At 40.6% G+C, this 144179-nt stretch overlaps 2 pseudogenes across 2 annotated transcripts; both read right to left on the minus strand.

The window, feature by feature from the left end:
- Nucleotides 1–19012: 19012 nt before the first annotated feature.
- Nucleotides 19013–20723, minus strand: LOC309861374 (elongation factor 1-alpha 1 pseudogene; annotated as a pseudogene). The gene has a single exon. The product of its transcript is annotated as an elongation factor 1-alpha 1 pseudogene (transcript).
- A 15918-nt stretch (nt 20724–36641) lies between these two features.
- LOC309860965 (small ribosomal subunit protein eS6 pseudogene) lies at nt 36642–87090 on the minus strand (annotated as a pseudogene). The gene is made up of 2 exons: nt 87000–87090; nt 36642–37457 (listed from the first exon to the last, which is right to left on the minus strand). The product of its transcript is annotated as a small ribosomal subunit protein eS6 pseudogene (transcript).
- Nucleotides 87091–144179: the final 57089 nt, after the last annotated feature.

The raw sequence follows: 144179 nt of genomic DNA on the forward strand, positions 1-144179 counted from the left end.
CAAAGAATTACTTGGAAAATCAACTTAAGTGTCAGCCATGGGGAAGAATTTCCCTAATTTCTGATTGTATTTTATCCAAAATCAGTTGGAAATATTTAATCAAAGTATTCAATAAGGGAACAATCAAGATCTTTTTTTTTTTTTAAGATTTTATTTATTTATTTGACAGAGAGAGATCACAAGTAGGCAGAGAGGCAGGCAGAGAGAGAGGAGGAAGCAGGCTCCCGGTTAAGCAGAGAGCCCGATGCGGGACTCGATCCCAGGACCCTGAGATCATGACCTGAGCCGAAGGCAGAGGCTTAACCCACTGAGCCACCCAGGCGCCCCAAGATCTTTAGCTTTTTAAGTATATAGCAAACTGCAATAATTAAAATCAAAGCTTGCAAACAGAGGGACATTGATACTTACCCACTCGAAAGCAAGGAAAAAAGCAAACACCTTAACGAGAACTCCAATAGTGGAATAGCTCAACATGTGAATAGCAAATATTTGATTTTTATTGGGTAAGTGTATGTTCTATTCTGGAATGGATTGAAATTGAGAAGACCTGTGATTTTTACATAATCTCAGATTGATGAGCTATTTAGAAAAACCATTAAAAAAACACATTTTTTTTCTTTTAATTTTTATTTTTTATAAACATATAATATATTTTTATCCCCAGGGTACAGGTCTGTGAATCGCCAGGTTTACACACATCACAGCACTCACCATAGCACATACCCTCCCCAATGTCCATAACCCCACCCCCCTTCTCCCAACCCCCTTCCCCCAGCAAACAAACAAACAAACAAAAAAAACCCTTCAGTTTGTTTTGTGAGATTAAGAGTCACTTATGGTTTGTCTCCCTCCCAATCCCATCTTGTTTCATTTATTCTTCTCTTACCCCCTTAACCCACCATGTTGCATCTCTACTTCCTCATATCAGGGAGATCATATGATAGTTGTCTTTCTCTGATTGACTTATTTTGCTAAGTATGGTACCCTCTAGTTCCATCCACATTGGTGCAAATGGCAAGATCTCATTTCTTTTGATGGCTGCATAGTATTCCATTGTGTATATATACCACATCATCTTGATCCATTCATCTGTTGATGGACATCTAGGTTCTTTCCATAGTTTGGCTATTGTAGACATTGCTGCTATAAACATTCGGGTGCATGTGCCCCTTTGGATTACTACGTTTTTATCTTTAGGGTAAATACCCAGTAGTGCAACCCAGTAGTGCTGGGTTGTAGGGTAGTTCTATTTTCAACATTTTGAGGAACCTCCATGCTGTTTTCCAGAGTGGCTGCATCAGCTTGCATTCCCACCAACAGTGTAGGAGGTTTCCCCTTTCTCCGCATCCTCGCCAGCATCTGTCATTTCCTGACTTGTTAATTTTAGCCATTCTGACTGGTGTGAGGTGATATCTCATTGTGGTTTTGATTTGTATTTCCCTGATGCTGAGTGATATGAAGCACTTTTTCATGTGCCTGTTGGCCATCTGGATGTCTTCTTTGCAGAAATGTCTGTTCATGTCTTCTGTCCATTTCTTGATTGGATTATTTGTTCTTTGGGTGTTGAGTTTGCTAAGTTCTTTATAAATTTTGGACACTAGCCCTTTATCTGATATGTCGTTTGCAAATATCTTTTCCCATTCTGTCAGATGTCTTTTGGTTTTGTTAACTGTTTCTTTTGCTGTGCAAAAGCTTTTGATCTTGATGAAATTCCAATAGTTCATTTTTGCCCTTGCTTCCCTTGCCTTTGGCGATTTTCCTAGGAAGATGTTGCTGCAGCTGAGGTCGAAGAGGTTGCTGCCTGTGTTCTCCTCATGGATTTTGATGGATTCCCTTCTCACATTGACGTCCTTCATCCATTTTGAGTCTATTTTTGTGTGTGGTGTAAGGAAATGGTCCAATTTCATTTTTCTGCATGTGGCTGTCCAATTTTCCCAATACCATTTATTGAAGAGGCTGTCCTTTTTCCATTGGACATTCTTTCCTGCTTTGTCAAAGATTAGTTGACCATAGAGTTGAGGGTCTAGTTCTGGGCTCTCTATTCTGTTCCATTGATCTATGTGTCTGTTTTTGTGCCAGTACCATGCTGTCTTGATGATGACAGCTTTGTAATAGAGCTTGAAGTCCGGAATTGTGATGCCACCAACTTTGGCTTTCTTTTTCAATATTCCTTTGGCTATTCGAGGTCTTTTCTGGTTCCATTTAAATTTTAGGATTATTTGTTCCTTTTCTTTGAAAAAAAATGGGTGGTACTTTGATAGGAATTGCATTTAATGTGTAGATTGCTTTAGGTAGCATAGACATTTTCACAATATTTATTCTTCTAATCCAGGAGCATGGAAAATTTTTCCATTTCTTTGTGTCTTCCTCAATTTCTTTCATGAGTACTTTATAGTTTTCTGAGTATAGATTCTTAGCCTCTTTGGTTACGTTTATTCCTAGGTATCTTATAGTTTTGGGTGAATTGTAAATGGGGTTGACTCCTTGATTTCTCTTTCTTCTGTATTGTTGTTGGGAAAAAAAAACACCTTTTAAAATGAAATTTATCTTATAAAAAATGTTTGCTGAGGGAGGTTCTCTAGGGTAAAAAAGACAATAGTGCCTCTAAAAATATGTGGGTTGACTATGAACAGATCTTAATTTAAAAATTAAAATCTGAGAATAGGCTCTGTTTAGCAGACTTTTCTCAGAGCTGCCTATAGAGTGTGCAGCACCGTTCGAAGAATGTTTTCGATAAAAACATGGTCAGGAGAAAAGGGTCAGTGGAAGCTGTCACAAAATTCAAATCTATTAATCATAAAATTCAACTATGAATATCACTGAAGGCAAATCTATGAGAAAAATAAAAATAATTATTGCATATTTGAAGAAACTCTTCATAAAAATACCAGTGACAGAGTCTTATAGGCAGATAAAGCTAAAAATTGATTAAAAACATGTATGTGTACCAAGGGTAATTATTTCACTTTTATTATTTTTAATGTCCAGATAATTGACCTAAAGACTTAGCTTGTCCTAATATACTCAAACGCATTAATTTTAACTTTTTTAGAAAAAAATTTATTTATTTTTTTAAAAATGTATTCATTTTTCTGAGAGTGTGTGTGTGCTCGTGCAAGCAAGAGGGGAGGGGTAGAAGGAAAGGGAAAGGGAGGGAAAATCCTCCAGCAGACTCCCTTCTGAGTGTGGAGCCTACCTGGGATTCGATCCCAGGACCCTGAGATCATGACCTGAGCTGAAAGCAAGGGCCAGCCACTCAATCGACTGAGCTACCCTGGAGTCCTGAAAGAATTTTATTTTTGAAAATAATTTTTAATAAAACAATTTACAAGTTCTCCAATAAAAGAACACCAGTTTGTTGGTCACTTAGTATTTAAAAATAGTTACATGATCTTAATAATTTGTCTTAGGTTTTTATTTGAATGCAATTTCAAACTTAGAGAAAAGTTACAAGAATATTATAAGAAGCTCTAATATTCCTTCAGATTTCCATTTTGCTCTACTGACTTTAACATTTTCCCTTTTCTTTCTCTCCCCTATCAATATATTTATGTACATAAAATCTTTATTTTTTTTTCCTGAAACATTTGAATGTATGTTTAAGACACCATGCCTGTTTTCTACAAAATCATTTCTTGTGGTTTTTCTGAAAGTAAGGCTTTTGAATTCAGGAAACCTAATATAAATACAATACTATAAGCTGTAATTGATATTTGAAGTTCATCTCTTATCTCAATAATGTCCTTTGTTGCTATTTTCTTCCCATCCAGGATTCAATCCAGTTATCACATTTAGTAGTAGTTGTCAAGACTCTTTGGTATCCTTCAGTCTGAAATAGTTCCTCAGTTTTTCTTTGTCTTACTTAACCTTGACATTTTTTTCAGAGAAGAAGCTAGCTGTTTTGTAGGATGTCCCTCAGTTCAGGTATGCTTAATTTCAGGCCATGCATTTTTGGGCAGGGATAACATGATAAGTCCTTCTCAGTGCATCACACCCTAAGGCACATGTTGTCAGTTTGTCCCAATATCAGTGAAACTGACTTAGATCATTTGGATAAGTTGGTGTCCACAAGATCTCTCCCCTGAAGGCATAGATACATTTTGTAAGAATTGGAGGTCATACAAATAAAATTTTTATCCATTGTAAAAGAGTATTTCTATTATTCCAGTGAGTTTCTTCTTGCTCCTTCACGGCATGTAAGTCCCTTTTACTAAACATGTACTCAAAGGTACCTTTTTTTTTTTTTCCAATTAAAAAAAAAGATCTTAATTAAGTTTACCTGCTTTAGAACCTCTCTTAGATCTTCCTAGAAGCTTTATAGTTTTAGTTTTTATTGTTGGGTCTATGATCTATATCAAATTAACTTTTGTGAATGATAATAGGGGTTAAGGGTCATTTCTCATTCATAGATACACCTAGCTGTTTTAGTACATGTATTGAAAAGGCTTTCCTTTTGTTTTCATTGCATTACTTTATTGTCCATGTTGAAAGTCAATTAATTGTAAGTATAGTTCTGGACTCATTGATATTTATTTACCTTTATACTATTATCATATTGTCTTGATTATTGTAGCTTTATAGTAGGTCTTAAAATGAAGCAGTGAAAGTCCTTCAACTTCGTGGGTTTTTTTTTTTTTAAGATTATTTTGGTTATACTAGTTTTTTTCTCATTTCTGTGTACATTTAGAATTATCCTGTCAATGTCTATAAAAATACCTGCAGGGATTATAACTGGGATTGCTGTGAATCAATAGATCAATTTGTAGAGAATTGATATTTTAACAATACTGAGTTTTCCAATCTATGAACATATTTCTCCATTTATTAGGTCTTTAATTTTTATCTCAGTGTATATAGAGGTTTTGCACATTTTTGCTAAAGGTATTCCTAAATATTTTATAGTTTTTGATGCTATTGTAAATTGAATTTTCTTAAATTTTATTTTTCAATTGTTTGCTGCTAGTAATAGAAATCCTGTAAAATAGATTTTTAATGTTGACTTTTTATCCTGTGATTTGGATTAAATCATTTATTAGTTTTATAGTTTGTAGCTTCCTAACAACTTCCAATTTAACATTTCTGACATCTGTGATTGGATATAGTTTCATTTCTTCTTTTTTAATCTTTTTTGATCCCCGCCCCCTTTACTGGCCTTATTGCAGTGGCCAGATGATTACATAGCTTTTTTTTATTGAATTTGTGGAAGATTGATATTATTACCTCCATTGTTTCTGGTGTGTAGTCTACCGTCATCCATACCATTGTTCTCCTTTTAGTAATATGTTTCTTTTCTCTTAATGTTTTCAAGATTTTCTTCTTATCTTTGATTTTTGTTTGTTTGGTTAGAATATGCCTAAGTATTTATCCTTGGGAGTTTGCTGTACTTTTTGGATCTGTATGCTGTTTTTCACAAAAATTTGGGAATCTTTTTTTCTTCAGATAGTTTTTCTTCCTTATTTATTTTTTCTTCTGGGAGCCCTATTTACAATTATATTGGTCTTGTTAACATTGTCTTCTAGGTCTCTGAAGTTTTGTCTTCCTTCAATCTTCTTTTGCTCTTTTTATATTGGATAATTTCTATTGATCTTTTATTCAATTCATTAACCCTTTCCTCAAAATCCATACTCTGATCCCTCCAACCAGTAAGACCGTGGCTTTTTGCTTACACAGTGGTTGCTTTAAGCTTGTGTGGACTGGGGAGTACTCGCAGGCAAAACCTATATAAACACAAATTTTATTAAATTCAGTTCTCTTTCAAAGATTGACTACCATCCACTTTCTCCTGCTTTTGACTGCTCTCCAGAGCTTTCAAATGGTTGTTTTTAACTAATTTTTTTTCTGAATTATCTGCAGAAAACACAAGCAACCTTTCCAATATCAGATATGGAAGCAGAAACACAAATATTATTCCCTAATTTACCTAATAAAAGAAAGAATATAAGTATATATAATTAACTATTGAAATAGAACAATAAATTATAAAAATAAAAAATTTTAAAGATTTTAAAAGACTTGTATGATGAGTTGGGTTACATTTGGCAAACTTAACCTTAAAATATCTCATGTGTCAACCTGAGCCTATTTCACCACTAGAATGCAGCTCATGCCGCACACAGTTCACCCAAATTAACAGCTCCTGAACTGCTCCATTTGCTGTTTAATGAGCTGAGTCTAAAATTAGGTACTTGAGTGTTATTGCTGCATCAAATTGCTTTCGAAGTTTCTAAATGCATACTCCAGTGTGTACTTGTCTCGTGGTAGTTCAGCCACAAACATTTCCCAGATTGGCACAAATCTGCAAAATGCATGATGAGGAGTGCTGATAGACATGACATTCTCCTTGGTCTTTGAATAAACCTCTGAAAAAAAAAAGCTATGTATGATCATTTAGTATAAGCCAGGTAACTAATAAGTGTACCCTTACTATGTAGTGAGTACTGCTGGTCTTTTTTTTTTCTTTCTTTCTTCCTTTTTTTTTTTTTTTTTTTTTGGTTTTAAGATTTTATTTATTTATTTGAGAGAGAGAGAGTATGAGAGGGGGAAGGTCAGAGGGAGAAGCAGACCCCCTGCTGAGCAAGGAGCCTGATGCGGGACTCCATCCTGGGACTCCAGGATTATGACCTGAGCTGAAGGCAGTCGCTCAACCAACTGAGCCACCCAGGCTCCCCAGTACTGCTGATCTTAATCCATCTTTCTACTCTTCTATAGTCCACCTTGACAGAACTCTTGCCAGACTCAGGGCATAGCTATTCATTGGTATCAAGGTCTCTTTCTTTGGAGGATTGGTGGCCAACATAGCTATCATAAGTCACCACAGTCGCAGCAATAACGGAGTATTGTATCTCACAATCAAACCACCTGCTTTCTGCAGACCCTCCGTTAGCAACAACTGCTGCAGATTCTGGCACCCATCGATGAATGGACTATTCATGGTTTCCAGTTTTCTTCCATCATGAAGACAGTAATGACTCCTTCGGGTTTTTTTCCATGGCACAGGAGGTGAGACACCATGAAGAGGTAGGCATCCTTTTTCACAGTACAGGAGTGGGACACACCAATACTCCACATTGGTAAAGAGGGATGTATCAGTCACAAAAATAGATATATATCTAAACTACAAGCAGGAGAGTCAACAGTTCGCTAGAACTATAGTTTGTGTTATGACCTTTATGAATATTAGTGCTTTTAGGGCAGAAAGTTTGATTGAGAATGCATTGTCTAAGGGGGTAAAATCCTCATTTTATTTGTATAAGTCTCTTTCCTAAAGAAGTAGAATTTTAGAATGTCCTATTTTTTATGATATAAACTTGGGCTTGGTTAGATGTTGAGACCAATGATGAGGATGTTTGTGTGGAGAGAGGAACATAGAGACCTAAATTTAACTGGTTTGATTTACTAAGCATTATTGTTTTTGTGATCTGTTCTTACTCTGTTTGGGCCAGTGTGTTGATTTTGAAATGTTTATCTGCCCTTGGAGATTTCAGTGATGAGAACATTTTAAGAACTCTTAAAAAAATCCTGTAGTTCTTTAAATGCAATCACCTGTTGGCATGCGGTCAAGACATAATTAACAGTAAAACATTTGTGTTGTGGGATTAGTCCATCTCCATCAGGCAAAAGCTTGTCTGGTCAGTTGCCTTTCACAGAGGTCCTGATGGGGAGGCTTGTTGTCTGTTTTGTTTTAAGATGACTCATACGAAGGGTTAAATTCCTTGATCCTTGCTGGGGTCATGTGGTCAAGTTTATGCTGGGTATGGTATTTTACTTTCTTCATCCAGCAACAGAGGCTACAAGGCTCTCTTCTTTCTCCCTCCAAAGTCAGGTCTAACCTCTTCTTCCTTCCTCCATTCCCATTCCTGTTCTCTTCTACTTCTTAACCCTCCATTCATGGGCTCCCCGCCTGAAGGTGAAGGCAAGTAGATTTCCACTTAATATCTTCATGTAAAAATTTTAGGTGACAAGCAGAGTATACAGTCTGACAGGAAAGATACCTAATGAGAGATGATATGTAATGAGTAAGACAGATGCTCTAAAGTGAGCACATGCTGTTATGGCTACATATAGGACAAAGCTCACCTTGAGAAGGTCCAAGAAGTTTTTTTCTCTATTAGAAGATATGTAAAGGAGCACAGAAGTATAGCTTGAAAGAGAAATAGGGGCTAAATCACTAAAAAAAATTTGAATGGTATCTTAGGGAATTCAATCTTTAATGTGAATTTGAGAAGCCCTAGAATATTTTCAAGTGGCAGGTAAGATTAATATCTTTGCAAACTCTCTCTAGTAGCATTATGGAGGCTAAATTGTAGACAGAAGATCTAATGGGCCACAATTGAAGCAGAGCAGGTGACAAATTGTAAGGACCCGAAAGCAAGGGCAATGAATTTGTATAAGAGGAGAGAAAGAACACAAACTGTTTTGGGACAGACTGCATAGGACTTGGATTGACTTAGATGAAGGGTGGGCAGACAAAATAGGGCTGGGGAGGAGTTAGGATGAGGTGTGGGAGGCTGATGGAGAGTAGTGATACTGGCCAAGAGGAGGAATATAAAAATAGAAAACAGTTAGTTTGAGGGTGTTTGGCAAAGAGATTCTGAGTTCACTTTTGAACACCATAGATTTGAGGTATCTATAGGGAGATAATAATAGGAGTCTAAGCATGGAATAAAGGAGAAAAGTTTTTGTTTTTTCTTCTGACAACTGGTAACATTCAGTAACTTTTCAGTCCAGTGATTTTTTTCCATCATACTTGGATTGTCACAATTCTCTTGATCTATTTGGTCACTCATAGATATATTCTTTGAATTCATATTCTGTGAATTATTTTTGTATCATGACTATTTTTTTATTAGAAATATATTTTATTATAAAATATGCACTTAGAGTTTCTTTTGTTTGCATTATTGTTTGATGGTACAGTTCCAAACACTTTTTACATTACATTTTCTTTTCCTCCATGCAGCAGTGCTATAAGTAGGTTTATCAGATAAAGAAACTGAGACTCAGAGGTGGCAGGCAAGCCCTTGGCTTGTGCAGAGGGAGTTCACAGAAATAATGCCGGAGAAGTGGGCCTACTGTAGGTCTGCAGAGGAAGCATAACCAAGAGTGAGTGTTAGAGTTGTGATAAGAAGAAATAGTTTGCTGATATCGCAGAACTGGAGGGGTCACTAGCCAGCATCAGAAGTAGCAGAATATGGCCCTGGGCTGGGCTTCTCGCCATGGGGGACAGTGTAGTACCTGAGTCCATTTCAAGAGCCTCTGGGCACTCCCATTTAATCCCACATATTAATGGAACATTGACTATGTGATTGGCAGAAGATTAGGAACTGGGGATATAACAAATAAGATAGTTCTTCCCCTCCAGGGGCTGGGATTGATATCTGTATAAATAGTTGAAAACATACAACTGTTAAGTTCTAAAATAAAGACTCGTATACCTTGGGAATAAGGGAAGACAGTGTGATTTGTATGGCCCAAAAGTTCCATAAAGGGAAAGTGAAGAAAGGAGTTACATTTGAGCCCAAACTTGAGAAGGCTGGGAAGATGTCTGCCAGATTGGAAAGATGGGCAAGGGTGTTCTAAGTACCAGGGGAACAAGGGCAAAAGCTGGGAAGTAGAAAGGTGTATGGGGGTGGATATATGTTGGGTCAAAGATACTACCAATGGTAGAACCTCTCATGGAAAAGACCCACAAGGAAAGGAGGACATATTGTCACCTTTCTGTGGAAACTTTTCAAAGGCAGGGCCAGGGAGGATAGGCAAGGGAGGAACTCACAGACCACCTCTTTTGGTGGGAGAATCAGCAATCTGTTAGATTGCTAACACCTGTGATTCTAGATTACTTAATGCTCTCTTAGGACCATAGGTCCTAGGAGGGATGAGAAGATGGGCCATGAGTAAAAAGTTTGGTAGAGAATACCCTTCCCTTCTCTTTACCTTACAGCAAGAGGAGGGTTTCAGGCAAGTAGTTTTCTATAGGCTGTTAGGTCAGACACCATGACCTTGGTGTCATTTGGGACACTCTATAGTAAAGAGATCTATAAAAATTGGGGTAGAAATCAAATGTTTATCCACTGTGGGAGAGCAGGCTGCATGAAAAAGACAGGGCTCGAGTTCACCTTAAGGTGTAAGTAGGATGAGCAGGTCCACCCTGCAGAGGTGATGGTCTATGGAGGTCAGCAAGATACGTGTTGAAGGAGCGTGTGAAGCTGGCCTCCAGTGAACAGAGCATTATGTCCAGACAAGGCTCATGTCAGCAAGGCTATTTGTAAAATATTTATATCTGATATGTGGGTCTGGGAGGTTTCTGAGCACTTGGTAGTGAATGAGACCTTTTAGGGAGATTATTCTCATGGACAGAGAGCTGGGAGTCTTCTCTGATTATAGGTACTTTTTCAACACCTGGGTTCTTTTTTTTCTTTTTTAATATTTTATTTATTCATTTGTTTGTCAGTGAGAGAGAGAGTACACATAAGCAGGCCGAGTGGCAGGCAGAGGCAAGGAGAGAAGCAGGCTCCTCACCAAGCAAGGAGCCCGATACGGGACTTGATCCCAGGACCCTGGGATCATGTCCTGAGCCAAAGGCAGTGGCTTAACCAACTGAGCCACCCAGGCATCTCTCAACACCTGGGTTCTTATGAAGTGGAAGGAGCCTTCATATGATTTTCGTGATAAGCAAACCCATTTGATACCCATTGGACTCTTCTTCACCATGAAAGGTTCTGGTAGGCACAAGAATGAGTTGAGGAGAACTGGCATGAAGCCGCTGGCAGTGGCTGAAACCAGCAGGCATTTTACATCCCTGTACTATGTGCAATAGCTTTCCCAAGTGATTTTTTATCTGTGTTTGCTTCACCCTCAGAGGACAATCTGCTCAGTCACCAAAAGGGATACCTTCAAAGACTTTTCTTGGATAAAATCCACTCATGCAGTCAGCTGTGACCTCCTCTTACTGCTCCAGGTGCCCTGGTTTGGGACTTGATATCTCGAGTCCCTGCTCGAATGGGAAGCAGAGAGGCCTTTCTTTTTAAGGCCTCTCATTTTGGAACACATCAGAAACCACCAGTTAGCTTGTTAAATGTTTTTCCAGATTTTCTTTTTCATTCTCAAATAATTTAGCCATCGCCCTGCTTATTGTCAAGAGTCATTAAAGACAGCCAACTGCTTATGTTCCTTTCACAAGCAAATACAAACTGGGAGGTTTGGGGAGGTGCAGCGTGGGGGAGAGGAGGGCTTTTCACTTCGCTGGCAGAAAATTTGGAACTGTCGAGAAAGAAGAGTAGAAAATACTGGTTCAGATTTTCCTAAACTAAATTGCGAACTTGAAGTTTCTACCAGCGACCATAGGGCTCATCTCCTGGAAATGGTCACATTTCTCTTTCTTAGCTGTCGCTTCAAATTTGAAACTGCTCTCAGAGGGCTCCATACCCCCCTCCCCATTTAATTTATTCTCGAAAGCAAGGTTCCCAGGCTGACTCCCACGACTCCCTGGAGGAGAAACCATGGCCAGAGCATCTTTCTCCTGCCAGCCGTGGATACCAATCCAAACCCCTCAACGACTCACATCCTTCCCCAGCAACTCAATGGCTTGTGCAGCTTGTTTGAATAGCAGCTGAGGGGATAGACGGGAAGGGTGTGAAGGGGTTGGGGGCGGGTCTCTTGTTAGGGCCCCAGAGAATGAGGCTGAGCATGGGACCAGACCTGCTTCCAGAACACGCTGCTGCTGCCATGCTGCCAGAAACAACTCATTCCCTGAAGAGACTCTGACTCATGCCTCTAATAGGACTATTATGGTTTCCTGGCTGCAAACTGGTCCTTTCGAAATGCTGGGTTGTTTTTTTTTTCTCTTTTTGAAATTTGAATTCTGAGTTGTGCGTGTAGATTAATTCCCCTCTTTCATGTTCTCATAGTGCCTTTTGAAGGCTCTCTTCACAATATCCCTTTGCTTGACTAGATTTTAAACTCTACATATGCAAGAATTGGTGTCTGCTCCATAGGCTACTGTATGTCCAGTAGCTGGAATAGGAAATAGGGCACAGAGGCACATGGTAATGGTTTGTTGAGTGAGTGAATGAAAAAATGCTATATTTTGCCTCTGCAGCTCTACCAAGGAAGAAGAGATTTTAAGAGACCTCAGACCCGCCCAAAGCAATAGCAGGGGGACAACTAAGAAACATATGCCAGAATTTCACTAGGGTTTTATGTGGGTCACAAGTCAACAATATGGTCATTTGATTTCTATGCTATAGTAGAATAGAAGTAAATTGGAGTAGGGAGGTTAGAGTACTGCTAGAGAGGTGACTCTAACAGGACTATAAAAGGCAGACCAAATTTTAGCAAAGTGGAGGAGTGTGAGGCTACTGATTGAAGGGGCCTCTCACCCTACAAACGTCACAAACACTGAAATCATCTCTACATTACACAAAACGTAATAATCATACTGTTAGGGGCAACGTTCAGTCATCAGGGAAGTTTACTTAGATGAGCTAGTTTATTTCCAAATGGTGCCAGGCCCCTGAAGTATTAGCATGTTTTGGCACACTGATTTTATTTCTTCAAATCCTTTAGAAAATCTACCACTTTTCTTTGACAAGTATCGCCCTCGACCAGCAAGGATGACAAGAAGCCCCAGTTAAGATGTATCTTCTCTCTCTTTATTTCCGCAAGTCTACACACTTATATACGTTTACATGACCAATCAGCAAGCAGGGTACAGGAGGGAGCGAATCAGGCTGTGCACCTAAACGAACAACTTCGCCAGCAACCAATGCTGTTTACTTCCTCTTTGGGCGTTCCGCTTAGTCTCACGAGACAATCCTAACCTGGCACTAGCCAGGCGCCATCTTTTAATGGCAGAGGCTGCCCTGGCCAGGGGCCTGCCTCCGACATCTCCCCCTTTTTTCTTTTATGGCAGGGATCGTGCCTGTCTTAGGTTGTCAGTGGCGGGGAATATCCTTACCCATCATCAGACGGTAGATATCAATGATCTGCGTCCTGTCTTAGGTTGGTATATTTCCCCCACCAATCTTACCCGTCCTTGACTACCGATCCAGCATACTTAGCCACACTTGGGGGGATGTTCCAGCCTCGATGGCTAACAAGGCCTGCACCATGGCTTGCTGTTGCCTAGGTTGCTGTTGCCTCCAAATTTGCAGTTTCCTTACTAGTAGAATCAAGCCCACTATGAGGATTGTCATCAGACCAATTAGGCTAGCCCATTGTTTCGTAAAGGTTAACACGTCTTGCAATGTTTTGATTATCTCTGGGAGGGTTGCAAGCTCAACTCTGGTGTTATTTATCCTTGTTATGCCTAGTAGCAGGTGCTGAGTGTAGTTTTGGAATTCTGCAGACTAATTCCCCCACAAGTATTGGGAGAGCTGTCAGGAGACATTCTGTAAGTCACTCATATTAGTATAGGCTATGGGAGTTACACAAATTGCCGGGAAGTGTGCTATACATCCCAGTCCCAATAGGGCCCCCAATATGTCCACTTGTTCTTGAACCAAATCCACTCTCTGGTTGACTATCAGGATTCCTGCTTGCAGATGTGCATTGATCTGAGTCTGTGTTTGAAGGGCAGCCGCCGTTCCTTCTGCAAGGGTGTTCACAGCTTCTGCAGTGGGTATAGTTGCAGCAAGCAAGACTGCTGCTGCCGTGGCAGCTGCTGTAGATATAGCCAATGCTGTCACAACAGCGGCTTTGTTACCAAAATCTCTCTTCTTTCTGGATAGCACCACCAGTAACTTGTCCTCTGGAATGAAAACTGGGATAGGAACATGGGTAGGGATATGCATAATCACAGCCAGCTTAAAGGCCATGACATTCCAGCACTGGGAAAGATAGCAATTCTTAGTGCAATTCAACGTATCATTCAGCTCACTAGCATTTGTTACGAGGAAAAGGAACGGTGGTGAGACGCATATGGGAGTGGACTGATAAGTAATATTATTGGGACAAGACACATTAACTATTGTCTCAAAGGTACTAGAGTCATTTTGTTTATAAGAATAGTTGAGGAATTTGCCACCATTTAACATGGACACTGCTGAGATATCAATACATGCTCCTAGCAAGTTACAGACCTGTATAAAATTTGGGGTTATCAGGGAGTTGGTATATGAAATGCATCAAAGGGAGAGGAGGGATTGCCTTGCTTAGGATTTTGAAAGGAATAATTTTACCCTGTAAAGGTATTATTTTTATAAGTAGGAAAGCGTGGAGTGAATGTAAAGCTATGCATTTCATTGATTTAAACTGAGCACAAGGTACTCTGACATCCAGACCACTCCGGTGGCCATACCTTGTTATTGGTGCACCTGGGCAACTTAAAAGGTTGATATGGCCCCGAGGCATTAATAGGTTTCACAGGGGCCAAACCCTGGATCACAGGTGGTCCCATTGAGGTATGTTTAGCAAGCCTTCATCTAGGAACCATGGAGCCGCCCTTTCCACTGTATTCAAAAAGGCCCGAGCAGTTTTTGCTTTTAGTGGAGTTCCATTGGCTTTCAGCAGGTCTTTTAAAGACCTTCCAACCACACTTTAGATACTTCAGATCCCATTATGAACACACAGACAACAGACGTGGACGTTAAAGACACTAACTAACACATTAACTTTTTACACACATATACTTCAGTCAACCTTTACTCCCCGCTTTACCACGGACTTCCCACTTTTGAACGTGGCCTTTCCTCCCCGCTTTACCGCGGAATTCCCACTTTTGAACATGGCTAATGTCCCCGCTTTCCTGCGGATTACATTGCAAGATTCCTTTATTTAGTTCCTGGGTTTCGGCACCATTTATCACCCTTGACCAGCAAGGACGACAAGAAGCCCCAGTTCAGATGTATCTTCTCTCTCTTTATTTCCGCAAGTCTACACACTTATGTACGTTTACATGACCAATCAGCAAGCAGGGTACAGGAGGGAGCGAATCAGGCTGTGCACCTAAATGAACAACTTCGCTAGCAACCAATGCTGTTTACTTCCTCTTTGGGCATTCCGCTTAGTCTCATGAGGCAATCCTAACCTGGCAACTAGCCAGGCGCCATCTTTTAATGGCGGAGGTCACCCTGGCCAGGGGCCTGCCTCTGACAGACAAGGGTAATAATAATTGTATCCTATTCTGTTTCTACTTCACAAAATATAAAACAAGATTTTCCTTCATGGCCATAGGTTGGCCAGCCTTGTGAGGAGGAGAATCCTCTAACTCCTAGAGTCTTTATGCATAGCTGTGCTGGAAATTTCCTTCAACCAGAAACACAAAAGAAAGAGTCGACAGAGGAAAAATACAAAAAACAAAAAAACAATGATGAGAAGCTATACTCAGGGTGCAGAGATGCTAGGAGTACCATTCTTGTTTTGACCAGACTGACAAAGGAATAGAAATTTCTGGTGATTTCACAGGAGAGAAAAACAAGACTTGGGCAACCTGTAGGAAGCAGAGGAGCTTTTAATCAGATAATGGAGTGTCAGGTATTTGCCAACAGAAGCTGTGATTCTTCCAAAGACCTTTTTATGCTCATGCCACATTGAACAATACTTGCTTCAGATTTCTAGGTAAGGAGAAAACATGGCATGGCTCAAGCCATAAAAAAATGTGTCTTTATTCCAGAATTTAATTTTTGAGGGCACACGTAGGTTTCCCCTGGTCTGTTGTCTAGCTTGCAAGATACCACCCATTTAACACCTGAGGACAACCGATGCCAAGCACTCACAGTGTCATGTGAAATATCTAGAAGTAGTTCCGGCCAAATTATTATTGGAGGAGGACTTAAAGGGAAAGGTGAAAACAATGAAGAAAGGAAAGATGAACTCTTTAACACTCCGTTTGTTTATTTAATTCCAGTATAACGAACATACTGCGTTATGTTAGTGTCAGGTGTACAATATGATGTTTCAGCAGCAACTTACTGCTCATCGGAAGTGTACTCTTAATCCCCTTCACCTGTTTCACGCATCCCCCCACTTGCCTTCCCTCGGGAGCCATCAGTTTTTTCTCTAGTTAAGAGTCTGTTTCTTGGGGTGCCTGGGTGGCTCAGTGGGTTGAGGCCTCTGTCTTCAGCTCAGGTCATGATCTCAGGGACCTGGGATCCAGCCCTGCATTGGGTTCTCTGCTCAGCGGGGAGCCTGCCTCCACCTCTCTCTGTGCCTCTCTGCTTACTTGTGATTTCTGTCTGTCAAATTAAAAAAAATAAAAGTCTATTTCTTGGTTTACCTCTTTCTTCCCACCATGATCATTTGTTATGTTTCTTAAATTACACATATGAGTGAAATTTTATGGCGTTTGTCTTTCTCTGACCTATTTCAGTTAGCATTTTACCCTCTAGCTCCATCCATATTGTTGCAGATGGCAAGATGTCATTCTTTTTTATGGGTGAATAATATTCCATTGTGTATAATAACATCTTTTACAGTTAGGCTGTTGATTTGAGAACTCTCTTGTTTTTTAATGTAAGTGGTCATAGCTATAAGTTTTTCCCCTTAGCAATGTTTTCACTATGTCTCATAAATTTGGGGATTTTGGGTATTTGTTTTCATTCATCTCTAAGCATTACTGAATTTCCTTTGTGACATCTTCTTTGATCCACTGGTTGTTTAAGAGAGTGTTTTTTAATTTCCAGAAATTTGTGAATTTGTCAGTTTTCCTTCTGTTACTTATTTATTTCTAAATTCATCCTGTTGTGGTCAGAGGATATACCTTCCATGATATCTATCTTTATATTTATTTATTGAGTATTGAGATATATTTGAGTTTATTATTAGTTTCAAGTGTAAATGATGATTTGATATTTGTGTGCATTGAAAAATGACCACTACAATAAGTCTAGTTATGAATTTTTTCTTGTGATGAGAACTTTTAAGACTGATTCTTCCAAATAAATAATACAAGATTATAAATTTCAAATATACAATACAGTACTATTAACTATAGAGAGTATGTTGTACCTTACATCCTCAGGACTTATTTATTTTGCAACTGGAAATTTGTAGCTTTTGACCACCTTCACCCATTTTGTCTGCCCCTCTACCCTCTACCTCTGGCAACTACCTATCAGGTCTCTGTGTCTATGAGTAGTGTTGTTTTGTTTTGTTTCTGCATATGAAAGTTATACAGCGTTTGTTTTTCTCTTCTGACTTATTTCACTTAGCAAACTTCCCTTGGGGTACATCCATGTGGTCACAAATGAGAAGATTTTTTTCTTTTTTATGGCTGAATAATAATCCATAGTATATATACATTTTCTTTATTCATCCATTGTTGGACACTTAGGTGGCTTCCATGTCTTGGCTGTTATAAATGATGCTGCAATAAACAAGAGGATGAGAATATCTTTTCCAGTTGGTGTTTTTAAAGATTTTATTTATTTGACAGACAGAGATTACAAGTAGGTGGAGAGACAGGCAGAGAAAGAAAGGAAGAAGCTCACGCTGAGCAGAGAACGGGGCTCGATCCCAGGACCCCAAGATCGTGACCTCAGCCAAAGGCAGAGGCTTCTGCCTTCTGCCACTGATCCACCCAGGTACCCCCAGTTGGTGTTTTTATTTCCTTTAGGTAAATACCCAGATGTAGAATTGGTAGACCATATGGTAGTTCTATTTTTAATTTTTTGAAGAACCTCCATACTATTTGCCAAAGTGGCTTCACTGATTGATATTCTTCTACTTTGTCCTAAGTTTAAGTAATTTGTATATTTCAATGAATTTTTCATTTTATATGTTTTGTCAATTTTATGGGATCCAAATTATTTGTAATATTTTTTTATTAGCTTTTTAATTGCTGTAACGTCTCTACTGAGAGAGTATCCATTTTACTCTTTCAAAGAATCAGTCTTTGGGGCCACCTTGGTTGCTGAGTCAGTGAAATGTTTGACTCTTGATTTCAGCTCGGGTCACAGTCTCAAGGTATATTAAGATTGAATCCTGTGTTGGGCTCTGCCATGAGTGTGGAACCTGCCTAGGATTCTTTCTCTGCCCTCCCATATTCTTCTCTCTCTCAAACAAACAAGCATACAAACAAAAACCAAAGAAACAGACTGTTTTTATTGATTTCTCCCTGTTATTTTTCTAATGGCAGTACCACTAATTTCTGCTCTTAACTTTAATATTTCTTTCCTTCTACTTTGGATTGAATTTGTTCTTCTTTTTCTTGGCTTAAAATTAAAGCTTTGCTCATTGACTTTAGAGGCTTCTTAAAAGAATAATTATTTAAAAAATTAATATTGTTTAAGTTATCTTGTAAGACTGTTTCATCTTCATCCAATAAATTCTTGTATTATTTTTTCATTTCCACTCAGTTAAAAATATTTTCTAGTTTCTATTGTGATTTATTCCAAACATTTGGGTATTTCCATATATTTTTTCTTTATTGGCTTCTAATTATTTCCATTATGGTCACAAATATTACTCTGTATGATCTTAGTACTTTTCATTCTATTGAGATTTATTGTATAGCATAGTATATGGTATTTCTTTATAAACATTCCACATGATCTGAAAAGAGTGAATATTCTGAAATTGTTGGGTATAGTGTTCTATAAATATTAGGTCAATTTGGTTTGTATTATTTTTGGCTATGTTATATCATTAATGACTTCTGTTTAATTGTTGAATCAATATTTATGTTTTTATCTGAAATAAAAAAACATTTATCCGGTTGCTTAGAGCTACTTTAAATAGATTGGGAGCACATCACTAATCCTTTTTACATTGATTTTTACCATTTCAGATTCTTGAACTCTGGACTATTTTGATCTCTGGCTTCCAGGGCTAGATTTCATCATTAAGTAGGTTTTTTGGAAGATACGGTTTTTAAAAAAATTCTTTATGTAAATTCAATTTAGTTAACATATATTGTAGTATTAGTTCCAGGGGTAGAATTTAGAGATTCATCAGTTGCGTATAACACCCAGTGCTCATTACGTCAAGTGCCCCCCTTAGTGCCTGTCACCTAGTCACCATTTTCCCCTAACGTACCTCCCCTCCAGCAATGCTCAGTTTGTTTCCTAGAGTTCAGTTTTTTTTTTTTTCTCATTAAACTTTTGTTTTAATGGGTCTCAAAATTCTGTGACAGATTTTTGGTCAATTTGTTTCCATTAAAAAGTACTGATTTCAAAAACTAATAACTTAAAACTGCCACACACACAAAAAAAACCAAATGGTCCACAAAACATTCTCCTTTCCTTCTGAAGGTTTTATGATGCATTGTTATCATTAACCAGTCTTTTACTATTAAACTGAAATGGCCAATTGACACAAACATTTCTGAGACCGTTCTTCCACCACTGATTAAGACTGGGGTGGCAGGTATTGGGGATAATATTCATTTAGCCTTCTGAGCTTTCTGGCCAGACTTGGTGACCTTGCCAGCTCCAGCTGCCTTCTTGTCCACTGTTTTGATGACACCCACAGCAACCGTCTGTCTCATGTCACGAACAGCAAAACGGCCCAGAGGAGGAGAGTCAGAGAAGCTCTCAACACACATAGGCTTGCCAGGAACCGTATCAACAATGGCAGCGTCACCAGATTTCAAGAACTTGGGACCATCTTCCAGCTTTTTTCCAGAATGACGATCTATCTTCTCCTTCAGCTCAGCAAACTTGCAAGCAATGTGAGCTGTGTGACAATCCAGCCAGCACAGGTGCATATCCAGCACTAATTTGGCCTGGATGGTTCAGGATAATCACCTGAGCTGTAAAGCCAGCTGCTTCCATTGGTGGGTCATTTTTGCTGTCACCAGCCACATTGCCACGATGAACATCTTTGACAGATATGTTCTTGACATTGAAGCCCACATTGTCCCCAGGGAGAGCCTCACTCAAAGCTTCATGGTGCATTTCAACAGACTTGACTTCAGTTGTAACATTGACTGGAGCAAAGGTGACCACCATGCCAGGCTTAAGAACACCAGTCTCCACTCGGCCCACAGGGACAGTACCAATACCACCAATTTTGTAGACGTCCTGGAGAGGCAGACGCAAGGGCTTGTCAGTTGGACGAGTTGGTGGCAGAATGCAATCCAGAGCTTCAAGCAGTGTGGTTCCACTGGCATTCCCATCTTTATGGGTGACTTTCCATCCCTTGAACCAAGGCATGTTAGCACTTGGCTCCAGCATGTTGTCACCATTCCAACCAGAAATTGGCACAAATGCTACTGTGTCGGGGTTGTAGCCAATTTTCTTAATGTAGATGCTGACTTCCATAACGATTTCCTTGTATCTCTTCTGGCTGTAGGGTGGCTCAGTGGAATCCATTTTGTTAACACCGACAATTAGTTGTTTTACACCCAGTGTGTAAGCCAGAAGGGCATGCTCACAGGTCTGCCCGTTCTTAGACATACCTGCTTCAAATTCACCAACACCAGCAGCAACAACCAGGACAGCACAGTCAGCCTGGGATGTGCCTGTAATCACGTTTTTGATAAAGTCTCTGTGTCCTGGAGCATCAATGATGGTCACGTAATACTTGCTGGTCTCGAATTTCCACAGGGAGATATCAATGGTGATACCACGTTCACGTTCAGCTTTCAGTTTATCCAAGACCCAGGCATACTTGAAGGAGCCTTTTCCCATCTCGGCAGCCTCCTTCTTGAATTTTTCAATAGTTCTTTTGTCGATCCCACCACATTTGTAGATCAGATGAACAGTAGTGGTAGACTTGCCCGAATCTACGTGTCTGATGACAATGTTGATATGAGTCTTTTCCTTCCCCATTCTGGTTTAGGTTGAGTAGTGGTTTTCACGACACCTGTGTTCTGGCGGCAAACCTGTTGCAAAAAAGCTAGAATTCAGTATTTTAAAGAAGCCTAATATTTCACATAGTTGGAAGACGCAAGGGCTTTCTATCTGTGTTTTTTGGGCTTGTTTGAGTATATCTATGGACTTACTCTTCAGAACTTGATACACATTATTCCAATGACTTCTGTAATTAAAATTTCTAGGTATAAGCCTCGGGTCATCCTGAAATTTTGCCCTTATTTATGACTTTTTTACCTGCCCAGAAGTCTCCCTTTATTTATTTTTTGATTTACATATTTTATTATGAAATATTGTACGCACACAGATACCTTTATTCCTGAAGTTTAGTAGTTGAACTAAACTATGTCATGACATCATGTTGTATCAGTTTTACCTGGTATGTCATGTACTCTTCCAAGTTTACAGATTCTGTTCTTTCTTCCTTCAAGGAGAATTTATATGATCTTACATCTGTGAATACATTGCCCCCCTACTATTGTCTCTTTTTTCTTCAAGGACACATATATATTTAGGACGAATTGTCTTTGTTCTCTCTGTCTAGCATATTATCTTCATTCATTTCATTTCTTTTGTTTTTCTTATATATTCACTCTTTTTCTCTTAACATGTTCCTTCATACCCTTAATGTAAAATTCAGGCATATCTATTTCATCTTTTGCTGGATGCTGGTTACTTATCTGATATAAGTGGGGAGGGTTTTGGGATATTTTCAATATGCTCTTAGCATTCTGCATCTCCTTTTCCATGCCATGTTGTTATATGATCTTTGTACTCTTACTTTACTGAAGTGGTATTCTTATTAAATTCTTCTATAGAGAGCACCTGGGTGGCTCAGTGGGTTAAGCCTCTGCCTTCAGCTCAGGTCAGGATCTCAGTCAGGATCCCGCATCAGGCTCTCTGCTCATCAGGGAGCCTGCTTCCCCCTCTCTCTCTGCCTGCCTCTCTGCCTACTTGTGAGCTCTGTGTGTGTGTCAAATAAATAAATAAAATATTAAAAAAAATTCTTCTATAGGACATACTCTAAGAAAATCTGCTTATTTCTTGAGTTTCCACTTTTGGTAATTCACTTGTCTTTTGCATGTATATTCCTTTATCCTCTTTTTGTTGTATCTCTATACAGCTTCTATTTAATTTCTTTTAATCTTGCTTATGCTTGGGAAGCTTTTGTTCAAACCTCTAGCTTCTGTAAGATAGCATGAGACTTGACACATATTCTCTTTATAGCAGATGCTTTTGATACTCCCCCCCCCCCCCGTATCACCTTCTCTCACCTGAGTATACCAGCAGCTGCAGACAGTTCTTGGCAAGCTGACAGCTTCCCTTCTCAAGCACCTGCATTTCTCCTCTTTACTGCCAAAGGCCTTCTTCGATAATATGGGAGTTTGCTTTATTGTGTATAAGCACACTTTAGAAGTGTGGGTGGAATTTTTCTTCTGGGGGAAACTTTTAACTGATAGAGGATGGGAATCAGCAGATAAATGGTCATCAAAGAGTATCCACCACAGGGAATACACTGAACGAGTGGACATGATAACTCAGCCCTTCAAGATCAGCCAGCGTGTCCTCAGCCACCATACTGCATACACATGGGCCCATGAAGAGTGTGGCAATAATGTCAAGCATAGATGTCCTGTATGGGTCCAACTATTGTTGTGTTCTCTCTCACTTAGGCCGATCTAGTAATTGCCATTGCTCAACGTCCAACGTGTTAGCCCACGTAATAGTGTTGAGCCCTTGATCTGATAGATACTACCATTCAAGGATACTAACCATCTCGTTGGTGGCAAGTTGATTCCATCGGATCTCTTCTACCATAAGGGAAAGTAATTCTTTCTACTTGATATTGATAAGTATAAGTATTCCAGGTGCAGGTTTGCCATCTCTGCCCACGATGTCTTGGCTAACACCTAACTGAAAGTAGAATTTCTGAATTACTGATGTAAGATCCTGCCTAATGTTGCCTTGGATCAAGCAACCCAGATAGCTACTTTACTTTACCATAAGGAGGTGTGACAGTGGGCTATGACCATGGAATCCATTTGTCCTACTATATATTATATCTCCTAGAAGCTGCCAGCATGATAAAAAGTTGGAATGTCCTCTTAAAGACACAGACAAGGCTCCAGCTTGGAGAATAACACTTTTAAGGATCTAAGTGTATTACATGGTGCTTTGTCCTTGGTAGATTATTGGGTAGATTACTTTGTCTTTGGTAGCTAAAATACAAGATGGAACTGAGGGATGGAAGTTGAACTGACTACCCTCACTCTCATCACCACTGTCCCAATTAGGGAGTTTTAATTTCCTATTCCTACAACTTTAGGGTCTACAGAATTAAGGTCCTGGTCTCCAAGGAGATAACACTTCTACTAGGGGACACAACTGGGATTCCACTGGATGTAATGTTATGACTGATACTCTTGTGTCAATAGACTATGCAAGGCTAAAAAAAAAAAGTTAGTATACTGGTGGTGGTAATCAATACTGACAATCATGAGACTGATTTTTTTGTTGTAAGGCTGTATAGGGTCTGAACTCAGTAGATCCATAAAGGAGCCTCTGATAATTCTGTGCCTGAAGGAAGGGCAGTTTCGGCAACAAAGGATTAAGGAGATCAAGGTCAGACATCTCAAAGATTTGCATGGTCTCAAGGAAAAGCAACCTAGGAATGCAAAAGTTCTGACTGAGTGTGAGATCCAACTAGAATGGATGCAAAGGGAAGGAGAAAATAAAATCAGTTGCTTTGGGTCTAGCAGAGGCCAAAGGGACTTCAGGTTTCCCATTAACTGTCTTAGCTGCAGCAGTGGGGACTCCGGCTTTTACCCTTAAGCATCATTTAGAGAGTGAAATGAGGGTAGGGCGTGAGCAGATCTGGGAACTACTAAGGGTGACTAAGGCAGATGCTGCTAATAGCATTTCTTATATCTCTTTAACCCACCAGAGTTCACCTGCTACTGTGTGAAACGGTCGTTACCCTCAATGCCCTAATGTTCTTGTCCTTCAGTGGTATAATTCTGAGGTGCATTCAACAGGCTTTCTCAGGAGGTTCCAAAATATTACATCTCAGTTGCCTATAGCAGTAACCTCATCAATACCATTGCTCCTCCAGACTGTCTACCTGAAGATGGGGAGGCTGGAGCATTTACCTACTCTACTGTACCTTGTGCTGAATTGCCCTTGGGGACATGAAATTCCTGCTCCCACAGTCTGCACTAACCTATCCTACAAAGGCCCGGCAGAATGCAGAAGGACTGAAATGCAGGAAAACTATGCAGCACGTGAGGTGGGGCACTGCCGGTGCAAGCCGAGTCTGAGCCCTTCAGAAGTTGCCTCTGCAGCTACAGGTGACTCTCACATCAGAGCCATCTGCTACACATGCTTGCTTCCTCCCCACTGCCTGTCACTACTTCCAAACTCTCTCCTTGCTTCACATCACAGTGTAATCTATCCACAGGGATAGCCCTCATCACCAAGCATATATGTGGATGGGAATGTAAATTGGTATAGCTACTATGGAAAATGGTATGGAGGTTCCTTAAAAAAAAAAAAAAAGAACTACCCCGTGATCCAGCAATCCTACTTCTGGGTATATATTTGAAGGAAACAAGATCACTATTCTGAAAAGATACCTGCATCCCCTGTTCATTGCAGCTATTATTTACAGTAGCTAAGACATGGAAACAACAAATGGATTCCATGGTCATAGCCCACTGTCACACCTCCTTATGGTAAAGTAAAGTAGCTATCTGGGTTGCTTGATCCAAGGCAACATTAGGCAGGATCTTACATTAGTAATTCAGAAATTCTACTTTCAGTTAGGTGTTAGCCAAGACATCGTGGGCAGAGATGGCAAACCTGCACCTGGAATACTTATACTTATCAATATCAAGTAGAAAGAATTACTTTCCCTTATGGTAGAAGAGATCCGATGGAATCAACTTGCCACCAACGAGATGGTTAGTATCCTTGAATGGTAGTATCTATCAGATCAAGGGCTCAACACTATTACGTGGGCTAACACGTTAGACGTTGAGCAATGGCAATTACTAGATCGGCCTAAGTGAGAGAGAACACAACAATAGTTGGACCCATACAGGACATCTATGCTTGACATTATTGCCACACTCTTCATGGGCCCATGTGTATGCAGTATGGTGGCTGAGGACACGCTGGCTGATCTCGAAGGGCTGAGTTATCATGTCCACTCGTTCAGTGTATTCCCTGTGGTGGATACTCTTTGATGACCATTTATCTGCTGATTCCCATCCTCTATCAGTTAAAAGTTTCCCCCAGAAGAAAAATTCCACCCACACTTCTAAAGTGTGCTTATACACAATAAAGCAAACTCCCATATTATCGAAGAAGGCCTTTGGCAGTAAAGAGGAGAAATGCAGGTGCTTGAGAAGGGAAGCTGTCATAAACTTACATACTTAAAGTATACAATTTGATAAGTCTAGACATATGTATATACCCCTGAGTCTATTGATAGATGACTGGATAAAGAAAATGTGGTAAATGTATACAGTGAAATATTATTCAGCCATTAAAAAAAAAAAAAAACAACGAACCCAGGAAATTCTACCATTTGTGAGAACATGGATGCCCCCTGATCCCCTGATGGTGTTATGCTGAGTGAAATAAGCCAGCCAGACAAAGACAAATACATATTCACTTACATGTGGAATCTGCAAAAAAAACCAAACTCAGAGACACAGAGAACAGATCGATGGTTGTCAGAGATGGGGAGCTGGGGGTAGGAGAACGAGTGCAGGTGGTCGAAAAGGACAAACTTCCAGTTTTAAGAGTAATTAATTGTGGGGAGGTAAGGTGTATCATGCTGACTAGAGTTAATAATGCTATATTGTTTATTTGAACATGGCTAGGATACATCTTAAACATCCTCACAAGAGAAAAAAAATTGGAACATGTGAGGTGATGGATTTTAACTAAATTTGTCATGATAATCATTTTACTTTATATACATGCATCGAATTATTATGCTACACACCTTAAACTTAGATGATGTTATATGTCAATTATATCTCAGTAAAACTGGGAAGACACAGAGAAGAAGGGAAAGGTCAGCTGATGCTCCACTGACTTAGTTTACCCAGGTAGCAACAGCAGGTAGTTGTAATTTGGATTGGGTCCCTGATTACAAGGTCACAGGTGAAAAACCCCTCCCACACTGATATCCTGAAAGAAAAGAACTTTATCTCCAGCTCAGACTAGCTAGAGTGGGTTCTGTGGTGTGGAATAAAAAACTCTGATGCATAGAACTCCATGATGTTGGACAAAGGGCGTTCTGCGTAGGAAATTTGGTGAAAAAGGGGCGCCTGGGTGGCTCAGTGGGTTGAGCCGCTGCCTTCGGCTCAGGTCATGATCTCAGGGTCCTGGGATCGAGTCCCGCATCGGGCTCTCTACTCAGCGGGGAGCCTGCTTCCCTCTCTCTCTCTCTGCCTGCCTCTCCGACTACTTGTGATTTCTCTCTGTCAAATAAATAAATAAAAATCTTTAAAAAATAAAAAAAAAAATTAAAAAAAGACTTTAAAAAAAAAAAAGAGGGAAATTTGGTGAAATGTTATTAAAAGGAATGAAGACCAGATAAACTGAAGCAGTAACTATGAACTTTAAGATAATCTGTGTAGATTAATTTAGGTTCGGAGTTCTACATGAAATATTCAAAATAGGAATTTTGTGCCTTTCTACTAAGAGTCTAAAATCTCAAAGGTGGCCTGATCTTTGTATGCAGAAAGGAGGTTTTCAGGCGCAGAGAGCCAGGGAAACGTTTTTCTTATGAAATCATTTCTGCCCTTGCAATTTTGGCTTTTTGTAGCTCCGATCAATTGTTTTATTTATCAGTAAGCGCCACAAATGCTACCCAAAAAGTAAAATGCAGCAAAACAAAGTAGAACAGCTCTCTTTTGTGGACAAATTTTACTTTCTGGGCCATTATGACTGATGTCCTATGAGCTCAGGGTTCCAGAGGCAACCCAAAGCGGATTTTCTTAATTCTGCTCATGAATCTGTTAAAAAAGAAAAAAATTCAATCAAATAAATCTGACGATGGAATTGGTTTTATTAAGCGATTCACATATCAGGGCAATATCCCATCTAGCCTACAGAGGAGAGCTAAATGAAAAAAAGGTTTTTAAAGGCAGAGAGGGGCATAACAAAAAGAAGAAAGAAATTTCTCAGCAAAGAATGCAATGTTTAGGCAAGGTTGCCCTCCTGCCGGGAACTGAAGGGGTCTATCAGAATTTTCTGGTATTGACCAGGAAATTCCATGATGATTGGTTAAAGGTTACATTCCTAGGGGATTGAAATTGGAGATGAGTTAGGTATTAAGTCTTGGTTTACTGACTTGCGGGCCTTCAGCTAAGTGACGTCATTTTGGGTGTGTGTGCTTTTTTTTTTTTTTTTTTTTTTTTAAACTTCCCTCTTTTTTTGGGAACGATTCCTTTCTTTTGATCCGATTCTTAGCTTAACTCAGAGATCTGATCAAAATGTAAGACATTAGCACCACTCTCAGCTACCACTCTGTGGTTCTGGAAGCCTTCATTGATCCTCTGCATGGCATTCCCAAGGCATGAGGTTTTTGCTTCACCCCTGTAATATTCATAGGTTCCAACTTCAGGTTCACATTCGTTAAACTGGTCACCCTCTGTGTTCCTTTTCTGACGTTCCAGCTGTAGGGTGATCATTTGGTTGGTGATTAGCAGCTGGGAACATGCATTTAGAGCTTTTGCCAGGGAGATTATTATGATTACTATAAGCAAGATAACTCCGAGTGTTTGGAGTATACTTTGAAACCATGGTTCCCAATACCCAAACCAAACAAGATCCTTAAGTCAAAGGAAGGTCCTGAGGAAAGAATCACCTTTTTAAGCCAACTGACTTGTTTTTGCTTTTATGGATTTGAGTTTTAATTTCTTAACAAGTGTTAGTCTAGGTACAGCACAGGGTGTTGGCTACAGCACAGACACCTCCTTGCTCAGCTCAAAGATAATGAAGAGCTGTTCATTATCAAGAACAACTTGGGCCAGAGAGCTGTCTTTGTTGGGCAACTATTGCTTTAGCAGCAGATTCTGTACTATACTTTAAGAATTAAGGAGAGGCTCTTGATCAGAGCCTTATTTACATTTACCCCTAGCCAGGGAAGCTAGGGACCTGCCAAAAGGAGTAAATCCTGAATCATGAAAGCTTCCTGGAATATTCTTTTTTTTCTTAAGATTTTATTTATTTGAGAGAGAGAATGAGCAGGGAAGAGGGGCAGGGGAAAGTAGAGAAGGAAAAGGAAAAGCAGGATCCTACTGAGGCCAATGCGGAACTTGATCTCAGGACCCCAGGATCATGACCTGAGCCAGAGGCAGACACTTAACCACCTGAACCACGCAGGTGCCCCTGGAACATTCTTTTATACTCAACGATGTGAATTCAGAGGAGTCAACCAAAGAGATGTATTATTTTGCTTATGAAAAGTTAGGGGCACAGTTCTATTTTTTCCCCCTAGCCTGAAATAAAATGTCCTAAATTCCAGAGCTTACCCCCATCCTTAGCAATGGCTGGGGAGAGGAAGATGAGGTATTATCTTTCCAGGCCCATGCCAGAGTAAAGGAAAGGAGAAAATGGAGAAAGTGTTTCGTGTTCACTTAGACTATGAAGTCTTGATCTGCCGTCTTGGGCAGAAATAGTCTGCCTGAAAGTCAATTGCTTCTCTTCCTCGTCAGTTTGATTTGGAGGTCTCTGTACAGAACCACATGCCACATGGAGGCTTCTTTAGCTTTGCAATGTGAAGCCAGGGCTTGCTACCTTCTAGCTCTATTGCAGTGTCAGTGGTCAGCAGCACTTGCTAAGCTCCTTTTCAGTGGGGCTCAAGAGCTGGATTTCTCTGATGATGTTCTAGAATACCTAATCCCCAGGTTCTAAACTGTTGATCGACAGAATCCTTTGAACTGGGACCCAGGAAGACTTATTTCGCCTGCTGATCACAAGCTTGAGCAGAAGGCATTAGAGACTGGTTGTAGGTGGCTGCACCAGCACAAGACAGCAAGGGATCATGAAGTTCACAAGGTTTAGATAAGCCTCATGTGATTTGCTCAATGAAGTGGGAGCCTTGGTCACTGGTATTACAGAAGGTCTATTGCAAGTGGGAAACACATTTTTTCCAAAAGATTGATTGATTGATGGATTGATTATTTGAGAGGGAAAGAGAAAGAGAGTGTGAGTAGGGAAAGGGGACAGAGGGAGAAAGAATCCTCAAGCAGATTCCCTCCCAGCGTGGCACCTGACTCCGAGCTCGATCCTGGGACCCCTAAATCATGACCTGAGCCAAAATCAAGAGTCAGATGCTCATCCGACTGAGCCACCCATGTGTTCCTGGAAAACTCATTTTTTTAAACAGTTTTTTTCCCCACAATGAGAGCATCAGGAAAGGCTTCAGGCCATCCAGAAAATATACACACAGTAACAAGCACATACCGCTAACACGTCTGCAGTGGCAGCTGTATGAATAAGGTCAGCTCTAGGTGTCCAAAGGGCCTGGAGGGAGGAGGTCTGAGGCCTCTGGAGACCAGAACAGTTTTTCCAGGATGATGGACCTGACAAATCAGACATTGCTGGCAGATGGTATTTGCAGTTTTAGGGAAGTTTCCCCACTAACATCTATTTATAATCTGAGTCGTCTGAAACACACTAGGCTGGGTGAAGGAATGCAAAAACCAAAAAATGGGGTTTGTCAGGCAACTGGGAAGAACAAAGCAAAGCGGCTCTCTTGGTTTTCTCATAACCCTGAATTCATTTAACTTACAGCCGGTTTAACACCTTAATTTTCCCGATGTAGGAGCAGGCTGTTGCCATGTTATAAGGATATGAGGACAACAGTAGTCTGGCAACATGCGGCCATGTTTTGCAGAAGCAGAATGGACTTCATCTGTGTTGAGTCACAGTCTTTCTAGAACCCGTTGTCACTGCCTTGTGTTGGAGTCAGGTGGATCACACATTAAAAGTTCTTTCCAAGGATTTCTTTTCCACACATCTATAACTTTCTTTTTAAATTTAGATTTTTGTCCTCAGTTTTCCCTTTTAATTTTATTTATTTATTTATATTTTAGAAATATTTTATTTTTAAGTAATTTCTACACCCAACTTGGGCCTCAAACTTACAACCCTGAGATCACACATCCCATGCTCCACCAACTGAGGCAGCCAAGCGCCCCTTAAATTTTCTCCTTTTACACGAGTTTTACTTTAGGACAAAGTTACTTTCTTTTTTCTCAACAAAAATGTTTTCTCTTTTCATGTTTTTTCTTATCAAAACATACATCTCACTTTCCTGGTGTATAGAATTATTTCCTTTATTATTTCCAATAGTCTTAATTATATTAATTAGAAGTTGTAACTCACAACCCTTAATTTCCAGTGAACGCCTACCAGTAAGCCATTGTGAACTTTACACCAGGATTCTTTAGATTTGCAAATTTATGAATATATTTCATAACTTTTTGAAGCATCTGCTTTTTTCAATTTTCCAGTGTAGCACTAACACATCCAAATATCTTTTAGTTTCTTTGTAATAGGAAGCCCAAAGTAGATAAACCTCTGTTTACTAGTTAATGTTTTAGTGTTTTATCTTATTTGGAAATCATCTAGATATTTAAAGAATTTAACATATTGTTTAAACCTCCTTCAGCAAAACTTTAAGGTTTTAGGTTACCCAAAAAGATGTGGGAAAGGGCAGATAAACTTATCTTGCTTACTTTTATTTAATTCACTTGTTTTCAGTAATTATGTTTAGATTACCTACAAAGCTTCTCTGAACATTGGATAACTTCAGCCATTATTGCAAGCTATTATTTTTTTAAGTGGTAAATCTTTTAAGAGATTATATAAACTTAACTGGCTAGGAAATCAGGTAGAAAAAAAGTTATATATTTAATGCTGAAAACTCTAAAGACATATCTGTTTTAATAAAACCATTAGCCTTAAACTTGCTTTTGTATTGACCATTTTCCCAGATCACATGAACTTGAAAAAATTTGGTTTAGTTTCCATCTTTTTGAGTATTTTGCACATGCATCACCCTCCTGCAAGTGTGGGGTAAGGGCAGAGGGAGAAGCAGACTCCCCACTGAGCATGGAGCCCAACTCAGGCTCTATCCCAGGACCCTGAGATCATGATCTGAACTGTAGGCAGCCACTTAACCAACTGGGCCACCCAGGCACTCCATTTCAAGTACTTTAAATTGCCCAGTCCTTCTAAGTACTTGTCTTCAAACCCACTAAATAGAGCTCTTTTACAAATTAATTTTAGCAATACCATTTGGAGGTTGAACAATAACTCACAATTATAACATATACACAAACACACTGATGCAAAGATCTTATGTTAATAATATTTGTGGAGAAGATTTTTAAGACTTGTATTTGTCCTTGAAATTAATCTTTTTTTTTTTTTTTTTTAAGATTTTATTTATTTATTTGACAGAGAGAGAGACAGCAAGAGAGGGAGCACAAGCAAGGGGAGTGGGAGAGGGAGAAGCAGGCTACCCCCCACCCCCCAGCAGGGAGCCTTATGTTAGGCTCCCTGGGATCAGGACCTGAGCCAAAGGCAGATGCTTAAGGACTGAGTCACCTAGGCGCCCCTGTCCTTGAAATTAATCTTAAGGGAACTGCTAGAGTTTGGGAACAAGTAACCTTTTAGCAGTTTGTATTTTAAAAAGGCCTCTTCCCCTTTTTTCTTTTGGTCACAGGTGATTGTGGGCTGTGTTTACATTTCAAAGACATGATAAGATGTTTAGCTTCAAGGAACAATGAAAGAATGTGGGTTTCTGTAAGGCGGTTTCCTAAGGCCTGTAATTTACTAACCTTTTCTGATGAACAGGGGAAGTTTGGGGATTGGTAAGAAAATAGAAGAATTTCAAATTGCCTCTAGAACTGACTTTTCTTTTACAAAAGATTTATAAGATAAGGACAGTTGCTCTCATTTCCTCTGAGAATTGGGTTGTTAACTTAAATGACATCAGAGATTGATCTACCTATCCTACTGCATCATCCTCAACTTGGTTCTTTCCCTCTGGGAACATACTTTTAATTTTAAATATTTTTGGCAGTATTGAATCACCTCCCCCCTTCCTCTAGGGTGTAAGACAGGTCCCCCAAGGGTGCAGAGGATATTACGTTCCCCAAATCCAAAGTCACTCCGAAAGACAGTCCAAAGAGAGAACCAACCACCAGGGCTTTGCCAGGCAGGCAGAAAGCCAAAGCCCAGATATGCAAAATGAGACAAGCAAGAAAGCAATAGCTCTCTCTTGGAGAGAAAGTGATGCAGGCTGGCTGAGTCTAAGGACCTAGAAGGGGTTCTGCAGGACCAGTCAAAAGGGTCCTTGGTTTCGAGAGGGACAGAAATCAAACTCATGCAGAAAGGAAGTGAGAGCAGAGTTTACTGACTAGCGTAAGTGATAGAGCATAGCAGATGGAGCTTTTGGTCGACTCACAAAAGGAACGAGAGAGTCTTATTTTTACTTGGGGTCTGAAGGTTTTATTGAAGACAGTAGTCTGGTCTATGTGTCCTCTCAAGCATCCAGGAATTTGGTCAAAACAAGAACAAGTGCTCAGATGTCCTTTATAAGTCACTTATGCCCTGGAGCCAGGGGTCTTGATGTCAAGGTGTCTGGAGTCAGTGGTCTTGGGGAGGGGTACATGATGCCTCTGCCTGGTCATTCCTTAGATGTTATCTATTGTCCTGGAAGACTCCAAAGAAATCATTAACTCCTTTACAAAGGAGTTACCAAGACGACATATATCATCTGAACTATAAAGTGTGTGAAAAGTTGGGGTTGCCCATCTGGGAGCCCTTCCTGTGAAGGTAGATATGGGGGTGTCTGTAGGGCCATTGACTTGGAGAAATTTTGTTTACAGTTCTGTACTCTTTTCAGAGTGGAAAAATAATTTAGATTAGAATGAGTACTCAGAGGAGGAAAGAGGGGAGCAGTAGGTATTACGCCAGTCTTATAGTCTCATGTTCCCCCCACATCTTTAATTTTATTAGTCTTTTGTGATGAAACCTTTCAATGGAACTATTTTGGAATCTTGAAACCTTTCGGAGGCGCTTACTTGCCAGTTAAAAGAGGTATCCCATTCAGTGTAATTTGGGAACCCTTTCTTTCAAGTGTACTTCTCAAATGATTTTATCTAATTAAAATGTTTCCCATAATGGTCCCTGTAATTTTAGCTTGTTTTTAGTAAGATTTTGCCATTTTTATAGATAGTCACAGCTCTCTGCATCAGTTTTTAGAAATGAGATAAGCAGGTATCCTGGAAGGTTTCTTTTAGAATTTAAGGATCCCATTAGCTAAGCCTTTATTTACACAAAACAAGACTGGCCAAGAGAAGGCTGTGTGCACCCCCAGCAATTCCCAGCATAGACAAAGTCATCAGACTCCATACACAGAGACTGTGGTTTGGAAATGGGGAAAGAGTAAAGCAGCAAATGCCAGGAAATGCGGAGGGCAGCTGGGGACTGGGGGAGGGATTCTAGCGTGGAACTGTGGACTAAACCAAGGGCTAAGGACAGGTGCTCTGTGAGAGCCATCTGTCAGTCCACACTGACCCATCAACCTTGGACTGGGAAGCCAACTGGGTTGGTAGCTTGAAAGCAAAAAGAGCAGAGCTCAAACCAACAGGGAGTCAGCGACAGCCGGCAGAGATGGTGCAAAAGGGAACTCAAAAGGGTTAGCAAGGCACCATGTTTGTTTCTTACTGTCCCTGAGTGCTGGCAAAAGTTCACTTTGGATCCTATCGCTGACACCAAATCTGTCAAAAACCAAAATTCAACCAAGTAAATCTGAGATCTACTTGGCTTTATTAAATGATTGATGCATCAGGCAGCATCTCATCTAGCAAGTAGAGGGAGTGCCACTGAACAAAGCAAAAGAGAGGTCTTCAGAGGCAGAGGAAGGGTAAAAAGAAGGAAGAAAGGAGTGTATTAACAAGGAATGCATTGCTTTGGCAAGGTTGTCCTCATAAGAGGAGTCAGAGGGGTCTATTAGTGAATTTTCTGATATTCACCAGGAAATTCCATGCTGACTGGTTAAAGCTAACTGGAGTTAGGTTAATACGAAGTCTTGGCTTACTGACTTGGGGTCTTAACCCAAGGGACACCATTTTGGACCTGTGGTTTCCTTTTTATACAGCCTTAAAGCTAGAAAACTAGAGTGTAATCTCATTTTACAGATGGAGAGATAGAGTTCCAGGGAGGTAAAGTGAGTCACATAGATTTCAAAGCTAATTCTAGGCCCAAGGGCAGCAGAAATGTGACAGGAGTTCAGGACATGCCATCCCAGTATGTTTTGTTCTACTGATTATTTTGAGCTGTAGGCACTTGAAAACCAGTAAAGGCAGGAAATGTCTTTCCCCGATTTTCCCCTATCTGCCACGAGACACGTTGTACAAAAGGAACTCAGTTGTCCTCAAGCCCCTCCCTCCCTGTGAATGTCATCAAGGGAGGAAGATTGACTCTTACAACTGGAGAGGAGACTATAAGTTAATGCCACGCCCAGAGTTTGTCACTAACTGTCCTACCTTCCCATCTGGTCTTCGAAGGACCCATTCATCTTTCCCTCCAGTCACTTACTCTCTCCTAAGAGGGCTGCATCCCTCCCTCTTTCCCTATTAAGATGGCATTAATCCTGAATTCTAAAGCCACCTCTGGGGTTTACTCATTTTCCTTGCGGATCTCCTGTGACTACATAAGGCAGAGATGCTGATCTTCTGTTTTTCTCCTGTTATCTCTCTTTCATCACAGGTGTCTCAGCTGAGAACTCAGGAGGGTAGAAGGAAAATGATGTTTTTCTCTCCTAAATGGTCTAGATTAAAAACAAAACAAAAACAAAACAAAACAAAAAAAAAACAACAGGGGCACTTGGGTGGCTTAGTGGGTTAAAGCCTCTGCCTTCAGCTAGGGTCATGATTCCAGGGTCCTGGGATCAAGTCTGCATTGGTCTCTCTGCTCAGCAGGGAAGCCTGCTTCCCTTCCTCTCTCTCTGCCTGCCTCTCTGCCTACTTGTGATCTCTGTCTGTCAAATAAATAAAAATCTTAACAACAACAACAAACAACCCTGGTGCATCATTCCTTCCACAGATCTTCTAGGAGAAACAAGCGGTGTCCTGTCCAGGACAGGAGACCTCTCCCTATTGCGTCTCTGTGCCTGTGGCTCCCACGTGCGGGGCTGAACTGATGAACGGGTGACAAAGGGATGGAATTTAAAATGGCCTTTGCTCTCAGAGGGAGGGACATGGACCGTACTGGGCGTCATGTTGTTTGCCTGGAAGTGGTTTCCCCGTCGCAGGAAGTTTCTTTCCCTTGCCCCCTTCTTCCCTGAATTCCGGGTTCCGATTCCGTGGCATTATTTTTCCTCAAGGTCCTTTCAGTGTCTGCCTAATGAGACCGGTGGTAGCTGAGTGTGTGACTGACACTCGGTATGTACCGCTTGTATTCATCTTCCTGAGAAAGGGCATTGCACAATAAAAGATTGCCAAGGGTAACTGTAGTGGCATTTCTGGGAGCCCCAGCAGCATTCCCAGCAGCTCCGTTCTCCACCCCAGTGGAAGGAAACACCCCCCCACCAACCCCGCCGCCCGCGCCCGTGGGTGGAGGGAGGCAGGGCTTCGAAAGTAATTAAAATATTCTTATGCAGAGAGACCTTGAGTTCTTTGCTCATTAGACCTCTTTACTTTTTACCCACATACGGTTCTCCTGATTTCCAGGACACAAAGCCAAGTCTAGGCTGGAGGGAAATACTTTTGGAGTAAAATCAAATCAGTTGCAAATGAGTTACAACATCTCAATTGCCTTAATAGATCAAACAAAACTGCACTGTGTACTCCAGGCACCAGAACTGATCCCCCTCAGTGGAGTTCCCCAGCGCAAAAAAATGCAAATCTTTGGCTTGCCTATAGCGAGGTCCGAGGTCCGCAGCAATGCCCTGGAGGGCTTAACCGGGAGGCAGTAACTTGGAAGAGAACTTGCTGCGCATGCGGCCTGCCAGGATGGCGTAACTAGCAAGCTAGCTGGAACAGGCTGTCCTGCTTCAGGCCAGAGAATACTTACGTCAGGCCAGAAGTAAGGAAAATGGATTTTTCTAACTTTGTACCCTGTGTATTGCCTGCGGAGACGGTGGGCCAATGAAGCAGTTTTTTTGTGTTGGTAGCTCTGGCGGTAGTTCCAGCAAGTCTTGCTGCCCATACCCTCCGCCCCACCAGCTTCTCTCCCTGCTCTGTCTTCAGAGCGGAATTCTGCGTGTTGCAGTAAATGTGCGTAGACTAGGCACATGCCTCCGTGTCTCAAGTGAGTCCCTTTGAGCATAGCTGGATGGTCCTTCAAATTCAAACTTTAAAAGCAGGCGGACTGACTGGAGATTTATAGAAACGATCTCTCAAATTGGGGGGGGGACCCCAAAACCAAAAACTCCGTTTCGTTAATAAATGTGGCTTACTGATTGACATAAAATAAACTTACATACTTAAAGTATACAATTTGATAAGTCTAGACATATGTATATACCCCTGAACTCGTCACCATAATCAAGCTAGTGGGCATAATCATCACGTCCAAGACTTTTCCTCTTGCCCCTTCCTAAGCCGCCCTCTCCCCTCTTCCCGGGCCCTGGTCACACCGCTCCCACACACTAGGCAACCACAGATCTGCTTTCTTTCCTATGAGAGTTGTCTTCACCTTCTAGAAATTTATATAAATGGAATCACACATGTAAACTCTTTTTTGTCTGGCTACTTTCACTCTATCTTGAGATTTATTTATGCTGACTGACTTTTTACGTCTAATCTTAGATTAATTAATCTTATGTTAATCTTTTATTACTATTAGAAAATCTCATTTTTGATTGGATTCACACCTCGAGGTAGAAGCTCCCAGAATGAACAGCCTCTTTCTCTGGGCAATCTGTTCCTGGTGTTTTTCTTTGGCTTTCTCCAGTCTCTTGGCCAAAAGTATAGCATATTTTGCAGGCTGCTCCTTATTTTTCTTAATATGCTATTTCATTTGGGCAATATGCTGACATTTGTGTCGTGTGACTCCGGGAGTAACACGATTTTGAATCTTGATTGCTCTGGGTCTTGGTTTCTTACTGTCTTTGTGCAGGGGCTTTCTCACCACCTACTGGTGGGCATTATCTTCTTTAGACAAGTTCGAAAGTTTGCGGATTCTGCTAGCTCTTTTGAGTCACAGGCGGCAGGGCACAGTAATATCAGTGCGTCCAGAAATATCCTTCTCTCTCTCTCTCTCTCTCTTTTTTTTTAAATTAACAATAACCAAGTTGAGAACACTAAGATCAACATCCACAGTGCAACCTGGAACAGATTTGTGCTTTTTTTCTTCAGTCTTCCTTGGTCGTAATAGGAATGTCCCTTACATGGTAGCGGGCAGACATAGCCATGGGTTAAGACACCCTGCTTTACGCGGAAGCCTTGTCTGTCATTCCCACCACTGACTGGGACCACACAATCCTTCCATTCTTCGCCCAGAGCATCAGCACCCACTTCTGTGGTCATATCCTTCTCATAAATTTGCATTTATTGTCCCCTTCAATGAGTTTCTGGCAGCCAGTAGCTGGGAAAGAGATGTTCAGCTTCACCCTGAAGCAGACGACCACCTCTGAGGCGCCATGAAAAAGAACCACGCGGAGTGAACCTTGTTAGTTTGTAACTTTCAAAGAATTGGTCTATTTAAAAATTGTTAAATTGATTGGCATAAAGCTGCTCATAATAGTTCCTTATGATTCTTTTACTATCTGTAGAATTTGAGGTAGTCACCTCTGTCATTTCTAATATTATTAATTTTTATTTTCCCTATCTTTTTCCTCTAATGATTCTGTTTAAAGGTTCTTCAATTTTATTGATATTCTCAAACAAGCAGCTTTTGGTTTATTGATTTCTCTGTTATTTTTCCAGTTTTTGGTCATTAATTTTTGCTCTGATATTTATTCCTTCCTTCTTTCTACTTTACTTTAATTCTTTGGTATAATTTGCTTGTCTTTTTTAAATTTTTTAGAGTTGAAGTTGAAGTCATTGATTTGAGAACTTTTTTCTTTCTAATATAGGTAGTTACAACTATATATTTATCTCTATGGACTGCTATAGCTACATCCTGCATATTTTGATATTGTTTTTCTTTCTTTCTTTTTTTTTCATTTTAAAGTACTTTTTAATTTCTCCTTCATTTATTTTTTGATCCATTAAGTTATTTAAAAGTTTATTACTTACATACCTTAAATATACACAGTTTTGTGTCAATTATACCTAAATAAAACTGTCAAAAACCTATATTACTTAGTTTCCAAATATTTGGGCATTTTCCAAGTATCTTGCTGTTATTGGTTTAGAATTTAATTTCACTGTGGTCAGAGAAATACTTTATATGACATGAATCCTCTTAAATTGACACAGATTTTATTGCTCAGAATGTGGTCTATGTTCCGTGTGCAAATGAAAAGAATATGTATACTGTTGTGTGGAATGTTCTAGAAATGTTAGGTCAAGCTGACTGTTGTTCAAGATGTCCGTATCTTAACTGATTTTCTGTCTACTTTTTCTAGTAGAATTATTAAGAGATATTATTGAAAGATAGATATTAAAATCTGTATTTATAGCTATAGATTTGAAAAATTTGTTCTAAAGTTCCATCAAATTGTGTTTCATGCATTTTTGAAGTTCTATTATTAGATAAAACTTTTTGGGGATTGTTAAGTCCTCCAGAAGAATTGACAGATTCCTTTATCATTCCATAATGAGCTTCTCTATCCCTGGCAATATTCTTTACTCTAAAATCGGTCTCATATTAAAAGAGTCACTCTAGTTTTATTCTGATTAGTGTTAGTTAACATGGCACATCTTTCCCCATCTATATTAGTTTCCTATTGCTGCTGTAACAAATGACTATAAACTTAGTGACTTTAAACAACACCAATTTGTTATTTTATAGTTCTGGATTTGAAGCCTGAAATTGGTCTCCTTAGGTTGAAGTCAAGGTATCATCAGGGTTTGTTCCTTCTGGAGGCTGTAGGAAAGAATCCATTTCCTTGCCGTTTCTAGTTTCTAGAAGCCTTGGCTCATGGCTTCTTCCTCCATCTTTATAGCCAACAGCATAGTGTCATTACATCCTCTTACTCATCTCTGTTTCCACTGTCACATGGCTTTCTCTTGTTCTGACCTTCCTATCTCTCTCTTATAAGGACTCTCATGATTACAGTAGGTCCACATGGAAATTTTGTCATCTCAAGATCCTTAATGACATGAGTGGGATCCCTTTTGCCATATAAGGTAATGTGTTCATAGGTTCCAGGGATTAGGATGTGGATATTTTTCAGGGCACTATTTTTTAGCCTACCAAACCATTCTTTTCCTTTTAACCTGTTAGTTTCTTATATTTAAAGTGTTTATGGTAGGAAGCAAGTTCTTTTTCAAAAATCCTCTTAATTACAGTGTTTAGGCTATTCATGTTTAATATGACTATTGATAAAGGTGAATTTAAATCTTCACTTTGCTTTGTGTTTGCTCTTTGTCTCATCTGTTCTTTGTTCTCTTTTTCTTCTTTTGTACCTTTAGTCTGTTATAATAAAATGCCACAGACTGGGGTGCCTAGGTGGCTCGGTGGGCTAAAGCCTCTGCCTTCAGCTCGGGTCCTGGGATTGAGCCCCGCATCGGGCTCCCTGCTCGGTGGGGGACTTGCTTCCCCTTTTCTCGCTCTGCCTGCCTCTCTGCCTACTTGTGATCTCTGTCTGTCAAATAAATAAATAAATAAAATCTTAAAAAAAAAAGGCCACAGACTGAGTGGCTTAAAAATAATAGAAATTTACTTCCAGTGATTCTGGAGACTAGAAGTCCAAAATAGGGTACTTGCATGATTGGGTGAAAGCACTCTTCTCGGTTGCAGACTTCTGTTTGTGTCCTTACCCAATAGAAGTAGATGGGGTATCTCAAAAGTCTCTTTTCTAAGGGCACCAATCCCATTCATGAAGGCTCTGTCACCATGATCTAATCGCATCTCAAAGGCCCAACTCCCAATGCCATTACTTGGATGTTAGGATTTCAACATATGAAGTATGAAGGGCTAATTCAGACCATATCATGCGCTTCTTTTGGATTAAGTATTTTTGATGATTCCATTTCATCTCTGTTTTTGGATAATTGCTGTAATGCTGTTGTATTTTTTAGTGGTTGCTTTGTGTTTAATAGTAAACATCTTTAACTTATCATAATATATGCTCATGTGATATATAATTTCAAATATATTAGAACCTTATTATGATATACTTTCATTTTTTCCTCTTAACCTCTGTGCTATTATTATTTACATTCTATTTTTATATACATTATAAGCTTCACGATGTTTTTTCTTTAAAGTCAATTATCATTCCAAAAGATTTAAACAATAAGGAAAACATCTGATTTATATTTACATAGTTATACTTTCTGGTGCTCTTTATATCCAGATTTCTAATGATAAAATTTTCTATCTGCCTGAGTTACTTTACCTGATGTTTCTTATAGTTGTGGTCTGCTAGTAATGTCTTCTTTCAGCTTTTATATCTTTAAAAAAACAATTATTTCACATTTTTTTAAAAAAAGATTTTATTTACTCAAGAGCAGGTGGAGGGGCAAGGAGAGAGAGGCAGAGAATCCCAAGCAGACTCTGCACTGAGTGAGGAGTCCAGATGGGGGCTCAGTTCCACTACCCATGAGATCATGACCTCAGCCAAAATCACAAGTCAGACACTTAACTGACTGAGCTACCCAGGTACCCTAATTATTTCATATTTTTTAAAAAAGATATTTTTGCTGGATATAGAATTCCATTTCAGTACTTGGAATATGTGCTCTAGTCCCTTCTAAATCGCATTCTTTTCACTGGGAGTGTGCTATAATTATCTGGTAAATTATCTTTCTTTTTTTTCTTTTTTTTTTTTTTGCATATTATAACCTTGGTAATAGGCCACATAATGACCTCCCTGTGTGTTTTTAAGATTTTTCTCTTTATCACTGGAATCTCTTTATTAATGCAATCTCATTGTGAGGTACTTCAGTTTTCCTCATGTTTCTAATATTGGATTTTGCTGAATGTCTTAGAGCTGTGAGTTTATAGTTTTCATTAAATTCCTGACCATTATTTCTATTATTATTATTATCTCCTTTTCCTACTTCAGGAACTCCAATTACCTATGTAACAGACCACTTGAAGTTGGCCTGGATCTCACTGATGCTCTCTTCATCTTTCTCTTCAGTCTCTTCTGTTTTTCATTTTGAATACTTTTGTTACGGTATCACTAAGCGTACTCATCTAACAGTATGATTCTTTTGGGTCTTGCTTTTAGATTTTGTTAGGCAGGACCAGAAAGCTTTTAGTCTAGGACTAATTTTCACCCATTATGAAGGTAAAACTTGTATATATGCTAATAGCCCTGAACTGTGAGGTTTTCTTCTCTGGTTTGTGGAACCAGGGACTGTTTTTTGGCAATGTATGACCTTTGGTCTAATCTCATTGGGTATCCCCACCACCCTGACCTCAGTGGGCCTCAGGTAATTTCCTGATACACAAATGTTGTTCAGCACTCAGTCGAAGACTTATGGTGGGTTATCTGCTGATCTCAAGAGCTCCTCATTAAGCCCTGTTCTTTCCAGTACACTCCTATGCAAACTCTACCCATTTTGGTCTCCTCAGACTCTCAGCTATGTCTCTTCAACTCAGGGATGATGCTGGTTCCAGCTAATTTTTCCTTCTTCTTCCACATCCTGAGAACTTCTCTAAGCAGTAAGGTGGGACAATTGCAGATTCATTTTATTTTTTTCTCCTCTTTTAGTGTTCGCTGTGTTTTATTACCTGCTGTTCAATGTCTTGAAAACCATTGTGTCATCATTTTATCTGGCTTTTTAGTTGTTTCAGCTGGAACAGTAATTTAGTTCGTGACATTTCATTTCAGTTCATGGTAGAAGTTCTGCAACACTTCACTTAATTTTTTTTTAAACTCAGTGTTTATTTAAGTAGGAACTCCACTATTATATTTTAAGTGTTTATGTATTTCTTTCATTAAGGGATTTGACAGAGAATTGGGTGGCTAGAACATGAGAGGTAAAATAAAAGATACCATTTCCCAAAATGCCAATGAAGTGCCTCTGAAATGAGAATGGAAGTCAGTTGGAAACTAGAATATTCTTTATAAGAATTGATGTACTCGTCTACATTTATCCACCTATTATGTAAATATTGAGAGACAATTATTCAATTCTCATGTTTCTGCATTTCTGACCTTTGTTTTAGACTATCTTCTCAAAGATTTTTATATAGCAAGTGTCTTGAAAGATAGAGATAGAATCTTCTAGAACAAAAGACAAGATTGCCTATAAACCTCGTATAAAAAAGATTTCTCCCACTAGAGCCAAGGTCAGGCTTTTTGCTTTGTTTCCTTTTTGGCCATTATAAAAGATTCAGGTTCTATAAACTTTCCTGTAAAACAACCCTCTATGTGTGTGGGTGTCACTTGGTTCTCTTCTCATTGCCTTGTGGGAATTTGGGCTTGAGGAACTGGCACCAATATTCTGATGTTTATGCTGTTTGCTGTGCCATGAGTCGTAAAGTCTTGTCTCTGACCCTGGAATCTTGTATCTTCTGCCAGCATCCATGAAATTGTGTAAGGCCAGTTTGTTTGCTTGCTTGCTTACCTCCATACATACCAGATTCTTTATCATTTTGACAGTCATATAGAGCATGTTATACCTAGTCTACAGGCAATTTGACTATGTTTCCTTATACCAACAAGATCCAAACTTACAGAAAGTGGCAGATGTGGAGTTGATGAGGAAGGTATGAGAGGACTCCGAAAGAATGACAGCTATGGTATGACCATGTTCTGTGGCTCATAAGTAAGTAAAGCATTATTCAAACACCAGGTGGTGTTACTCTAACATACTTATTAAGGAATCTGAGGATATTTGGCATTGAGAAGGGAGGACTTGGCAGGACAATATAGCCATAACCAACTATGGGAAGAGCTTTGAGATGAAGGGTGGAAATATGTGGTGTGGACAGTTAGTGAGATCTAATCCTCTTTCTAATCTTATGTGGGTACTGCACATATAATCAGATGTGACCCTCAATTAGTGGGAAAGGAACTGCTGCCAAAGAGAAATCTCATGTGCATATCACCAATGGCCATTCTGTTTAGGCTACAAAAGATGAAAATATACAAATATAAAGGGAAGAATCTCCAAACTTGGGCATAGGGCTAAGGAGGGTCCTCTAGGGGTTACTGCTGTCCTTGGCCCCTCTGGCCTTGTCACTGCAGTGCCAGACTTCTAACACCCTAAGACTTCTTTTTTTTCAGTAGGTGAGATGTGCCTGAGGCTTTGTTCCATCTTATCCACACAGCAGTCAATGACCATGACCCATGAAAACTGGTGTATGAATGAATCTTCAGCTCCCTCCCCTCTTGGGTTTGGTAACTTCAAAGCACATGTCCTAACTGGCTCTTCATGTTCCCAAATGGAGTTACGCTCCAGTTATTTACAGCAGAAGGGAGCTCTATCTGGCACTGTTTATTTGTTGCCTTCTTTCTCCTGTCTCATCTCCCATTTTTTTTTTTTTTCATTGTTACTGGGATCACCTCCCCAACAAACTCCATGTACTTGACTCCTTTTATCAGGATCTGCAAACAAACTAAGCAGGTAAAGGGAAAGGGATATGGACACATTAAAAAAAAGTTCACATTTGATGTACTGTCCCACTACTAATTTGAACATCAAAAAGAAAGTTGATAATCCTCTCTGTGGTGCTCTGAAGCTAAACTCTAATGCAGTTATTGGCAAGAGGAATGGGTTTTTTAAAATGTCCCATAGGACATGTCCCCTTTGAAGGAGAAAAATGCCCTGAAAGTCGTGGTACAATGCATACTCAGGAACATAAAACAGATGTCTTTAAAACCCTATCAGTGATGTGGTGCCTGGGTGGCTCAGTGTGTTGGAGCCTCTGCCTTCGGCTCGGGTAATGGTCCCAGGGTCCTGGGATTGAGCCCTGCATCGGGCTCTCTGCTCAGCAGGGAGCCTGCTTCCTCCTCTCTCTCTGCCTGCCTCTCTGCCTACTTGTGATCTCTGTCTGTCAAATGGATAAATGGAATCTTTAAAACAAAAACAAAACAAAACAAAAAACCCTATCAGTGAGGCTGCGAGTCCAGAGGGCTGTGATGGCTCCTGCCTTGTGTTTTATTTGCTGGCAAGATATTTTGGATTTACCAGAGCTTCTGGGGTTGCCATAGTATTTGTAAACAAAACTGTGATCAACAAACTCTGGGGTGGTACAATAATGCTAAGGGAAGTTTGGGGGAAGGTAGGGTACTCTTGCTGGGAAAGTCTTGAAAAATGACATCTCGGAAAGGTCATAGAGCACAAAGCAATGGAGTTGGCTGCCTTGCTGATTGGAGCAGTCGCACTGATTCTGTTCCCTCCTTCTTTTCCTCTTCCAGCCTCTTCTCAGCAGATGTTTCACTATTCCATAGAGATGGGAAAGAAGCTAAAACCATATGAGGAGATTTTCTAGGTGCCACAGAGCGTGTGGCAGAGGGATAACCTCCTCTTAAGTCTCTGAAAATGAGTCAAACATTCTGTTGAGTAGTTCAGAACTGTCTGCTCTTCTCTCTTCTCTAAAAGATATTCATTGCACATGGGGCGCCTGGGTGGCTCACGCCGTTAAGTGTCTGCTTCTTGGTTTTGGCTCAGGTCATGATCTCACGGTCTTGAGATCCAGCCCGGAGTCTGGCTTGGTGCTCGGTGGGGAGTTTGTTTGAAGATTCTCTCCCTGCCCCTCCCCCAGTCTCATGCTCTCGGTTTCTCTCAAATAAATGAATAAATAAATAAATCTTTTTTAAAAAAAGATTTTAAAAACACTTTTTACACAATTAGAAAATGCAGAGCTCTGCACTGGATACTGGGGAATATAAAGATTAAGATACAGCTCCTGTCTTCAGGAAGCCATTGACCACTAGGGGACACTGTAGAGTGATGAACACATTGACAGTGACACCAGTCGTAGGGGTCAGCAGAGGAAGGAGTGGGTAACTTGGGGTGGGCTCTGTCTTCCTTGCAGGGCAGGATGGGTCGGTGATAACAGCATTTATTGAGCACTTAGTATACGCCAGGCATCATTCTAAGTATATACATGTATTAACTAATATAAAACGGCACAAGTACTATTAATATCCCCAGTGAGTAAACTGAGAAGTTAAGTAATATGCTTAAGGTCACAGAGCTGAGCCAGAATTCAGTGCCCCAGAGCTCAGTCTTAATAAACACACGATGCTGCAAAAAACCATCTCTGGGGCTAAGGATAAGAAAAGTAGGTGTAGGTTAGTGATCTTTAACATATTTTTTATAGGTGCTCTGGTAAGAGTATAGAGTCCTGGGTGTGAGACTAAAATCCAGGATTTCCCTATTATATTAAAGTCCTTAAGCAAAATGACCACAAACTACCTATTTCAAAAAACTGTGTTTCTAGAACCTGTTTAGAAATTCCTCTTCTCCCAAAGATGGTGACTTCAGGCAGGCTGCCAGAAGTTTATGCATCAAAATGTAAACAAGACAGGATCCTTAGAGTATCAAGAGCCATAATTTTAGTCCACCAGTATTCCCAGAGCCAAATCATTGTCATCTTTTTTTTTTTTTTTTTAAGTTGGCTCCATGCCCAGTGTAGAACCCAGCAGAGGGCTTGAACTCACGACCCTTGAGATCAAGAGTCAGATACTCAACTGACTGAGTACCCAGGTGCCCCTTATTATCTTGATCAAGATCATTATCTTGAAAATGGAGACCCTTGAGAGCTTTGGAGCAGAAGAGTCCCAAACAGGACCTATTATGCGAAGGCTGGCCCAAGGCAGAGCCAGAAAGAAGCCAATTTGCAGAGGGAAAATGCCTAGAAAGAATGAGTGTGTATCTAATTCAGAATGAGTTTTCTGACAATGTAGAGATATTGGATGGACCCGAGGCAAGGGGAGCCTTGATAAGAGTAAAACAGAAATGACGAGAAATGGGCTTCTAGCATGTAGGTGGTGAGGACTCTGACGTGGCTTCCTTCAATTTCAGCAGGGAGACCTGGGCCAGGGTGGGACAGAGACTTCTTCAGGACCATGGAGGGGCATTACCTAAGACTTATCCTCCACGCTCTGAGGTCATTCTACCGATGTGGGATAACATTTTGCATGGAGTAGCAGACTTGAGGAACAACTGAGCGTGCTAGTTAACAGTGAAAATCCCATATTTTCCCAGTAGAGTTTCTTCAGTTCAAGTGGTCATGCCTGGCCATCTTCATTTCTTAAAAACCAAGTCCCCAGTCAGTTCTTATATGTGTTAAACATCTGAGACTGAGGCTGTTTCCCAACTTCATTAGATTCACCTACTTTTTAGGCTTCTTTCTGCAAGATTTAATCCAGAGCGTCTGGAATGGAGTATGGCAATTTGTATTTTCAGTGGCTATGCCAGGTAATTCTTATCAGAAAAGTTGGAGAAACCCTGCCCTAGGCTGAGGGATGTTGGGGAGTGAGGACTGGCCCAGGGCTTCTCTACTAGGCTACTTCTCAGAATTACCCAAGGAGTTTAAGAAGGTATGTACAGGTATCCCTTACTTTTCAAAGGTTCGCATTACACCACTTTGCTTTCATGAAAGCCCTACATTAGTGCTGTACCTGTTTTTGTTAACTGAAAGAAATCCAAAGATGATTTGCAATTTTTGTGATGAAAAGCAAAAATAGCATTGAGCATTTGCTTTGCGGTGGGTCCTTATAGGGGTAGCACCCCCAGAGCAATAAGAATATCTCTGACAAGCTTCTTCCCTGGGAAACATACTTAGTGTCTCAGCATCAGGAGGCCGAAGTTTGGAACTGTGCCTGATCTCTATTTATTTTGTGCATCTGTTAGTAAACTCTGACCTAGGATATCAGAAAGGCTGTCAGAAAGAGAGGTTATGTTTTGGATCTTGGCACTAAAAAAATTTTCCTCCTAAATTAACAGTAATTGTTTCTTCATTTTATGCCATCTTGGCTTACCAGAGATGTCATAGGAACATTCCACTTTTGAATAGTGGGGGAAACATGTAGCCCACTCCTCATGACTAATTCAGTAGTTTCATATCATATAATTATAATTATTATGCACACATCTGGGAAAGCAACACCACCTATGCCCTCCTTCCAACTGGTCTGATTTCCATGAATTGCAGAAGGCAGATTTTACCACCAGCAAGAAGCATTTGAAAAGAGCTTCTTTTCTCTTCTGGAGCGGGAGTTTCCTTGAGAAACAACGAGGGCGGTTTCATGTCAATTTACAGTTGACGTAGCACTTTTGCGTGCTTTATCTAATTTGATTGTCACATTATAGGGCTACAGGGGAGATATTTTCATTCTGTTACTCTGCAAATGAGGAGCCTGGGGCTCAGAGAAGATGAATAACCTGCCCAAGATCCCACAGCTTGTGTGTAGGTATGGGTGGGAGCAACTCATTGTCTCTAGTCCTATTTAAGTAAGGGGGGGAGGCAAGAATATTAACGAAGCCTCATTTGCCCAAGGGATTAGGGTAACACTGACATGGGTCTCATCTGTGGGTGAAAAGGCCAGCTGGGGCTTGGACAGAGAAGAGGAGGAAAGAGTTATGATGCTAATATACTCACTTTTATTTGCTCCTGCCGTCACTGGTAGCCTTTGGTGGGATGTTCCCTTTGAAGTTGCCCACCTCCCTGTCTTCCAGGGTGAATGTGACCTAAACCAGTCTACACTCTGCTATGATCAGATTGAGGCCACACTGCAGCCCTTGACCGAGGACAGGGGGAATTTGGGCTGCACAGAACATTTTTCTTTATACAAAGGATGCTGGCCTTTTGGGGACTAACCCTTGACATCGTTAATACCAGTGAACGAGGCCAGATGGACCTACCTACCTGGACCGTAACAACAGTGACATAATCACCACTGACATTTCACAACTTGTCAGATGCTCTGGGACGTTGGCGAGGTTTGGGAGAGGTGGACTTCTTTTTCCTGTGACTCCTCATTAGAACCCACACCCAACAATGGCCAGATAAACATTAATTGACAGGAACAGAGACTCCAAGTGAGGTCTTGGGCTAGGGGACCAAGGGGTGAGAAGACCCTCTCATCCCCACAGTGGAGACTAGGTCACCCTGGACCCTGCCTTGTACTCTTATTCGCAGGAGAACAACCGTATCCATCCCAGCCAAGGAGGTCCTGGGGAGAAGCAAAAGTTTTAGAGAAGAAAGAGCAACAGGGGCCTCAACACCGTTCGCCAGGCCCGTGCTTGTGATCCGAGTGTAATTTGCTTGCTGTTGTAATGAAGAGGGAAACAAGAGTGAGGGGTGAAGAGTGAGGCGGAGCCAGCCGCAGAGTGATCCAAGAGTGGCTGGCTCCCTGGCAGGTTTGATTGTATTGGCCTGCGTTTCTTTGGCTGCCAACGTATTCGGATCCAAAAATGGCATGGAATGGCTGGCACCAGAATTCTCCTTACCACACACTGGGAAATAATCCCAAACCATTGGAGCAAAATGTGAGAGTAAGATTTGGCTAGGTAAGGGGTAGAAGGAGCAGAGGGTGCAGGGCAGGGAAGGAATTCAGAGTCATGAAGAAACGATATTTTGTTTTCCCATCTCGATCACCAGTCAAGTCACCAGCCCCTGAGCCGGCGTGAGAAAGGGAAGAATGAAGGTGGAGTGAGAAAAAGAGAGTGGAAGTGGAAGAAAGAAACCCGTAGTAAGGAAACTGATCCTTACTTCCCCTGAAAGAGGGGAAGAAGGATGTGGCTTGGTTTCTGGGCATGTGCACGAGTGCGTACACATGTGTACACATGCACATGCACACACACATCCCTCTCTGCCAGCTTTATGCCTGCAAGTTAGCCAAGAATTAATTTTTGGATTGCTCATCTTAACCATCCCCTTTTAAAGTATGATCATCATTAAAAACATTTTTTTTTCCCTTTATGAGTCCCTTTCCTTAAACCACACTAATGTTATTTGGACCACATTAATAGCTAATTTCATGTTTACTTATTTTTCTCCCTTGAAGCCACACTTTTGACCTCTAATTGAACATAAATACCTTTCATGGGCAGAGAAAGTATTGTTTTTCTTATTTCCTACTCTGCACCCTGGAGCACCATGCATGTTCCTTTGCACAGGGCCACGTGCTTCATAAATGCCTAATTGGTGACATCGTCAGAAGAAGGAAGGATTCATGGTTTTCCTGGGCAGCATCAATAAGCAGCTGGGAGATACCAGGCCAGCCACTGTTCTGCCAGTGTGAGCTTTGCTTTGTATTCCAGAACGTTCAGCCCACTTTGTGGTCACCTGGTCCCTCAAGGCTCAGCATTTCATCTCATCACAAACGTCCGAATCTGGCGTAGTTTGGAATCGTGCACTAGGACTGCCCTTGAGATGTGCTTTCTAGGCCCGTGTTCTCAGTGATCCTGTGTCCTCATGCGGTACTTCTGGTACTTCCGCTAATCTGACTTCCTTGGCTGGGGCCCAGTGAAGGCCTCTGTAACCCTGTTTTCTGAGCCAAGGGGAGTCATGTTATAGCAAAGATCCTGCGAAACAAGAATGCCCAACTATGCTTTGAAAAGAATTTCAGAAAGTTCTGAGTCAAGCTTGCCATCTGTTGAAACCTTTTTTTCCCCACTAGCCCCACCCACATTGATGAACGAGATTCCTAATTCACTCAGAAGCACATCCCAGTCTCCTCTCCAACTCCTAAGGGAGAGAAAATGTACACCTGGTTGCAGTCATGCCTGCTTGGAGTTTCCACCCCAAGAATTCCTAAGGAAACCTAACAGAAGGTAAATGAAAGAAGAGGTTCAGACAACTGGATCCCTACAGGTTACCTCACTACTGAAATTTTACTAAACTAGGAGAGGGCTGGTGCCTCTACAGACGACATGGAGAGACGAGGTTATTGGTTCTGAGAAATGTAAAATCCCAATGTTGCTGGGAGAAAGCGGAGTCAGCTTGGCCAGAATGCTGCTCCTAGAGATTCTGGCTCAGAGGGGCTGAGGCCCAGCTGGGAACCCGATGTAGAAAATCTGCAGACTGTGTTGTCAGAAACCCAACATTTGTAGATCCCAAGGCTGGACGTTGGTCCTCGGCACCTTTTGTTACCCTTACTGCCGTCACCACTGCCATCTGGGGAATATTTATTGTCTGATGACCCAGGTTCAACTCACTGCAAAGCAAGCACATTCCTCGCCAGACCACATAATGTTTCCAGGGCCCCCAGCACCTGCAAGATGCTTGTATGGTGTGTGCACCTGAAACATAGTTGTGAGACAGAGGAACTGAAGATTTCATTTTATTGCTTCCTAATTTACTTGATTCTAAATATAAATAGTTACATGTGTCCTGTGTCTATCATGTGGCATAGGACAGAATTAGAGTCAGGGAGGAAGAAACTGATGGGCTCCTGGTTTGGGATCAGATCACTGTTTCCAAAATCAACCTCACTGGAAAATACCGAGTCTAAGAGCTGAGAGAATCTGGACAAATACCTAGGACAGCTTGGATGGTATGTGAGAATTGACTGCTTCTCCCAACCCTCTCTGTACACAGTGTGGTGACCTTGGCAATCACCCACATGCTTCCCACTCACGGAGCTCTTATATCGGAAGGGGTTATGCTACCTTTTCCAGTAATCCTAGGAGAACAAGGCTGGGAATGGGGGGAATTGAGTGTGATGATGAAGTTAACCCTTGGGGCTACTACAGCTGATTTATTTGACTGATCCTTAGCAGCGTGGTGTAGGAAGGAAGGACCTGAGTCTCAAAGCCAGGAAGCCTGGTGGAATCTTACTTCTGCCACTTGAGATCTTCTGTATAACCTTGAGCCAATTACTATTCTATAGTTTCTTTACCTATAGAATGGGGATGATAGCAGTAATTCCAAATTCACAAGGCTGCAAAATGTCAGCAGTCCTTCCAGTCTTTAGTCTTCTGACCCCTTTCCACTCTTAAAAATTAATGAGGACCTTTCAAAAGGACTTTCTTTATGAGTTAAATGTTTATATATAGTATTGGAAATCAGATATAAGAACATTAAAACATGTTAATTTATTTAGATATGAAACCATAACATGTTAGCATAACATGTTGTTATAGAAAATCACCATATTTTCCAAAACAAAAATAATTAGTGAGATGCATGACATTGTTTTACATTTTTGCAGATGTCTTTTGTGTCTTACTTATGGCCAAGTTCTTATCTCTGTTTCTGCTTTTCATCTGTTGAATGTTTATGTTATGATTACGCTATGTTGTTTTGGTCAAAGTACGTGAAGAAAATCTGTCCTCACTCAGGTATTTACATGGAAAAAAGAGAAGTATTTTCATAGTCTTTTCAGATAATTGTGGACGTTTTTCTTTGCTACATAAAACTTAAAAATTGAATGCTTTTTTAAGATTAATTGCAGTGTGGAATCTGAAACTATATCTATAAATTTTTCACCTTTTTTACACTGAAATCTATTGTTCCAACACGTACTTCTTTTTTTTTTTTTTTTAAGGCATCTTTTACCCAGGCATAATTTTGTGACATCATGAATTAGTCATTTGGGAAATACTGGTTCATTAAGTTATGCTGATTTTCCAAATGCTATCATATTTTATTATGCAATATCAAAATTTCATATTGATAATAACCACCAATATCATCTATAAAAGCTTTTGAGTGATGGCAATCTTCTAGGACAATAGTGTTTGAATTCTTCTTGTGGCCCACAGACTCTTAGGTTTATCCCAATAAAACAAGATGAAGATGTCAATGAATGGCATCAGGTTTCTTTTTTAAAAAATCTCTCTGATTATTATCTTTCTAGTAGTTAATTTTGTTGCATCTAGTATGTTTTGAAAAACCTTATGGGAAGAATGTCTATTCTATTTTTTTTAAGAGTTATTTGTGAGAAAAAGAGAGGAAGTGGAGGTGGAGGGGACAGAGGGAGAGGGAGAAAAAGTTTAAGCAGACTCCACACTGAACATGGAGCCCCATGTGGGGCTTGATCTCATGACCCTGTGATCATGACCTGAGCCAAAACCAAGGGTCAGATGCTTAATGAACTGCATCACTTAGGACAGCCTAAGAATGTCTATTCTTTATTCGGTAATACAGAATGTTGGATTACATACTTCTGTAATTTCTACAGAGATGAAGGACTCATGAAGAAAAATCAGATTTATTATAGAGGATATCTTGACACATAGAATGATTTTGACTTCCATGTAGAAAAAGAAGTAGAATGATTTGTTCAGGAATTAGGTAGGTACTGATGAGCAAATCTTTAGGCTGATTTGGGGATTATTTGATTTATTTAACAACTGCATAACAAATCACCTCAGAACTGAATGACTTAGTACAAGAAAAGCATTTCTCATTTCTTGGGCTTTCTGTAGGTCAGGAATTTGGGAATTGTGTAACTGGACATTTGGGCTTGGGAGCTGCATAAGGTTTCAGTCAGATGCCAGCTTTCAGCAGAGAGCCCCAGCTCCTCAACGTGCAGCCTTCTCCATAGGGCTCGTTGAGTGTCCTAATGCATGGTGGTGGCTGGCTTTGCCCACAACAAGTGACCCCAAAGAGGGCAAAGTAGAAGCCACATGTCTCTTATGACAGTCTCCAAAGGCACACGTCATTTCTGCAATATCCTCTCGGTTATCCAAATCAGCCTTTTTGAAAGAAGAGACTTCCCAAGGGGATGAATATGAGGAGGAGATGGAGACTGGCTATTACAGATGTCTGTTTTAGGTATAGGGTTGCCTTTTCCACCTATAGAGCCTCTATCTAGGTTCCATTCCCTAGGAGCTTACAGAATACATCCTCAAGGGCATGGAAACCCACACAACTCAGTGTCAGACCAGGAGACCCATTTCACAGCGAGGGACATGTGGGAGTGGGGCCATCACAATGGACTCCATGTTTGTAGCACCTACTGCACAAGCCAGAAGTGGCTGGTGTCTTAGGCGGCACAGTCTTCTTAACAATGCAGCACATGCTCCAGCTCTGAGCTAATACCCTGTGATGTTGGGCTGTCTTCCTTCAGTGTGTAGAATACATATTCAGTCGTAGGTCTCTGTATGATGCTGTGTCACCCACAGGAAGAAGAAATAGGTCTGGGAATCAAGCGGTGGAGGCAAGGATGGTCTCACTGGTGGAATTTATGCTTCTTGTCCTTTTACGTCTACTTCTGTGGAGTTGAAGGTCTTGATCCCCAGTGTAGGAACACTTTTGCTGGTGTGCCCAGCAGGGTGGCCACTGAGCTCCAATTACAATTCCAGTTGTGTCCAGGTTCCAGTAGGCAAGAAGAGAGTCATCATCCTGACAATGGTAATTTACGGTCAGTCTGGGTCCTCTGAAAAGAAGACACCAAGGCAGGATTAAACATGTAGGGATTTTATTGGAGCAAAAGCCAAGGAGAGAAAATGAGTCATGTGAGTCTGGGAGAGTGGTCAGACTGCACGCAAGTCTCATCCTGAATGAAGTGGAGAGGGAGAAAAGATTGGGTGGAAGAGTCTTAGACTGCTGTGCTGTCTTCAGAAGTTCAACAAGCTCACTGGGAGCCCTTAACCCAACGTCAGCCACGAGTGGAGTTCTGGGCCCCCAGGAAGGGCTACCATAGTATCCCGGCATGCCAGATCACCGGCCAGGAACAGCCTGTGGGAAGGGCAGCCTTAAATTTCAGAGCCAGCAGCTGGGGCCCTTGGTCAGTTATACTGCCTGGAGTTGGAGCTCTGCTGGGTGCATTCCTATGGCTGCCACTGATCCCGATTAGCGGGAGGAGGTAGGACTGCTTTTATGCAAGGAGGAAATGAGGAATACACTTGTAACCTCCCCATCCTTCTTTGCTTCATTATCGCTGTGAATGTATGAATATGTGTATATATTTATTTGTGTACAATTATAAGTCCAGGAAGAAAATAATGGAAGGATACAAATTAATTTGTGAACATGGTATGGAAGACAATGCTGATTTATTGTTGGAAGCCCATCCCAATCCCACTTTCCATAGCCACTTTTCCAGTCAGGGATGGTTGTGCGGCACAGGTCTGGCTTAAGAGATGTAAGAACAATTCTGCTGGTCATCATGTCTCCCTCCTCCCTCTGGTTCCTGACCAGGACATGTGCTTGATGTATGAAGATACAACAGCCATTTGAGACCATGAAAGAGAGGCCAAAAGAATTGCTAGCAGTGGAATATCTCTAGAACTCACTGAGAAAACACTAGATACCTTTTGTTTTACTCACAGTAAATGTGTATCCTAACATATAAGATATCTTTGGAAGGGGTAAGTCAAGACTTAGATAAGGACATACAAGATCACTTGAAAAATCATGTATATACAAAAATTTTTTTTAGAAAATCCCCCCCCCAAATCATGTATATGATCATATGTCGTCCTTACATGCATAGCTGTGCATATGTTTTTGATAGATGTAAAAACCAGTAAAATGATTATATATCAAAATAGTAATGTTGTCCATTTAATCTACTTTTAAACTTTATTGGTATGTTACTTATATATTTAAAATTCATTTTTAGTTATGCCTTCCTTTAAAGTTTGTAATGTTGTATATATTTTTTCTGTGCCAGATGTTGATTTAACTCACCTGAAAAAAATAAGCAAACAAACCCCACTTAGATTCTGTAGACCTTCTTCATTGTTTTCTAATTCATTAAATCCGTACTTACCTTTGTCATTTCTTTCCTTCTACTTTCTTTGGGATACTCTGTTCATTTTCTTTCTTTCTTTCTTTCTTTTTTTTTAAAGATTTTATTTATTTATTTGACAGATAGAGATCTCAAGTTGGGGAAGAGACAGGCAGAGAGAGAGAGAGAGAGAGAGAGAGAGGAGGAAGCAGGCTCCCCACTGAGCAGAGAGCCCAATGTAGGGCTCCATCCCAGGACCCTGAGATCATGACCTGAGCCGAAGGCAGAGGCTTTAACCCACTGAGCCACCCAGGTGCCCCTGTTCATTTTCTCACTCTTTGAGTTGAAGGCTCAATAATAATTTTTAGCTTTTTTTCTTTTGAATGTAATAAATCCTGGCCCAAACATGAATTTTGGTCTAACACATTTGGTGATGGGCTCCCATTTTCTGCCCCAGCCCTATTCTTCATCAGGAGGTGGATTAAAGTTCTCATCCTCTGTGTAAGTGGGAGAAGGCTGAGCAAAGGGGAAATGGCAGGCAGTGGGGACAGGAGGGGTGTCCCCAGCCAGTTACTCTACCCAGACATCTCCGAGACAATACTTAAGCCCCAGTAGACAGTCACCACTAGGTGGTGCCCAACCTCAGCAGGGACCGAAATGATTTTAGAATGGAATGGGAAAGAGGATCTCTAGATCTTGCCCATGGGCTTCCTTTTCTTTTCTTCTTTTTTATCCCTTCTTTCTCTTGTTATATTGTTTGTTTTCATTATGCTATTCCTCCACCTTCTGTATTGCCTGGAAAGTGTTTCTTGAATTTCAAATATCTTACTGGTTACAGTGAAAACGCTATCATGCATACCTCATTAATTATGCAATCTTTGTTTGTTTTCATTCTCCAAATACAAGGATTTACGATACCTTGTCACATTTTCCATGTTATTGTTCTTTAGTCTGTCACTTTAACTTGCTTTCGGCAGTTCTAGATCAGCTCCTATTGTTGCCTTCGTTAGAAGTCAATGCTTATTTCTCTGCTCATTTCTTCATCTTTCTTTTGAGATTCAATTTGGGTGTCTCTCTGAAACACATCCAATTAGTAGCTTTTTCAACAAAGGATTTCAGTGATAAAATTTTTTTTAGCCTTATTTGTGAAAATACCTTTATTTTACCACCCTCGTTCAGGCACAACAGTTTAGTTGGGTATAAGAGAAACTCTTCTGTTCTTACTAGTGATAATTTTGTGGTCAACTTAGTTGTTATTTTTTATTTTTTAATTTTTTTTAGGTTATCCCTCTTTTCAGGAGATTTTAAGAGTCTGTTTGTTTAGAGTTTGACTCCTATGTATGTATCTCTGTGGCTTTTTTATTTTCTTCTGTGCTACTTTCTTTAAGTTTCTTTAAATCTCCTTCCTTCCATCTTCTGCTAGAATTTATATTTGGTTTAGATTTAAAAATCCAAATATATCAGTCAATTCTTCATGGTCTCTTAAACTCTTTTTTTTTTTTTTACTTAATTGAATGTATTTAGAAAAAAAGTATACTTAAATGTGTATGAGCAGATACCTAACTTACTTGCATTTTTCAAAATCAATCTTTCTCACATTGCCAAGAAGTAGAATTTCCTCTCCTCATCACTCCATTATTGTTTTTTATTTGAAATATGTTATAGTATAGAGGCTAATGAAGTATAAAAAAAGACATTATAAGAGGTGCCTGGGTGGCTCAGTTGGTTAAGCATCTGCTTTCAGCCCAGGCCATGATCCCAGGGTCCTAGGATGGAGCCCTGCATTGGGCTCCTTGCTCCGTGAGCCAGCTTCTCCCCCTCTCACTCCCCCTGCTTGTGCTGTCTCTCTTACTCTCTCTCTCTGTCAAATAAATAAATAAAATATTTTTAAAAAAAGATATAAATGTACTGAGGGGAAAATATTTATATTACTATTGTTGTATAGATCTCAGGGTCCTGGGATGGAGCCTTGAATAGGGCTCCCCGCTCAGTGGGGAGTCTGCTCTCCCTCTCTTTCTGCCACACTCCTCTCTCCCCACCACCCCCGGCCCCCACTTGTGCCCAGTCTCTCTCTCTCTCTCTCTCAAAAAAAAAAAAAAAAAAATCCATGTAGAAGCAGACCCATGCAGTTGAAAGCCTTGATATTCAAGGGTCAAATTGTTCTCTCTAAACTTGTTCTCTCTAAAGTGTCCAAAATTATTTGCTCTGGCAGAGGGAGTATCCACATACGTTCTCAAGAGAATCAGGTGAGGGAACTCCAGATGAAAAGCAAATGGATGTGTGCAAAATTTTTTTTCTGAGCCATTACAGAGTCAAGCTGAGTCCTGAGGAGCCTCATAAACTCTGGGGTTAGTTTCCTAACTTAGCATTATTGCTCAGCCCAGGCATTCTCAAGTACAACTGTTTAGATATTTCACCCTGTGCCACTAGACCAAACAGAGGTGCTGCCGTGGTTCGGAATCTGTAACAGCCCCTGAAAACCAAGGCTCATCATTTTTGTAGGTTAATTAATACAAAATTCCAATTCCATTTGCCTTATTCCTAATGGCTCTTGTATGAGAGCAAGGAAATTTAAATACAAGAACGATTTTTTATGCAACATTACGTTGGATTTTTCATTATATCAAAGCAAGCATTAAAATTAAATGGACTAAACAATACTAGTAATATTAAACTTTTTGATATATTCTATGTTCTTATTTTTCTTCATTTTAGTCTGGGTGATTTTCTCAAATCAATCTAATCGTTCCCTAGTTCTTTTTAAGTGCATCTCATCTGCTGTTTAATTTGATTTAAAAATTTTAATGATTATACTTTTCAGTTCTAGAAGTTCTATTTGGTTATTATTCAAACTGCTCACTTAAATTTTTGAGTCCTATCTTTTTTTAAAAAAAGATTTTATTTATTTGAAAGAGAGCATGAGTGGGTGGGGGAGGGGGAGAGGGACAAGCAGACTCTCTGCTGAGCACAGAGCCTGATGTGGAGTTTGATGCAGGGCTCCATCCCAGGATCCTGAGATCATGACCTGACCTGAAGTCAGATGCTTAACTGACTGAGCCATCCAGGTACTCCTGGGTCTTTTTTTTTTAATCCTCTCAATTTAAGCATACTTATTTTGCAGTGTCTTTCATATTATTCTTGTGGTTTTGTTTTTGTTTTTGTTTTTTTAGTTCTTGGGTTCATTATTCTTCCATGTGTTGTATTAGCTGATACTTTCTCATCATATAGTTAGTACATTTTTGCGTGACACTTTTACTTTTTCTTTTGGTAAGAGTCCCATTCACCCTGGACTGTGGATAATTCCCTGCAGAGCAGTCTCGTATTGACTTCTCTCCACCAACCTGGAGAGAAGCAATGGTGCTTTTTCCCCCATAGTTTATACTGGTCATGAACCAAAAATTTTGTTAACTTTTTGCCTGGGAGTCCTATGACATGGAGATAGCTTAAATTCATACCCCATACCTAGATTGGGTTTGGGACTTTCCACAGGACACCTATTCTATTTCAGTTAGAGCCCAGAATAGATAGCTTGCTTCCTCATTGCTTCTTTGGGCTGTAGACAAAGTTCTTTGAGTGTTCCTTTCAAGTCCTGGGAGGATTTTCAGAGTCTTAGTTTTAAGCAGAGATCTCAGTTCCAGCCTGAACAGCTTCCAGACCAAATTTACTTGGGATCTGTGTCCAGGCCTGATTCTTTCTTGGTCTCTTACATGTAGCTGGAGCCCTACATCTCTGGTTTTGAATTTCCTTTTGTTTCTGGCACCTGGGAACTGTCTTGGTCTTTTTTCAGGTTATGCATTTTAAAGTTTTAAAATATTTATCTAGCATTACATGTATCTGTGATGGGGAAGAGTCTTTGTTAAATCAGGCTGCCGTATTACCAGCGTTGTAAGCCTTCTGTACTCATGTTTTGGTTATGCTTTTCTCATTTAAATGAATCTGGACATGTTCCCCTGACCCTCACTGATCTCACACCCCGAAGAAGTTGGACAAGCCAGGAACATAAAATGGCCTACTCGAGTTTCCTTTTCCATTTCATTTGCATTATTTCTCAGAAATAATCAGACGAGGATGGAACTGGGAGGGACTTTGCAATCCTCTAGTCTGATATGCTCAATGTTCAGAGGAGGAAGCAGGACCTAGCTGAATTTTGGATTCTATGTCTGATAGAACTTCACATTCACTAGCTGGAGCTGAGTATAGAAAAAGGGGGCACTGGACTTGGAATTACAAAAACCAAGATTTGCAACCCAGGTTTGTCCCTGACAGCTGTAGGCTCTTAGATCAGTCACTTAGCCCTTTGGGACCCAGTGTGTTATCTTTTGGATATAATGGGGGCAGAATGCATGGGATTTTTGATTCAGCAGTTGTGAAAGGTCTCGGTACACAGTAAGCATTAAGTAAATGGTTTCTTTCTTCCTTATGATTAAGATGCCCCTCTCCCTCTTAGAAACATCTCTTTGCAACTGTTTATTCTCACAGAATCCGCCTGGAAAAAAACTCACGAATAACCTGGAGATTTACAAAACTGGAAGGTGTAAAATTGGGAAAGAGGAGGTTATTTCCATTTCTCTTTTTTTCCCAACTCCTGAAACTTTGTTTCTAAAGGCTACTGTATATCTGCCTTTAAGAGTTACATATAGGCTACACAACTGTAAGTGAAGCCATTGCAGCCTTAAAATGATTTTTGTTCTGATTTCTTATTCATTGGCCCCTGGCTTTCTTATGGTGATCACAGAGCAGATTATAGGCAAGGGTTGTTGGCAAACTTATTCTGTAAAGGGCCAGATAGCGAATATTTTAGGCTTTGAGGGCCACAATTGGTCTTTGTCACACACTCTTCTTTGTTTTGTTTTCAACCTTTCAGACACACAAAAGGCATTCTTGCCTTGTGGACTATTCAAAAGAAGGCCACAGGCTGGGTTTGGCCCACATAGGAGTCTGGCCATAGTTTGTGGAAGCCTATTCTGGACAGTCATAGCCTCCTGACCAAGTCCATGAAGACCCTCTTGACTTCAGGAAACCTCACTCAGAGCATAGGGGCACTTAGCCTAAGTACCCTGTCAAGTTTGTGCAACCCTCCTTCGTCCTCTGCCTTCCTGTCCTCCACCCCACCAGCTGCTGGGTTTTTAGCCTAGTTATCCTTGTCTAAGGGAAAGAGGAGGGATGTGCATTGAGTCATTCATTGACTGGGTTTCCATGCACCCAAAAGACTTTGGCTTTTTCATCAGAAAGTGATTTCCTAGGTGGCTAAATTAATGCTTCCCAACACATTCTATGACACAGCACATTTGGAAAATGATAGTAGTTTGTGCAGCTCAGGATTGTTGGGGGGAAGTGGGCAGAGGAGGATTGAACAGATGTGACTGCTCATGTTTGGAGGCAACTGGGCTTCAGGAGGTCTTATGGGATCAATGTCTCAGCAAAACTATTAGGATGAGAGCATAATCGTGATGCACAAGTAAACTTGGGAGTCAGACACTCCCATATTTAAATCCTAGCTTTGCTTCTTGCTAACGAGACAAACTTGGCAAACTTTTAAACCTCCTCTGTAGAATGAGAATAATAATAAAAGCACCTATCTTATAGTGTCTATTTTCATATAAAAATGTGCATGTGATATATGCTTGTATTGCCCTTACTGAGGTGTGTGGTTATTAATCCTAAGTTGAATACATTCTCCTTCTGTTTTAAGTCAATGGTGCTTTTGCATTAAATGAATTTTCTTTACTGAAGAAAGTCTCTAGGAAGTAATAACTTCTAGCCCTTTGAACTTTAGTTTAAAAACTAAATTGTTTAGCGGCTTCTGGATTAAGCCTCTGCCTTCTGCTCAGGTCATGGTCTCAGGGTCCTGGGTTCGAGCCCCACATCGGGCTCCTAGCTCAGCAGGGAGTCTGCTTCTCCCTCTCCCTCCATCTGCTTCCTTGTAATCTCTATCTCTCTGACAAATAAATAAAATCTTAAAAAAAAAAAACTAAAAAAATGAATTGTTTAAAAATTATTGCTTTTATTATAAAGTTTTTTTTTTTTCACTTTGCCTTCCAAGTTTAAGCCTTTGTGGCCTGCATTTTTTATGCAACTCTTTTTGCTGTTCAGACACTCAAAGCCAAAGAATTCCTGCCAATGATACCCAGAGGACACTATGATGAGCAGCAATCTGCAGTTCTTTCTGGCCTATCTTCCTGCTTTCGAGACAATATACTAGAGTCGCTTACATCCTGAAATCCATAAAGAATTAAAACACAATCGTAGAGGGTAAGAATTAAACAGAAAGTATGAGATGACATGAAAAAGTCTGGCACATGGTATGGGTTTGCTACGTATTGCATAAACACTTTAAATTAAGTAAAACTTTGGGTTGAGGAGTGTATCCTTAGTGCCAGCAATCAAGTCATTAATAACCACAATTTGCCGATGGATCTGCAGCTGAGCCACCTGGGGGCAATCAGCATTTGGCAGTGCCTGGAGAATGCATCCTCTGTCTCTGAGGCAGGAACCCTTCCAGGGGTCCTGAGCTACAACCACTGCCACAGCAGTAAGAGAGTAGCGATGTCAGGAAGTGAAGGATCCCCTTACAAGTGGAAACCACAGGAATCCTGGGCAGGCAGAAAGTAATCAGGAAAATGGCTTTTTGGCAAGGTGACATGGGTCAGCTCTCCTGGCCTCAAGAAGAGGGCTCTGAGATCTGTTGTGGCTTTAATCACATTCAACCGCTCTGTGGTTATGGGAAGGCTGGTTGCAATGAGTTCACAGTACAGTTTTGCTTTCCTCTGCCTAATGCTCTGTGGGGGTGAAGAAGAGATGGAAGATTCTGTTTCTTCATCCTAAAGTCGGATGGTAGGTCAGTACTTCACGCTACAACACTTAAAGATAGTAAGTGATGGGAATAAGGAACTCCCGGCTAGAGGTCCTCCAAATTGCTCTAACAAAACAGTAACAAAAAGGATCTGAGATAAAGAGAGTCTGTGAAGCTCCAAATACTAAATTCTCTCCTAAGGAGTCATAAAGAAGTGACCATGTTAAAGGATCTGAGAAGTCCTGCATTAAATACAAGATGGCTATATCTAACCGAGTTTCACAAGCATAACTGACTTTGGTACCTGCCTTCCTCACCCTCTGCAGTGATCTGGAGTTCTTTGATTCTTTGGCTGAAAGCAGCAGATGCCAACTCTAGCTAAGAAGATGAAAAGCTAATGTTCTGGAGGAATACTGGAAACTTATAGAATTGTCAGGAAGGCTGGGGAACCACGCTGCCTCCTCCTGTGGTTGTCTGAGAGTTGACATGACTTAAATTTACTACTGAAAACTGGGTCATTGTGAAGGCTGGAGGGAGACCATGTGAGTACCCAGAAGAAGCAGCTGAAACTGGCAGAAGGGAAATAGCTTAACTCAAGTCCTCTGGCTGGTCGTGGGAGAGTGAGGTAGTTGCTATGTCTACCACACTACCTCCTCTCGTTTATTCTGATCTTTTCTTTGAGGAGATCTCTTTGAGATCTTTTCTTTGAGTCATTTAAAGCACTACACCTCCATTCCACACACGGAGGAGAAGCCTACATCCTGAGTGTTTGCTTGGGAACCAAGAGCTCTTTACTGATATTTATTTCTACCTCTACCGAACTCCACGGGAGACCTTATATTTTTACAAAATGACCAAAACATGTTTTAATTTATTTCCCTTTTACTTCCAAAAAGGAAGTATTTTGAGGTGGCTTGATACATCCCTATGAAAAAAAGTCCATTGGTCTTTTGAAAGTTGATGGGTTTCTTGTGGTTGTGGCTCATCTGAGGTTAAAGGTTTACTAGTCCTTGCTTCCCTCTCTTTCTTCCCTTCCCATTAACCCTAGTCTGAAGAAAAAGTACTCATCGTCAGGACTCACCTTCACTATGAATCACATCCCACTACTTCCTCTCTCTCTAGAATTGCCAGATAGAATACAGGACTCTAGTAAAATTTGAATTTCAGATAAATGATGAATAATGTTTTAGTAAAAGTATGTCTCAAACACTACCTGGGACTTATACTAAAAGAGCATTTTTTTGTTTAGCCAAAATTCAAATTTAACTGGGGATCCTGTATTTTTATGTGCTAAATCTGGCAAGTGGAGGAAGGTTTACACCTCCGTAACACAGATGGCTTCTTCTCTTGTCTCCCTTCTCTGATAGGACAGGCCAAGATCTCAGCATTATGTCTAGCACTGTCCGTCATTTTTGTTATCACTGTATTCTGCCATAGTCCTTGTAACACTTTAACACTCTATTACCTTTGTGTGGTTTGACCTTGACTTTTCTATCAGTCTGCAAATCTCATGTCAGGCGAAAGCGTGTTTTTACACCTTAATCACATTGTTGTGATTAATAAATGTTGAATGAAAAAAAGAAGGAAAGAAAGACACTTGCACAATAGCTAACTGATGTAAGAAGTAATCTAAGGAGAATAGAGAGCGACATGTTGAATAAATAGTGGTTTTAGTCTGTTTTGGCATCTGGCAGTCTTGGGTTTCAAGTCCTAACTCTACCACTGACTACCCATGCGATCTGGGATACAGTTGTCTGTCATCTTCCAGATTCTAGCTCCTCATCTGTGAAACGGGGATAATGCGTTTGTCCAGCATCATGAGATTGTTCTTGCCTGGGTCACATAGAGAAGGTTCTGCCCTGGTGCCCCCGGAGTTTCCAGGTAGCTTCCCTATGCACGGGGCTTCACCCGCTTTCAGCCAGTTGACCGCACCTATACGGTGTGAGGAGGCAGCGGACTCATTTCCTAGAAAAACAGAACCTACCTTCTAAGGCACCCTTACTTTTTGCCTTTATCCATTTTAGGAGAAAAATCTTCAGAGATTATATACTTTTTTGCTCTTCTTTTTCTGTCTTCTCGCACTTGCATTTCTTTGTTTTTTTAAGATTAATTAACTAATTAATTTTTGAGAAAGGGAGGGAGAGCATGAGCAGGGTGAGGGGCGGAGGCAGAGGGAGAGAGAATATCACGCACCCTCCCTGCTGAGCGTGGAGCCTGATGCGGGGCTCCATCCCAGGACCACCAGATCATGACCTGAGCGGAAATCAAGAGTCGGGCCTTTAACCCACGGAGCCACCCAGGCACCCCTCACACTTGCATTTCTTTTTAATTTTTTTCCTTCCGTTAGCAGTGACAGGCCTCAAGTTCCAGAGCCTCCTTTTTTGGCACCAAGCAGTGTTTATTTCTTTTCCCTGCTTGTGTGAGAAAGGAAAGCCTAGAGGGCCAGGGTTTGTCTGGTCCCCTCATCTGGGGGAGCCCTCTCGCAGTGGGTGGGTTTGTCTCTGGGGTGCACATCCTGCCTTCCAAAACATTTTGGACAGAATGTAAACCGTTTTTGGTGGTGCAGAATTATCATTGTGGACTTTGAGATTTTGACTGAAAAAATCAATTTATAACAGGAGGAGAAAGAAAAGTTCCCTGCTTAACTAAGCAGGATTTACTGTAGTTTAATCAGAGACTACCACCCTTCACCAACGAGAGACTTTCACCCGAGAGCAGGTGGTCAGTAGGTAACACAGCAGCTCATCTCAAAGAGACAGACTGTCAGAACGCAGTCGGCATCATACAGAAGGATCCCGGTTTGAAGAACGTTGATTGTACTCTAGACACTGAATTTGCCTTGCATCTCCCACCAGTGCAGAGAGTTAAGTCCAGAGGGAAGTGGTGCAGATCTACGGGCTCCTGAGAAATGCTCTTGGTCCAAATCCCAGCTTTGCCTCTCACTAGCTGCAATGTCTTAGGAAAGATGCCTAACTGCATCTCTAAGATTAGAATAATAATAGTGCCTTGTGCTTCAGTTGTAAGGATTAAATGAGATCATGCTCATAAGAAAGCATGGCACAGACGCATTTAATAACTATTAACCTTTATGATTCTCATTTTAGAAAGAAAACTTAGTAATGAGTAGAGCCAAGGTTGGACTCCAGATCCCACTTTTTTCCATTTTGCCACAGGGCCACTGCCAAAGGATAGAGGGGAAGTGGAATTTGGGAGCCTCAATGATCCCCCCCCGCCCCAAATTATTTCCCTAGTTAAAAGTTTCACTAGTTGATTAGTTAGGATGTAGGTTCTGTAGCTAAAACCCTTGGCTTAAACAAGGCAAGTTGCTTTTCTTATCAAGAATCAGAACAAGCATAAGCAGTATAAGGTAGTTTGGTGGCTCATTATGTCAGTGATCCAGACTCTTTTTATTTATCTGTCATCCTAAATATGTGGCTGCTTGTCCCAGCTCCAGGCATTGGGTCCACACCCAAGCCAGCAGATGATGAGAATGGAAAGCATCAGACTTCCCTTTCAAAGAAGGACATGACCCAGAAGTTGTTTGTATCACTTCCATGCACACCCGATTGGCCATACCCAACTGCATGGGAAGATGGCAAAATGTCGTCTTTGTTTTGAGCAGTCATGTGCTCAGCTATTACACTAAAATAAAAAAAGGAAGAATGGTTGCTTGGAGCTTAGGTGAAATAGTTCTTTCAATGGATTTATTACCTTTGTTTTGTTTTGAACCCATTCCACTCCCACTCTAGATATGGCACAATCCATTTCGTTGCCAGTGAGGTGAATGGGTCTCTTTATTTCATCATTAAATATCCTAGACTGCAAGAATTCTTAGATTCCCCTTTTGTCATGTTTTTACTGCCTTTTATTTCTCATGTCATTGTTAGACTATCCATTGGCATTTTCCTTGGCTGCCCGTCCAGCCATTAGAGGCTCTCCTCTCCCATGCCTGCCTGGTCCTTCCCTTTCTTCACACACATATATGTTTGGCACTTCTACTTTTTAAATTTCTAGGTAGAATTATATGTAATGCAAAAGGGTACTAGTTTGAATGAAGGTTAAGTCATCGCAACTTTTGTGCTGAGTCCATGTTGGCAAAGGGCTAGTGCTTCTTGCTTACTTCCTGGTTCTCAGTTATGTTAGAATAGCTGAGATTGCTAAGTAAGCAAGGAGTCTCGGTATTAGAAGAAGAGAGGAGATGCAGGGAGACCAGGGATGGGAGTGAATGAAGCAATCAGAAAACAACACTCATCCAGGGAATTTTGCCAGAATTAAAAAAAAAAAATAGTACTTACGAATAGAAAGATGAGGCACGTAAGGAATATGGCAGGATTAAGTACGGAAAAGGCCAACCAATAGCCAGAGATAAAAGAAGCTTTATTAAACTTTAAGAAATAATTAGAGTTTCTGAATGTGGATGTCTGGAGTGACCCTCGCGACCAGATTTTGTTCTAATTGGAAGCACAATCTGGGGGCGGGGAAGGGTCTTCAGTTTGCTAAAACCATGGTTGAATTCATGTTGGGGAACGCGGGATCTGGAGCTAGTGCGCGGTTCATCATCCTGCAAGCTGAAAAGAAGGCAATTGAGATGCTGGTCACCCAAGATTCTGGCAAGGAATAATCAGGGAGCTGAATGCTGGTCTTCGCACAGGCCATTCTAATCACTGATCCTCTTTGTAACGGTCAATTTACATGTTAGAAGATCTAAAAGGCAGGAAGCATAGAAATGGGCTTTGAATTTTCTTCCTTAGAGCTTGTTTCCAATTAATCTTTCTGAGACAAGAATTGCAATCCACCACAAACTGTTCTGAAGCTTTTCAAGAGCAGGTTTTGCTGCTTCAGACAAGATGCTAACATAGTAAAAAGGAGGAAAACAACTCAGTGTTTGGTTGGATATCTTCCCCCCAAATATGAAAACCACCTCTCCTTATCAATAAAAGAATAGTACAGAAATTTCATTTATGGGGGACTTTAGGCAGCTTTCTTAGAATCACAAGGCTGGAGAGGACTGCCCAGATTTTAGCAATGAAAATCCGGAGGCCCAGAGAGGCCAAGCCATTCTCAGAAAGTTGCTCAGCAAATTCATGGTATAGCAGGGGAACTAATCTCCTGATCCCGAGGCATAGCATACTGCCATTTCGTCTCAGGATGTATCTGTAATGAAGAAAAACAGGTGGCAACCTAAGCCTGATCAGTTTCTTTGAAATTTTTTTAAAAAGCCTACATTTTGTATGAGTGGCAAGGTTTTTATGTTCAAAGAGAAACAGTGCAACCCAGCGAAGCTGCCCTGATCTTATGTAGAGGCTGTTGGCTATGATCTGAAAGGCAGTAACAGGATGTTTCCTGCTCCAGAGTCTTTCCTACCTCTCTTGCCATTGGCCTGAGGACTCTCCAATTATTATTTTCTGAAGCAAAGATATTTAAAACATTTTTTAAAAAAGATTTTATTTATTTATTTGACAGACAGAGATCACAAGTAGGCAGAGAGGCAGGCAGAGAGAGAGAGAGGAAAGTAAAGCTCCCTGCTGAGCAGAGAGCCCAATGTGGGGTTTGATCCTAGGACCCTGGGATCATGACCTGAGCTGAAGGCAGAGGCTTTAACCCACTGAGCCACCCAGGTGCCCCATGAAGTAAAGATATTTAACAGATGGTGGTTTCTCTTTCACATGGTGTTTAAAATGTAAACATGACCTGGGAAGAAAACTTCCTATAATTATCAGCTATTAATATTCACCATCAGTGGTTTCAACCTTTTGTGGGGGTCATAGACGTATTTCAGAATCTATTGAAATCTATGGCTCTTTTCTCCAGAAAACGCACAGCGAAGCGGTTATATCTTACGGTCTTCGCTGCTCTCTGAAGCCTGTCTTGGGAACCAGGTGAAGGACTCCTGTTTTTTAAGTAAATTAGCTTGTCCTAATAGCTGGCTGGTCTTAACGAGCAGAGCCTAATGGGCATGGAACTAAGTTTCCATGGGAGAAAAGAGCCCCAAAAGAGCTTCCCTGAAGGAGTGAGAAGCCAAGATAGAGTCCTGGGCAAGCTCGAGAGAAGGGGACAAAAGAGAAAAATCAGAGAGGAGGGTTCTCAGGGAAGTTTGGAGGGAAGCCAAAGATAAATTTCTCAACTTCATCGCCTTGTCTAGGGTTGGTGTAATTATGATTTTCAGACTTATTTAACTGACTTAGCTGACCTCTGTAATTATTCTAAATTCACACATCTTCCTGGAATCCTTTCCCAGTACCCTGACTCTCAAAGGCAGCCCTGTACTAATGAATAAGATATCTAGCTGAGAGCTGAGTCCTTGTTTCCTGGCATCTTGCCATTTTATGCTGCTTGTGGATCTTTTGGATCCCTAGAAGAAGTGGGAAGACCTTGCAATAAACTCTGGGGAGATGATACATCACTAAAACCGAGACATGATCTTGGCAAGCTCACCAGATGGTGATGCATTGATAAACATCAAAAGAAATCGTGAATTCCAAGAAAGAAAGTGATTTGGAGTAATTCCAGTAAGTCAGATTTTTTTTTTTTTTTTTTTTTTTTTTTTTAGATGGAAGGTGATTTGTACTGCTCAGCGGGACATGGTTGAGAAAAGTGTTCAGGCTCCTCTGAGCAGTAGAGTGCCACAGAAAATGACCCAAGCTGTCAGGATATATTTGTGCTCTGCACGCCCTTAGCAGTTCCAACGAAGTGAGTCTGGGGTGAAGCTTGGGTGCTGAGCAGCCATTTCAAAAACTGAAAAGTTGCAGCAACTTTTCATGGGCCCCTTATCAGAACTCCACTAATGCCATTTCAATGGGCAGGTTCTCAGAGACTGGTAATCCTGACAGGAAGAAAGGGAGAATGTGGGAATCCCAGTTAAAAGCAGCTGGAACATACGACTGGATATTGGGACTCCAGGTCTCTGCATCTGGTCAAAATCGTCTAAGAGAACTTATGTTCTATAATCTGACTACCCAGTGGGTAGGCAATAGCTCCGTGTGGCGATTAGTACTTGAAATGTAGCTAGTGCAACCAAGGAGGACAAAAATCTACTTTCACAAGGTGATCCTTCCTGTTAGGACACAGATAGTTGGGACAGACCATTGCTCCCATAATTACTTGGAAACAAAAGTAGATAAACTTAAAAAAAAAAATCATACTAAAAAAGACAATTGTAGACAGGAATAAATCCAAGAGAATGAAAGTGTCACAGCAGAGTAACATTGTAGCCTTTGCCCATCAAAGTGGAAATGAAAGAGAAGGAAGCAGGCCAGTTAGCTAAAGGAAAAATCCCTAGCATCGACCGATAATGGCAAGTACATATCAAGCTTGTACTTTGTGTCAGCCACTGTCTAGGCACTGGATCATGGCATAACTGATCAGCATCCTTCGTCCTCTTCTTCCAGGATCAGGATAATTCCATCTGGTGTAATTCTTAGTTATCTTCCTGCCATAGCATTAGCGTGCCTACCACATGAGAGGCAGTCAAAAAATATTTTTGAATGACTGACTAAATAACTCCATGAATAAATTACTAATGAGGTTGGCCTGTATTATCTCTCAATGTCTAAGTGGAGGGCATGATGCTGCCCTGCTTACCAGGCCCTGCCTTCTGCAGATACTAGGCTGCTGCCTGGGCTTAGCCCAGAGAAGACGAGGTTCCGGGTCAGAGCCCTTATTCCATCTCTGCCGGGAAACCCTGCTGTACGAAGGGCGGCACTTCCCTTCTCTATTCCCTGTCCGTCCCGGCAGAGGGAGCACAGACATTTTTTTTTTTTTTTTACTATTTTTATTTTTTTTTAATTTTTTTTTTTTATAAACATGTATTTTTATCCCCAGGGGTACAGGTCTGTGAATCGCCAGGTTTACACACTTCACAGCACTCACCAAAGCACATACCCTCCCCAATGTCCATAACCCCACCCCCTTCTCCCAACCCCCCTCTCCCCAGCAATCCTCAGTTTGTTTTGTGAGATTAAGAGTCACTTATGGTTTGTCTCCCTCCCAATCCCAGACATTTTTGTTTAGATGTTTGTATTCTAGAGTTTCGAACACATCAATCAAGCGAGTCTCCTATACTTTCACGTGGCCATCAATAGAGCTTGTCAAAAATATTCCTGTTCTGTTGGTGTTGATATTGTTAAGATTTTAGGGTTGTTTTTGTAGCATAATCTAACCCATCCAGACACATATGTATGTGTTTATGTATGTATATGTTTATATATATATATATATATATATATATATATATATATATATAAATATATACACTATTTTTATATGTATGTATGTATATTATAGATATTAGTGTATGTGTGTATACATATATATACACATACTCTGTGTGTATATATATATGTACATATATATATACACTATTTTCTATCAACTAGTAAATTTTTTTACTAAAATTTTTTGATTAATTTTTTTTCTTACTATCATTTGAATCTAAACTATCCCTTTGCCTGGTCATTATTTACCTTTGCTTAGATGCAAATACAGCCATAAGGATCAGACTCTTCTTCTAACTGGCAAGAGTGATAACATATGTCTACACAGATTTCTAATCAACTAACATTACATCACACATTTAGCTCTAGGGCTCACCATGGCCTTTTAGAACTCAAAGGCAGTTATAGCTCTTGTGCTTATTTGCATTTCTTTTGCACCTTCCATATAATGTAATCTTAAGATTCATGTGGATTCCAATGGTATTGGGAAAACTGGGCAGACACATGCGGAAGAATGAAACTGAATCATTTCCTTACACCATCACAAAAATAGACTCAAATGGATGAAAGACCTAAATGTGAGGCAGGAATCCATCAAAATCCTAGAGGAGAACACAGGCAGCAACCTTTATGACCTTGGCCAGAGCAACTTCTTGCTAGACACTTCTCCAAAGGCAAGGGAAACAAAAGCAAAAATGAACTATTGGGACTTCACCAAGATAAAAAACTTTGGACAGCAAAGGAAACAGAAAAACAGAGGCAACCCACAGAATGGGAGAAGATATTCACGAATGACACTCCAGACAAAACGCTGATACCCAAGATCTATAAAGCACTTTTCAAACTCAATACCCAAAAAACAGATAATCAAGTCAAAAAATGGGCAGAAGACATGAGCAGACACTTCTTCAAAGAAGACATGCAAATGGCTAACGGACACATGAAAAAATGTTCATCATCATTAGCCATCAGGGAGATTTAAATCAAAACTGCACATGGAATCTTCTGCAACTTGTATAATTTCTGATTCTTTGCTTCAAAAAAAATTCAAGAATGTAGCAGGGATTTTGGTCTCACAACAGACCTATTGTATTGGCATCCCTGGGATTCCATATGATTAACTCTTCGGTGTAAGGTTTACTTTTTTGCCTCAACTCCTTTTGTCCAGCCAAAGTTTCCTTCCTTAGGACAGGAACTTGAGGTTGAGGGTTTGGATTTAAAACACTAGCAAATGGAGACGTGGATCCAAATGGATTTCAGCCTGCTTTGTTCTTGGACAGCTAGCAGATACTGGGGACTTCTTGGCTCTAACCTGAAAGAGCGGGAAGAAAAGAATAATGTTCAGAGCAAGATAAAATGCATTTAAAAAAAAAAAAAAGAGGAACAGGAAAATCACAAAGCAAGCTGTCTTCTAATCTGATTCTTAGGACCATGACATTGGACCAATGTGTAACACTGACAAAAGAGCAGATGGTTTCCAGCGCTGTACCTAACGCAGAGTTGGATGCCATCCCAGTCCTGGGGTTGAATCAGAGTTTGAACTAGACCAACACAATTATAAGCAGAGGCCAAGAATGGGTGCTCTGTTCAGGGGAAGCTTAGGAAAGAACCGGGTGCTTTGGGGTCTGTACTTAGCAGGGTCAGATTCAAAGCCAGCTGATTCTGGGAGGGAGCCTGAAAGAAAGGCCCCATGAGGAACAGAGCTGGGCAGATGGATCCCTTTGATAGCTTTGAAAGGGGTTTACCTCAAGAGGCTAGTAAAATGGAGTAGGGCAAACTCAGGATCTTTCTCGAATTTTCTACTTTTAAAATTCAGCAACTGTCTCTGAGTTAGAATGTTCAAATTCCCTGATCAGCTACTTAGGCCAGGTTGAAATGCAAGCCACAACCCTTCATTTTTCCTAAGTTGACTACCTGGTGCCTTGTGGCATGGACCATCAGAATGATGTTTTCAATTATTTAAAATAATTCAGGCAATGCAAAAATGTTTGCTTTGTGCCAGACCCAACAAGCTTGGCTTCCTTCTTGTAGCACTGAAGACTCACCTCTTTGTGCTATTGAGAAGGGAAAATTCAATCCCAGGAGGAGCCCTACAAGAATGGAATAAAACAACTGGAGGAATTAAAAAAAAAAAAAGTTCTGTCATATAATTCCAACTTTGGGGAGGGTGGAATTCTCAGAAACAACGATCTGTCTGGACTATGGAGGAGTTTTAAATTTTTTTGGAGACTTATCTTTGCTTCTTTGATTTCACAACACTCTCTTCTCTATTACCACCTTGTTTTTAGAATAATTTGGCGTATTAAAAGAGTTTATTTTGGGAAATCAGGGAAGAATTTTGTGATACTTCTGGGAGTGAAATGGAAACCCTTGTGGCCAATAGAACCAGAAATGAGAATTGCTACTCTTCAACTAGAAATATCTGAGAGTGGTCTCTGAGGGTTCTGAGAGTCTTCAACCTTGGACCTTTGTCAGGTAATACTTTGGTTTCTAGTGCACATAAACAATTTGTTTCTAGTCTTTTTTTTTTCTTTTTTGATATCTCACTTGCATAGGCAACATTCTTTCCATTTATTATATTGACTTAAGAATTGTTTTAAACCACCAAAGCAAATAGGTAGACACAGATAACTGCTGCAATGTTTTATTTTTCTTGTTTGCTATTCAAATCATTCCCTGTCTCACTTTAAGGACATTGATTATTTTCTTACCTATTTGACCCATCAGTCTGAATCACTTTTGCCTTGTTAGATCACGCATTCATTTATTCAGTTGACAATGGGTATGCAGCACCAATCAGAAATGGACAAGGCCGAGGATAAGGGCAAGTGTGTCTCCTACCTCCGGAAGCTCACATTCCACTGGAATTCTCTTAGGATCTCTGGGGAGATGACATTCTCTTGCTTCTCTATCATCAAGGACTGGTGGGGACACTTCTTGGCCTCTCCTTTTTTATCCTGGCTATTTTTCCAAGGACTGGAGGCAATGCCCTTTGGCCCTTTCCTTTCTTCACCAGGGAAGAGGCTAGAGGCTTCCTTATAGGCTCTTTACCCTGACTCACAGTGGGAGGTCACAGAAGAAGAGTTCTCCTGGAATGCTGGTAAGCTGATGAAGCATCCTACATAAGGAAAAGAAATCATAGTTTCATACCTGGGGGAGATGGAGGTGTCTGACTACAGCTGAGTAGACAAATATGTCCTTGGGTGTTTTGCCACAATCCTGAGGATTATTGAACAAATCTTCCATGAGAGCAGCTGTAAATCAAAGAACGGAAGGCCTTCGTGACACGAGGGAGATAACTCTGCATTACCAAATGGATTTGAAAACATCCAGGCTCAACTCGCAATGCAAGGGGTTCCAGCTAGTCAGCCTGGTGCCCCATGTTTGTGGGTCTGCTGGCTTCAGAGTCCTCCCCCTCAGGCGGCTCTCCTCTCCCAGCTATGATAGAAAGGATTCACTTGGCCGACTTGATGAAAGTCTTTCCAATTTCAGGTGTGGAGAGTTGAGTCGACTATAATGTTCAGCACGTTGTACACTTTTATCATTATCAGTACATGGTCCTTTCGTCTATTTGGTGTTGGTTTTCTCCTTCTAGCCTCATTCTCTACTCCCTTTCCTCTTCGTCTGTACGTATTTGTTCTCATAAATTATATCGTGCTTGGTCCGCATGGGTTTTCCTGAGCTTTTAATTACAGCCACATTCAAACATAGCGTAAGGTTGAGTGGACATGCCCACGCCTATACCTGATCCTCCATTCTGGATTTGTTTGAGAGTTTTCTCCAAGAGTTGCATTTGTTCCTTTATACTGTGTATATCTTGTCAACTGGAAGTTGGATCTAGAGACTTGATCAGCTTCTGGAAAGCGAAGTTCATGGGTGATTATACTTATAGATCATGCTTAATATCACATCCCATCAAGAGGCTCATAATTTCAAAAATAGTCAGTTGTTTGACTGTAATGTTAAATATGAACTCTTGGTTAAAATGATGCCTACCAGATCTTTGCATCATAAAAGTATAGTTTACCTTTTGCAAATTAACAAGAAATATGTGGGGATGATACTTCGGTGCCCATGCACGTCCTGGTCTCCAATAACCTCTCCCTTAATAATGTTAGCATCTGTCAGGGATTCTTGTTGGAATAAACGATCTTATTGGCAGCTATAGAATTGTGATATTCTACAGCTATGATCCTTTCTATACTTATTAGCTGGAGCTGTTCTATAAAGCAGAGCTTTTCTTCCTTGACTGTGGATAAACTCATGTCTCCTGCTTCATAAAAAGGTAGAATAAGATATTCAATTATTTCCCTGTAACAACCAGCTCTTGGAGTAACGGGTTAATGTAATAGTTGCCTCCAAAGATGAAAACTGAGATTTCCCCCCCTCTTTCTCTTTTTATTTTACTCCATAATTTGAATGTTCTATATATACCTATAACATATAAACCTATGGGTATTATTTACTCAAGATTTTATAACCAATTATAGTTTTTCTTTTCTTTCTTTCTTTTTTTTTAACTGCTCAAATTTATATATTTTGCCTGATTAAAAGACAGTTTATCCTGGACATCACTCTATATCGCTACACAGAGGTCATCTTCACTCTTTTACATAGCTGCTTAGTACTCCATTATATGGATGGACCGTAGTTGGCTCACTCTTTGCGGATCAACTTTGATGTCTCATTTCTCTGCCCTAGGAGTCAGTGTGATGAGAATCATTTGTTTCATTTGTTTTCTTTTCTAGTGGGTGACATTGAGCAATGAAGGTCACTTAACCCCTCTGTGCTTCAGGTTTCCCATCTATAAAATGAGGATAATAATGGTACTGGCCAATAGGGTTGTTGTGGAGATTTAATGAGTTGATATATGTACAGCCCCAGAATAGTGCCTAATGTATTTTAAGTACTCAATAACTCTCATCTATTATAAGAATAACAATTATAATATAATTATCAATTATTATGGCTATTATAACCTTCACATATGTATTCTTATCTGCTTGCTACTAGCCCTAGGCAGTGTGAAGATGAGCAGAAACTTTTAAGAAGGACAGTGTGGTTTACAGAAAAGAGCACTGGGCTTGGAGCCCTGAGATGTGGATTCTAGTCCCTGATTTACTTCTAAGCACTTGGGTAATCCTGGAGGAGTCATGAAACTCTCCTGATGTTATCTGTATAAAGAGGGAGCTGGAGAGAGGAGCTTAATTCTCTCCCTGCCCTCTGGTCTGTGTATTTTACAGGATGACTTATTTCACATTGGCCAGAGGACAGGAAAATCTTCTGCTCTGAAAACTGGGACGCCATCATCTGTCATTGGAATTGACAAGCCCTTGGCTTTCTTCCATTCTGTGGTTTTGTGATGCATCAGAGTTAGAATAAAGGTTGTTCAAGAGCTTTCCTCCTGGGAGGAAAGGCAAGAGGGGAAAAAGGGAGGAGAAGGAGGTAAAGCAGGGGAAGAAGGAGGAGGAGAAGAAACGAGGGAAAGGAGGAGAAAGAGGAGAAATTTCAGCTTCTTCTCAGTTTCTTGGCTGTAGAAGAAATTTTTTGTTTTTGCAAATGGGCGCCATGTCTCTCTGTACACAATATGGACATCTCCAAGCAGAGTCACTACTAAAAAATGAACAAACAAACAAACAAAAACCCCCAGTAAAGTCCTGAGCTGCATAGCTCTAAAAAGGAACTTTTTGGAAAATTAACACTTGAGATTTCCTTAACATGCCTCCCCCCACCCATGAACATTCCAATCTGCTGGCTGCTCAGTCCCAGCAGTAATAGCGAGGTTTGGGTTAAACTTTTGAACTGCAAGGAGTGTCTCAAGGCAGTCATTTTTGTGGTGTGCAGAGCAGTGTGTGACCTTGACCTCTGAAAGCCCGGGCACAGAATTAATGAGAGATTCCATGGGCCCCTAAACGAACGTCTTACCAAGAATGTATTACTCTTGTTTTTGTATGTTCTCTTGAAACCCTTCAAATTGGTGGTCAGATTGAAAACTTCAAAATTCCCTTTAAAAACCTCTGCCTGGAGCATGTACACTTCTCTATATGTGTGTTACGTGTTAAAGAAAATGTTAGAAAGAAAGAAAGAAAGGAAAACAAAAACTTGGCTTCAGTCTTACTTTCTCTAGGATAAACCTAACATACCCATCACTCTTTACCATCAGGATTTCCCCACTCAGTGCTTACGAAGCCTTTACTTGGACTCTGGAATTGACCAACTGTAGTGTAGTGTCAAGAGCTCTCAGTTCGAGGTCAGCATTCCTGTCTCCAGAACTTCATCTGGGCTTTTTCACCCAGGAGTTACCCATGGTCAGGCAAGACTCTGGACCTTGTTAGGGCTCCATTCTCTCAGCTACGAGACAGGTATAATGTGGACTGCCATGAAGCGTGCTGTTATGAAGATCGGATATGATAAGGGATATAAAAATTGCCTCATATATAAAGTATATATATACATAAAGTATATATATACTTTATGTATATATATATATACTTCATATATTAAAATATAAATATAAAAAAAAGCTTCATTAACAATAGGAAACAGCAAAAAAGAATTACAATTAAGTTTTATATCTTCCTATTATTTTTTTCTGGTCTGTCATGTTATCATCTGACTTCCTGGGGTCTGCCCTGGGCTGCCCACACTTCTTTTCCACCTAGCAGCCAGAAGGAGCTTCTGAATGCACCGTGTCTCTCCTAGGTTCCAGTGGTCCCGTTTCTCTCTTAGCCCTCTGGGCTCCTCACTGCCTCTCTGACTTCAATTTCTTTCTCTCTTTCTTTCTTTCTTTCTTTCTTTTTTTTTTAAGATTTTATTTAAAAAATAAAATCACAAGTAGGCAGAGAGGCAGGCAGAGAGAAAGGAGAGAAGCAGGCTCCCTGCTGAGCAGAGAGCCTGATGTGGGGCTCGATCCCAGGACCGTGGGATCATGACCGGAGCCAAAGGTAGAGGCTTAACCCACTGAGCCACCCAGGTGCCCCTGACTTCAATTTCTACTCTTGCCTCTCTGGCTTGTTGTCTCCCAACCCGCTGGGTTTTCTGGATGTTTCTCCAAACCTCCAATTCCGTCCTGCCTCTGAACCTTTGCAATTGACTCCCCCGGAAATGCTTTTCTCCCAGACATCCAAGTGGCACACTTTTTCACTTCCTTCAAGTCTTTGCTTTTCAATGAGGTCTTTTTTGGCCATTGTGTTATAGTTGCAACCCCAGCTCTCCCTAACCCTCCTTCCTGCTTTATATTTTGACATCGCTTAAGCCTCTAATACACTGTCAGTGACTTCTTTATCTTGATTATGATTTGTCTTTCCCTACAAGACCTAAGCTCCACAAGAGAAAGAATTTGTGTCTGTTTTATTAACTGAGGGATCCCTAACACCCAGAGCACAGCCTGACACATAGTAGGCCTTCAGTGACTATTAGTCTAATAAATGAATGAAGACAGTTTCAGGCTCACAATTGGACAAAAGATAGAACTGGCTTTTTGGATACTTTTCCAGATATCACTAGTGAAAATGAGCCCTATTGAAAATTCTGTGTGGATTTCGTATCTTTCCCCAGGATCTTGACCACCTGGAAGATAATTGTATAATCTCTGCATGCTTTAAAGTCGAGGAATGCTGTTTCTGTTCCAAAGACCTGTGGAGAGGCAGTAAAATGCAGTGGAGGTGTTCTTTGGAAAAATAGAACTTGAACCATACAAGGCAAATTTGACCCAATGCACTGATCCACTGTATGTTACTATCTCCCCATCCAGGTTTGTAGTATTTCCTTCAGTAGCATGTAATTTGGTCTTGCAGCTTCTTAAAAGGTAGAATGATGAGCCCACAGCATTCCCCAAACTGTGTGCCAGGGCACACGAGCTCTAGGAAATGCTTACTGTGCTCAAAAAGAATGAGGGCCCCGTAGTTCTGATTCACTGTACATATTTGCATCTTTAAGGTTCTGGGGAGTCACATTGCTTAATATAAAAAAAGGGTGGGTGGCCTGCTTAATAGTTATTAATTTATTGAACTAGGAAAAATTTTTTTCACTCTACAGCTATTAATACCTTACCCCTCTCCCAGAAAATATAAATGAGTACTAACATTTATGGAGTTTTATTTAATATCTTGTAAAAGACCAGGCACTAAAATAACATGTATGCACCAAGTCCAGGACATCATGCCAGATTATTTTTAAAATCTAGGCAGTTTTGAATTCTGCTCCAGTACATTCATTCATTTGAAATAACAGAGTGATTTTGAAAGACACTACCTATTTTGTGGCCATGATCCAGATCTTTCCAACTCTCATTTCCCATAGATCTCACTGCATCCTTTTGTTTTTGTTTTTGTTTTTTTTTTAAAGATATTATTTATTTATTCGACAGACAGAGATCACAAGTAGGCAGAGAAGCAGGCAGAGAGAGAGGGAGGAAACAGACTCCTTGCCGAGCAGAGAGCCCGATGCAGGGCTCCATCCCAGGACCCTGAGATCATGACCCAAGTGGAAGACAGAGGCTTTAACCCATTGAGCCACCCAGGCGCCCTCACTGCCTCTTGTATATGTTTTATTTTGCCGCTAAGTCCTGTTCAGTACTCTGCAAACTTCCTTAAGGAAGGAAATCTGTGAGTGGAGTATCCATTATGTTAATAATATATTCTCTGTGGGACTGCAGTTCTCTCTTGATTTCTTATCAATGAAGAACTTATGAAGCCTTGCTCCTTACTTTATGCCAGGAATCCTGTTAGACACACTGAAGCTTCCAGGGGAACAAGATGGGACAAGATCATGAAGTTTGCATTCTGGTGTAGCTAGGCAAAGACAACAGGTAAACGAACCAATGATAAAATGTTGAGCCAACGGTTTTAAAGGAAGAGAGGAGGAAGTGAGGCACAGTAAGATATGTGTGAGGATGTTTCCTATTCAAGATGAGGCAACCAGGAGAGAAGGATGCTCTGAGGTAAGGACATTTGAGTTGAGGTGTAAAGATCAGAAGGAGCTGGCCATGACAAGGTGGGAAGAAGGACATTCGTTTTAGGCAGAGGGACTGGCATGACTAATGGCTCAGCCACAGGAAGATACTTGCTAAGAATTAAAAGATCACATGATTGGACCATTGTTCATGAGAGTCATGAGATGGGGAGAAGGGTGGCATTCAATGGATACGCACAAATCACTCGGGGCTTTTGAGGTTGTGGATTGGACTTTGAGAAAGCAATATGCTCAAATTTATATTTCAAGGAAACTTCCTCAAAGCAGAATATATCTCAATGTACTAAAGTTTTTGTTAAGTGAACAATGGACATTTTAGAGTGCCTTTAACTACCTAAAAAGGCAGATTATATATTTCTCCTTCTCTCTATTCCAAACATACAATATCTTCCAATTCTATGTGAACCACTAGGTCTTGGTGAGATGTTGTTATTCTACATTATGTTTTCTACATGAGTTTTCATAGCTAGGCTCTCTCCGCCTCTCTGCTTTGGAGAACACCAGTTGCCTGAGGCATATGTGAGGATTTTGAGGTCAAAGTCTCCCTTCTACAGTCCTCGAGCTTGCTTTGGGGGCCTACCCCCACATCATGACCTTTCCTTCTTCCAAGCCCTCAAGTATTCCTCTGATCTCCATCCCACCAGTTCTTGAGCCTAGTTCATGCAGAAATCCGTGTTAAAGCGTTCGTAGGTAATGATCGTGTCAAATGAAGTATGTTGAAGAGTGATCCTGACCAGAAGCATTTTCATTTTGAAGATAATTCTTTAGGGCAGCTTTGGCACCTCGGGTGTAGAGAGAAGAACCATAGGGTGAGTAGGTGGGGCAAGAGGAGCTCCTACTCTGGGTGCTCTTAGAGGGTTCCCCATATTAGAAGCTCCCACACAAAATACATTTATTAAGTCATACATTGGTGTCTGTCCCTTGGGTTTCTGTGCCTACTATTGGCACAGTGTGATCCATACCTCTAAACACCCATTCTCGTGACTGACACCTTCAGGCCCCAGGGAAATGCTTTTTCACATCTCTCACCCTGTGCTCCTGCAGTACCGGCGGCTAAGTCTAATGATGTGTGGGTTATTTTACTATTGAAGTCAGAGACAGATGCTACTTTGGTATAGAGGAAGGATTTGAGCAATGAAAGAACTGAAGTATGACAAAGTCGATTTTTCAAATCTCTCCTCTCAGAAACCATGAATTTAAGAGATGGGTCGTTTTTCCAGTAGTGCTCAACATCCATTTTCTTGCGACTTCAGGCTGTAGTGAGTGGTTCTGGAGGTACCCATGAATTAGCACGATACTTTTAACACTTGCAAATGGTAGTTCAGCAAATAATTCATGTAACCCTTAAAGTCATATTTATGTCAGAACAGATATAACAGGCATGAAGTATGGTGGTGATCCTTTTTGTTGGCTACTAGACGAACCCTGAACTCTGGAAAAGCAAAGCTTTATTTTTATAAAAAATGTTTAATAAAATGTATTTAAATTCTCACAAATGAAATTTAGATTTCAGCTTTCCTTGAATAATTTGAATTTCACATGTTGATATTTGAGTTGTAATTTATATTTTGCCTTTTAATTTTAATTGACAATTCTGAGTACTTTGGAAGAAAACTGACTTCTTTGGAAAACTTATAAAATAGTTTTTAATTTTCTTTTTCTTTTAAAGATTTTATTTATTTATTTGAGAGAGACAGAAAGAGCATGAGTGGGGGGAGGGGCAGAGAGGGAGAAGCAGACTCCCTGCTGAGCAGAGAGCTCCATGTGGGGCTCCATCCCAGGACCCTGGGATCATGTCCTGAGCCAAAAACAGATGCTTAACCAACAGAGCCTCCTCGGTGCCCCAAAGTAATTTTTACTTTTCCAAGTATTTTAAATTTACTATAAATTACTGAATCTGATGAAAACCTATTTAAGTTTTCTAAACTTGGAATTTTAATTTTAAAAAATTTTAATCTTTTAGATTATTGAGAATGAGTATAAATGGTAATTGTGATGGAAATTAAAAATCTAAATCTCTACAAAGTGGAGTTCAGAGAAGAGAAAAGGCTATAAAGGAAAAGTTAGTAAATCTTCAAAGAAGCCCCCTGCTTAAATTTTTAGAAACTGTTAAAAATTGAAGTGAGCAGGCTTCCATCAGGTATGACCCACACGAAATTTGCAAATACGACATTACAACTTAAGTCAGGTTTTTGAGGTATAATTTACATGTAGGAACAGTCCCCCTTTTTAGGTGTTCAGTTTTATGTGTTTTGACAAAGTGTATATACTATTATGTAACTGTGACCGCAATCAAGGGGTCAATGTTTTCCATCAACCCAGAAAGATCTCCCATGTCCTTTTCTAGTCACTCCCCTCACCTACCTCTCCCAGTTCCCAGCTCCTGGCAACCTTTGATCTGATGTCTGTGCCTGTACTTTTGTCTTTTTCAGAAAGTCATGTAAATGGAATTCATACAGTATATAATCTTTTGTATCTGGCTTCTTAGCATAATCCTTTTGACAGCCATTCATGTTGTTGCAAGTATTGATAGATCGTTCTCTTTTATGGCAGAGTATTAGTATGGCAGAGTATTATCCATTAGGTGGTGGAACTACAATTTGTTTAGCCATTCACCAGTTGATGGGCATCTGGGTTCCTTCCAGTTGGGGAGGATTACAAATAAAGCAGCTATAAGCCTACTATACTTATCTTTGTGTGGCTACAGTTGGCTAACTAGTTGAGTTACAACTTGAACCCAGGTTGTCTGATTCCACAGCTTGTGTGTTCAATTTCTAAGTTATATTAAGTGAATACAAAATCTGTGATTAACTCCGAGTTGACTGAGAATATCTTATACACAGACTGTCTTTTGGAAAAGTTGACTTGCCAGCGTGATGGGCATTAGAAGATAACCCAAATTTATTTGAAGGTAAATTACTCATTTCTCTTGGGTAAATACCTCGGAGTGTCTTGCTAGGTCATATGCCAAGTGTATGTTTAATTGTGTGAGAAACTGCCAAGGTATTTTTCAAAGTGGCTGTCTATTTTGCCTCCCACCAGCAGTGTGTGAGAGTTCCCCTTACTGTGCACTTTGTATTACTAGGTGGTTTGTTAGTTTCTTTCTTTTAACTTAGCCACTTTTAATAGGAGGACCATTCTCTAATTACTGATTAAAACAGTTAAATTGAACAAAAAAAATATTCTCATCAACAACACAACTCGAATAGGTTAGATAAAATCTTCCATTTTTTACTACTGGTTAAAATGATAAGAATATGTGCCAGCTTCCATTTGTTCTCTTGCGCAGGGCCCACAAATGATAGTAGTGGTGAGGCTTTCCTCACTATATCCTTTCCTTCTGCTCCAAAGTTGACTCTTTGAGGAGGTGTTGTTGCTTTGGGATCTGAGACCCAGCTACCACCTCGCTCTGCAGCACCCTCTAGTGGAGGTGGAGACTTCAGGATTCAACTTGTCCTCTCTGCCCACACTGCCCCCTCTTGATGAGGGCTGAAAGGAGAGTCAGCATGCCCCTCTGGGAGGCTGTGCATAAACTTGGACATCATATTTGTCATTTAGTCACATACAGTTTATCTACCAGTAATATTTTATGCAAACCAGACTTTGAAACAGGGAAGTATTTGAAAAAAAGAAATCTAATTCCTTATCATTGTGATACAAACAACTAAAACTGGTTAAATGGTTTTAGGTCATATTTTTGAGATGCCAAGTAGTGCAGATCTGTAGTTAAGTAATATGACAATTGAAAGAATATTAAAATTAAATGTTTGTACAAGGTTACAAGTATCTATGAAAATTTTCGTACGCACAAAGCAGGAACTGTAGCTTTAGTGGCGATCAACATGCCACTCTAAGAGGGTGCCAGCCCCTGGTCTAGAAGACAGGACCTATATTTAGGTAGCTTTCTTTGTAAGAGACCTAGCATGGCTCCATGGGCCACCTGATGGAATGGCGAGTGATGCCATGAACAGTCTTTGGGCAGCTGAGCCTTCATTCCCCAAACTGTCACCACGAGAAGCCTTGTGGGATGTAACAAACAGTAGCATATTCCATTTTTCCCATCACTGTGAGACCTTGTGTAAGTAGAGCTTCTCATTGGCCAAGAGTTCAGCTTTAGGATCCTGAAATCCTGGAAGCAGGGCATTGGAGAAGGCTGGCCTGTGATGGACACTGATCGGCCTCTCCTAGTAGGGAGGGTGAGGAGGTGAATCTGAAGCTATCTAATTTACCCTGACAGACTCTAAACTTTTAGTAGTTTGTAAAGAATGCCATGAGGGAAAAATGGACTTCCTCATTTTCAGACTCAGCAAAAAAAAAAAAAAAAAAAAAAAAAGGCACTCAAAAGATCAAACTGTTGCCTCTTCCTGCCCACAAGAATGTATCCCCACAGGAGCCGTGTTGTTTTGTCATCTAACAAATGCATGCTGGGGTAAAATATTTCCTGATTTGGCATTTGGGGAACCTTCAAATATTTAAGGGCACCCGTCCCTCCTCTCAGTTATTTCTTCCTTCAGGGATCAGAAAATCCTTGGGAAATGTCAAGCTTTTTTTTTTTTTTTTTTTTTTTTTTTTTTTTTTTAAGCTATCTAATACATTTGGGCTATCATCTAATGCCCATCATACAGGCAAGTCAACTTTTCCAAAAGGCGATCTGTGTGTAAGATATTCTGCGTCAACTAGGAGTTCATTACTTATTTTGTATTCACTTGATGTAACTTAGAAGCTGAACATGCAAGCTGTGGAATCAGACAACATAGGTCCAAATTATAACTCAACTACTTAGCCAACTATTATACTCTCTTAAAATCTGAATATACTGCCAAACCATTTCCTTACTTATTTATCTTTGAAAGTGCTTGACTGCTTGACTGCAGTTAAGCATTTTCAAACGCAAGTAAACTTATCCCATTGGTCTCACAGTAAGTAAATAATTTTATTCTTGTAATACAATGCTGTATAATCATGGACAAGGCACTGATCCTCAATGACACTCTTTCTTTAAACAAAAACTTTTTAATTGAGTTGTAGCAAACATGAAGTATATCAATCTTCATTGCACAACTTGGTAAGTTGTTGTATATACTCACATAATCACATTAATTATTGTTGTATTTTGCTCTTGGAAAGATAAATATACATTTAAACTTCAGCTGCTGGTGGTTAAATATGCAAAGCATGAGAAGAGAGTGGTATTCCAAGTTTCATCTTGAATACTTGACTGTAAATGAAAGTGAATATGCAGGGGCACCTGTGTGGCTCAGTCATTAAGCGTCTGCCTTTGGCTCAGGTTATTATCCCGGGGTCCTGGAATAAAGCCCTGTGTTGGGCTCCCTGCTTGGCGGGAAGCCTGCTTCTCCCTCTCCCACTCCCCCTGCTCGTCTTCCCTCATTCTCCGTGTCTCTCTCTGTCAAATAAATAAATAAAATCTTAAAAAAAAAAAAAAAAGGAAAGCAAATATTCAGATACTAGCAACATTCCTCATGACAAATTTTGTTTGTATGATTGACATCGTTACGCTAATTCTATGTGATGTTAGCCTAGGTGATCTTGAGATTGAGTATATTATAAATTTTGATCGAAGAGTTCTCTCCATATTTGTCTGTGTTATACTGCTCGAATATATGATCTATAGTCTTAAGTGCTACTACGAAGCCATTGCCATATCAAATGACTCAACAGCTCATCTTACAATGAAAACAACATAAAGGATGGCCTTAAATCCACGTCTCTAACAGCTACATAATTAGTGGGACCTGGACAATGGTGAAGATCTGGATTTCATAGAATAATGTGAAATTATTCTCACTGACTTTGTCTTTCTTTAGCCAGTAGGGAAGACTGAGAAATAAAAATTAGCTTAGATGGTAAAAAATCTGCCCTGTTTTTCATCTGACTAGAATACAAAAACCAAGATAAAGCTAGTCGCAGAATTAATGGAAAACATTGTTGCCTCCGAGGACATGCTTCAAAGTGTCACAATAACTCCTTTCTTTGAGGGACCACTGCTTTCTTATTTACTGAGAAACTTTGCTGTTTGAACTGAGACTGGTTTAGAATAAAACATCTCCCTCTTGTCCAGAGGATTTAAGTCACTTTGACACAGAGGAACAGTCTTAGTTTCTAACCCAGGGGCAGAGCTTGAGATAAGAGGTATCTGGACTCAGCATTTCCCATCCATCTTAACCTTGTAGTTTCCAAGGAAACCGGACCCTGCTTTCACTCGGCAGCCCACACGTGATGTTGACTTCTTTGAGTTTATCACCATACCACTTCAGTTAAATGATACTTAATTCTATCTTTCCCCCAAACCCTAGAATAACCTATCTTTTCCTTTGGTGCTAGATTTCATAATTCTTGGATGTGTGGTTTCCCTCTTTCCAGTGGATCAATAAGTTGGCTTCAGTTGTCCTGTGGGTTTATCCTGGAAATGCTTAAGCTGATTAGGCCAGGACAGTAGGTTTCATTATTCCTGTTTTTCCAGATAAGGGAACTGAAGCTCAAGAAGGTTAAGTAAAATATAAATGAGGACATAGATAATAAGTGGTCACAGAATTCAAACCAAGATCTGAAGTGCGATGCGTGAAGCCCCATCCTTTCCCACTACACCAGGTGGACCCTCTACATCTGTGTAACAACCCCACCCACGGTGAGGCCCCATAATCCACTCATGCCACGTTTCTCTTCCTCCTCATAGCTAGTATCCAAGTTCTGACACACACCTCTGTTCCTCAAAGTATGATTCAGTTTTATAGTGTTCCTTTCTGCCAGGAAGCTGAATGAGCCATCCAACAGTTAGTTCAAAGTTCCTTTCTTCCTCAGCCACACCAATCAGCACATATTTCTAACAACACACTCTGAGTTTTCACACTTGCCTGCCCATGCTTGTGCTGTTCCCTGATCTTAGAATTCCTTGCACATAACTCTCTGCCTGTACAAATCTTAAAAAAAAAAAAAAAGAAAAAGAAAAAAGAAAAATCACACCAAGGTTTTTACTGCAAACATCAGAAACCATGCTAGTTTACTTTAGCAGATAAGTACTTTACAAAGAATATTGGGTATTCTTTCACAGAAACTGTGAGCAGTTGAACCTTCATTGTCCAAACTCATTATGAGAACAAATGGTAGCTGGCTCTGTTTTCCCATAATTGGTGAGACCTTAGGTAGAGCTTGGGTAATACTTCACAGAACCTTTGGAAGGACCAGCACGCAGACTTGAAGGCTACTCTGCGGGATGGGTCCAGGGTAGGCAGCAAAGCTGCCAAGGACACAGGTAACACAGTTTCCATCTTCTCTGACATTAGGGAGTGCTAGACCCTTTCTTGCTGCTGTTTCATAAGCTGGGTGTCCCTCATAGGGACTAGTCATGTTGGTGTCTTATTTACATCCTGAGCCTCCAATTACATGACTGAATTTTCTAACCTTTGTCTATGTATTATTACTTTCTAAAATATCAGCCATTCAGGAGGTTGTGGCTCATTGTGGGCACACACTGAAGAATGATTCAATTACTTGGGGCCCTTCAGTGTTGAATGGCCTGCTAAAGGCCTTGTGCAAAACACTTCATGAGAAATGCTGGGAACAGACAAAGGGATCTGCTGGACCCTACAGGGGTCTCCTTCACCTTGTACCCCCAGCTTGAATTCATGCCTGAGTGGAGTAATCCTTTTCCTGCTCCCCTTCCTTGTCCCATAAGATGGGCTCCCCACACTCAGAAACAGCTTTAAGATGAGTGGTCTTTTGCTTGTGTTATCCTTGTGATTTTGGTTTTGAAAATAGGCCCAGTGTCTTTGGCCAGGGGGTATAATTTCAATGGATTTGATGGATACGACAAATAAAAGGGATGATGAGTATTATGTAACAGCTGGCAGACTCTGAATGGTTTTGGCTGTGATTCTGGAAAAGAATGAGGGAGGGATAAGGTTACACAAAAAGGTGACGTTTGAATGGATCCATCCTAACTTGCTTTGGGATATCAGTATTTCAGCAGGAGGCTAAAGCAGGATGGCACAGAGTCCCTCTCCCCGGGCTCCCTGCCTCTCTCACAGGAGTGAAGACGATCCCAGACTTCAGACACTCTTGCGTGCTTCTGGCAAGGCATGCCCTCTTCTCTACCCACCATCACCTATCTCAGTGGCATTATCTTCCTCTGTATAACTCAGTTACCACGAGACTCCCAAGACTGCCTTCTCATTTCCCATCTCCCAGATTCTCATTTCTGAAAGATCTGAATAGCTCCTTAACTGGATCCATCTCTCATCCTTTTCCAGAACTCAAAATTCTTTCTCTGTGCCTCTGAAATTCAATGGATAGACTAGCTCTTCCCTAACCACACTGCTCCCACTGTAGCCCCCTGTGAAGGTAGCTGGATTCTCTTCCACGTCTCGGGTCGGTGGGCCTACAACCAGACAGGTGTCCTCTTTGCTTCTTATTGGTGCTTTCAAGCCACCCTCTTCCATAAAAACAGGCAGCACTGAAATTCTTAATGTTGGAATTTGTCATCTGCCACCTTCCTTTTGGCGACCATTTACTGTCTCCAGTGTCACTCCCTCTTCGTTCCTGGCTCACGGTCACTTTCTCTGACATCATGTCTACTATGTTCTTGGTGAATTCAGTACCCATTTTAGACAAATCTTCCAGTTCACGGGCCTTTCGACTCCTTCATCTCCTCTCTTCCAAACATCTCCTACTCCATGCTACCTCAGCCATTCGCGTGCATAGACATACCCCATGACCCTGTTCTTACCAAGAATCTTATCCCCTCCACTATCTTAATTTCAAGCATCCTATTATCTGGGCACCACTTCTTATTCTATTTTATTTGCTTCTACCCTATGTCTTCCTTCTCTGTTCCATTTCCTTGCCTCGTCTTCATGAGTAAACACTATCCCTAATTTTGCACTTTTAATTCCCCTGATACTTAAAATGGCTTTATCACATATGCATGTATTCCTAAACAGTATATTGTTTAGCTGGGTTTTTTTTTTTTTTTGGAACTTTATAGAAATGATGTTATACTGCAAATAGTGATTTGGAGTTTGCACTTTTTATATGCTATTTATACACAAAATGTCTCCAAGTTGTGTGCAATGGCTGTCGTTTGGTTTTATTGTTTATTTACTTATATACATACATATATATATATATATACATATATATATATATATTTATATTCTGTGGTGTGAATACAATAAAATGTATTCATTCATTCCTCCCAAGGCTATTTCCAGCTTCTCGATATTATTGATTCTGCGGCTATAAGTAGTTTGTGCGTATCTTCTGTTGCATATTTGCTGAAGTTTTTCTAGGAGCAGAATCGATGGGTTCAACTTTAACATGATGCTATTTTTTTTTCTTCCAAAAGTAATTGTTCATCACTTCCTATTATTCCACTAAATCCTGATTTTAAAAGTTTGCCATCCCCAGGACCTCTAACAATTGACGGGACTATCTTCTTGCTTCCTTCAATTTCTATTTACGCAGCGTATATTTAGTCTGTGGTCTGTAGTAATAGTCATTCCTTCATATACACCCTCAGTTCCTTTGGCTCCCCTTTCTTTGTCATGCTCATCTAGCAAAACCCTAGCTCTGACCATGGCCATATCTCTGTCCACGCACCCACCCAAGAGATCACGGTTGCAGACAACTTCACAGCCGGGCTGGCTGCTCTCACTTTACATTCATACCAGACCTCAGCCTTGCACTCATACTGTACTTCTCTTGTCTATTAATTCTTCCATGCTTCCGTCTTATACCTTCCCCTCTCTCCTCAAGTCTCTAGGACCGCTTGCTGCATCCTTGCTCTCCGCAGATGACCCTGTTCGCTTCTTCACTGAGAGAACAGAAACGATCTAAAAAGGTACCCCATTGGCTCTCACTTCTGCCATGTTCATCTTTGCTCATTGTGTTGTCCATTGCTAGGTAACAAATCACACTGAAACTTAGTGTCTTAAATAACGTCATTTATGATCTCACAGTTTCTATGGGTCAGGAACGCAGGCATGGCTTAGTTGAGTCCTCTGACTGTGGGTCTCCTAGTAGCCTCCTTTGAAGTGGTCACATACATTGATCAGTAAATAACTAGGCCAGTTGTGCCCCAGACCCTGAGGACAAGTACTTACTATTAATAATGAGCTGGCTGAGAAAGGCCACACACACTCTCCTCTTCCTATAGAAGACACACTAGGCAAAATAAATTTTGTATTATTAGTAAATTATAAAACTCTCCGACATTAAACTATTTTTTCCTTAAATTACCTCTATGGTGTTAGAATAATTAACAGACACCTGGAGAGAGAAAGTGGAATTCTTGCCTCACCTGAGTCCAAAATAATTTACAGATGGATCAATGATTTACTGTAAAGAAAAGAAAGTATAAAGTACAAAGTACCAGGGGGAAAAAAGGAAATAATTTTTCTTATCATCTCACAATAGAAAGAAAGACCTCTCCAAACAGGGTACAAAATCCAAAACTCATTAAAAAGATGGGTAAATTTTATTCTATAATAGTAAAAATGTCTACAGGGTGAGAAAAATAATGAACAAAATGAAATGACAAATTACAAACTAAGGGGGGTGCCTGGGTGGCCAGTTGGTTAAAGCCTCTGCCTTCGGCTCAGGTCATGATCCCCGGGTCCTGGGATCAAGCCCCACATCGGGCTCTCTGCTCAGCGGGGAGCCTGCTTCCTCCTCTCTCTCTGCCTGCCTCTCTGCCTATGTAATATCTGTCTGTCAAATAAAATCAATAAAATCTTTAAAAAAATTAAAAACTAGGAAAATATTTTCAACTTATGTCTTAGACAAAGGATATGCAATATATATAATTTATACTTTTAAAACACTTGACAAATCAGGGGCGCCTGGGTGGCTCAGTGGGTTAAAGCCTCTGCCTTCAGCTCAGGTCATGATCTCAGGGTCCTGGGATCGAGTCTGGCATCAGGCTCTGTGCTCGGCAGGGAGCCTGCTTCCCTCTCACTCTCTCTGCCTGCCTCTCTGCCTACTTGTGATCTCTCTCTGTCAAATAAATAAATAAAATCTGAAAAAAAAAAAAAAAACAAAACACTTGACCAATCAATAAGCAAAACATCAATAATAACCTAATAAAAAAACAGGCAAAGGGTATCAACAGACAATTGGAAAGTTGCTCAAATTCACTCAAAGAAATGGGAGTTACAGCTACAATGAATACACATACTTTGTGCTAGACATCAGACTTTGCATGGATTATATACAAACATGTGTTTATGCATTACAAATATTTAACTCATTTACTCCTCTCAGCAACTTTATGAACTAGGTACTATTATTATTCCCATATTGTATATAAAGAAACGAGGCGGGGCGCCTGGGTGGTTCAGTGGGTTAATCCTTGGCCTTCGGCTCAGGTCATGATCCCAGGGTCCTGGATCGAGCTCCCCATTGGGCTGTCTGCTCAGCAGCGAGCCTGCTTCCCTCCTTTTTCTCTGCCTGCTTCTCTGCCTACTTGTGATCTCTGTCGTATAAATAAATAAAAATCTTAAAAAAAAAAAAAGAAACCGAGGTGTGGCAGTTTGCTCAAAGACAGCTAAAAAGCAGCAAAACCGCTGTGCTTCTCACATTTTTGCATGTGCAGAAAGTGATATTGACTGCAGAGCATTGCACAAGGCAAGCACTGGGTAAGCGTTAGCTCGTTAAGTAAATAAGTGCTGCTCATAATAGCAAAGATGGGCAACAATCTACATGCCCCAGGAGGAAATGGATTAAATAAATACGGTGCAGTTAAAAGAATGAGCCACTGAGTGCATCCATAGGGAATAATCTCGGAGATTGATTACTGAGGAAAGCAAGATGCAGAAAAGTATGGATAACATGCGTATCAATTACATTAAGATAAGGGACATATTTGTAAAAGTGTGGTCCATCTCTGGAGCTATTCATGAGAAATTCATAAGGAGGTTTGCCTCCCAAGACAGAAGAACTAGGTGGCTGGCTGAAAAAGGAGACATGAAGAGCACTTCTCATTATATTCCACCCCTCCCATCTTTTCTTTTTGTTTTCATGTGTGCATCTGTTACCTATTTGAATGAATGGAAAAAAATTAAACGTGAAGTAGTGATAATTTTAAAAGAAATAAAATAGTCTATAAGCAACGGTATGGAAAAATAATAGTATTACAGCATGAGCTGTTCCTTACTGACTATATTGAAAAAAATAGGAAGGAGTGGTTTTATGGGCAAAAAACAGATGTGGTCCAGGATGGTAATAGAGCATAGAAGCCAAATATTCTGGATTCACCTTTTGCTTTTGACTTTGACTGCTGGTGCCTGAGGCAAGAGGATTAAGCCAGTCAAATCTGGATAATAGTACTTAATGATCAACCTTACCTCTGCATGGTAAAAACCAATTACTCGATGTTGGTGAAATGCTTTGAAGGTGCAGCATTCCATGGTTCAAGGCAGAGCCTGTTGGGACCTGTGTGCTGTCATGGGAACGGACACTGGAGTCAAGGCTTTGAGGAGACATCCAATCACCATTTAGTTACACAAATGTTTTTAAAGTGCCGGTGCTTCCAGATATTTCTTAAATGTGTGTGCCCAGAGAATTAGCTTCTTTCAATTGAGTTTTCTGCAAACACTGCCAATGGTCCAGTGAGTACATTTTGAATATTATGATTTCAGGAAAATGAGTTCTTTTCGGAGAAGGGAAGTGAGGCTTAAGACATCACAGTGTATAATTCAATAAGGAAATTGTAAGCCCTTTAGAAAATTACCCTGAGTTAGGGGCTGATGTTGGCTTTTTAACAATATTAAATGAATCTATAAAAATATAACATCCACAAGCAGAAATGTATAGTTTAGGAAAAGAAAACTAATGGAAATGAGAATGTTGGTAGATAGTTCTCCCTGGATCTTTCACACTTCTGCTCATCTTGCAAACAATGCACCAACTATCCTTCTGTCTGGAGTGTCTTTTCACAGATGTTTTCGGAATTAACAACCTTGGAAGACAGAAATAGTGTTTTCTTCCAGAGCAAAGACAGGTTTGCAGACTGTATTTTATCAAAGATCGAAGTTCTCTAAATTCCACGTTCTTTCCTGTGGGGCAAGGCAGTATATCTAGTTCTTTTCACATCACTCATGGTAACTGGGGTTTGGGTCTCCTAGTATCTTCCTTCCGAGTGCTCACATACCTTGATTAGTAAATAAATAGGCCAGTTTTGCCCTAACCCTCGAGGACCAGTAGTTATTACTAATAATGAATTGGGTGAGAAAGGCTATACTCACACCCTCCTCTTACTATAGAAAACACACTGGGCAAAATAAATTTCCTATTACTGGTAAATTGTAAAAATCTCTCACATTAAACTATTTTTTCTTTAAATTACTTTTATGGTATTAGAATAATTAAAAGACATATGGAAAAAAAGAAAGTGGTAACTAGGGCTTATGTCGGAATGCTGATACTCTGACTACTGCTGTCACTATGATTAATAAACTATCTTTTGTCTTTGACCCGGGAGTTTCGTATCCTCTACCAGGGTCCGTGAAACTGGGACCAAGTGACTTCTGAGGTTGCAAGTGTAGTAATATCTCAAATTCTTCATAGCTCTTGAGAGAAAAGCTCTCTAGATTGCTGCTATACAATAGAAATGCAGTGTAAGTCATTCATGTTAGCCACATACATCATTTTCAATTTTACAGAAGCTACATTAAAAAGATAGAAGTAGATAAAATGAATTTTAATAATATGTTTTATTTAACTCAATATATCTGAAATATTATCATCTCAACATGTAATCAATAAAAAATTATTAATAAGCTATTTTCATTCTTTCTTTAGTACAAAGACTTTAAAATCTGTTTTTTTTAAAGATTTTATTTATTTATTTGACAGGCAGAGATTACAAGTAGGCAGAGAGGCAGGTAGAGAGAGAGAGGAGGAAGCAGGCTCCCCACTGAGCAGAGAGCCTGACGTGGGGCTCGATCCCAGGACCCTGGGATCATGACCTGAGCCAAAGGCAGAGGCTTTAACCCACTGAGCCACCCAGGTGCCCCAAAATCTGGGTTGTTTTTAATACTTATAGTACATCTCAATTTGTCCTAGCAACATTTCAAATGCTCAGTAGCCACTGAGTGACTTTCATTCTGGACAGAACAACTCTAGACTGTAAAATATGGCAAAATGAAAATAAAAGTTTTCAAGCCTGAAATAGATTTTTCTTTTTTAAAAAAAAATTAAGTCCGGAATGTCAGTCATATCACTCATCAGACCTATCACTCTGGGGTCTCTGAACCATGTTTTGCCTGTTCCAGAATTTAAGGCTGACAACTGTCAGGAAATCTTTGATGCATTATTTAACCCTCCTGTGCCCTTTAAGGTACAATCACGATGGCTGGTTCTTCTGCAGCTGCATGTAATAAGATAGGAATGTAGGGTAAGAGTCATTAAAGACAAATATGCTACCAATCCATCAAGCCATGCTTTGTCCACTTGTTTCCAGAAACTGAAATTTCAATGTACGTTCACTTTTTATTTAATTTTCTCCTTTGAGAAGTTTATCTGCCTAACTAGAGGAGGGGGCTATTCCTAACCTCAGCCCATATTATATTGCTGTTTGAATCAGAGATCAGAGGTGAGTACTTACACAATTTTGATGGAGGAAAAATGATTGACTTTCACCAGACTCACTTTGCCTCACATTTGCTCATCTGCCCTGCCTAGTCCACAGGGTTGCCACGTGATCACAAGGAATAATGGCAGCAGTGAGGTGTTGGCAAAGGACAGGGAGAGCCTGAGATGTAAGCTGTACTGATAATCAATATAATCTGTTCTTACTATGAAGTTTTTGCTGAATAGCATTCTTCAGACTTCAAAATCTTGCATGAGTATGATTATGGGAAAATAAGGTAGATAACTGCAAAATTTTAATCTTTGGGACTGAAGGAGGTATAATCCAGATAATATTGAGGTTTCAAAGCAAGAAATATGCATTTACAAGAATCATGCACACTGTTCCTCATATATCCTCAAAATCCTCCATAGATGAAAAAATGTAGAAGTTAAAGAAATTTATGTTCTAACCTCATGAAATCCAATGTTCAAGAAAATGACTCAAATAAAAATATTATAAGTTTTCATCTAAAATATTATAAGATTTCATCTAAAATTCCAGAATCCTTTTTGGTATAATATTGGCACTGGGAAAAGATGCTTAATCAATCAAAGTCTTTTTTTTTTTTTTTTAAGAGTTTATTTACTTATTTGACAGACAGAGATCACAAGTAGGCAGAGAGGCAGGCAGAGAGAGAAAAAGAAGCAGGCTCCCTGGGGCTCAATCCCAGGACCCTGAGATCATGACCCGAGCCAATGGCAGAAGCTTTAACCCACTGAGCCACCCAGGCACCCTTCAATCAAACTCTTTGTAAGGGTCCTGTAACTTTGGCAGTGGATGAATTTAAAAATGACCTAAAGTGTGGTCAAGCACCCTACAGAATGGTATCTCAGATATCTTAGATCTCAGATGCTAGACACCTCAGGACCTCCCCATGGGTCTGTGGAGGAGATAATCTGAATCCCAATAAGAACAAAGGGAAAAATTCACATTCACATAGATTTTCCACCAACTGATGACCTATTGTTATTCATATCATTCTATTCCTTACACGAAGCTGGCAATTGGTTTAAGACTCTCACAGAGGTTCTGCCTTTCCTTCAGAGTTCTATTCAAGAACTACTACCAAGGTGTCTCTGTCACATTGTGTCCCTTTTTGTAGGTACCTTTCTTTTTCATCCAGTACCTTGACTTCCCAATCCTCTCCTCAAGAGTCTTTTCATTTCTTCTATTGCCATTGTCCCAGTAGCACCACCCTTTGGGTTTCATACCTAGGCTTTGGCCAGATCCTTCCTGGTTTGGGACCTCACCCGTGTTGACACTGGCACCTTCCAGACTCACCTTACCATTTGGCTTCAGTTGCTACATCTTTGAGTAACAGAAATGTCACCCTGCATCACTGCCCAGTTGGGTGCTATTTTCGGCAGCCATTAACTTTGCTCTTGCTCGTTCCTTGTATTAGACGGTCTTTCACCCTCATTTTTCCTCTGCTGTTCTCCCTTCTCTCTCTCCAGTGAATGATGGTGAGCTATAGTAAAAAGCCTATGGAATTTGCAGTTAACAAAGACTCCAGATTAGATGCTGAATGCTGGACTCCATGGTGCCACCTTGCTGTGCAACCTTGGCGATACTTTTATCTAAGCTTCGTTCTTCATCTATAAATTTGGGATGATAACAATCAGTGCATGAGTTTCTTATGATGATAAAAAGATGTGTGAGGGCTAGTTGTGCAAGAGTCAGACATAAACTGACACATGAGCATGGCATGTTTGAAGGACAATGAGTTGAGAGTTCTAAAATCATTATTGACTTTTTGTTGGTCTGACTCTTTCTGCCTGAATTGGATTTTTTTGTTAACACAGATATATGTCTTCTAACACCTGCTATATTACATTACTATGTCTTTGACATGGTTTTTTTATCTTTCGTATTCCTTTCAGTAGTGCCTTGACCATCACAATCAGGAATTTCTTGGCTTGGGTGGAACAGAGTTCCTACTGGGGTCACGGCACATAAACTTCCCAAAAGAGGACTTCAGATGATGGGAACACTGGTAGGTTTTTGACCAGGAAGTCCATAGCATAAAAGGAACTTGTAGGAAAGCTTGATACCCAGTGTAACAGAACTGCTTGGAAGCAGGGAGGCTAGTGGTCAGAACGCTTGACAGATCTGAGGCTTTACATCCTGTCATCCCTGAGGTTTTGTACAAATTTTTTAGCTCTTCTGCTTTTGTTTCCTTGTTGATAGGAAAGGAGGATGTATGAGAGAATCCATGATATTGAATTATCATGGAATCTGGCATGTAAGGCCTGCTCAACACACACTAACTGTGAGGGTTTCCTTTAAACATCTTCTGAAGCTGTTCTCAATCCAGAGTGATCATATTAAAATGCCAATCAGATCACATCACTCTGCTCAAACCTCTCCAATAACCCTTTCCATTCACTGGGAAAGTCATGATCCTTGCAGACACCAATCAAAATGTACTATTGTTTCCTTTCTCAACTCTATTTCCTTTTTCCCCAAACATGCAAAGCCTCTTTATGAAACATTTAATTTTCTTATTTATTATGCTTACTGTCTATTATCTGTCTCTCCCTACTAGACTGTAAGCTCCGTGAGGGAGGTCTATTCTGTTCACTGTTAGGTCAGTGTTCTAGAATAGTGCCTGGCCAATGTAGGTGCCATTTGTTGAATGAATGAATGAATGAATGAATGAATTTCCCACAGCCAGAAGTAGATGGTCTATACCTCTTCTAAGTTCCTACATCACTTTGATGGCTATTCTTTTATGCTACTTAGTACAGTCTAAATTACTCTGTGGTATTTTGAGATTTGCCTCAGTCCCTTAAGCAGAGTGTAAGCTCCATGATTGGGAATGGTGTCCTATATCATTTTGCATTACCCCCAAGGCCTAGCACACAGACGTTCATGCTCTTATTTGGGAAAAATACCTCTGGAGTTCTTGACAATGTTCTCTGTCTTCGCCTCACTACTCTCTCCACCATTTCTTTACTAAGATTAAACTTTATTATCAAAAATTAATTGGTTAAAGATCTGGCCTTTCATTTTTAAAGAGCAAATGAATTTAATAAATACCACTTAATAAAATCTGTTAGTAAGTGGTCAAATTTAATTCCTGAACATAATACTACATTTTCTTCTTAGGAGAAATTAAAACTCGTGCAATGGCCACCTTCTTTAATGGGGTGGTGAGTATCAGAGTGATATGGACTTGGCAGAAACAGCTCTGCAGTGGGCTCCCTCTTCACCTGTTTCCCCTTGCCTGCACGTGGCTGCCTTGCACAGGGATGGAAAGTGGCTACTTCACCCTCTTCTTCCCCTGGGCCTCCTTGGTGCCATCGCCTGTCATAAAACAGGGTGGCTCAAGGGCAAAATCAAAAGAAGTGGAAAAGAGCCATTTAAGAAAAGAAGCAGACAAAAAATACAATTCTCTCTCTCTTTTATTACATAGGGAATTACAAAAATGTGCTTAAATGGACATTTCTTTTATTTGGATACTAAACTTCATCAGCTTTTTGCCCAACTCGTGATCCCAGTAACTGATGTCTATTAAAATTTGGGCTTATGTAAATCTAAAGAAGAAATTCCCGAACTTGAGCTTCCCACACAAATAGCATGCTTAAGCCCTCAGTCAGCATCTATGACGCTGAAGAAGGAAAAAAGAAGGGCCCTCTTGCACCTCGGACAGAGGCACACTGAGAGTCCCTGAGACCCAGGGTCATCACTGCAGCCCCCGGGGGACCTCCTGGAAGGCAGATGTGCTGATGGCAATGTTTAGCTGCCACAATCCTCATTTCTTGACACCGAAGCCGTGTCACTTTTATTTGATGTTTCTATTTGAAACTCTTGCGTTCTCCTTGGGACCCCAAACGGCACAGGGAGGTCTGCATGCTTCTCTTGGTCCCTCGGGGGTCCACTGCCCTCTGTGACACGCTCAGGAGCGTGTCATCCTTGGAGCAACACTCATTTCCCAGGCTGCTGGGCAAGACGTAATGGCCCGAGGGCCGCGGGCTTCAAAGGCCCGGAAGAGCCCCGGTGGCAGGTCAGCCCCCGGAAGGGCCTCTGCGGGGAACAGACACCTGCACAAACACAAAGGATGCAGGATGGCTCTTTATTCCTGCCGCACATCTCCCTGAGCGAAATGTGTCAGAACTACCTTCTCAGGGCTCTCAACATAAAGAGGCTTTTGTGTGGTGCGGGCTGGGGAAGACTGCGCGTGTTGGATGAGAAGCTTCTGGGAGCTGGGCCTTTCATCTTTAGACACTGAGCCAGCCCGTGCATCTGGACCTTACCGTGTCCAGCAGGGGTTGGCACCTCAGTGGTCCCTTGCCCTGTCACAGCTAACTCTGCCTGTCGTGGGAGATTCTCAGCCAAACAACCATTGGTCTTCCTCAGAGTGAGTCCGTATCGCTTTTCAGCCCTGGGCTCAGCGCCTGATCCCTTCGGAACACAACAAATATTTGTTGAACGAACAAATGAGACACTGAGAAAAACCCTAGAACAATTCTAGAACAAAGCTATCTTTTGAGGAGTTGAGCCATTTGTCTTTGTTTGGATTCTTACCCTTCACCCCCTGACCTCCCAAGAAGCAGACTCTGAAAAAGAGACGTGAGTGAAAATAGTTCATGTGGGAAGTGACCCCGGACACACCGATGGGAGAATAAGGAAGTGGGACAGGCAAGGGAAAGCTGCCAACAGAGGTTGCCTCATTTAGCAAATTGCCTCTGTGGGCAACTGGAACGGAACCCTGCTGGGGAGGTCAGGGAGGCAGGGAGGGACACCCGCCTCAGAGGAACCTTCCCCAGAGGCTGAAGGGGCCGAGATAGGTAGGTATTATCCTTCGCCTCCTGTCAGGCATTGACTAAGGGCAGCTCTCAGGGGCATCATCGATCTCAGCCTGCTTTGTGCCCAGCAGAGTGGGCTCTGGGGCCACAGAAAATCTCCCAGCAGTGTGCAGTCAGGCTGGTGGACGTGTAGATCATAGAGGGCATTGGCAGTATCTGCAACAATCATCCCACTACTCCGGTTTCCCCTCCCTCCATCTCCTCTGTGCGATTAGCTCTCAGGGGACACCGAAGGCCACTGGCTCCTTCAGCCCTAAACACAATAGTAAGTTCCAGAAACTACAGCCTAGTCAGATGAGTAATCTCCACTGTCTTATTCTATTAGTGGTGTGGCTAATACATTTTGCATTTCAGCAAACCACAGGCTAACTTTCTTGCAGTGCCTTTTGGTTGCCCAAAGTGCATTCTCTGCCTTTGTTTCCAGATCTCGAGATCTGTGTTTTAGCACTCACAGGATTGAAGAAACAGTGCTTGTGTTTAAAACTGAAGGGGCTGGAAAGTTTAAAAATCAGTAGTGTTACCATTCAGAGGATGTGAATATATTTAATGGAACTATCATGTCATTTCTCCCAAAACCCGAAATACTAGACCCTTGACAAATCTTAGACATTGTTGAAATGAGCTCGTCTTATTGACAATGAGACCAACTAGCAGAAAGATGAAATGATTTGTCCAAGGCCACACAGCTGGTTAGAGGCGGGACAGGATGAAGGCCTCCTCCCCTGTCCCTATCCCTTTGCTCTGTTGCTGATCACACTAACCATCTCCAAGGTTTTACTCTTCACAAAATCTCTGGTAGGTAGGTGTCTGGGGTGGTCAAAAACTACACACTATAAACTTTACCCACCCCCCCAAAAGTAATTTCTTTGATTTTTTTTTTTTTAAATAACTGATCTCATCTTGGTTCTAGAACTTCATGCTCTCCCTCTCTCTGTCATACACACACATACACACACACACACACACACACCCTAAAGTTTCAGTGTAAAATAGTGGAGTTGCCTAGGGACTGACTCACAAGGCTAATGGTTTTACTTTGTCAACAGCCCAAAACGAGTTACTTACATTTCTCGTGTTCATGAAGAAACTCCTCTGCTGGCCCGTAGTGCACCAAGGCAATCCTGGCCATCTGAATATTGGTGACCTTTATTCTGAGTGTCCTCTAGCTCCATGGAAATTCCAGGTCTCTCTTCTGGTTATGAGATTGGAGATCTCTTTAAGAGACAAATATATTTATAGTGTCATGTTAAAGGATTACCATCCTGTGACACATCTAAAAGAATACATTCATCCGTCTGGTCCGAGCAGAGATCTGGCTGTGCAAGAAACAGGAGGCAGGGGGACAGCCAAGGTGTTGGGCAGGTGGGGTGAGAGGGAGGAAAAGGCGGTGTGGGAAGTATGCTTAAAGCATGAGGGACTTCCAAGAAGGGTGGGCATGGCCAGGGCCGAGCAGCAGCCCAGTGTGAGGGCCCAGGGAGCTTGGAAAAGGGAGCTCTGAGTAGGATGGCATCCAAAGGCATGTAGCAGAGCCACTTCCCATGCAGTGACCACTTGGGGCGGGGTGGGGGGGGATGACGCTTGGACAGGCAGAAGGAATGTTGAAGCTGGTGCTCACCATCCTCAGAGCCAAGAGGTGGCCTTCTAATCCTGTCTGCACTCGCATGGGAGCCAGAACCCCCTCTCCTGACGCCCATCCAAAGCTCATCACGCCAGGCACAGATGGCATTACCCATCAGTGCCCAAGGGCCAAGGGGTAAGTTTCAAGGCCCGTGCAGTCCTCTCTGAGCTGTGATTTCCTTTGATTCTGTTGTTCTTGTTCTATCCGAGTGGGACTTCTGTTCCCATTCTGAAGGCCACTGTTAAGTCCTATTCACCCTCAATGGCTCATTTAGTTCAGTGGGGGTTTGGGTTTTTAGAAGGTTTCCTCTTTTAAACTCTTTTTTTCTACCACCCCCTTTTTTTAAAAGGGGTCATAAAGAGCTTTAAGATGCCATGCATGAAAAGCTCTGGATAAATGCAGCTTGTACTGGATTGTAAAATACTGTATTGTTCCAAGCTTAATTCCTTGTGTGCGACTGGAATCGGTAATTTGCCCATCCTGAGGCAGAGGCCTAGCAGCAGCCGGCTGCAGACTGCGCCCAGGGATGGGCGCCCCTGGCGGCCGCGAGGGAAACTGGAGGTCTCCAAGAGAAATTTCTCCTTTTGGTCCAGACTTGGTTTCCCTGGCTTTTGCATGAAGATAAAAGAACATTTTTATGAAAAAAACATGGCTCTTCTCTCTAAAGTGGCACTTTGGGGGCTGGGCCAGCTGCCATCTATGGTCACACAGAATTCTAAATCAGAGAAAAGACCTCCTCCCAAACTTCCTGCTCTGAAATCGCTCCCTGGCTAGTCTGTGGTCATGTTTGTATGCGGGGGAAGTCCCCCATGTCTGAGGAATGGAGACAGTTGGCCCCGAAAATCCTTTTCCGTCCCATGGTATCCAGGATAGGCTGCCCGGTCTCAGGCCAACAGGATGACTGAGTTTCCCTCCCAACTGCCACACTTATCCCTGGCTCCTTGTCATGGCCTCCCTTGGTCCTTGCTTGGGGTGCTCCTCTCCCCCTCTTCCTGTCTGGCTAGATCGTGCTTCCCTGCTTTCAAGCTATGCTTCTTTATAACACTCCTTTCCAACTCTACTGGTCTTCCTCTGTGATCTCTCGGGTAGCCATAGTCATGATTGCACATTTTAACCCCTCTGGGCTTGAGTTTGGTGCCCAGGTTAGACTGCAAGTGGCCTCAAGGGCATGCCTTTCCACAATTTGTATCTGTCATATATACTATCCTACATGGCCAGTACGAAGCAAGCACTTAATGAATTCCCATCATTTGGCTTTCTTTTTTTTTTTTAATTGCTTGATTGGCTGGTTGATCAATTGATTGACTGATGGTGGCCCAGGCACCTCCTGCTCAGATGTGAAGTGTTTTTCTCAGCTGACCCCTGATGTTGGCAGGGGTGTCCCTCGGGCTTTCCTATCCGCACATGCTGACTCTCGCATCTCCACATCATCTCAGGAGCGAGATTCAGTCTCTGCTCCAGTTTCTGGGAAAAATATCCACTCGTGCCAAATGTTCTGTGACTCTTGGTAGACTTTGGCTGAACATGTGGGTATGGTTGGAGGGCTGTGTTGGCAGTGTTGGATCTCACCATCTCCTTGTGTCCATTATACAGAATGACCACAGTGTCCTTAGGCGTGAGTCTGTGCGCCAACAGCCGCTGTCAACCTAAAAGGTCCATTGGGTACTCCACTCTGGAAGATGTCTAGAAGGACAAGAAAAAACGAAAATTTGCTGGGAAGATGAAAAGAGACATCATGGATAATTTGTAATCAGCATGCAAGGGATTTTAGCTCTTCCACCTCCCATTAGATGCAACAGGAAATTGTCCTCCAGCCCCTTGCCGAGCAGCCCACAGAGCATCATTCGTGCCTTGAGGATGTCTCGCTTTGGCGACACACTTTCTACCTCGAGTGCTTTACTGAAGTGTTTCTTCTCAACAAATCTCATGCTTTCTCCAAGAATAATCCCGGGAATTCTCTTTACTCTCCTTATTCTTACAGTATCAGGACTGAGAAGGGCTGAGTTTGCCACCTCTGGATACAATTATTAAAAGGATTCATCAGAGGATGCGGCCACTAACTAGGAGTCAAAGAGGTTCCAGAGATCTCCTGCCCCCATCCCCTTAGCCCTGTGGGATACTAAGAGTGAGGTCTGGGCCGGCCGCCTGGGCGTCTGGGCATGAAAAAGTAAACAGATCTCCCAGACATGGAGCTCCGGGTCACCCCACCCCCCCAACGGGAGCTGTTCATGTGTGCGATGCCGGCCAGGGGCTGCCCCTCTATCCCACGCTTCCAAGCTTCTAGCCGCTTAATTCGATTCCCTTCCATGCCTTCTTCCTGCCTCACGGAAATAGCAGTTTCATTGTCATGTAATTTTGGCACAACAGAGATTTCATGTTAAGAAAAATAGAATTGGTGCTGGGTCATTGCCATTGAAACTATCACACCATTTTACACTTGCTCGGAAAGAGCCCTCCTCTCGACTCCCGCTCCCAGGCTCCCCTCTCTTGTGTAGCCTTTTGTGCGGCTCCTTTGGTTTTTCTGCTCTTCAGATGTGCACACAGTTTAAATAACATTCCTTCCTGAATTTGTCCCTTCATTTCCCCAGCCTCTGTGCTTGGGGGCTCTCCAGCTCCCATCCTTTTTCTTTCTTGCTAATGTTCTCTTCTCCGTCCTTTGTTTACAGGCCAATTTATTCTGCACTGGCCTCCCCTTCCTCTCCTCCCTGTTTTCCATTCCTCACACTCCCTCTGACAAACACTCCCCAAACAGTTCGTGTGTGTGTGTGTGTGTGTGTGTGTGTGTGTGTGTGTGTGTGTGTTTGGGATCTAGGAGAGTAAAATCTATTTTTGTCCCGATATCCCTGAAAAGGTGGGAAGAAATATCTCTTCCTCCCCTGCAAATTCTCCTAAATGTCCAGTGCGACCAGTTAAGGGCTGTGTGGTTTGCAGGATGCTGGGAAGGCCACTGCAGCAGTCACTCTTGGTTGCCTGCCCATCAGCCATTTCTCATTTCCTCCTTCCTAACTGAGGCTGGACTTTGGCAGGTGCCTCCTGCTTAGCCCGCCCCCACCCCTCCACCCCCCCCCCCCACCCCTGCTTCGGCTCCAGCCTAGGTGGACTTGAGCCCCATTTCCTGCTCTGAATCATGATTGGTCTACCAATCTTGAGTTCCATTCCCCCTTGTCCCTGATTGGTGTAGGCATGGGCGTGCGAAACAAATCTATCCAATGAGTTTGAAGAAGAAGAAGGGCGTGGGGGGGCATCTGGGAAAAAGATTTCCCTCTATCTTTAAAAGATAACATGCAGGAATAAAAGTTCTTCTTAATGCCTTGGTATGTTGTCTGTAAGCTGTGATGTTGAGAGCTGCTGAAGTTATCGTGGAAACATGAGAGGACAAGCCCCAGGGAAAAGCTACTCTGCTGAGAACAGCATAAAAGAAATATGAAAAGGAGTTGAGTCCTTGACGTCCATGTACTGCTGAAGCTGCCTTAGTCTGGATTTCTTGTTTTTGAGATAATAAGCCCCCTCCCTTTTAAGTCATTTGTCTTTAGTATGTTCTGTCCCTTGCAACTTAAAGATCTTTAAAACATAGCTTTTCTGACCCAAAATATTTCCCCTCCATATATACCATCTCTCCCCTGCTTAGCTGAACAATAGGAAGATTGAGAAAATTGCCAATGATCCCAGCTAGGAAGGGGCAGTGGAGGGGTTTGACTGTGGACATTATAGCACCAGAGTCTGTCCTCTTCACTACGACTCCATCAGCTTCCAGGAGTTGAAAGGGCTAGGAACTCTGGACTCTGGTTCTCCTCGGAGGGCACATGTCCCCATCTAGGGTCAAGTTAGCTGCCTCGCCCTCCCTTGAATGAAGAGCTCTCTTTGCACCTCCGCATGCATTTCTTTTCTGAGGTGAGGAGTCAAGTGTCAAGTTTGTGAGAGCCAAGACTGGTGGTTGCTTCTCTTCTCTGCAGCTGAAGGTGTTGGGGCCAGTGCCCATCAGGTGCCTGGAAAAATGAGATCCCCCATTCTTTTTTTTTTTTTTTAAGATTATTTATTTATTTATTTATTTGACAGAGAGAGATATCACAAGTAGGCAGAGAGGCAGGCAGAGAGAGATGAGGAAGCAGTCTCCCTGCTGAGCAGAGAGCCCGATGCGGGGCTCGATCCCAGAACCCTGGGATCATGACCTGAGCTGAAGGCAGAGGCTTAACCCACTGAGCTACACAGGCACCCTGAGATCCCCCATTCTTATGCATTCTTTATTGCTATCACCAGGATGAGCTGAACTGGACATTGGACAGCCTAAAGGCTAGCCCAGAGCCAGAGCTGGGGAACTTTCTCACTTCCCCTGGGCCTTAAGCTCAGATTCTTTAAAGATCCCTCTATTACTTAGGGACGCCTGGCTCTTGACCTTGCTCAGTGGACCCAATCTACGGGACATGGGGATTTGTTGTTGAACGGTCTTTAAAGCCCTCCTGGTCCCTTCTCCTCCTACTTCCTCTGCATCACTCAGGATCCAGTCAGGAGACAGAAGTCATACCAACTATTTTCAAAGAGAAAATTTATACATGTAATTGTTACTAGGCTTGAAGAATTGAAAAGGCAAAAAGAGAACACAAAGGTCTCAAAGAACAGCAACTGCGGGAAACAAACAGCTCCCCTCGTTCTGGCTGTGGATCAAAGGAAGAATTACTAAAATTTAGAAACTTTGAGGAGGAGGAATTCTGAGGAGGGAGCTGTGCTCGGCCTGTGCTGATGGAACAAGGAGGTATCACTAGGGTGCTGCTGACGGGACCTTGAGGCCCCTAGAAACCAACCAACAGATAGGAATGAGCAAGTCATTCTGCGTCCTCCAACACTGCAGTTGGCTCCGTGTTCTCAGTGGTTTAATCCAGCACTGAGCCAGATGACAAAGCAGCCCACAGAGTGCAGAAGGGAGGGTTTGAATGTGAAAGACAATAGCTAATTCTCCCTCTCTCTCTCCTGAAGTATGGTGACCAGCTCAAGGGACTGCAAGGCAGACATTTATCAGTGGGTATTCAAGACAGTAAGAAAGCTTTAATTTTGTCTCCATCCCATTTGCACTGGAGGTATAGACACATGTGAGGGGGCAGCCCCATGGAAGAGAGAACACTCTAGAAAGGCCGGTGCGGGAGGCTTAAAAGGGGTATATATAGTAGAAGCTGGTGGATGGTTTGGTGTAGGAAAGTTTACTCTGTAAAGGAGGAGAGCTTTTCTAAATCTTAGGTAGAACAAAGGAAGGAATTAGATAAGTAAGAGTTTGGTACCTGTTATTGTCACAGTACTAATACTGTCCTTCCAGGGACGCCTGGATGGCTCACTCAGTTAAGCATCTGCCTTCAGCTCAGGTCATGGTTCCAGGGCCCTGGCATTGAGTCCCACTCCTTGCTCAGCGGGCAGCCTGCTTCTCCCTCTGCCCACTGCTCCCCCTGCTTGTGTTTTTTCTCTCTCTCTCCCTCTCCCTTTACTCTGACAAACAAAACAAAACAGAAGAAGAAAAAAAAAACTGTCCTTCCAAAGATGTTTCTGAAAAAAAAGTTGTCCTCACCTCTTGAATCTCTGGGAGACACCATTTCTGCTTATGGGGGTAGGAGTGACGTGTTCCTGGGAATGGACGTTTATTAAGGACTTCCTCTGTGCCAGACTCTTTTCAGTTCTTTTACCACTTACCATCCATGTAACCCTGGTCCAACCATGTTTCATCTCCAAGACCGAGGACCCACGTCTTTAAGATGAAAATAGTGCTATTTCTTAGAGCTAGGAGGATTAGGGAAATACTGGAAAGCTCTTAGCCCAGTGTTCTGCATACATTGGCTCTCATGGTTTGTTTAGGTATTTTGTCCTTATATATAAATTTTAGAATCAGCTTCTCCATATTTACAAAATATTCGGCTGGTTTAATCTGCAAAAATTGATTAATGTGCCAACATCCTTTCATGAGTAAAAAGCTAGCAAACAAGCCTCAGCAAAAAAAGGAACAGAATGCAACTTCTGCAACCTGATAAAAGACATCTTTGAAAAACTCTCAGTTACTATCACATGTACTTACTGGTGAAAGACTGAGTGCTTTTTCCCCGAAGGTCAGTAGCGAGATCAGGATATCTGCTCTTGCTACTTCTGTGCAACATTGTACTGGACAATTAGGCAAGAAAACAAAATAAAGGCCATTCATATAGGGAAAAAAAATAAAACAACCTTTATTCCCAGATGATGTGATCTTGTATATAGAAAATCCTAAGAATTTATTTAAAAATTTATTAGAACTAATAATTTCAGCAAGATAGCAGAATATACGATCAATAAGCAAAATCAATTGTATTTGTATATACTTTCTGATACAATAGCACCAAAAAAATAAAATATTTAGAAGTAAATTTAACAGTTAAATGCAAAATTTGTACACTAAAAATTATAAAATATTTTGGAAAGAAATTTTTAAAAATCTAAATAAATGAAAGTCTCAGGTTCATGGCTTGAAAGACCTAATGTTGTTAAAAATGACAGCACTCCCTGAACTTATCTGTAGATTTAACACAATATCTATCAAACTCCTTGCTGACTTCTTTATAGGAATTGCCAAGCAGATCCTCAAACTCATATGGAAATGCAAGAAACCTAGAACAGCCAAAACAACCTTGAGAAAGAATAAATGCAGAGAACTATCACTCCAGGTATCAAGACTTACTATAAAGTTACAGTTATCAAGACAATTTGATATGTGATAAAAATAGGCATGTATTTTAATGGAATAAACTAGAGAAATATATATATATATATATATATATATATATATATATATATATAATAGAGAAATATATTTCGGTTCCATTCTGTTCCTTTTTGCTGAGGCTTGTTTATCTGTTAGTTTTTTTAAACAAAGATAAGCATGTAGTTTAATGAAATAAACTAGAGAAAAAATATATACACATTTATTTATATATAAAGAAAGAAGATTATATGTATCTGATTTTTAACAGAATTGCAAAGGCAATCTGGGAGCAAAAGGAAAGTCTTGTCAACAAATGTTGCTGAAGCATGTAGATATACTGAGAAACAAAAACAAAAACAAAACACAAAACAAAATAAAAACTTAGATATATAATTCACCAGAATTAACTCAACATGGATCATGTATCTACATGTAGAATGAAAACTAGAACATGTCTAGAAGAAAGCATAGGAGAAGAATCTTTGTGACTTTGGGTTAGATATATTTCATAGATATGATAGCATGAATCATATTAATCAATGAAACTTCATCAAAGTAAGAATTTTTGCTCTTTGACATAATAGAATGAAAAGCCACTTTGTTGTGAGAAAATATTTATAATTCACATATCTGATATTGTATGTGCATCCAGATTATATTTTAAAATACTCAAAACTCATCATGAAACAACCCAATATCTGGGCAAAAGGTTTTAACAGACATTTCACCAAAGAAGATATACAAATAACAAAAAAGCATAGGATAGATGCCCTTTATCACTAATCATTAGAGAAATACACATTAAAACCACATTGAGATAGCACTACAAATGTACTAGAACATCTAAATTTAAAACACTGACCATAGCAAGATTTGGTGATGATTTAGAGCAACTGGAACCTCATACACGTCTAGTGGGAATATAAATCACCCAACCCCTCTGAAAAGCAAATCTGGCAATTTCTTTAGTTAAACATCTAGTCCGTATGATGCAACAGTTTCACTCCTAGGTATTTACCCAAGAGAAATAAAAGCATTTGTTTCTGCAAAAATTTGTAATGAATACTAACAGTATTCATTATATTAAGCCCAAACAGAAAACAATCTTGTGGTTTAGTAAAAAATAAAATAAATAAATAAAAAATATATATGTATTTGGCCTTTGTCCTGGTTCCTGGGATAGAGCTCCTAAAACCCTTGGAATTTCCTGAGTGATAGGATAGGAGGCTCTTTTGTTCTTTGTAACAAGTCACTTTAGACCATATCTGAGTTTATGCTGGTGAGGTACATTGCAGTGAAATCCCTAGTTAGCTTCAGGATAAGGATTGGTCACCAGAAAGAGGGACATGTGATTAGAGGATTAGTCCTTTCAGCCCTACTTCCTGACCTCCCTCCTGGGAGGGGGGGAAAGGCTGAATATTCAGTTCATTCACCAATGGTGGGTAATTTAATCAACTGTGCCTCCATCATGAAACATCCATTAAATCCCTTAAACGATGGGGTTTGGAAAGCTTTCTGGTTGGCAAACACATGACTGTTTCGGGAATGTAGCTCATGGAGAGGGCATGGAAACTCGACACCCTTCTCCCACCATCCCTTGTCCTGTGCATCTCTTCTACCTCATTGTTTCTGAGTATCCTTTATGAGAAACTGGAACCATAAATAAACTGCTTTCTGAATTCTGTGAATCATTCAAATAAATTACAACTGAAGAAGGGTTGTGGGAAGCTTGGAAGTAGTAGTCAGCTGGGCGGAAGTGTGGGTTGCATTGGGACTCCACTACTGGTCAGTGTCTGTAGTGGGCATAGTCTTGTGGGATTGAGCCCTTACCCTGTGAGGTCCCTGCTAACTCTGGATAGTTAGTATCAGAACTGAGTTGCCGGATACCCGAAGGATATCAGAGAATTGGAGAACTGGTTGTTGGTGTTGGAAAAAGATATCACAAACCCAAATACCATCAATAGACAGGAGAATAAATTGCTATTTAAGCATTTAATAAAATACTACTCAGCAATAAAAAATGAATGAACTATTAATACAGACTACAATGTGGATGAATCACAAAATAATTACACTGGGAAAAAAAAACAGAAGTATATGCTACATGAATCTATTTATATAAAATAACAAACATAACCTAATCTATGGTGGCAGAAAACACATGGGGGTGGGAGGAAGAGGAAGGAATTACAAAGGGTCATGGAGTTTTGGGGGGATGGCAGGTAATGTATATACTTATTATATTAATTTTGGTGATGGTTTCACACCCATATATGTGTGTATTCACAGATATAGATAGATAGATAGATAGATAGATAGATAGATAGATATCTTCTCAAATTATACATCTTAAATATTAGTTTGTTTATTGTATATCAATCATACCTTAGTACTGTTATAATTTTTTATATTCAAATGGTTATCTCTAGGTGATAGATTTTGGGAGTTTTGTTTTGTTTTCTTTTTCTTTTTTTGGTTAAGATTTTATCTATTTATTTGAGAAAGAGAGAAAGAGTGCATGAGTGGGGGTAGGGGCAGACGGAGAGGGAGAGAGAGAACCTCAAGTAGGCTCCATATTGAGCACAGAACCTGACTTGGGGCTCGATCCCATGACCCTGAGATCCTGACTTGAACTGAAATCAAGTGTCAGACTTTTAACCGACTGAACCACCCAGGCACCCCTCTGTTTTGTTTGGGTTTTTTTTTTTTTTTAGAGTTTTGTTTACTTTCATATTGCATTATTTTTATACTTTTCTCTAGTTTTAAATCTTTCTGTAGTGAACTTGTATATGGTAGAAAATCAATGTATACAGGAATAAAAAGAAAAAATGATATGAAAACATTGTGCAGGGCTAAGACAACATGATTAATTTTACAGAAAATTTGTGAGTGAAGTAGTCCTTTGTGGGCTCATCTAGGAACCCAGTCACCAGTTATAATGAGGCCACTGTGAAAAAAAAATGTGCTCTCCATCCCCAAAGCTGATTTGAAGTGGAATTGAATTGGATTTTCAGAACTTTTTTTTTTTTTTAAGCTCTCTTTCCAGTGAAGTCCTTTGTTTCAGGCTTTGTTCTTGAGAGTTTCTTTTATTTTCTTGAGGATATTTTTTTCACAGTGGAATAAAATGGTTCTTTAAAAATTAAAGCAATAGTTGGTGTGGGAAATGTCAGTGAGGACTAAGGGCAGAGAAGTTTTCTGTTTGCTCCACCAGGAAAAGCTTTCAATGTGGTTTTGGTCAGAAACAAGTCTATAAATATTGCACCTTGTTAAGGCAAAACGCTGGCTCCTAGTTTATGAGGCACTGGTGACAGAATTTCTTGGTGAACTGCCTTCTCTCCCCACATATAGCCCCCGGCTTCTCCTAAACCTCCGCCAATGACAAACCTTAAGTCAGCTTCCTGTTTCAGGACATATGTGGCCTCTACTGAGTCTGCCCTACTGTCTCATCAGACATGATCAAACACTTGTTTTCCAGCAAAGTTTTCACTCTGTAATCTTTTTGCAAGCAATGAAGCATAAAGAAAAAGCAGGCTGAAAAATTTTGAATTGGTGGGACTCATGTGAGTTCTTAGGGGAAAGGGACAAAACTCAAATCCAACTGAACTTAAACTCGCTAGAATGGAACCACAACTCGTTAGTCCCTTCAGAACAGGAAAACTCAGGAAACACAAAGGAAGCTTTGCAGAGAGTTACAGTGGTTTTTCAGACTCACAAGGTACAACTATATTTCCCATTATTTATTGCCTTGGACACTTCACACGGTCTCAAAGACACAATCTGATGTCACACCTTGGTCTATTGGAAAGAGCTCAATCCAGATGTTACACAGTTTTCTTTGACCACTCAGAGTAGGCTCGTTATGGTTTCTGCCATAGAGCTCTTGCAGTACTCAATATTATGTTGGAATTTCTTGCTTATCTCAAAGAGAAAACCACTTTCTTTCATCTACAAATCTGTTCCAACATCTAGCAAAGTTCCTGACACATAGTAGGCACTCAAAAAATGTGTACATGACTGGTGTATACTGATTTATCAACAAATTCCACATAACTAATGAAGCTTAAATAAATGCATTGTTTAAAGGTAACTGATGGAACAGTGGAGAAATAACCCAAGAGGTTTCTTGTTATTTAATTTCACTCTTGTTGGTATTATTTTGTAAGTTTCTTGGGGTGCTAAAGAGAAGTACAGTAAGTCAGGGGTGTTAAGTTTTGTGTTTTCATCATTCTGTTACCCTCTCCCTCAGCAAAGCTGACTCTCCAAGATGTCTCTTGTTGGAAAATAATTGTCTTTTTTTTTTAAGATTTTATTTATTTATTTGAGAGAGAGGGAGAGAGAGAGAATGAGAAGGAGGAGGGTCAGAGGAAGAAGCCAACTCTCCAGTGAGCAGGGAGCCCAAAGCAGGACTCAATCCTGGGATCCAGGATCATGACCTGAGCCGAAAGCAGTCACTTAACCAACTGAGCCACCCAGGCAGAAAATAATTTTTGAAAAATAATTTCTAAGTCATTTCACACATTCAGGATTAAGGTTTGTGTCCCCTAGCATTTTAGTTGCAAGCGATAGAAACCAACTCTAGTTAATTTAAGTGGAAAAGGGACTTATTAAAGGATTTTGGTAGCTCACAGAATCTTGGTTCAGTAATCAGCAAAGCATAATGTCCCAAATGCCATAGTGAACGTATTTCCTAAAGACCCCAGTGTCTCTGGTACTGAGACATCCCCCGCATCGCTAATGTAGACCTGGCTTCTGCCCCTGAACCAGTTGCTACTGTTGGCTCCGGAGATGGAGTGGAGCTGCTCTCACTGTGGCCACCCTTACTGGAATGGGTTGTGAGTTGTCCTGCTCTTTTGTGTCACTGGTCTCCTATTATAAGTCTAGGGCAGAAACAAAATTGAGGTCCAGGGTCTAGCTACGCAGGTGTTGGGACAGTGATTATTTGGCATGTACTCTGGGAATAGAAGGTCTCGCTCTTTCTTAGATGCTGGAGTCATGGATATTCTTTACAAGGCCATCTTATCATTACTTTCTCAAGGATAGGAGGCTGGGAAGTACCGTTAGTATACACCTGCTAAGAACCATCAAATACTATCTTTGTGACAATGACAGAAGAGGAAAAATAGTGAGACTGAGAATTAGTATAAAACATTGGACAATCATATGTAGAAGTCAGTAAGGGAAGTCTGTGAATGCTCTGCAGTTTTATGCGAAATTAAGTGTATTTCAAAGGCATGCATTATGCAAAAGCTTAAGAAGCTAGATCTAGATCGTCTAAACCCATCACTTCGTAGGCTAGACTAGTAAACTGAGGCCCAGAAAGTGGCTTATTTAAGGATGTACAGGGTCTCCTAGCAGAGTAAGGACTAGAGCTCATGCCTCAAAAATTTGTCTGAAGAACATCTTCCAAGTGCAAAGTACAATTTAAGGTCATAGATGTGTTTGTCTTAGAATAACCATGTCAATTTGTGCCAATGTTTTCACATGTTTTGTGTAAACACAGGAGCCTGATCCCAGGCTTTGATTTCAGCTTTGGTTTTCATTAGATTGTCTCGCATTGGTATAAATCTCACTTGCTTTCCTTTCATTCCCTACCAGTGACCTAGACACATCATCTGCAAGAAAGAGGAAGGTGAATCAAGTGCCCTAGGTGAGGCAACCCCAGGAACTATAGCCACAGTCAGGTTTCTGGAGATCTCTTCCAAGGTGAGCCCTTGTGCACAGCTACTCTGGTCTTATTTAAGTTTCTGCTGCTTGTGCTGAAACTTCCCACCCCTCATAGCAAATTGACTTCCAGAGCGACTGCTAATTGCACTATCTAGCCATTTGTCCAATAGTCCAGGTGTTGAGAACTCAAGGGTCTGTCGGGATCAAACAAATAATGTGAGTAAGCTGTCCAAAGTAAGACAATGGGAAGTGGTGGGAACTTGAATAAATTAGAAACAACAGCTGGAGAAAAACAAAGTCATATTCCTACTTTACTTTTTACACCAAAATAAATTGGAGAAGAGCCTCAATCAAATATGTGTGTGTGTGTGTGTGTGTGTAGGACTATTGGACAAATGGCTAGATAGTGCAATTAGCAGTCGCTCTGGAAGTCGATTTGCTATGAGGGGTGGGCAGTTTCAGCACAAGCAGCAGAAACTTAAATAAGACCAGAGTAGCTGTGCACAAGGGCTCACCTTGGAAGAGATCTCCAGAAACCTGACTGTGGCTATAGTTCCTGGGGTTGCCTCACCTAGGGGCTTCTCACCTACACTTGATTCACCCCTCTTTCTTGCAGATGATGTGTCTAGGTCACTGGTAGGGAATGTAAGGAAAGCAAGTGAGATTTATATCAATGTGAGACAACATATATAAATATATATGTGTGTGTATATATATTTATATATACATACATCAAATATATATGTATATATAAATATATATATAAGTATATCAGATATGTATATATTTGATCTCAATAACTCAAAGTAATAATTGAGTTTTTTACAAGACATAAGAAATGAAGATGTCCATGAGTAGATAAAGCTGTGTTATATTTTCTTACCCAACTATAAGCATAAGGATCGCCTGTCACTCTTCAAGCAATGTAACAGAAGGGCAGGGAAAACTGTTCAGTATTCTGGAACAGATGAAACTAATTTCAAAGCAATAAGGGGCTGACTTGATTGATTTACAGATAGAGCAGGACCATCAGAAAAGCATGGTGTCATGATTTTATTGGGGTTTTTTCCTTACTTAGTGAACCACAAAATAATGGTGCATCTTGCAGTTGATGGCATCCTAGAAATACAGCATACACATTTGCACATGAGTGCAGATAATATCTCTGGAAGAACACGCAAGAACCAGTAACAGTGGTTGTCTCTGGGGAAGTAGCACTCAATGTTAAGGACAGTGTGTTTATATCTTTTGAACTTTCAAACCAGGTACAAGTAATATCTATCTAAAACTTAATATGAATAATAATTTAAAATAAAACAGTTGGTATTTATGTGCTGATGTGGAATGAAATCCAAGATACCATGTTAAATTAAAAAATTAAATAAGTAAATGCATAAAGTAGACAGTTGTTCTCAGGTCCAATCCATTTTGCGACATGGGAATGCCACTGTTCCCAGATCTGATTTTTCAGGAAAAGCTTAAAATTTCAATTTTTTGGTGAAACTTCCTAATTTTTAAGATTGACAAGCAATTTGAATTCTTTCAGGCATGATTAGGACTATCAACCCCGTCTGTGAGTGGGCTGAGGTCCATGGACTGCCCTTTGGGGACATCTATGTTGTTCGTGATGGTGGCCTTGCCACACACAGTTATGCACATTGTCCTGAGGCACCTGTCCTGAGGACTGAAGTCAGTCCTGTTCCCTTCTTACTGAGCCATGGGGCCTGGCACAGAGCTGTATGCTCTAGGGAAAGGGCAAAAAATTGACATCCATTCACCAAGCTCTACCAAAGTGAATAAATTTGCCTATGGGGCACCTCTTCCTAACTCAAGCCAAGGTGGTCTGCAGGTTAGTGATGGCCCTGCCTGAGGTGAGAAGAATCAGTGACTTCAGTTTTTTTAAGGTGAAACTGAAACTCAGGTCTGTTTCTTTCTGCTATAAAATTGATTACTCCTTGCCCTCTTGGCTTATGAACTGTTTGAGGTGAAGGATATATTAGCTCAGAAGGCCAAGTGGAATGGATTCATGTGGTTGCACAGGACTCAGAAGGCCTATGACCATTTCAGCCAAGACAGATAGGACAGGTTGTCAAGGATATAGTTCTTTTTGCCTTGTTTGGTTTAAAAAAAGAAAAACAAAAAACAAAAAACTCAGCTGCCAAAGCTCTTGTACTTATTCTTTTTTTCTGGAGATGAACCCACAGCCCTTAGCTGTCACTAGTACCTACCCACCCACTCACCAACCAATACATTATATTGAAGCTAAAGAAAACAAGTTAAGTCAGTAAGGGTGTTTGTTGTCCTGGGCATTAATTAAGATAAGACACTCAAAGGGCTTAGCAGTGCCTGGAGCACAGTGAAGTCTCAGTAAATGGTTGCTTATATTTGAAAAAGAAATAGAATGTAGAATTTACATGTAAAATCCTAAACATCTTCAGACCTTATACAATTCGAAGTGAAACACCTTTTGTGGTAAGATATCAAAGTCCTAGGCAACCACCCTAGATTACCCAAAATATTGGTCATTACAAGTTATGGATTCACTGAAATCTGGCTTCATTCTAAGTGTCCCTTGTCAACACTGGAAAGCAGGAGAAAATGAGAGACAGAAAAATAATTCCTCCCTGCTGGGTTTTTCCTCTCTGTTCAAAAATGTTAACTCTACTGAAGTGTTGCTGAGATTGCTAAGAAACTGGCTGTTGTGTACTTTGGGACCTTCACTCTGATTTGAGACAGAGCAATCCCGAGATTTTCTACACAGTGCCTGCCCCCCACCCCCCGCGCATTCCCACAATATCAACAGGGTTAAAAGCAATCTGCAATATATTATACTGGTGTCAAATCTAGGTCTGTTTCTTCATATGGAAATAGTTATGATTAAAACTGATGCTGATAGTACCAACTTCATAAGGTTGTTTTAAGGATTGAAGAAGGTGTATCTCTAGAGTGTTCAGTACAGTGCCTAGTATGCAGAGGTGTTCAGTTAGTTTTAGCTAGGATTAGGTACCAGAAAGCAGGACTATGAAATGTCATTCATTCATCATACACTTATCAAGTGCCTTCTCTCTCTCTCTTTCTCTCTACTCTTTATCTATCTCTATCTCTGCACCAGAAGCACATTCAAAGACAGGAAGACTGAGCTTTTAAGTGGTTTATGTTCCAATAGAACAATAATTTAGAACAGGATGAAAGAGAAGAGGACACAGTCAAAGAGTGATAAGCAACAACCCAGAGGCAATGGGAGTCTGGCCTGTGGGAGTTTAGTGTGTTGCCCAGCATACTTCGATCTTGTTATTACCTGCACTGGAGCTAGAACTTTGTTTTCCATCTGGAGACAAGTGGGATCAGTAATTGGGTAATTTTGACAAAGCCATGACTCATAGAATGAAAAGAATGTTGGCTCACCTAATACGTTCCTTGCAACAGTCTTCAAGAAGGTCAGTTCCCAAACAATCCGAGATATCCATGTCTTCCCTTTTCCACACAGGGCCTTTACTGGTTGAGACTTACCTGTCTCTCTGGAGAGGCACCTGTTTAAGGGCCTTCCAATCAAGGCTGTTTGTTCCACATGTATAACTTCATTTTCCTGTAGCAAATTAAGCAAATTCACTCTAAATGATGGTGAGTAAGCCAGACAGAATTTCTAGGTCATGGGCAGCTCACTGTCCTTTCCACTCCTGCTGAAATCCATCCTCAAGAGGAGTTCTTGGCCATATTCTGGTTTCTCATTGAAGGAGGCATTAGAATGTCATTCTGCCACATTCCTCAGAGAAAATATTCAGTGGAAGGTCTCCCTGAGAATTTATGGTTAAACTTTAGTAAAACTGGAAATACCCTACTAATGGTCAAGAAGTTTTAGTAAGTGCCATGACCTGGACTCGAATGTGGAATATGTTTTTTGTTTTGTTTTCACTTTTTACAATGGTTTCTACAACATACTTAGGGCAGCACCTGTAAGAGTTGAGGGCCAGAGGTCAAGAGAGCCCTGGCTCATCTGTCTCTACCTCAGTGGAAAAGCTCATTTCATTTCAGCAAAAACAAATTGGGTACCTCCTGTGTGCCCAGGATAGAAGTATGACTATTTGGAAGATCATAGAATTCTGTAGGTCTACAGATATCACTCAGCACAGCTAACCCTTTAAAATCCACATAAATTCTTTAGCTTAGACTTAAACTTGCTTAGAGCTGGAAGAGACTTTAGGAATTTTCTAGCACTCGTAGAAAGATCCCTTTTCCAGAATCCCTCATATATGACTGTTCTGCATGAGTGTTCATACCTCTTGGGAGGGGGAAGCCACTCCTTCTGATGATGAACACTGTTCCACCTGCCACCTAAAGTTTTTTGTAAGAATTAAAGTATTACAAGTAAGGAAACTAGAACATAGTATGCCCTCCACACATATTAATTCTTTTACCACTAGGTTGGAAAGTTTTCCCCTAAACTGATCTTAATACAACCTCTCTCCCTTCGAGTCATATTGCTTCTCACTTCACCTTCTGAGCCCTGGGTCCTGTGCCTGACAGCCTGTGAAGCGTTGGTGGGTAGCTGCCTTCCAACCCACCATGGCCTCATCCCCTGCTCCTCAGCATCATGGTCTCCAAGCAGCCTACCTGAGGAGTATCGCCACAATACATCCTGATTTTCGGTCACCTTATCAATCACTTTGTCTGTCCTCTTCAAGCACTTTTCTAAGTCTGAAATTATCTCTCACTCATGCATTTGATTATTTCTTTGGGGTTGACTATGGGCAGGGTTCTGGCGTGGTTTATCATTCCCAAATCACTTGTGCCTAGACCTGGGACTAGCAAGCACTCAGGAAAAATTTGTTGTTGGTTAGTTGAATGAGTAAGTAACCTGGAACCAGTCTTTCAACCATTCCTTATAAGATTTTATTCTATTCAATCTCTCTGGCCCAGGTAAGCAAGTAGCTCTAACCCATAGATAGGATTGAGAAACAAAGAAGCTACATTAGAGAAAGGGACATCTACAAGCCATTTCCTTTTCTTACTCCTTTGAATACCATAGAAAGAGCTGTCAGGACCTGGATTCTTTTTTGATATCTGCTGGTTTCTTACTGTATGGTCTCAGAAAAGTCTCACCACCTTTCTGAACTTTAGTTTTCTCACATGGAAAATCCAGAAAGCAGGCAAGTTGATCTTGAAGGTGCCCCGGGGCTCAGAAATTCTCTCAGTGGGAGTGTAAGTGTCAAAAAAAGGAGCCTCAGGGTAGTTCAGGTGTACTTAAGATCTGGTCATTCTCTAGTAGGAAAGGGTTTGAGGTTCTCAAGCCTGGATGTACATTTTAATCACCTAGGAAGTGTTTTATTAAATCAACTTTATTGAAATACAATTTAAATGCAATTAAAATTACATAATTTTAAGTATTCAGTTATATGAGTTTTGACAACTCTATATGCCTTGTAACCACCTCTCCCATATAATACATAAATTACCCTGGTACCAGAAATTTCCCTCATGCCTTTTGCAGTCAGTCTCCATAACCCCCTGCCCTGTGCAACCAGCAGCTTGATTTCGATCACCAGAAACTAAAGGTATTTATTTTAGAACTTTATATATTTATGAAGTGTGCGACATAATCATACAGTGCGCTCTCTTCTGTGTTTGGCTTCTTTTGCTCAGAATACTGTTGTTGAGATTCCATCCACGTTGGTGCCTGTATCAGTACTTTGTTCTATTTATGTAGCTGAGTAATTGTCCATTCTAGAAAAGCCTCTTAGATGTAGACCCTTGGGCTCCACTGATCTCGATATTCAGAACTCTGAAGTTGAAATTCAGAAATTTGTGTGTTTCATGTGTGACACATGGAATGCTTTTGCAGAAGTTGGGTTTAGGAAACTTTTAATTAGGAGATTTCCCCTTCAAGTTCAAATAGTTCCCCTGCTACAACCCACTGGTATGGCTGAGAGTCAATTGGTCACACATTCTGTGCAGGGCTGAGAACCCTCATTCCTGTCAGTCTGTCCCAGCCAGATCTTGTGGCTTTCCAAAGCTCATGAAGTTCGCAATGCTTGTAACAAAGCCCCGAGAGTCAGCTCTGCAAATATTCTTTCAGCTGTAAGGCACCTTGAGTTATGAGTCTCCCTGTTCGCAGGTAAGTCTATAATTTTAATCTATAAAAGCTCACCCCTGTCACAGAGAACCAGAGGTGCTTAGAACAGCCTTCCATTTCAGCCCAGCTGCTGGAATTACTCATGACAGTTTTATGAGTTGTTTTACTGTCTGGTAAACTTTTTTGTCTTTCCTCTCTCTCTCTCTCTCTCGCTCTCTTTTTTTTTTTTTTTTTTGTCTTAATTGAGGGACGTGTTCTTTGACCATAGTACACAGACGCCACCTTCAGGCAGGAAATAGAACATTCTTTTGAAACCTCAGGGAACAGTTTTCCTACATGAGAACTTTTTTTAAAAAGGTTTTGAGATCAGCATATAGTGTGTGTGTCTTTTTTAAAATTTCAGTCCAGATTTTTAAGAGATAGAGCTTACCTTTTAGAGAAGTTTTGGGCTCACAGAAAAATGAGCAAAAGGTATAGAAATTTTCCATGTATTCACTGCCTTTATATATATGCATGCACATCCCACAGCAGAGTGGCCCATTTGTTCCAATAGATGAACCTATATCATTATCTTACAAAGGCTATAGTTTACATTAGGTTTAACTCTTGATATTGTCCATTCTATGGGTTTGGACTAATGTGGTCGCCATTACAATATCATACAGAGTAATCTCACTGCTTTAAAAACTCTGTTCTCAGCCTGCTCATCCCTCTCTCCCCTGTGACCCCGACCAATCACTGATCCTTTACCATTTCTATAGTCTTCCAGAATGTCATATAGTTGTATCATACAGTATGTAGCCTTTTCAGATTGGCTTCTTCACCTATTATTATGAATTTAATATTTCCTTACGTCTTTTTGTGGCTTGATAGTGCATTGCTTTTTAGTGCTGGATAAAGTCCATTGTCTGGGTGTACCACAGCTGATTTACCCATACATCTGCTGAAGGTCATCCTGACTGCTTCTAAATTTTGACAATTATGAATAAATCTGCTATAAGCATCCAGGTGCAGGGTTTTGTGTAGATAAAAGATTGCAACTTCTTTGGATAAATACCAAGGAGAGTGATTCTGGATAACATAATAGATTCAGTTTTATAAGAAACAGTCAAACTATCTTCTTGTTTCTCTATATCCTCACCAGCTTTTGTTGGTGTCATTGTTTTCGAGTCTGGTCACTCTGTCTACGGCCGTACCGCACTGAACATGCCCAATCTCATCTGATCTCGGAAGCTAAGCAGGGTCGGGCCTGATTAGTACTTGGATGGAGTCTGGCCATTCTAACAGGTGTATAGTGATATCTTACTGTTGTTTTGATTTGCAATTCCCTAATATATGATGTAGAGCATCTTTTCATATACTTACTTTCCATCTTTATATCATCTTTGGTGAGGTGTCCATTCATGTAAGTTGCCCATTTTTAAATTGGGTTGTTCATTTTCAAATTATTGGGTTTTTGGTGTTGGTTATATATTTTGAATAACAGTTCTTTTTCAGATATGCCTTTTGCAAATATTTTCTTCCAGCTTGTGGCTTGTCTTTTCATTTCTTTGACAGTATCTCTTTCAGACCAGAAGTTTTTCATTTTAATGAAGTCTAGTTTATCAATTATTTCTTTGATGACTGTGTCTTTTGGTGTTGTATCTAAAAACTCATTGTCATGCTAAAGGTCTTCTAAATTTTCTCCTATTTTGCCTTCCAGGAATTTTAGAGTTTGGTATTTTACATTTAGGCCTATGATCCATTTTGAGTTAACTTTTGTAAAGGTTTTTGTAAACGTTCTGTGTCTAGATCCATTTCGTTTTTGTTAATTTTGTATTTTATTTTTATTTGTTTGTATGTGGTTGTCCACTTGTTCCAGCACCATTTGTTGAAAGAATGCCTTTTTTACATTGTATTTTCTTTGCTTCTTTGTCAGCGACTGGTTGCCTATGTGTGGGTCTCTTTTTGAGCCCTCTATTCTGTTTCATTGATCTACCTGTCTGTTCTTTCACCAGTACTGTCTGGACTATGGTAGCTTTATTGTAAGTCTTGAAGTTGGGTAGTGGTACTCTTCTGACTTTGCTCTTCTCCTTTAATACTCTGAGTCCTTTGCTTCTCCAAAATCAGTTTGCGAATATCCATGAAATAACTTGCTGGGATTTTGGTTAGGAGTGTGTTGAATTTATAGATCAAGTTGGGAGAACAGACATATTGACAATATCAAATCTCCTTATCAGTGAACCTGGAATCTTTCTCCATTTATTCAGTTCTTACTTGATTTCTTTCATCAGAGTTTTGTGGTTTTCCTCATATAGAAGTTGTACATATTTTGTTACCTTTATACCTAAGTATTCATTTTTTGGAGGGCTAGCGTAAATGGTATTGTGTTTTAAATTCAAATTCCACTTGTTAATTGCTGGTAGAAAAGTGATTGATTTTTATATATTAACCTTGTATCTTACAATCTTGCTATAATTTCTTATTAATCCCAGAGTGTTTTTGTTAATTATTTCAGATTTTCTGCATAGATGATCATGTCATTTATGGGCAAAGACAGTTTTGTTTCTTTCTTCCTGATCTGTATACACTTTATTACCTTATCTTATTTTATTATATTAGCGAGGACATCTAGGACAATGTTGAAAAGGAGTGGTGAAAAAGGAATATTCTTGTATTTATTGTTCCTGATCTTAGTGAGAAAGCTTCTAGGCTCATTATTGATGGTAGCTGTAGGTTTTTGTAAGTGTTCATCAGTTCATTTAAATTTCTTATGTATATCTTAAATCTTTTGAAATATTACTAAAAGAGGTAAAGAGTGGATACTTAGGTAACACTGAACCATGAAAGCAGGTTTAGGAGACATTCCTTTCATACTTCAAATGGTTAGTTGTGCTTTAAATCAGCTAGTCAAAGAAAATTGTTCATAACTGGTTTCACATTAAAATCCAGAATACATGTGTTCCACTGACTAGTCATTTAATTTCTAAACAAGTCTCTTGTATTGTAAAAAGATCTATCTGAAAATCAAAACCAATGTGTCAATTTCTCTTTAGTCCAGTATTGTGAAATGAATTCTTTCCTAATCAGCCACAATTAAATACTATGGATTCTACCACTATGCTCTATATTTTGGTTGCTGTTCGTTTCATGATAGTTTCAGTCATTTATTACATCTTTCAACATCTGTTGTGTGGTTAATACTGTAATAAAATGCAATGAAGTTTAAGTCAGTTTTTACCTTCCAGGGATTTAGAGATCTATTAGGGAATCAAGATAGACATTAGAAACAGCCAAGAGACAACACAAAGCAGAATGTACTTAATTATCAAAAGGAGTGATGTCGGCTATAAGTATAAAAGGAGCCAGGGATATGGTAGATCATTGCAGATTAGAGATGGAAGATCCTACAGAGAAGGCAGTAGCAGGTTGGTTCTGATAGGGTAAGTTGGATATGCAATGTGAAAGGGAGTGGGCAAGGCATTTCTTCCAGACACTCTGTCAGGATGAGTAATGGTTTGGAGCTGGGAATGGGCATAGCATGAGTAAGAAGAGCATAAGCAGGGCATGAAAAGAATGGTCTTGGGGCTTACTCTCCTTGAGGTGATTGTTCATAATGTTATTTTCTATAATGATAAAGGAGGAAGATATTAACATTCTACAGAACAAATAAAACCATGATTTACTTTCATAGTGTATGTTGTTCACTATTAGTAATTGTAACTATCAGAAATATGTTAGAATGATTAAAATCCCGCCCCCGCCCCCGCCCCCACCCCTGGTGTTAATATAGAGCACATCCTTCCTCTTCCTTCCCCTACACTTTTGGGAAGCTGTGAGGGAACTAGCCTGGCTGGAGCAATGGGCTGCTGCATTGTGGGTAGGTTGGGGGCTGATCCTAGAGCCCATTAATAATGGCTGGATTCCATTCGTTGACTCTCTGTCCTGGACACCTCTCCCCAAAAGTAAGGGGCTATTCACTCAGAGAATGAAAGCCCTTTTCTACCACTGTAAAGACAGAAGGGACTGCTGCCACCATAGAAAAATGACTCGTATGCCAAGTATGAGTAACATGGATTTCCTGCTTCTCCCATTTGAGCCCCAGTCCTCCATTTTTCTGATAACAGATTTCCTGGGGGTATGGCAAGAGAGAGCCTGCAGGGTAGGGCCTAGTGGTGTTAACGTTGGAGTCTCTCGCTGCCTGGGGGCACAGGTCACAGAGCTGTGTGACCTGCTGATCATATCCCTAGTTCCTACCCTACTCTGGGGAAGTTGAAGAGTTACAGTAGCAATGACAGAAGCCATATAAAGGTTTCAATGTGAACATTACAAAACCAAGTATTGTGAATTTCAAAAAAAGGCACAGTGACGGACACCTGGATGGATCAGTGGGTTAAAGCCTCTGCCTTAGGCTCAGGTCATGATCCCAGGGTCCTGGGATCGAGTCCCGCAGGATCGGGCTCTCTGCTCAGCAGGGAGCCTGCATCCCTTCCTTTCCCTCTGCCTGCCCCTCTCTGCCTGCTTGTGATCTCTGTCTGTCAAATAAATAAATAAAATCTAAATAAAAAAAAAAGGGCACAGTGAATTTCTCTCTCTTTTCATAGTGTTGATTACTTATAAAAACTCCGTCTCTGAAAGACAGCAGTATATATATGTGTGTGTGTGTATATATATATATTTTTTTCCTTCTCCTGAAGAGCATTGTTGATTAATGTGGACTAAGACGGTCATCTGCTAATATATTCAACAAGTGTTTATTGTATACTCACTTTGTAAAATGCCCATGCTTGCGTATACGGATACAGTGGTGAGCAAAATAGCTAGTAATTTCTTTCAAGGTATTTAGAATCTAGTAGGAAAAGCAATAAACAAACAAACAACAAACTATAGCAATGAAATGCTTTGAATGCTCACATGGAAAGAATACATGGGAGCATATAGCTGAAAATAATGCAGTCAAAGGATAGATTGGGAATTAGCTAGGCATTGGGAAGAGGAAGAGTGCTACAGGAGGAGGGACAGCCTGGGCAAAGAACCAAAGGTGTTACAGGAGCATAGAGTAGTACATACCAAGACCAGAGGCAGAGGCAGGAGTCTGACCATGATGGTTTCTGGAAGTCTTCTTGAGAAATGTGGATCTGATCAAAAAATGGGCAGAAGACATGAACAGACACTTCTCCTATGAAGACATACAAATGGCTATCAGACACATGAAAAAATGTTCATCATCACTAGCCATCAGGGAGATTCAAATTAAAATCACATTGAGATACCACCTTACACCAGTTAGAATGGCCAAAAATAGCAGGAAACAACATGTGTTGGAGAGGATGTGGAGAAAGGGGAACCCTCTTACACTGTTGGTGGGAATGGAAGTTGGTGCAGCCATTTTGGAGAACAGTGTGGAGATTCCTTAAGAAATTAAAAATAGAGCTTCCCTATGACCTGCAATTGCACTACTGGGTATTTACCCTAAAGATACTGAAAGTAGTGAAAAGAAGGGCCATCTGTACCCCAATGTTTATAGCAGCAATGGCCACGGTCGCCAAACTGTGGAAAGAGCCAAGATGCCCTTCAATGGACCAATGGATAAGGAAGATGTGGTCCATATACACTATGGAGTATTATGCCTCCATCAGAAAGGATGAATACCCAACTTTTGTCGCAACATGGACAGGACTGGAAGAGATTATGCTGAGTGAAGTAAGTCAAGCAGAGAGAGTCAATTATCATATGGTTTCACTTATTTGTGGAGCATAACAAATAGCATGGTGGACATAGGGAGATGGAGAGAAGGGAGTTGAGGGAAATTGGAAGAGGAGATGATTTAGCTACATATTCAAATAGTCACCCGTTAGCATTATTTTTCATTTTGGGTAAAGGTGAAATATGAGAAAGAAAGCCAAAAATTGTGCCAGCACATCAGATCCTCTAGGATTCAGAGGTTTTCATGAACGAGGATGTTTCAGAATATGACTCACATTTCCAAATAATGGAGGAAAGAGTTTTCTTGGTGTCTGGATCAGAAAAGGTAAAAGGGAAAGAAGCAAAATGTTGACTGTGGTTATCTCTTTTGTGGGTGATTTTATTTTATGACTTATATTTTCCAGCAGTCTCCAAATTTCTGTATGTTTTTTAAAATCTAAGGAAATATTCTGTTTAATTTAGAATATAATAATAAACTTTACAGAATTTTCTCTTCTATTCTTTAATCATCCTTGATCTTTGCATATCCTAAAGGTCATGGAGAGCGTGTTTTGATTCATTATTCATTAGTCAGGATCCTGGGGCCCTGGAGGAGAAGTCTTGGGAGGTCAGCCTTGCACAGAGGTGATAAATTCCATTTCACCATTGATTTTTACAGCTTCTTTGTTTCCTTTGGCCTCTTCTTGCCCCAAGCAGCATTAATAATGGATTTCACGTCTTCTTCCAAATTTAATGTTCAGCTCTAGTCTGACTAGGCTGAACTGGCGCAGGCAAGGAACACTGCTTTTCTTCTGAAATCCTGAATGTCCTTAAATAGCTCAGAAAATACATTAAGAGGTGGAGAGGTGGCTGGTTGTCATCAGGTCGGCAGCCCGATGGAAGGGCTTGGATGATTTGGCAAAGGCCTTACCTGAGATTAGTGATGGGCTCTCTCATTTTAACAGAGAGGAAACGGAGGCCCAGAGAGGTTAACCAACTTGACCAAAGCCATGTAGCTAGGTTAGTGGCAGAACTGGGACAAGGTTTACATTTTCCTGTTTTTAGAATGTTATTCTCATTCATTGCCTCAATCATTGTCTGCCCTTCAATGGTGTCGGCTTGGGAGAAGGCATTAGAGCAGGAGAGATGAGTGCATAGTGAGCTGTCATAGCAGAGACAAGAAACATTGGGGAAGGGCAAGGATGGAAATCAACAGGACGGGAAAGCAGGGGGAATGCCAACCTCAGGGCAAGGCTCAAACAAACCAGTCCAATCCAAATCAGGCTGGCAAGCTGTCTTTGATTGGTCCATCCGGCTGAGTCCTCCAAGCTGTACTCCCTGAACTGTGCCCAGCTGGCAGGATGAAAATCATTTGAAAAATATCCGGAAATTGCTACTCACCAGGGAGCATCTGTGAAAAATACTGACCACAAATGAGCTGGCAGAGGCTCAGTGACTGCCCTGTCACCCTGCCACAGCAAGTTTGTCTGAAGGGGTTCCGGAGTTATTTCCCAGATGGGCCGCTCAGCTGCCATAAGCACCTGGGCCTTGTGGACTTTTTTGGGTAGTGTTTCTCATAATGCAGGAGATGTGTTCTTGGAGAGCTGTGAGTGGATCAGAGTTTTGTACCTGGAATTATGTTTTTCAAATGCATTCATGAAAAATCCCGTGGTGACTCTCTGAAGGGAAATAGCTTTTTCATAAATAATTTTTCATTTTGTAAACCTGGATTTCTTAGTAATGAATTTAGCCAGGGTCATCAGAATGAAGAAACTCTAGGGTGCTGGGACATAATCCGTATTTTTGCACATTGTTGCTGTGAGTGGTAAGCAAGAAGCCGAGTTAGACCCTCTTCCTAGTAGTCTGGGGACCTGGGAACTGGCCCACCCTGGTGGAAATTCGCCCAGACTCTGATACCAAAGCCTCCATAAGAAATCAAAGCTGGAAAAACCTAGCCCAGCATCTTAGCTCATCCTTTCTTATCCCAAGTTGTTTCCAACATAGTTCAGTGATTTTTCTTGTCTCTTACACCCTGAAGTCCTTCTCCAGAATGCTAATATTCTCAGCAGGATGTTAGGTAAACATTTTAGTTTGAGCTCAGGGTCCAGGCTCTTTGATCTCATTTGGGAATGAGACCACTTGCTGACACCTACTGATTTTTGCTACTTCCTGTGGTCTTTTCACCTGCTGGGTAGGATCAGCAGTTCACCAAAAAAGGGTGCTCTGAGTTTCAATGAGGCAGTTGAAAGTAAGAGAATAAAATGTTTGCTTATCATGTGTATTAGTCTGTGTGTGTTCTCCTGAGAAAAAGAGCTAATAGGGTATACATATGTATACCCTATTAGCTCATATATATATTTATATATATGAGGAAATTTATTACAGGAATTGGCTCACACAATTGTGGAGGCTGAGAAGTCTCACAATCTGCCATCTGCAAACTGGAGAACCAGGAAAGACAGTGGTGTTATTCAGTCTGAGTCCAAAGGCTAGAGAACCAGGGGTGCTTATGGTACAAGTCTGTGTCAACGTCCAAAGATCCAAGAAGCAGAAGTACTGATGTTCAAGGGCAGGAGAAAATGGATCTCCCAAACCAAGCAAAGAAAGTGATTTTCTTTTCCTCTGCCTTTTTGTTCTATTCAGGCCCTCAGTAAATCAAGAGATGCTTACCTTCATTGTTGAGGACAATCTTCTTTACTTAGTGTATGGATTCAAATACTATTCTCTCCTAGAGACACCCTCACAGACGCACTTAGAAATAATGTCTTACCAGCGATCAGGGCATTTCTTAACCCAGCCAAGATGACATATAAAATTAACCTTTACATACTCCAAATTAAATACAAAAACTGTTCTGTTCATGAACTTCTACCCTCTTGACCTGTGATATGGCTTCTATGTATTGTAAACACATACAAAACCCTATATACTGAAAAGGAAGAAAACAGTGGTGGAAATGACCTCACTAAGAGTAAGGCCCTTTTTAGAGAAGCTGAAAATATCTCAGACAGGTCACACAACAGCTCTCAGAGCTGAAATTCCAAGAATTCGGTATATGAGTTCTTCAAAGGCTTTTGTCTTGTGGGTTCCTTTCCCCTGAACTTGACCTTGCAGCCCTGGAAATACAGAGGCTCTCTGGAGAGAGGACTGAGAATAAGGGCGAGGAAAAAACAGACTTTGGGCAGCTAAGAAGCATGAGGGAGAAAGAACAATGAGAAAAGGGATTTTAAATAGAATCCTATCTTCCATCTGGTCAACCTGCTGGTACAGATGCCGACCTATGTTGCCTAGGCCAGCCCTGTTAGCTATAGGATCCCACCTTTTTATCATGATTTTATAAGTGGTTGCTACTAAGTCCCCTTGACGGTACCTTTTCTTTTTTCATATTCTATAAATATTGATAATCCCACTTAAAAATATTCCTTATCTTTCAGCAAATGGTGTTGAGAAAATTGGACAGCCACATGCAGAAGAATGAAGATGGACTGTTTTCTTACACTATACACAAAAATAGACTAAAAAATGGATGAAAGACCTAAATGTGAAACAGGAATCCACCAAAATCCTAGAGGAGAACACAGGTAGCAACCTCTGTGACCTTGGCCACAGCAACTTCTTACTAGACACATCTCTAAAGGCAAAGGAAACAAAGGCAAAAATGAACTATTGGGACTTCATCAAGATAAAAAGCTTTGCACAGCAAAGGAAACAATCTACAAAACCAAAACACAACTGACAGAATGGGGGAAGACATTTGCAAATGTCCTATCATATAAGGGCTAGTATCCAAAATCGATAAAGACTTACCAAACTCAACACCCAAAGAACAAATAATCCAGTCAAGAAATGGTCAGAAGACATAAACAGAACTTTGTGCAAAGAAGACAGACAAATGACTAATAAACACATGAAAAAATGCTCAACATCACTCAGCATCAGGGAAATACAATTCAAAACCACAGTGAGATACCACCTTATACCAGTCAGAATGGCTAAAATTCACAAGTCAGGAAACAACAGATATTGGTAAAGATGCAGAGAAAGGAGAACCATCTTAATGATGGGGATGCTGGTGCGAATACTCTGGAACACAGTCTGGAGTTTCCTTAGAAAGTTGAAAATAGAGCTACCCTATGACCCAGCAATTGCACTACTGGGTGTTTACCCTAAAGATAGAAATGTAGTGATCCAAAGGGGCACCCACATCCCAACGTTTATAGCAGCAGTGTCCACAATAGCCAAACTATGGAAAGAGCCCAAATGTCTATCGACAGATGAATTGATAAAGAAGATGTGGTATTTATATACAATGAAATACTACTTAGCCATCAGAAAAATGAAATCTTGCCATTTGCAAAGACATGAATGGAACCAGACTGTATTATGCTAAGCAAAATGAGTCAATCAGAGAAAGACAATTATCATACAATCTCACTCATATGTGGAATTTAAGAAACAAAACAGAAGATCATAGGGAAAGAGAGGAAAAAATAAAACAAGACAAACCATAAAAGACTCTTTTTTTTGAGGGAGACAAACCATAAAAGACTCTTAATCATAGGAAACAATCTGAGGGTTGCTGGAAGGGAGGGGAGAGGGGGATGCAGTATCTGGGTGATGGACATTAAGGAGGGCCTGTGATATCATGAGAACTGGGTATTACACTAGACTGGTGAATCACTGACCTCTATCTTGAAACTAATAATATATTTTATGTTAATTAATTGAATTTAATTGAAAAAAATTAAAAATTATTCCTTATTTATGTGGCTGCCATCTACCAACATGGACTGCAGTAAAAGGCAACTTGCATGTCATTTAGACATGGTGTTACTTTAGTCTGAGTCTTCAGGCTTGGGTATGTATCAGAATTATTGAGTGAGGGAAGACTCATTAAGCAGTAAGGATTCTAGATCTTACCTTAGGAATTCTGCCCTGGAGTAGGCTGAGGAATCTGTATTTTAACATAGACTTCCAATGTTTCTGATATAGGTGTTTCCACTTTGCACTTTGAGAGAAGCTGATAAAAGTAATTTTTTAAAAAAGATTTTATGGAGACAAACCATAAGTGACTCTTAATCTCACAAAAGAAACTGAGGGTTGCTGGGGGGAGGGGCATTGGGAGAAGGGGGGTGGGGTTATGGACATTGGGGAGGGTATGTGCTTTGGTGAGTGCTGTGAAGTGTGTAAACCTGACGATTCACAGACCTGTACCCCTGGGGATAAAAATATATTATATGCTTATAAAAAATTAAAAAATTTTTTAAAAAGAGTAAGGCAAAATTTAAAAAAAAAAGATTTTATTAATTTATTTGACACAGAGAGAGAGAGAGCACGCGAGTGCACAAGCAGGGGGAGCAGCAGAGGGAGAGGGAGAAGCTGGCTCTCCACTGAGCAGGGAGCCCAGTGTGAGCTCGATCTTGGGAACCTGGGGTCCTGACCTGAGCCGAAGGCCGACACTTAACCAACTGAGCCACCCAGGTACCATAAAGGTAGTTCTACAGAGCCCATTCAGAGGCATTTGTGGTCCCCAGCTTCCCCTAGACCTGCACCCTGTGGTTACTGGCATAAATGAACCTTTGCAGGGGATGAGCAGGAGCCAGGGAATTTCATGTTTTCATGCTCAAAAGAGTGCCAGGGTCTAGTTATCAGAAGCCTAAGAGCCTTCTGGCTAGATAAGGCTTATACACTTCCCAGCAAAGGACCCATGACTAAAAGATTAAAACTGGGCTTGCTTTCTGCTTCTTGCGGCATTTGATCTTACACCATTAAAACATGGTCTTGCACCACTAAAACATTGATCTTGCACCATTAAAATACTTCATTGATGGGGGAGACACGGTGATTTTTCTTTATAAACGACGTGCGGAGTTGGTGGAAAGAAATTACAATTTTCCCATGTGGCTCCAGAAAAGAACCAGGAGTATTAAGTGGAAGTGTGGGGAGGTAGAGTTTAGTTCAATAAAAGGAAGTTGATAATTAGGGATCTGGACGTTAAAGGGCTCTGTTGTGTGGTAGTGTGTACTCTGTTATTTGAGAGTCATGATGAAGAGGTTAGGTTAATTCATCAACAAATATATGTGTTCTACATTTTTTAACATAACATAAAATAGCAGGAAGAGTCCTAGACTTGAATCAAGCCTTGAATCAAACCCTGAATTGCTCACTTGCTGTGTGAGCTTGGGAATATAATGTAACTTTCATAAGATTAATGTGATATACAAGTAAGATATGGCAAGTTCCTGGCAGAGTCGGTGCTCCTATGGATTTGCTTCCTGACCCCTTCTTCTCTGTCTGCCATTGTTCTAGACATCAGGGAAACAGATGAATAAGACCCCGTGTCATCCCCTCAGGAGCCCCCTGATAGTGGGAGGCATCCAGAAACATAAATATGCTACCTGCGGTGATAGAGAGTGACATGTGAAGGCTGATGAAGGCCCAGATAGGGGTTGGACTTCCTGTTAACTCAAGCTCTTGATGCCCCTTATTTGAATTCTACTGCACACAGAGAGTGGTCTTCCATCTTGGAATAAATACTCATCATTTGGAAATGCTAAGGGGCAATGAGAAATTATGCTATAAACCAAAGGTCAAATTACCCTTAGTATTTTGATTTTTTTCTTTAATCCATTAATCCAGAAAACAATTTTTTGAGCTCCTACCAATTCTAGGTAGGGGACGATCAGCTGGGGGATATAGAACTAAAAGGCACAGTCCTTGCCCCCACAAGGTTCACAGTCTATCTGTGGAGCTAGGCAGAGATAGATAAATACATCCCACAACACTCCAATATTCTTTTCAATCAACAATGTCTTTTCTTCATTTTTCTTTATTATGGGTATGTTTATTCTTGGCCAGTAAAGCTCATTTTTGCCAACATGACACTCCCTTCTGCAGTAACTCTGAACTCACAATAGAATTTTTTTCAAATTGAATTCTAAAGCTTCATTTTTAGAACTTTAAAATAGTGATATTCAAACTCTTTGATCACATTCTTTTATTAGTAAATAATTTTTGAGCTTACATGTATATAAATTATATACAGTTATCACTATTATTAACTAATTTCTCAAGGCACAATCTATCTTATAGGCAAGGTTATCTATCATCATTAACAATGTTTTCAACTCCACATATTAAGTCACCTTGGTAATTTCAGTTTTGGGGGGGGATCCATTTCATTATCAGATATGATGAGAGAGTCATTTTTTCCCCTTATATTGTTCCTGAAGGGGTCATATTAGAAGTAACTAGACCTCTGCCATTGTATTTGTAGAGGTTTTCATGTTTGCTTTATTATAAATATTATCTTTAACATACAGCGCGTGTGGAAGTCCATTTTGGAGGGCAAGGTTAGTTAAAATTACACAATGTCATTCATGAAGCCATCTAACTGGGCACGCAAAAACTGCAAATGCCTCTGCCAAAAACAGAGAGATCAGTCCCACTGCTTTGTGGAACTTCCTCACCCCTCTAAGGCCATCTCTTGTCCCTTCTATGAACCCAACGACCTCTGACACACAGACAGATGGTGATGCTTGAGAAATATTGGTGAAGCTCATCCCTTCTCAACTTTCTGCTTTCCACTGGATCATCTTGGGTTCCCTTGAAGAGTGTATTGTGCACATGGAGGCCACTCAGCCTTGACAGCCAATTCTCCAGTCCATTCTTTTTCAGTGAATGGCACCACAAAGCTGGCTGTCCTGGACAGTAGCTCCTTTCCTTGATCAAGGAATGTTCCTAAAGTTCCTGATGTAGAAGCATTTCAATGAAGAATTAAAAATTTGCTACAGTCTTTTCTTCGTACTTTCTTTTTAGTTGCAATTTACATTAAGAAAACATCACCTGATATAAAAATCAAAAACCAATTTTATAGGGTTAGAAGATATTTTTAGAGAACTCTGTGTGTGAGAGTGTGTGTGTGTGTGTGTGTGTGTGTGTGTGTGTCTGGTTTGAGGGAGGAAAGTAGAAGGAGAGAAAGGATATTTTTCATCTCAGTTTTGGGGTCCAGTTTCATGACAGGAAAAAGACAAATTTTGTACACTGATGACTAATATATTGTGAAAACATTCTTTCATAAAAAAAGAAACTGTTGTTTAATTTTATAATAAGACACTAAACATCATTATTTTCGTGAAAGATAGGAGTAGTTCTGAATTTTTATCCTTCTCTATCCTCTCTAGAATGCATCTAGAATGTTCTTTCTTTTTTAATTGAAGTATAATTGACATAAGTATTATATTAGGTTCAAGTACACAACATAGTGATTTAATGATTCTATATATTACCCAATGCTCACCACAATAAGTATAGTCACCATTTGTCACCATACAGCATCATTCCAATATTATTGACTATATTCCCTGTGCTATACTTTTCCTAGCCATGACCTATTTATTTTATAACTGGAAGTTTGTTCCTCTTTATCTATTTCTCCCAACACCCACTATCCCTGGAAACCACTAGTTCATTCTCTGCATTTATGAATCTATTTCTTATTTGTTTTGTTTTTTAGATGCCACACATAAGTGAAAGCATATGACAATTCTCTTTCTCTGTCTGACTTATGTCACTTAACATAGTTTCTAGATCCATCCATGTTGTCACAAATGGCAAGATTTCATTCTTTTTTATGGCTAGTATTCTGTCATGTATATACACCACATCTTTATTGATTAATTTATTGTTGGACTCTTAGATTTCTTCCATATCTTGCCTGTTGTAAATAGTGCTGCAATAAACATAAGGGTGTATGTATCTTTTTTAATAAGGGTTTTTGTTTTATTTGAGTAAATACCCGACAGTGGAATAGCTGGATCATATGATATTTCTATTTTTAATTTTTTGAGGAATTCATACTATTTTCATAATGGCTTTTCTCCATACTCTTACCAAGACTTGTTAGTCGAACAGCATTCTCAGTATCTTTTATACCATAAACCATTAGCTGTTTGGTAAAAACCATAACATCTTCTCAAAATAGCCTGTAAAGGTATAAAATAAAATACATGGAATTTTGTAGGAAACAAATTATATTGGAATATTTGAAAATCAAAGTTTAAAAAGCAAGTGCATGCGATATTAACATATGTGTTTATTTACTAACACACTGAGTAAGAAGATCTTGTGTCAGGTCTACTGTGATTTCAAAGTACTGATGAGTGTAAACAATACTTTGGGACATCTGCAATAAACAGAATATGATTAGAAAACTTCTCTAATTTCTCTTGTTGACTACTCACTATTAACACCAAAAGAGTTAATTGCAGATATTCATATTGGAAGAGAGTAGCAAAATTTAAAATATCAGTTAATGGAAATAGAGATGCCAGGTTTTCCCCATCCAATTTCATGCAGCTCTGGGTCAAACGCTCATTTTGAATGAGGTTCCTGGAACCCATCTTATTGCCTCTGACAAGGGAAATACTTGGGAGTGCAATGATTGCATGCTTTCAGAAGGTGTCAGACTTGCATTTCTGAAGACTGAAATATAGCTTCTGCTATAATTTCCCCAAACAAGAAAGTCTCCTGACTCAGATTTTAAGGCAGATAATCCACCAAGCCAAGTCATTGAAAATTGGCAAAAAATGCTGACTTCAAAAGAAACAAAGAGCTTCAAGGAAACAAAATCTACAAGGACCAACAAAGTGCTGCCTGAATTAAGAAATTTTATGGCAAAAAAGAAAAATCTGAAGAAAGAATTGCTTTCTTGTCTTTTCAATATGAAGACAGGGTTTATGTTGGCAGCAAGGATCAGACACTGAAATTTTTTGAAAATCCATCACAGTGGACTTTTGGGTGAAGCTGGATAATTTATATCCTCACAGAGGAGTTCATAAAGAGGGGGATTATAGAACAGAAGACATACTGAAAATCCAGCCTCTAAACAGAGCCTTCTGGATACAAAGCAGGGATTAGGTTATAGTTCTTCCTTTCATCTGAGTTGTACCCTTAGAATTCTTCAAACTCTCCAAGAAAACAAAGAATTTACCAGAAATTGAGGGCACTGAGTAAAAGATGTTTCCTAGAGAAGTCATTGTCCACATAGGGACTACAAGAGCTTCTAACGCATATAACATATATATGTTTAATTATTTAGTAGATTTTCTTACATGAATGATTAATGGCTAGATTCTGACTATGTTCACTGAATTTGCGGGAATTTCTCTTACCCTCTGATATCTGAGAAAGATATAATTTCTCATTGACCAACATTAGCAAATAGCACTTGTAATAGTCCACATTATTTCCCCTAATTAATTTGCCTTCCCTGGAAAGGACTAATGTCGAGCTTGGCCAATGACTTCTTTTTGTTAATGAAATATAGGCAGATATGATACATGTCAGGACCCAGTAGAAGATTTAATAGCCACTGGGTGGTTCCACCATCTTTTTTTCCTCTTTCTTCTGACTCAAGAATGGCTTGTCCTAGATGAGAACTGCTCCAAAGCTGGTATTGCAGAGGAAAAAGACATGTGGGAAAGAGTGTCAGGCTACTCTGGTTGAAGTAATGTGAGAAAAAGCTTTTATTACTTCAAGCCACTGATACTTGGAAGTTGTTTATTATATAGCAAAGCTCAGTGAAAGCTGATTAACCCAAACTCTACTTCTTAAATTTTCTATCCCCCTGACCTCCACCCCACTGGTTTAAATAGCTATTGATCTATATGCAAAATAAAACTAAAATAAATTTTACTATGGATGCTTCTCTTTAATGACCACTCTTGAAATAATTGAGAAAGAAGACAAAACCTTATCTTTTTCTATCTTTAATTCTCCTTCTCCTCTCCTTCTTCCTCCTCTTCCTCCTTCTGCTTCTGCTTCTTGTCTTCAACTAAATTTCATTTGTCGGTACCTGCTGGCTATGGGAACTTTCTAGATTCTTGCCAACATAACTTGTATAATTGGGGTAAGTTGCTAGTTCCCAGAAAAAGCTTCTGGGTCTCTTGGACTGGTCAATCATGGCTTTGTTCTTTCTTCTGATGGGAGAAGTATGGAGTCTAAAGATAAACTTTGTCCATAAAGAGACAAAGTTAAATTGACCATGTGTCATGGGTTTCAAGGCAGCTCCTACTTCAGGTATCTCGTCTCACTAATGCAGTGGGGTACACAAAGACCAACATTTTGCCTCTAAAAATAGTTATATTAAGAGAAATCATGATCTTACTTATAGAAAGTTCAAAATGAGCAAAACCAAACTACATCATTAGGGTAAGACAGTGTTTATCTTTCGGGGGAGACACGGAATGACAGTTAGGAATGGCAATTGGGAAGGTGCTTTGAGGTCAAAACGTTCTGTCTCTTGTTCTTGATGCACAGATCAGTGTTTGCTTTATGATCATTTATTTATGTTTTGTGTGTTTTTCTCTTTACACATGGCACTTCACAATAAAAAAGTTAAAAAATACAATTGCCATAGCCAAAGCCTACTCAAAATACATAAGAAATTAAAAGCTTGAGAAGTAACAAACTCTGACTTAGAAGATCCACTTTGTTGTGTAACTCTGAGAAGCATGGTCTCCATTCATCGTGCTTTTCCTGGGCTAGGAACCAAGTGCCATTCAACTTAGCCCTTTTTTCCCCCTCTATATGGAGTGTTCTTGTTTTTTTTTTCTTTCAGGTTTTCATTTTTTGTTTTGTTTTGTTGTTGTTTTTGTTGTTGTAGCTTATCAGGAGGAAAAGACATTAATTAAGTAATTCTACAAATAGGTAATCATATGCTACAACAGGTAATTATATATTGTACAATTGAGTCATTGTATAAGTAATAAACTACACTGCATTAAGAACCATGAAGAAGTACAGAATGCTGGGAATGTGAAGCTTTATCTCTGCCATGCTGTTACCAGCCGACAGAGGAAACACTATACCAGATACAACTTTCTAATCCAGAAGAGAAAAGCAAGCAATACTAAATGAGCTCAGTAGGTAACAATTTCAGAGAGGAAGCCAATGACGCCACAATAAGAAAATGCAGAAGTACAGATGCTTCACTTGCCTCTAGCTGCTCCTGCCTATTGCTATCCGAAGTCATCCAGTTTGGGCAGAACTGCCGACTCCTCAGAGCTCACTTTGATCTCTGATCTTCTCACACCTCTCTTTTCACACAAGCCTCTTTAAACACAGCTTCAGACATATTCCCAGGGCCTTCACCAGTGACATACTCTTCTCTACAACGAAGAACCTGAGAGTTGGTCCTCAGATTTGTTCCTTGGTATGAACTCAACCACCCCTGAGCTTTATGGCCAGATCTACAAGGCTTCCGGAATTCGATGAGCCACAGATCTCGGCCTTGGCGGCCCTGAGGTCGGAGGAAATGATGCAAACAAAGAGTATAGAGGGAGCTGCATTCCGCTTCTGACCTCCCCAAGATAGCGAAGGCCACATTTCAAACTGTTCTCCCCACCAATCAAAAGTTTAAAAAAAAAAAAAAAAAAAAGGAAAAGAATAGTCAGACCTTTATTTTAAATGAATTCCCCTGGGCCTATGACAGCCTGTAGGAGAAGCTGTATTTGCCAGTCTCCCTTCTAGTTAGATAGATAGCCTTGGGACTAAATTCTGGCCAATACAGAACACTAACACCCAGATGAGTGGTTACAGAGGCAACTTGTAATCCCTATCCTCTTCCTTCCGTCCTGCTGACTGGAATGTGGGTGCAGTGACAGTCCAGTTAGGTTCAGACAGAGGAAACATCTTACAGGCAGCTGGACAGCAAGACCGAAGGAGCCAGGTGTTTGATGACTTGGCAGAGCAGAGCTGCCTTACTAGCTCTGACTTTCCTCTGAGAAAAACACATTCTTGTCTTGGATCTACTCTTGTTCTTTTCAGTTTCTGAAAGGACAAGCCAAGCCTCTCTGGCAACTGTGGCAGGGGCCTTCTTGCCCAGTGGTTCTCCAAAGAAGAGGTGGAACTTTGTTTCCCTTGGGAAACCCTTGGCAATGTCAGGAGACATTTTTGGCTGTGACACTTGTGGGCATGGGGAGCAGGTTGCTGCTGACATGGAGTGACTAGAGGCCCAGGATATGGCTAACCAATAGTGCACAAGAAAGTATCGTGCAGCCAAAATATCAATGTGCTGAGGTTATAGTCCACGAAGCACTTCAATTAGTAATGAAGGGACTCTAAGACACAGGTCGAATGACAAGCCTTGGTGCCATACAAGTTTATTACTGGGCTAGGGCAGCTGCCTAGTTCTTTTTATGCTCAGCTCACTGCTTTTTTACTTTTAATCGTAAGTATACCATTTCCCCACCCAAAATCCAGATCCATTTTATTCTCTCTTCCCTATTTATTTAATGGGAGCGTAAAAAAGGAGACAGAGTGTAAATCACCTGCAACGAAGTCACACGCTTTTCTACCTAGAGTCAATAATGTCTTATCACAAGTTTTTATTGAACAGCTCTTTGGTGTAGATCCCTAGACGGGATGCCAGGTTTAAACCGAGGTGGCAAATGAAGGCATATGGAAAATGAGAGGCCAGGCAATGCCCTGGAGCACATGGCCATGAGCAAAGAGAGGCCTCTGCAATGTGTGGGTGGAGGTGGAGAGAGGGCACCATAGCAGGCTCCGGTGGGCGGTGTTGGTGACAGACCCAGGTCTACCAGCCCTATAGACTTCGAGCTGAATGTGAGAGGTTTGGGACATCAGAGTCCTCACCATGTTGTGAAATTATCTCTGCCCAGCCCCTGGGCACAGACTCCTTCCCTAGGAGCTGATAAAAGACATCTGTTATGGTAGACGGCTCAGCACCCCTCTGCTCCCTTCTTATGGTGTAGCATTGTGCCTTTGCTTTGCAAAACTGCTCTGCTCCCATTCTATAGGATTCTGTCAGGGATTCGAATTCTAGCACTCTATTGGGTATCTTCTAGTTGTCTGTCCAGATCCTCTCTCCACCCCTCTCTCTGTCCCAGAAGCCTACCAATCGTAGTTTAGGCTGAGATAATGCTTCTAATGCCCCTGTGACAAAAAAGTGTCCCTGCCCTGCTTATCCACAATCCCCCTCAGACACAAGAGCTGACCTGATAGATTCCTCACTGAAGTGATGAGAACTGCCATGGGAGCAGAAAACAAACAAACAAAATGAAAGACAGAACACTAACATCCAGCTTGAAAACCTACAATCAAATTATACGTTTTGTTTGTTTGTTTGTTTGTTTGCTTGTTTTTTTTTTTTTTAAACTGAGTCACTTAACCTCTCTGAGTTTCCTTCCCCTCCCCCTCTCTGGGAAACTGAGATAATGTTAGCCCCAGGAAATGGGTCTAGAATGGGAGAGACTTTAGGATCTGGGTGCTGGTAGTGGTGGTGGTGGTACTGGATGAATATTTTGTCCTCTGGTGGTGAAGGGAGAGCTGAAATCGTCTTGGAAAGGTTGATATGCAGGTACCCTGACAATTCCAGACCATAGGCATTTCCTCTCGTCCAGCAGAGGCACCTGATGTGATTCTGAGAAGAACATGGAGCCTGGCAGTGACAGAATCTGGAGCACACACCCGGGGCTTTTCTTCAGAGGCAACCTTGTCCCGCCACATGCCTCTCATCCTGGAATGTGCTCATATTCCGAATGTGCTTCCGGAGAGGCCTCCTTGTTGTGACCTTACAAAGTTGGCCCTGGGAAACCCCCTGGCCATCCACCAGGAGGTCTCCCCACCTCCCCTTCAACTATAGAGAGTCGTGTTATAAGGGCACTGGTGCTTTGAGTGTGGAAGAAGCCCAGTGACGGCCTGACTTAATGATGTGTGGTGTTGTAAATGACCCCAGTGACCAGTGCCTTCCTTTTAGGAAGTCATTGGTTGGTTTTCAAATTGCTGTTTTGAGTCACTAAAGGCATATCTTTCTGTATACAGCACTAATTCCTTGAACTGGTGCTAGACTGCCCTGTGGCCCTTCAAAATTCATATGTTGAGTTCCTAACGCCAATGTGATGGTATTTGGAAGTGGGGGTCTTTGGAAGAAAACTAGGTCTAGATGAGGTCATAAAGGTAGGGCCTTCATGGTGAGTTTGGTACCCTTGTGAGAAGAGATATCAGAGAGCTTGGCTGTTCCCTCCTCCCTTTCTCTCTCTCTCCCTCTTCCTCCCTCCCTTCTTCCCTCCTTCCTTCTCCCTCTCTCTCTCTCTACACACACACACACACACACACACACACACACACACACAGGAAAAGCCATATGAGCACATAGCGAAATGGCAGACATCTGCAAGCCAACAGGAGGGATCCCACCAGAACCCAATCATGCTGGCCCCATAATTTTAGGCATCTAGCCTCTAGAACTATGAAAAAATACATTTCTGTTGAGTGAAAGGGCCCAGAAGATGTTTCATGTAATACTTGCCTAGAGAGAAAAGCAGAAACTCTGTAAATACTATAAGAAATTCCCCCAAAGATCAAGATAGGGACAGCAGCAGGGCAAGCAGGCATCTTCCTGCCTCTTCCTTTGTCACTCTTTCTCCCTTCAGCCAAATTTCTCCACAGTTCTACTTCAGATTGATCCCGGGTTAGCCCCAACAGGCCAGCTTCTCTCGGCTTCGGGATGTGTCATTCGTCCACTGTCAGTCAGTCCTCTACACGTGTAATTTAGCTGTAGATCCTCCCCTGGCTCCTAGAAGAAATGGAGACACTCAAGGAGACATACCCATTCTCTTCATCCACACTTACTCTGATATTTAAGTTCTGCAATGTTTGTTTTAGTGGTGCTGCTTCACAAATAGAATTTGAGTCTTCCATATTGGTATTCCTATTTCCCAAACATGACTCCCCAAGGAAAGGGGTCATGTTATTTCTTAATTGCAGGCCATGATCACAGTGGGTAAACATTCTATTTCTATCCTTTATGAGGTTGACCATACATCGTTAGTCCCAAAGACGGACTTTGTAATTAGCTTTGAGACTTTGGGAACATTGCTTCTTTTCTCTGTGCCTCAATGTCATCATCTGCAATACAGAAAAGGGGGGGGCAGGGTTGACTCAAATGCTGGTTTTTTAAGTCCCTTCCTGCCCTAAGGGATTGAGCCTCTATCATTCTTCATAAAAATCTCAGTTGTCCTGGATTCATATTTTCTTTGTTTCCACAAGTCAGTAAGTATTTTATGGTATTTTTCTAAATAACTATCTCATTAACAAGTACCACTAATAATGTCTTTGCAATGAGAATATTAATAGATCAGATGGGGGAGTAATGCCGTGTACCACAGGATATTAGTTATACAATAAAGCCAGAAGAGGGCCCTCTGGTGACTCCAGAATGTGGAAGGACAAAGAAAGCTGGAAGGAAAACAGAACAGGACACAGCAAGGCAAAGGGTTTACGAAGAAAAAGGCTTGCAAGTCGCGTGCATGCGGGTGCGCGCCCGCACACGTGGAAACAGCTCTTCTCCGTGTAGAACCCTTTCCACAGCCAACAAAACAAGCAGTGGAAATTTCCAGCATGAAAGACAAGCGGGTCCCAGTCATTAACTCTCTGCTTCCTGAACTTTTGCAAGGCTTCATGGTATTTGTAGGCTACCTCTGACCTTTGCTTTAGAAATTGTAAATTTTCCATGTCCTTTTGTCAACTGAGTACTCTTTCTCTTTGTTAAATGATGGAAAACTTCCTAATGTTTAAGTTCAATTGTTCGTTTCTTATTGAGACTATACTGAGCTAACTGGACAGATTTTTTTTCAAAAATACCATTTTAAGAACACTAAAGCATAGTACCAGATAGCAAATAAAAGCATGTGCCCTGTGGCTTTCAGTATTGGTGTTGGTTAGAAAAGGGAATGTTTATTTTTGAACCAATGAATAGACTTAGATGAAACCTGCATGGTTATTACTCATCTCCTTCCCCAGTGGGAAATGAAGGCTCACTGAGATCTCACTGATGGCTTTTTTATTTCCTTCTTTCCAAGCAAATAGCTGCTTGGGAGTGGAAGTGGTCTGAGTGTTGGTTCAAAGAGCTTCTGACTTTAGCTTCTACTGTCAAAGCCTTATGACAAGAAATGGATGATACTGATGTTGCCCTGATACAAACTACTAAAAATGATAATGACTGAATATTTACTCTCTGCCAGATGCTGTGCTAAGTCCTTTATAAAGTAGGATATATTATTCTCATCCTTGTTTTACATTTGAGGAAACCAGTTCAGAGAAGTCAGGCAGCTTACCTGAGGTCTTGTAGCCAGTAAGTGCAGAATCTGGATTGATTTCAGGTCATGCTAAATCTGGAGACTGAACTCTTTTTTTTTTTTTTTTTAGATTTTTATTTATTTATTTGACAGAGAGAGATCACAAGTAGGCAGAGAGGCAGGCAGAGAGCGGGTGGGGGAGCAGGCTCCCCACTGAGCAGAGAGCCTGATGGGGGACTGATCCCAGGACCCTGAGATCATGACCCGAGCCCAAGGCAGATGCTTAACACACTGAGCAACCCAGGCACCCTGGAGACTGAATTCTTAACATCCTGCTGTACTGACTACTTGGAAAGCTCTTTTTTTTTTTTTTCTTGACCTATCAAGTATGAGATTTTCAGCACTACCCCATCCTCCCACACCCATAATACCATTCAGTTGGGCTATGAATGAGGGTTAAACCAAAAACAAAACACGCAATCCTGTTTAATAAATATGTATTGAGATCCTACAGTATTTAAGGCACCATGGTAAGCTATGCCATGGGGACTACAGAGATAAATAACCAAAGTCACAATGATGGCGGGGGGAAAACATATTTATAATTATAGTTGGAATGACAGCTATACGACAATGTGATTGTGTGATAGGAATGGCAGTGAGGGGTCGAGGAGAGCAAGAAATACATTTAAGTGGGAAGTCTGGGTTGCTTTCAGGGGATTCTTGCACTGGGTTTTAAAGGATGGTTGGGATTTCAAACACTAGGATTGTGTAGAGAGAGTATTCCAAAGAGAGGAAATAGTGGGGACAAATGCAGTGGGACACAGCTAGGTCCCCGAGCCTACAGTTGGGTTATTCTTGGTAGCTCAGTGAGGCAGTAACCTATAAAACTATATGGGAGGCTGACAGAACCCATCCATGAGAGAAAATGCAGTGATTATGCAGGAGAATGCCAGGCTGCTATAGTCAGAAGGATCTATGAAACTCTCAAGTAAGGATACCCTCAGAAGTGTGGGGCTCAGGGCAGTGTTCCTTCTTCCCATCCAGAGCCACAGAAGTCTATGAATACCAGCCCTGTGTGTGGTGGGCGAAACCCCAGAGCCAACCTAGGTGGTAAATCGCCTTGGTCCCCGGCATTGCACAGACCAACCCAGGGGCAAACAGGCTGCTAGTGGGCAGGACACACCTGTCTAGTCTATACTAGGTACACCCTGTTGGCTGTTCTGCTGGCTTCTTTAATTGGCCCAGCCCTAGAGATATTGAGTTTTAAATACTTTTATTTTTTTTTAATTTTTTATTTTTTATAAACATATATTTTTAAATACTTTTAAAAAGGAGAGGTCCCTTATAAGAGGATCACAATATCCTGAAACAAAGGAAACTTATATGGTTAAATTTGTTTATTATCTGTAGTTTGTTGTATATATTTATTATCAATTTACCATTAATGCATAGTTAGCTTTTGAAATAATTCTTTTCATTGTCTTTATATAGAGTCCCAAGTTAAAGAATCCCTTGAGTGGGAGAAATGGAATTGTATTTACTAGCATGTTCTTTTAAAATGTCTGGGATAATTCATAAGAACATAACAAAAGCAGTTAGCTGATAGGGCTTGGGGAAGGGGTGATACAGAGAGGGAAAACCACAGAGATGACAGAAAACAAGATTGGGTATGTGACTTTTTCCTGATTACCTTTTATATTGTTATTGTTTGACTCACGTGAATGTGATATCTCTGACAAAAATAACCAAGCAAACCAATAAAAGAACTTCAAATAACCCTATAGTTTTGTGGATGCATAGAATATCTCTAGAAGGAGGACACTAAGGAAACTGATCACTGAACCCTCCCCTCCAGGGAGGACAGAGTAGCCAGGAGCAGGAAAAGTAAAAGTATATACCTGTGAATACTTTGAATTCTGTGCTATATATACAGATGAGCTGCTCATGAATAAATAGCCCTAAACTAGAATGACCCTTCTGATGACCTATGTGAAGGATTTAGAGCAAGAGGCCAAGCAAGGAGTGACCTGGACCTTCACAGAGCCTTGTCCTCATACTGGAAAGGCTTCTTGACTTAAAGAAATATTGTCCACTCAGAACGGCTAATGCCTACTAATGCCTAAGCTTTCATTATTTGAGTTTCACTTATTTTAGAAATTTTTTCCTTCCAGTTTTTCTAGGAAGAATCAGTTTTGGTGACCATTTCCAGCCTTGCAACCATGTCCTTGTCATCATGGAGAAATTTCAAGAAAAACAAAAATAACAAGAAATCCTTCCACACTCCCCCTTAAATTTTTTTTTTTTTTTTTTTAGGGAGAAGATATAAAGAAAAAGTCTTAAAAAGGGGTTGTATTGTATTCTTTTGTCTTTCAGTTTTCCAGGTTTCTCTTGACCCCCATATGAACATCTCCAAGCATTCATGTGAAATAGTTTATTAGATCCTTTTCAGGATTGACTTTAAAGCAATATGGAAGGAATAGAGTTCTCCAGACTCCAGGGAGGGAAAGAAACCCTATTGAACACAATGTGTGAAAAGGGGAGGGATTTACCTTGGATCAAATCAGCTGTACTGTTCTGAGAACAGTGTTTAACAGAGAAGAAGTTCACTCTCTTCTTTGGACAATAATGCAAGAGAAGACTGTGTGTGTTTCAGGGTGGGGGCAGTTGGGTGAAGGGGGAGCTGTTCTTATAGGAGGTGGAGAATGCTGTTGTAAATGAGCCCCTGGCCCAGGAGGAATTGGCTGTCAGAGAGTTGGTAATGATCAAAGTTGCCCAGGAACATCCTTGTGCCTAAGATGAAGTTCACATTATCTTGAATATCTAAGAATACACATCTTTCTCAAATACTGGATGGTCTTATTCTTTTGTCCAGGAACTAGAGAATGTAGCTAGGAAGAGTAAATTCTTCTAGAGGCTAAGACTTCCTATCTGGCAGAGGAATGAATGCCTTCAACAAAATATGCTGGATTTCTCCTTAAGTGACTTAATTTTACACAAGGGAATGATAAGGGGAAATGTAAAAAACAAGTCTAGGTTGAGTGATCTGACTTTTTTTTTTTTTTTGGATTGCAAAGTTTAATATCTCAAAAAACAGTTTCTAACCTCAGTTTTGTGTGTATGCATGGTTTTGTGATTTCTCTTTCTATGGCTGAAACAGTCAGCAATATGAAAATGCAGCTTTCATCTGGTCACTCGTCCTGATGAGGGAGCTCTAAAAGTTTTCTATCACCTACTAAATCAAGCTTACTGCTTTTCCTTGTTTGCAGTGTTTTCTGCAATATGGTCTTGAATTTACTCAGCCTCACTTCCATGACATCACAGCAAGCCACCCCTGCTCTATTTAGTCTATTTAGTCTCCTTACAGTCTCCAGAAAACACATTTTTTCCCACCTCCCACTCACATCCTTCTCTTGCCTGCTGACC

The sequence above is a fragment of the Mustela nivalis genome (assembly GCF_964662115.1).
Source record: "Mustela nivalis genome assembly, chromosome: 3".
NCBI lineage: Eukaryota > Metazoa > Chordata > Mammalia > Carnivora > Mustelidae > Mustela > Mustela nivalis.